Genomic DNA, 144,179 nt, shown 5'->3' with positions numbered 1-144,179 from the left:
ACGTTCGGGTCACGGTTGTGGACATTCACACCGCTTATCGGGCCATGCTGTGGCAGACATCCCACATGTTAAATAGAGGAAGATGGGCACACATCTTAGCCCAAGGCTAGTCTTCCTCAAGGGAAAAAAAAAAAAAAACCGAGGAAGATTGGCAATGGATGTTAGCTCAGGGTGAATCTTAGCCCTTGGGCATCTTCAGCTGTGGTCATTTGCAAAATATGTAGACCATGCATGTACTGGGCAAGCCCAGGCAGGACAGCGCAGCCGGCCTCCTGCCTGGGTGCTTGGGGCTGCTTGTTGTGGAGCCTCTGCTGGAACCGTCTGCGTGGATTCAGTGCAGAGAATGATGACAACGGACTGCCTTGCTTCTCCCTCAGAGTTTCCCCTGAGTTTTCTCCATCTTGACATGCAAAGCAGACACTGTGTGGAGCCCTCGTGTTCCTCTGGGACTCGGGCTTCCCTCTGCTCCTCAGCCTGGAGAGGAGGAAGCCCACGTGTGGACTTCAGGAGATTCCTGACGGCGTTTTGTGGGCTAGCACGTCCTGGGCTTGAAGTCCCCAGGGAATGAGCAGAATCCAATCCAGGTAGGACTGCCATGACCCAGACCCTTCAGGAAGGCAGGTTATGGTCCCCTAACCAGGCAGAGCACCATGACCAGCCGCGGGGTTTGTGGAGGGCGAAGGGAAGATGAAATGGGTCCTGGAAGAAGGTGCTTATAAATACCAGCTACCGAGAGGGAACCAGCTGCAAAAGCGTGCATTTGAGGAGTATGAGTATTATTTCTTGATTCTGTTTGGAATAAGTTAGAGTGCATGATATATTTGTGTGTGAGTGAACATATATATATAGCTCTCTCTCTAAAATTTATATCAAAGTAACATAAAGACTGATGAGATACAGGTGCTGCACATGTGGGCCTCTTTTTGTTGGCGATCAGTTCATTTTTGGCCATTGGAAGCCCAAAGAGGCAACGAGTTATTGTCCTCTGCCGTCTGGTAGGCTCATGACAAACAAAGCGCTGCAACCAAAGGGTCGGCTCTCAGGAGCCTCACGGCCCTGTGAGGGAAACCCCTTGGACACGGTGTCTTCCTCCTGGGCCTGGACTAGCCTTGGGACTTGGCACTTCTCTTTCTCTGTGGCGGGAAGGTACAGCCGGCTCCGGCTTCCATTTAGAAAGTCACCTTCCTGGATGGCTGTGCCATACCAAGAAGGGCCTGGGCTGCTGGGAACCAGCATTCCTCCTCAGCTGCTGGCCATACTGAGGAGGCCTCCCTGGCAGGGTTCACGCTGCTGTGTGTCTGGGTGACACTTGCAGCCATCAGAAAGGAGGGGAGAACTCAGAAGGGCCAAGCACTTCCTGTGGTCCTAGTCTTACAGGGGCTTTCCCGGGGGGGGGCGGGGGGGGGGGGGCGTTCAAAATGCCAGGTGGTAACCCTCTAGCTCCTGGTCACCGGGTGGGTTCTTGGAGTGAGCTCGGAGCAGTGTCTGCTCACCACCAGACTGGAACCATTTAAGTGTTTTAATTTTGTCAGGCTGTGTTTACCCGTCATCCGTTTGCTTGCGTTCCCTGCTGGACCCCTCAACCACCCTCCTCTCACGACTCATCTCTGAAAGCTTCCAACGGGAAAGATTCACACCCACACCATAAACGGAGCATAAGGCTGGGCAAGAGAACACAGCCCTCCGAGGGGCTGCATGGACCGAGGGGCTCAGGTCCTCCTGCCCCGTTAGGATGAGTCAGAAACAACATGCCTGAGTGTGTGAACAGGTCATTGCCTGAGACCACACACCTCAGAACCACAGGGGCCCAGATGTCACCCTGGGCAGCGAGGGAGAGTATAGGTCATTCTTTGGCCAGGATTAGGGTATCTAATGTTTGCAAGGCAGACTCCACCCGTGATCCGTCAGACCCTGCCAGGGAGGAGTGGCCACGAGGTACGGGACAGAGAGGCCGAGGCATTCGAGGGAATTTCTGCCCTTCCAAGAATTGTAGAAGGAAGTGCACGGAGGCAGGGAATCCTGGTGGACAAGGAGCAGTGATGCGTCGGGAAGGAAGCCCAGATGCAGCCTTCAAAGCGGCATCACAGATCTGTCCCCCTGGATACCAAACTTGCAGGGAAAGGAATTCAGAGCCGTGGACCGGGATCCCAGAGGATTCCAATCCAGGTGAAGGGTGAACATGGAGCCCCCAGAGGGGCCGGGGGAGGGAGGGTCCTGCCTGCTCTTAGTCCATCTGCACATGACCTTCTCCGGCCTTGACCCTCCACATGCACGTTTTGAGCTTTTACATCGTTCTCTGCACTTAGAGCTGCTGCTGTCCAGAGCCTGATTAGAAAACGACAAGTTCCTAACATCTGGTGAAGAGGAACCTCCACAAGAGAAGCCGAAAACGTGGCCTCTCCTCCAAAGGGGTGGAAAAGCAGCCACTGTCCTGGGGCAGGTCGTGGTGCTGGCCCGTGCCATTTGAAAGACACCCGCATTCCAGTGGTTGTTGCTCTGCCTGTGAAAGTACCTCCACCCTCTAAATGCCAGGAGTTCTGGGTGCTGTCTCTGCTCCTGGCCCACGTGAACCACACTGAAATGAACCCATCCTCTGAGTAAGGGGGGGCGCGGAGGTGTCCTTCAGTATCCAGGGAGGGGCCTGGCCCTTCTCCCTTCTCTCACATACAATAAGCCGAGACCCTGCAAGATTTCTTCATTCCAGGAGGAACGCGAGAGTCTGTGTCTCCTTGACACGAGCACAGGAGGGGAAAGAACCAGACCGTGACTCGCAGGCTGGAACAGAAACAGGATTTTAACATCAAATTCAAAACTAGCACTAACTATTAACACGAAAGAAATACGGCCCCTTCCCAAGTGGTAAACAGGCGCTGGGGTGGAGATGCCAGGCCTGTGGGGTGGGGTCGTCCCCTCCCTCTTGGGCTCCAGGGGTCCCAGGAAAAGGCTTAGAATGTTCTTCTCCCCATCAGCATGGGAGGAGCCGGCCTGGGGCCCCGCGTGTTTCCCAGCTGTGTCCCCACCGCTGAAGAGCAGGCTGCACTCGAGCTGTTGGAAGGACCGGGATCTGCCACTGTTGCTGGGTTCTGCGTCGGGGGTCTGGTGACTGAAGAGAAGACACTGATGACTGGGGGGTCACACCAGTATCCCAGCCCAACACCTCAGCCCCACTGCATTCTGCTCCAAACCTTGTCCTGAGTGTTCAGTCAACACTACCCCATTGTCCCTGACATGGGAGCTGGCATTTCGCTTCACCCATTTCACAGAAGAGGAAGCTGAGTCCCACAAAGGTCAAGGGAATTGTCCCTCACAGGCCTGGGCAGCAGTGGAGCTGGGATCCCCGTGCCGGCTGTCCATCTCCCTAGGCCCGTGCTTAGCCCGAAGCTTTCCGGAGCCCCTGGCTTCAGTCCCTGCCTGTCTGGACACTCACCGAGCCCTGAGCTGAGAGATGCGCGGTTCTTCCTGGGCAGGAAAAACCGGCGCATCTTGCCGGCCCTCTCCTGTGGGGGCTCCAGGTGGCAGGACAGGCTGTAGCTAAAGGACAGAGTGGACTTTTCAGCTACCGGGAGCCACACCTCAGGTGACCCTCCCAGAGACGGCCAGCAGTTGGAGTCCCAGGGCCCCACGGGTGACCATGCGACAAGCCCCGGGACTGACCCGGAAGCCACGGGCACGGGCTCCCTGGAGCTGGCCATCAGAGAGAGTCCGCCTTGCCCTCACCAACTCCTGCCCCGCCTCACCTCTCATCCTCGCTGAGGGGCTCCATGGCCTCGAACCAGGCCCCAAATCGCTCCTCAGCCTCAATGTGGTAAAGATGGACTGCCTCCTGGAGCAGGAAGATCTGCTGGGTGACTTTGAATTCCTGGGAGAAAGGGCATGATGCAGACGGGGCCTGGGTGGGGGACCGTGCTGGGGACTCAGACAGGTGAGAAGAGGGTCAAGGAGCTGGTCTGGGGTCTTGGCCCACATGGGAACCCTCCTTCCCTCCAATTCCGTGCAGGACTTGCTCGTTCTCACACTTGGCTTGAAATAGCTCCTCCTGCAGGAAGGTGTCCTTGGTGCCAGCCCCTTCCCCCACGCACCAGTGGGACGGCTTTCCCAGCTCTGGGTGCCGAACTCTCCCAAGAAAAGCAAGGCCCAAGGCATCGGGCCAGAGAAGGTCTTCCCCGGAGGAGTCTCTGATTGCCACAGCCCCACCCTCCGCACGGGGAGGCCACAGCTGCTCACCTCACTCCTTTTCTCATAATTGATCTCATTTCCCTGGAAGGCAGAGAGCCAAAGTCCATGAGCAACAGCCCCCTTAGCCCATAGCTAGCCCCCGTCTCCACCCTTTCTCAGGTTGCACTACCAGCAGGGTCGACCAGGGAGCAGGCGCTACCAGAAACAGGAATGGGTCCCGGGCAAGACTCTGAGCTCCAGAGCAAGGAGGCCACGGGGCTATGGCTCAGGGACATTCTAAGACAGCCCTCTCTGACAGACAGACAGACTGAGGCCTCAGGCAGGAAGGGATGCTCAGCCACTCGTGTGCTTCCTGCCTTGGAGGGGCCTGGCTTCACTCCCTGCAGGGGCGGGGCCTGAGGGAGAGGCTGAGTCCAGCTCAGACACACCCTCCAGCAGCTCCGCAGTCAGGCAGCCTGGACTGGCGGCTCAGCTGGATCCTATATTCACTCATCACTAAGATGGGCATGACACCCAGCTCCCGGGGTGGCTGTGAGGCCCTCACGAGAGGACTCTGCCAAGGGTTGTGAGCTCAGGCCTCAGTGCAAGTCTCTCCTCCCAAATCTCCAAATCCTGATCCCCAGCCCCACCTCCAGGCTCACTCACCTCCAGGTAATCCTCCATGTTGGTGTCCAGCAGCAGCAGGTAATTGAGGAATGTGCCAAGGAAGGGGATGAGCCCCTGTGCCAGCAGGGTGGAGACGGTGATGAGATCCCGCTCTCAGGAGCCGTCAAAGACCTCTCCTCCACTCCTCACCCCAGCCTCCTGCCCAGCCCAAGCTACCCACCTAGGCGGCCTCCCCCCAGTTTCCTCCTCTTCTCTCCTCCAGGAACCCCAAACTCCTGCAGGCACCTCCCAGCAGCCGGCTCTGGCAAAACCCAGGGTACGTGGTCCCCGCCCCTCCCTGTCCCAAATCCGTTGTGCGCCCATCCGTTCCAGGCCTCCTCCTGGTCACTTCCAATGCAGGCATTTCAGGTCTGTGGCACCAGGAGCAGGGCTGGAGGAGAAAGGCTCCCTCTCTGCTGGTAGAGACCTCCGGCTAGGAAGGGGAGTCCCCTCTCCTGCGACTCCTGGGCCCCTCCTCCACAGGCACCCTTACCTTCTGGGCACCTATGGGGCCCGTCTCCAGGCTGGTCAACATAGAGGTCGCCTCCTGCCAGGGTGTTGACAGGGCCAGTGAGCCGATGCTCCCCTCCAAGTGTCCTCCCAGACCCCTCCCAGATCGGGGACCCTGGACATGTGGCCCCAGTCACCTGGTGCCCCTGCGGCTCCCACCTCCAGGGTGCTCTGCTTCCAGAGCCATCCCAGCTCCAACACTCAGTCCTGTGTGACCTTGGGCCCGCCCAGGCCTCCCTGAACCTGTTACCTCGTCTGGAAGGTTTGACGAACTCTGTCTGCCTCCCACAGTCTCCTGAGGCCCAAGCGTCATCTGACCGTCATCACTGCTCTCCGCTCAAGCCTGCCTTTGGAGCCAGGTCCAAGCTCCCCACATTCCTCCCCACCCTTGAGCCTCGTCACCCACTGTGAGGCCTGCACCATGGCTCATCTCCCTCTGGCTCCCAGATGAGGAGACCAAGGCCCACACAGGGGCAGGGACTTGCTCAGGGGGCCCCAGAGGAGAGGCTGCTCCCCCTCCCAGCCACAGGCCCTGTCTCCTCTGCCCTTCACACCACCCTCTGCCCAGCCACTGACCACAGTGCTGTCCTCGGGACTCTCAGGCTGTGTTCGGGCCCCCAGCTGGGCCGAGCCATGGATGGAGGGAGATGAGGTGTCTCAGGAGGCCTGGTCAAGTGGCTTCTGCCAGCCCCAACCCCCAGGAGTCTCTGATCCCAGGCCGAGGCCAAGGCCTTGCTAAAGCCCTCAGCTCCCTAGGATCCCCTCAGGGAGTTCCCCTGCACAGAATTCTTTCTTCATCCGCTCAGGATGGGGACCCCGAATGCCACGTCTGACTAGCAGGGGAGGGGGCGACCAGGGCACTGCGGGGTGGCATTTCCTTTCTGTTTTACGAGGAAACTTCTGACGTCTGGGCAGGAAGGATCCCTGAAGAAGCCATCAGTTCCCTGGGCACTTGCCCTTGCCCTCCGGGGCACATGTCATCGCCAACAAGGACCTGGGTGAGCATCCCACTGGGACTGTCTGCAGCGCCCACTTTAGGGGCCAGAGTGGGGAGTCACCGAGGGGACACAGATCTGTCCCAGGTCCAGTGTCCGTCCCAAGGCTGGGAAGCCCCTGAGTGCCCCCGGCCCGTGGGATCCGGCAGTGCCCATCCCTCAGGCAGGCAGGGTGCCCTTCTTGCGAGGCACAGTGAAGACAGAAGGAGCAGTGGGGCCCTGGCTTCCTGAGCACAGACTGGGCTGACTTCGGAAGAAAGGAAGCCCGCCCACTCGCTCCAGCCAGTGGCCAGGAGGAAGATGCAGGGCAGCTGATGGAGCAGCATGGAAGCCAGACACCGGCACCTTCTGCCAGGTCCTCAGCCTCCTGGAACAGTCCAGCCCGCACCATTCTATCCCATGCCCCTGGCCTCCTGTCCCAAGCTGCCCCCACCTGCCCATGGAGCTAGCACATCCCTCTTCCTGTCCATCTTTTCCTGACCAACTTCACGTGACAGGAGAACCAAAGCTCATCCTGCCGGGTCCCCTCCCCTCTCGCTCCCCCTCCTTCCAGATGTGCAGCCTCCGTCTTACCTTCACCAGCTGCCTCCTGCTCACCCACTGGTCTTTGATGAACCTCTTCAACTTTCGAGAGCTCTTCCTGAGGGGAGAGGAAAGGAGGAAAGAAAACCCGGGGCGGTTGAAGGCGAAATGCCTTTTGTTGAGAACCCGGAAGGTTCCAAGGGCCTGGGGCCTGGACGAGGGTTTTCCCTGGGTTCTTCGGAGCTCTGAGGTCACCGTGGGACTCGGGTGGAGGCTCTCCTGCGGTCACCTGGGGCCTCCATTCCCACTCCGACTGAGCACACTGTTTCTAACAGTGTTGGTTGCCGATGAGGGCTCCGTTGCTGCGAAGTACACCCTTGGAAATCTCCAGTGTGGCTCAATCCAGGATGTGACAAGGGGGGAACCTGACTCCTGAAGCAGAACCACTGCCTAGGGTCTCAGAGAGTCTCAGAGACCCGAGAAAGGAGGCCAGTCCCCATCCCTAGGGTCCGCTGCCTCCCGGATGGTCCTAGCTGAATGAGGGGTCCATGGCAGTCGTACGGGGGATGTCTGGTCCGCCCTGGTGGTGCTTGGATGGAGCACGGCCTACCCACCTGGCAACTCGTCCCCATGTCTTTTGCAGACGGCTGATGGAGGGGCTCTGCAGAGCAGACACGATGGCACGCAGGGACGCATAATTGCCAAGGACTCGGCACTCCTGAGGAAGGGAAGGGAATGAGCTGCGACGGCGGGCTGGAGCCCTGCTTCCTCTGGCTTGTGTCCCCTCATGGGCTTCTGCTGTCCTGGATGAGGCAGATGCCCAGGGAAGCGAGGGAGGGCACACCTGGGAGCTGATGAGTAACGCTCGCGGGCAGGAAGATTTTAGCTCAACCCAGGGCGGGAAGGGAGCTTCCCACCACTGGGACCAGCACTCAAGGTCAGCAGGCCCTTGGCAGCAAGGGGCCTAGGACTTTGCCGAGGCCCAGACCACCGACTTCAAGGCTGAAAGCTGCGAGAGGAGAAGGGGCAGTCCCCCTGACTCCAGGGAGGGGCTCCCTGGGCCCTGCCACTACTGACCTTGGCCACCTGAATCCACAGCTCGACGACTCTGGCCCTGTCCTGGGCCGTCATGCTGAGGTCCCCAAGGCACGTCGTGATGACGCAGCCGGACACGTGAAGAAACTGGTTGATAGTGGCCCGAACGGTGGGAGCCAGGTACTCCTGGCTCCCATTGGGCCGCTGGCACCACACAAAACCCAGGCAGTGGCGGGGCTCCACCTTCTTGAACAGCTCCTGGGGAGGATGGAGACTGTCACCTGACCCTGCCACACCCGAGCTCAGAGTCTGCAGGCCCCCGCAGCCCCAGGCAGGAGGCACTGGTCAGCTGCAGCTCAGGAACCTGAGGAGGTGGCCTGAAGCTTCTGGGAGTCTCTGGGTTTTGTCTGTGTCCGCTGAGGCCGCCCAGCGCAGGATGACCGAGGACCCAATAGGGGCGGGGAAGAGAAGTCCCATTGGCTCGCAGCCCAGTCTTGCTTCCCCCAAGCACCAGAACACGGCTCACACCTGCCCATCTCAAGGGGCATCTTCCACCCGTTCTCATCATCCCCTGGTCCCACTCCCCTTTCAGATGCACGTTCCCCCGAGGCAGCAACAACCATGGGCTTTGTTTGCCTGTCTTCCATGTAGGTAAGGACACACTAGGTGTCTAATAAGTCCGGAGGCTGTTGAGGCCTCCTGGGCCGATGGGTGAGTGACCCAGGACTTGGCAGCACTCCAGTGAGCTTCCCTCCCCCACCAGAGGGCTATTCTCTGCCCCGCTTCCTCTCTGTTCGACCTCATCCATCTGCCCAGCAGGTGCCCGCCCTTGGTGTGCTCTCTACTGTCCATGTGGGGACAGCAAGGACTTGGGGGCCAGAAGGTGGCCCAGGTCACCCGGTGGGTAAGTGGGGGAGCTGTGACTTGCACCCACATCGTTGGATTGCGGCTGAGGGAACAGGAGGTCTGGGGCAGCTGATGGCCCACCAAGGCGGGCCCCACCTAGCCCAAGAGCCCCGCTGCTCACTGCATCCATCCGGGTCAGCTGCTCGGCCACCAGCTTTGGAGGGAAGTCCAGCAGCTTAGGCCTCTCCTCTCTCAGCTCGGCGCTCGCTTCTGCGGTGACTTCGGCAGCTGGAGGCAGAGATCGTCCAAAAGTCAATGGCGCATCTTGCTCCAGCTCAGAAGCTGGCACTGGGGCTGAAGCTGATGGCGCTCGCTCCGGCCCTGGAGAGGCCGATGGAGGTGAGGCTGCTGGAGGTGAGGCTGCTGGTGGTGAGGCTGCCTGCAGCTCCGGCGCGGACGGTGGAACTACAGCTGGAGCTGCCTCTGGCCCCGGAGCTGGCCCTTGCTCTGGCTCTAGAGCCGGCAGGAGCTCTGGAACTGGCGCTGCAGCAGGAGAAAGAGAAAGTTTCACCTACGTACCCGACTTTACAAGACAGGAGAGACTCCGCTGTCTTGAAGGGAACCCCAGCCCCTGAACCCCACCGCAGACGGTCTTCCCAGACTGCTGTCCCCTCACCTTCCAGCTCTGCCCTCCTGGGCCCCAGATGTTGCAGCTGGACCTGGGGAAGGTAGGCAGGGCCTCCCAGGTGCGACCCAGGCCAGATGACACGCAGAGAGGCCAGCCGCATCCTGAAAGAGGGAAAGGGCGTGGGCTCCCAGAAATCCTGCATTGGGTCCAGCCAGGTGCCCACCATAGAAGACGCGGTACTGGGCGGAAGCAGTTGGGCCACAGAGCCAGAGGCCTGGCCGTCACTTCCACACTGTCCTCCCAAGGCACCCTGCTTTGGGTCTGGGCCCTGTGCCTGCCCCTTTCCACCAGGGGGGAATCCCACCCCGGCGCTGACTCCTGTGTGGCCATCCTGGCAGTGGCAGGCCTGCTCATCCAGCAGGTGGAACACGGGGTTTGTGCGAGTCTCTTCTTCCCACTGCCACTCTTCTCGCAAAGAGGCTGGACACAGTCCAGCCCAGCCCTCCACGCCCTTGTGCAAGTGGACTGAGGACTGAGGCCGATGTGTGAGCGGCTCGCTAACACCCCTTCTCTTCTGGGCCTGCTGGTGGTGGTCAGAAGGGGTGGATATGGAGAAGGGGAAGCGGAGGGAGACGGGACTGTGGTGGGGATGGGTCGCTAGGGAACAGCTCAAGCCAGCCTCCCCTCTGGTTCCCAGGGGCTCTGGGACCCCACCCACAGCTCTCTTTCACTCCTATCCCCTTGCAGTAGAAGCCATCAGACCTCAGCCCTCCCAGAGGAATCAAAAGATGAGTGAGATCAGAGTTGTGCCGGGCCCGCCCCAGCCACAGTCCTCTGTCCTCTTGTTCTCCCCCAGCCCTGTTCTGTGGAGACAGGAGGCCCTCGTCTGGCACTCAAAGAACACTCAGGTCTTTAGTTGGCGCTGGGGTCCATCGTGCATGAGAACGTGGGAAGAGGCCTCCAGTCGTAAAGGAGCATAGGAGGGCATCCCCTGGGACAGGCGGGGGACAGGATCTGTGGATGATATGGTGTGTGACTACTTGAGTCTCAGGCTGCTGCGGGGGTCCAGGGGCTGTGTCTGCTTCATTCACTGCGTTGTGCCAAGTGTCTCTAAAGCTCCTCTAAAGCATGTCACAGGTGCTTAATATACAGTGTTCTCGAATGAACTCCAACCAGAAGCATCCCCGGTAGCTGAGTGGGCCTGGGGCCCCTCTGCGGCCCCGGAGACCCCTCCTTGGCTACTCCAAGGACCCTCCCCACGACCAGCTGGATGGAATCCCACACTCCCTGCCAGAGTGCTTTCCGTGTGCCTTTGCAAACTCAGAAAGGCCCCATCCCAGCGATGGGGGAGCAGACTGCTCTTCATCGGGGACAGGGAAAGAATAACCAGGAACAACCACGGCACGTCTCTCAGCCCCTTCTGTAGAGCCAGGCCCCAGGGAAGCACCTGCCGTGGCTCATCCCATTCGTGCCCACCAGAACCCGATGAAGTTTATCCTGTCCCACTCCACTTTGCAGAGGAGCAATCGAAGCTCAGAGAGATGGAGGGCCGTTTCCAAGACACACAGCTGGCAGCGGGCAGAGTCACCACTGTGCAGAGGAGGGGCTGGGCACTCACGTAGCAAGCAGGTGGTCCAGGACCCCATGGGAGGTGAGGACAGCCGCGCAGTCAAACATGATGGTGGTGACGTTGGCCACGTTTCGAGGCGCCAAGGCTGGTCCTATGGACGGTGGCAGCCTCTCCAGCAGGCCTGCCTGGAGGGCCTGCATCCTGCAGGCCTCATTCCGCTGCCCGAGTGACTCTCCGCGCTGGGTGAGATGAGGAAGGACACAGAGTCACCAGCACCAGCGTGAACCTCCAGGAAGTCAAGGTCTGGAGGTCCCCCAGGAACTGTGAGCCCCTCAGGGATGTGTGCAGAGGAGGGACAGGATTGCCCACAGCCAACCGGTTTCCAGGCTTGAAAAGTCCAATTTGAGTTTGGGCGGGGGGAGGATTATACGATGAGTTCCTCAGGACACTTGGCTGGCTTGGCAAGGACAGACCGCCCCGCACCAAAGCGTGCATTAAGAGCACTGACCAGCGAATCCAACACAAACATCCCCATTCTAGAGATGAGAGGATGGAAGCTTCGGGCTGCCAAGTGGCTGCTCAGGGTCCTGTGGGTCGGAACTGTGAACCGCCCTAAGCCAGGGCTGCAGGACTCCCCCGCTCCCCCACCTGAGGCTTCATGTGCTCCTGACATGACGGGAAATGTCTGGTGGGAACCTCAGCCCTCCCCAGTCGGGAGACAGAGACGCTGTGAGGATCTGGCTGACTACAAGAAAGGACGCTGGTTTTTCTTTCTTTGACACGAAAGGGAGGTTTGAGACCCTCGTTACAGAGGTTTCAGATTCAGAAAACGGCAAATTTCAAAGATGCCCCTGGCCGAGTGTGAAGCGCAAACATCAGTGTTTTGTCTACTCCGCCTAGGGTTAGGAAAGAGCGACTTCCCACCCTCCTCGGTAGCTGGTGAGGAGGCGTGGAAGTCCAGATTCCTTTGGGACTGGGCCCTTGGGACACTCCAGTGGGAAAGCCCTGGGCGGGTCCAGGGGAGGGCTCCAGATTTGACTCTGGATTGTGGACACACCCCGGTGATCTCAGGGCCCCGGGTGTCACTCACTCTCCCCTCAGTCCAGCCCCGGGCAAGGTCGGTGGTCTGCTGCACTTGCCCCCTGTCCAGGGAGATGGAGCCGTAGGACCCATGCGCCAGCTCCTGGACCATCTCCTGGGTGGAGCTCTGCAAAGACAGCGTCCGGTGGCCGCGGCGGCAGGTAGCAGGGGCCTGCCTGCACTTGCCCACAGGGGGAAAACTCTCCCACACACCGAGCACAGACAGAGGGGCATCCGCATAGACCTCCAGACAGGGAGCGAATGAGATGACACCTCATGGGCTTGGGATTCACCTACGGGTAGGGCAGCTTGACTCCCAGCACTCACCTTCCATCCTGCCAGCCACCACCTGGGATATGAACACGACATACCGCCAGGCTTCCAAGCCCTAACCGTCTGCTCCCGTCCAGGGTAGCTCCACGCTCATCCCTGCCTTCCGTCACTCCATGCCCGCCAACACACACACACAATAAGGGTCAAGGGGTGTGGGGCTGCCCGCGTGGGAGGGTGGGATCACACTTGTGGCCTGACCCGGAGTGGCCCGCCCTGGGCTGCCTTGTGTTACCTGAGGGTTCCTTCTTCCGAATGGCCTGAGGTCTTGGAGGTGCGGTCTCAGCCAATGTCGACAGCGATGGAAAAGACTGTCATTGTTGGCTTTCTGTGCGCCAGAGCCTCGCAAAGAGGGGATACATGAACACATCCTCCTGTGTCGAGCGTCTCTGGTCAAATGGGCTATGTGTACAAAATGGCTGCCTGGTGACCAGAGTTCTAAGCTCTGTTGGGGTCGGTCGCCAAGGAAGTGAGGTCATGTCTCCAAGGTTCCAGGATGGGGGGCCCTTCCCTCCATCAGACCCACCCAAAGCCCCCTCGGGGCTGTTGACCGCTCACCCTCCTTGCCCGTGTCATCTCCCGAGCTGTACAGAAAGTTCCATCACAGCCCTCCCCACAGCTCCTTGGGATCGGAACCAGCGCCCCAGCTTTGAAGAGAGAGCGCCCAGTTCGGATCGCCTTTTTCCTAGCAGTTCTGTGTCCTGGAAAAGCCACTGTGCCTCTGAGGGCCTCCCCAGTCTCCCAACCTGCACGATGGGATGGCGCTAGAAACACATTCCCAGGGACGTCTTCGGGTGGACATGTGATAACGCCTCCCATATCTGGGAGGTGGTGCCACCTGGGTCTGGTCCCCGAACTTAGAGGTGGAAGAATTACAAGAAGGGGTGGATGCAGTCGGGAATACCTCTCCAAACAGGCCTGGATGCCAGCCGTGTGATTTGGCAAAAGTCACTGCCCCTTGGGGGCTCATTGTCAGGTCTGCACCTTCAAGGGTTGGAAGTTCGAGGAAATTCAGATATTGTCATTCACTAGCATTCAACCTTTCCCAGTCTCCTGTTGGCCTTAGAACCAGACCCAAGCGCCTCATTGTCGGCCTATGTGGTGGGCAGCCTCCACCAAGGCTCCCAGCGCTCCCTCCCTCCTGCTGTGCACATCCTTGTGGAACCACTACATCCCGAGTAACTGGTTTCTGAGCAATAGAATACAGCCCAGCTGATGGAATGTCACATCCAAGTTTTAATTACCAAAACTCTGTCACTTCCCTCTTGCTTGCTTTCCTGAGTTCCCTCCCTTTATCTCCCCCTCTGTTTCCATCTCTTGCGCTCTCTCTCTGTCACATTTCTGGAAATGAGATAGCAAGTGGCGATGATTTCAGTTGCCCTATGTAGAGGCCAAGGGAGGCGAGATCTGAGGGAGCGCCCAGCCAACAGTCACACGGAAACTCAGACTCTCAGTCCCAATGACTCCTGACACCACCCGTGTGAGTGACTTGGGAGCAAATCCTCCCCTAGTCTAGCCTCAGTTGAGACTGAAGGTCCTGCTTCACGGAGACCTGGAGGCAGAGGCTCCCAGCTAAGCCGTGCCCAATGCCTAGACCACGGAAACCGGGAGAAGTTCAATATTTGTACTTCAGAGGTGCAACTTTTGGGAGCAGTGTTGTGAGAGAGAAACCCAAATGCACGCAGACTCCCGGGTTCCCTGATCTGGCCCTATTAACCGCCGCCCCTGCCGCAGCTCCTGTTGCTTCTCAGGCTCCCTCCAGCCGCCTGGGCAGCTTTCTGACCTCCTCTGCTCACGCTCACTTCTGCCCCAGAGTCTCTGCACCAACAGCGCCTTTCCCCCTGACTCCCTGTTCCCGGACCTACGCAGGCGTGGCTCAGTCTTGTCCTTCTGGTCACAGCCTAGGTTACTTCAGTGAGGCCTTTCAGAATCTCCCAGGCACAGTCTCTGCCACCACACATCTCACATCTGGAAGCGTCTTCAATTGTTTCCTCCTTCTTGCTCCCATTTGGATAAAGCGAGCCCAGGACGAGGGGCTGTCTTCTTTGGCTGAAGGAGACGTAATTCCTTCTGGTTACCCCGGGCACACGGCTGTCTCCTCCAGGCTGAGTTTTTCCCACCACCAGTCCATCGGGAAGGCACACTAGCCTTCCCTCTCTCCCGGGGGGCTGGTGTCCCAGGAACACGGTGAGCCGTCCTCTCTCCCTGTCATGCAGCACCAGCCCCTCACCCCACGGCCAGAGAACTAGCACCCAGTCTGAGACTCCACCACATCCTGAATTCAGTTACTGCTGAGACCCTCCCATCCATTTGGGGATTCCCTGGTACCTCCTGAGGGCGTCTTTCCCTGAGACCCCACTCCCAGCCTGCCCTTGCTTATTCCAGTAACAATGGCCTTTCCTCAGAGCCCTCCCAGTCTGGAGAAGAAATGTGTTGAAAGGTTCTCTGTGTTAATTTTCAGGGCCAGGGGAAATTGGTAGAAGTAATTTGGGTGTTTCTGTGCAATAGTTCCCAGGAAGAAGATTCAGCCCTAAAAAGAAATGAACTTCTGACACATGGTACAACATGGATGAACCTCGCAAACCTTACGCTCAGTGAAATAAACGCAACCCAGAAAGACACCTATGATACGGTTCCCCTTACATGACGTGCCGAGCACAGGCAAATTCATCGAGATGGAAGGAAGAATAGAAGTTCACGGGGGCTGGAGCTGAGGGTCATGGGGAGGCAGTGTTTAATGGGGACAGAGTTTCTGTTTGAGATGATGAAAAGAAGTCTTGGAAATGAACACGGTGATGGTTGCACAGTATTGTGAATGCATTTGATGCCACTGAATTGTCCACGGAAAAATGGTTCAAATGGCCAAGTCTAGGTTATGCATACTTTGCCACAATCAAAAGGCACTTAAAAATGCAGCGGGGGGTCAAGATGCAGGTTCTGGGGCCCTCAAGTCAGCATATGGGCCAGGTAGGTGTCCAGGGTCTGAGATCTTGGACCCCGGTAAGGCTCTGGAGTGGTCCTGATTGATGCTAGTTTACAAGTTCAAAGTAACAGGATTGGAGCAATTTCACCGATTGGGGGATAAGAAAGGAAACAACTGCATTCAGTCCCATCCAACGTGGAAGAGACCTTTTTCTTAATGGGAAGCAAATGTCAGTCCTTCAAGGAAGTCACTTCTCAACGTCTCTACCCCTCCCCAACCCCACCCGCTACTCCCAGAAAGACGCCGCAGTGCAGAGCTCGGGTACCGTGGTTGTGGCCTCATCCGTGAGTCATGTTTGGGGTCAGATCCCCTGTTTTCCTTCCCCAGCCATGTGACCCTGGGCATGTCACTCAACATGACTGAACCTCCATTTCTTCAACCATAAAATGGGGAGAATCATCCTGGTAGGGAAATTATGAAGGTCACAAGACTTTCTCAGAGGAGGTAGCACATGGCAGAGGCATTATGCTGAGAGCCGCGCCCCACAGGTCACACGTTTTCTGATTCTGTTGATACGACCTTCTCAAAACAACAGCGTTATAAAGATGGAGAACAGACGAGTGAAGGCCAGGGGCTGGCCGGGCAGATGTGACTATGAGAGAGCAGCACGAGGGAGGGCCTGTGGGGATGGGACAGTTCTGTGTGTGGATTGCGGTGGTGGTGGCGCAAATCTGCCTGTGTCATAAAATGGCATAGAACCGCGCGCGCACACACACACACACACACACACCCCAGTGAGCTCATGTCAAACTAGCGACCTCAGAAGTCTGCGGTCTGTGGGTTTAACACTGTCGATTCATGTCCTGGTCGTGACGCTGTACTAGAGTCCCGCAAGATGTTAACCCCCGGCAGAAGCTGGTGGAAGGGTCCAAGGCACTCTGTGCTATTTTTGTTGCAACTTCATGTGCTTTCATATTTATTCAAAGGGAAAAGTTAACAGTGAAAGACACAACAGGACACAGCCTGGCATGTAGTAAGTGGCAAACAACACGGTTCTCGGTGACAATTCTTTGCGATTGTAATTGCACGTTCATTTCCAGTCTCTCTCGATACACAGTGACCTTGGTGAGGGACGGACACACCTCACTAACGTCGTCTGCCCTCTGCCCAGCACAGAGCACGCGCCCACTCAATATTTGTGCACTAAATCCCCCGTGGTTCCTGCGCCAGGTGTTCTTACGTCCATGTTCACTGACCCTCCACGACAACCTTAGGCAGTGTTATTCTTCGTGCTTGGCAGGTGAGGAAACTGAGGCACAGACGGGAAAGTAAATTGTTCCAGGTCAACACACTGGACCGACGAGGAGGTGCCATGCCCTGCTCTGGAGGAGAGCAGAGGCTGTCCATGGCAGCTCCAGGGTCCCTCACGGCGGCTCCTCTCTGCGACTGCCAGGTCCTAACTTTGAGGCCAAATAGCTTGACTTCCTAGAGGGAGCTGGAGAGAGAAGTCACCTACCTGTGGCGCTGAGGGGGTCGGTGGCACCAGTGGGTTCTGTGGGAGGAGCATGGAGGTCACAGCAGCTGAGGAGAAATGGTCTGGAGTGAGACCGGGGACTCCGAGGGGGGCATGGAGGCCACCGCGTGCATCTTTCCTATCCAGCCTGAGCCACTGATTGCGGGTCCTCTGGCTTCTTCTCCCGTGGGTGCCCTGGGATGAGGAGATCAGTCGCTCTCCCTAAGGGGCCTGCAGCACACGGTCATCAGAGCCCTGAGGACTCACTGCGGGGAGTGAGGGCTGAGGTCCGATGTGTAACCTGCTGTGAGAAAAGGAGATAGAATTGGCATGCAAGAGGGGCACGAATGTCCAAAATACAGCCCGAGGACCACCAGCCCCACCCACAACTGACACTTCCAGTCTACACGCTTCCACATTATGATTTAGGAGCAACTATCTCTTATTCCTAAAAGGCTGACAAATCAAAGATCCAGTCCCTGTTTTCATGAGTTTGCAATTTATGTGTGAGATCAATGCACTAACCTTGCTCGAACATGGGTTTGCAAATTGTGCTCTTCAGGTTCCAGAGGTATTTAGAGGTGCTGGCAGGAAGAGAGAGGAATAGCCAGACTCTTGAATGCCCATTGGCTTCAGAGGGATACTCTCTTTCATCTGACTGGAGACAGGCTTCTGTGCCTCAGGCAAGGGGACGAATCACAGCCCCAGAGTGCAGAGCTGCAAAGGGAAGAGAAGGATTCACAAAGTGCAGGGCCTTGGGGTCCCTGAGCCTTGAGGGAGGTTGCTCAGCTGGAAGACTAGACACACAGGATGGCTCCTGAGGAACACTGGAGAGTGCACATCCTCCTGGGGCCCATCCTTAGCTTCAGTATGGGGTTACTAAATAGATGCTCCCCATCGACGTAGAGGCTGTCGCTGTCCAGGATGAAGGAGCCCAGCTGAGTGCCCCCACAGGTCTCATGTCTCAGCTTCCGTGACAGCCCCTCTTTTTCCAGCTTAAGGCCCACAGTGTCAGGATGGTGAGTGAGGACAGTATCATCTCCGCCGGCTGTTGCAGTTTTCTCAGGCCTGGAGCTGGAGGGACACAGGCATGGGGAGGTGGGGACTCCAGGCAGGGCCGTTGAAACGCCTCCCTGAGGGAGGGGACAGAGACAGCAGGAAGACTGATGGGCAGCTTGGAACAGCCTTGGTGCTGGGGGAGGGTTGTAAGTGAATAGGACAGCCAAGGTCCCTGAACACAGAGGACGTAGCACCTCCAAATGTTGATGTCGGTGCTCAACTCTGAAAGGACGTTCATGATACGGCAACGCACACCCTAACAACAAAGCATGCGGCAGCGATTGGAGGCAGGACTCTGGGCACAGGACCAGGTGAAGCAAGGCAACATCAAGTTGCTTAAATTGCAGCTCTGCCACTCACTATCTGCATGCCTCTGGGTAAGTCTCCCAACCCCTCTGGCTCCTTTTCTTCATCTGTCCAGTGAGGTGAGAGTTCAGACCTCACAGCACTTAGCACTAGTAACTGTTCGATGAAAAGCGGCCATTTTCCTTAGGTATTAACAGGGCCCGCATTCTTGGTGTCAATGGACCTGGCAGGGAGAGAGACTGAGCCTTTTGAAGGCAACACTTAGGGCAAGCAGCCGTCCTGGGATGGAGGCGGTGATTGGGCTGTGTGGGATCTCAGAGCCAGAAACATCTCAGAGCCAGTGGAAAGGGAAGACACGCTGCATCACGGCTGCAGGACAATGGCGAGGACCTTTGGAGCTGGGTCATTTCATCCTCAGACAAACGGGTTCATGACTGGGAGGTTCACACGAGGGCTGAGGCCACCCAAGTGCTCATGCGGGGGTTCCCACGTTGAAACAATAGATAATGCTTCTAAAAGATTGATCAACATGCTCTTGTCCTGAGAAGAGTGGGGAGAGGCTCAGTAGCTGTGCACTGTTTCCTCATGAGATGCCTCTGTCCTTAGTAGTCCTTTTGGGGTTGCTTAACACTTGTCGTTTCAGCAGGTGCCCTTGCCCTGGAGGGAAGAGATAGCAGGGCTGCTGAGCGTTGGGCTAGAGTTTCAGTCTAGGGGGCCGGGCCCGTGGCCAAGTGGCTGAGTTTATGTGGTTTGCTTTAGTGGCCCAGGGTTTCACCCGTTTGGATCCTGGGTGCGGACCTGGCACCATTCATCAGGCCACGCTGAGGCCGTGTCTCACATAGTGCAACTAGAACGATCTGCAACTAGAATAGACAGCTATGTACTGGGAGGCACTGGGGAGAAGAAGAAGAGGAGGAAAGAAAACAACGTTTAGCAAAAGAATTTCAGTCTTGTCTCTCCTGTGTGTGAGGACCTCCACATTCCCAATCTTTGTTCCTCATAGCTGTCTCATTTCATCTTTTCTCTCGGTTTCTTTCTGTCGTTAACCACTTCAGACACTTGTCTGTTCTACTAATGTCCTAGCCTCTATCAGGCCTTTATCCTACCTCTTCCTGCAGAGCAGCTATGCCTGGCACCTCATTGCCGTTCAAATCTCAGCTCAACCATCAGCTGCTCTGAAAGACCTTGCCAGACCACCTTCTATGAAGTAGCACTTCTGAATACACACCTGGCCCTCAGGTTTTCTCTTCCCATATCACCCTGAGTATTTCTTTCATGGAATTTACTATCATTTGCTGTATTCAGTCTTTAGGCATTTGTCACCTTGGCGCCGAGTACCTAGTTGACACTCGCTTTATGCTGCTTGCTGGAATGAATGCATGAATGTAGCAATGTCTGTACGTGTCCACATTTGTGGGTTCTATTTGAACAGACAGAAAATCTTTCTGGATCTTAGTCATGACTTTGATTCTAGCCCTGTCTCCTCATCTGGCCCCAATGTGGATCTGAGAGCCCCTGAGTTTCCAGGAACCTGATATAGAGGCTTGATTGATGCCGTGGAACCTGTCGTACCCCAGCTCTGAAGATTCATTTTTAAAATTGAGTCCATGGGGGCTGGCCCGGTGGCGTAGCAGTTAAGTGTGCACACTCTGCTTCAGCGGTCTGTGGTTCCGGTGAACTGGCCCACTCAGCTCCCAGGCGTGGACCTATGTACCACTTCTCAAGCCACGCTTTGGCAGGCATCCCACGTATAAAATAGAGGAAGATCAGCACAGATGTTAGCTCAGGGCAAATCTTCCTCAGCACACAAGGAGGATTGGCAGTGCATGTTAGCTCAGGGTTAATCTTCCTCAAAAAAAAGAAGAAAAAAGTCAAGTCTATGAGTCTTTTTCATGCTTGTGTCCTGACCCAGGCTGGGCCTCCCCATCCCTTAATCCTGCCATGTGAGTCTGGAGTCATGGGATATAAACTGGAGTCCTGAAATTTGAATTCCGCCTTCAGGAATTCTTTGTTTCGTGAGTCAAGACCCTGCACATTTTCTACATGCTGTAGACATGATGCACACTCTCCACTTCCTCACCGCTCCGTCCTGACCAGCTCAACCATTTGTGTAACATGCCTAGTTCCAGCAGACTGTTAAATATGTGACACGTGCTACAGACCAAGTTATGTCTGTGCGCCCCCAGATGGATTCCTGAGCAGTAGAGCACAGTGGTCACATGGTTTTTGGGGGGTCTGACAGGCCTGTGTTCCGATCCTAGTTCCCTGCTTCAAGACTGTGTGTCCCTGACCAGTTGCTAAACATCTCTGTGCCTCGGCCACCTCATCGGTCAATCGGAAGGGCTCAGTTTGCTTTTCTGCAGAACAAATTTAGCCCACATTCTGCTGAATGGTGATTTGTTCTGAATGCTGCTGGGAAGTTCTCCTGCCGGGGCTGGCTCAGCTGATCTCAGCTGAGGCTCACTGATGTGCCTGCGGTCGGCCGCTGGCTGGCGGACCTCGGGTCTCCCGCACATTCTCTCATCCCCCAGTGGGCACCTTGGGCTCATTGAGCTGCTCCGAGTTCCAGGAGCAGCAAGAAATGGCAAGCCCTAGTGTACACGTGCTTCCCAAGCCTCTGCTTCCGTCACATTCACTAACATCCATTAGCCAAGGCCTGTCATGTGGCCGAGCCCAGATTCAAGAGATGGGGAAGTAGACTCTGCTTCTCACTGGGGAGAGGAATTTGTGTGAGGATGGAAATGAAAAGTGCTTAGCAAAGGTCCCGACATGTAGACAATAAGCGGTAAAGGACTCGCACCCTTTCTTACACCCAACTGTGAGAAGGACCCCAGCACGTGGGAACCCCAGCATGAGCACTTGGGTGGCCTCAGCCCTCGTGTGAACCTCCCAGTCATGAACCCGTTTGTCTGAGGATGAAATGACCCAGCTCCAAAGGTCCTCGCCATTGTCCTGCAGCCGTGATGCAGCGTGTCTTCCCTTTCCACTGGCCCTGAGATGTTTCTGGCTCTGAGATCCCACACAGCCCAATCGCCGCCTCCATCCCAGGACGGCTGCTTGCCCTAAGTGTTGCCTTCAAAAGGCTCAGTCTCTCTCCCTGCCAGGTCCATTGACACCAAGAATGCGGGCCCTGTTAATACCTAAGGAAAATGGCCGCTTTTCATCGAACAGTTACTAGTGCTAAGTGCTGTGAGGTCTGAACTCTCACCTCACTGGACAGATGAAGAAAAGGAGCCAGAGGGGTTGGGAGACTTACCCAGAGGCATGCAGAAAGTGAGTGGCAGAGCTGCAATTTAAGCAACTTGATGTTGCCTTGCTTCACCTGGTCCTGTGCCCAGAGTCCTGCCTCCGCTCGCTGCCGCACGCTTTGTTGTTAGGGTGTGCGTTGCCGTATCATGAACGTCCTTTCAGAGTTGAGCACCGACATCAACATTTGGAGGTGCTACGTCCTCTGTGTTCAGGGACCTTGGCTGTCCTATTCACTTACAACCCTCCCCCAGCACCAAGGCTGTTCCAAGCTGCCCATCAGTCTTCCTGCTGTCTCTGTCCCCTCCCTCAGGGAGGCGTTTCAACGGCCCTGCCTGGAGTCCCCACCTCCCCATGCCTGTGTCCCTCCAGCTCCAGGCCTGAGAAAACTGCAACAGCCGGCGGAGATGATACTGTCCTCACTCACCATCCTGACACTGTGGGCCTTAAGCTGGAAAAAGAGGGGCTGTCACAGAAGCTGAGACATGAGACCTGTGGGGGCACTCAGCTGGGCTCCTTCATCCTGGACAGCGACAGCCTCTACGTCGTTGGGGAGCATCTATTTAGTAACCCCATACTGAAGCTAAGGATGGGCCCCAGGAGGATGTGCACTCTCCAGTGTTCCTCAGGAGCCATCCTGTGTGTCTAGTCTTCCAGCTGAGCAACCTCCCTCAAGGCTCAGGGACCCCAAGGCCCTGCACTTTGTGAATCCTTCTCTTCCCTTTGCAGCTCTGCACTCTGGGGCTGTGATTCGTCCCCTTGCCTGAGGCACAGAAGCCTGTCTCCAGTCAGATGAAAGAGAGTATCCCTCTGAAGCCAATGGGCATTCAAGAGTCTGGCTATTCCTCTCTCTCCCTGCCAGCACCTCTAAATACCTCTGGAACCTGAAGAGCACAATTTGCAAACCCATGTTCGAGCAAGGTTAGTGCATTGATCTCACACATAAATTGCAAACTCATGAAAACAGGGACTGGATCTTTGATTTGTCAGCCTTTTAGGAATAAGAGATAGTTGCTCCTAAATCATAATGTGGAAGCGTGTAGACTGGAAGTGTCAGTTGTGGGTGGGGCTGGTGGTCCTCGGGCTGTATTTTGGACATTCGTGCCCCTCTTGCATGCCAATTCTGTCTCCTTTTCTCACAGCAGGTTACACATCGGACCTCAGCCCTCACTCCCCGCAGTGAGTCCTCAGGGCTCTGATGACCGTGTGCTGCAGGCCCCTTAGGGAGAGCGACTGATCTCCTCATCCCAGGGCACCCACGGGAGAAGAAGCCAGAGGACCCGCAATCAGTGGCTCAGGCTGGATAGGAAAGATGCACGCGGTGGCCTCCATGCCCCCCTCGGAGTCCCCGGTCTCACTCCAGACCATTTCTCCTCAGCTGCTGTGACCTCCATGCTCCTCCCACAGAACCCACTGGTGCCACCGACCCCCACAGCGCCACAGGTAGGTGACTTCTCTCTCCAGCTCCCTCTAGGAAGTCAAGCTATTTGGCCTCAAAGTTAGGACCTGGCAGTCGCAGAGAGGAGCCGCCGTGAGGGACCCTGGAGCTGCCATGGACAGCCTCTGCTCTCCTCCAGAGCAGGGCATGGCACCTCCTCGTCGGTCCAGTGTGTTGACCTGGAACAATTTACTTTCCCGTCTGTGCCTCAGTTTCCTCACCTGCCAAGCACGAAGAATAACACTGCCTAAGGTTGTCGTGGAGGGTCAGTGAACATGGACGTAAGAACACCTGGCGCAGGAACCACGGGGGATTTAGTGCACAAATATTGAGTGGGCGCGTGCTCTGTGCTGGGCAGAGGGCAGACGACGTTAGTGAGGTGTGTCCGTCCCTCACCAAGGTCACTGTGTATCGAGAGAGACTGGAAATGAACGTGCAATTACAATCGCAAAGAATTGTCACCGAGAACCGTGTTGTTTGCCACTTACTACATGCCAGGCTGTGTCCTGTTGTGTCTTTCACTGTTAACTTTTCCCTTTGAATAAATATGAAAGCACATGAAGTTGCAACAAAAATAGCACAGAGTGCCTTGGACCCTTCCACCAGCTTCTGCCGGGGGTTAACATCTTGCGGGACTCTAGTACAGCGTCACGACCAGGACATGAATCGACAGTGTTAAACCCACAGACCGCAGACTTCTGAGGTCGCTAGTTTGACATGAGCTCCCTGGGGTGTGTGTGTGTGTGCGTGTGTGTGTGCGCGCGGTTCTATGCCATTTTATGACACAGGCAGATTTGCGCCACCACCACCGCAATCCACACACAGAACTGTCCCATCCCCACAGGCCCTCCCTCGTGCTGCTCTCTCATAGTCACATCTGCCCGGCCAGCCCCTGGCCTTCACTCGTCTGTTCTCCATCTTTATAACGCTGTTGTTTTGAGAAGGTCGTATCAACAGAATCAGAAAACGTGTGACCTGTGGGGCGCGGCTCTCAGCATAATGCCTCTGCCATGTGCTACCTCCTCTGAGAAAGTCTTGTGACCTTCATAATTTCCCTACCAGGATGATTCTCCCCATTTTATGGTTGAAGAAATGGAGGTTCAGTCATGTTGAGTGACATGCCCAGGGTCACATGGCTGGGGAAGGAAAACAGGGGATCTGACCCCAAACATGACTCACGGATGAGGCCACAACCACGGTACCCGAGCTCTGCACTGCGGCGTCTTTCTGGGAGTAGCGGGTGGGGTTGGGGAGGGGTAGAGACGTTGAGAAGTGACTTCCTTGAAGGACTGACATTTGCTTCCCATTAAGAAAAAGGTCTCTTCCACGTTGGATGGGACTGAATGCAGTTGTTTCCTTTCTTATCCCCCAATCGGTGAAATTGCTCCAATCCTGTTACTTTGAACTTGTAAACTAGCATCAATCAGGACCACTCCAGAGCCTTACCGGGGTCCAAGATCTCAGACCCTGGACACCTACCTGGCCCATATGCTGACTTGAGGGCCCCAGAACCTGCATCTTGACCCCCCGCTGCATTTTTAAGTGCCTTTTGATTGTGGCAAAGTATGCATAACCTAGACTTGGCCATTTGAACCATTTTTCCGTGGACAATTCAGTGGCATCAAATGCATTCACAATACTGTGCAACCATCACCGTGTTCATTTCCAAGACTTCTTTTCATCATCTCAAACAGAAACTCTGTCCCCATTAAACACTGCCTCCCCATGACCCTCAGCTCCAGCCCCCGTGAACTTCTATTCTTCCTTCCATCTCGATGAATTTGCCTGTGCTCGGCACGTCATGTAAGGGGAACCGTATCATAGGTGTCTTTCTGGGTTGCGTTTATTTCACTGAGCGTAAGGTTTGCGAGGTTCATCCATGTTGTACCATGTGTCAGAAGTTCATTTCTTTTTAGGGCTGAATCTTCTTCCTGGGAACTATTGCACAGAAACACCCAAATTACTTCTACCAATTTCCCCTGGCCCTGAAAATTAACACAGAGAACCTTTCAACACATTTCTTCTCCAGACTGGGAGGGCTCTGAGGAAAGGCCATTGTTACTGGAATAAGCAAGGGCAGGCTGGGAGTGGGGTCTCAGGGAAAGACGCCCTCAGGAGGTACCAGGGAATCCCCAAATGGATGGGAGGGTCTCAGCAGTAACTGAATTCAGGATGTGGTGGAGTCTCAGACTGGGTGCTAGTTCTCTGGCCGTGGGGTGAGGGGCTGGTGCTGCATGACAGGGAGAGAGGACGGCTCACCGTGTTCCTGGGACACCAGCCCCCCGGGAGAGAGGGAAGGCTAGTGTGCCTTCCCGATGGACTGGTGGTGGGAAAAACTCAGCCTGGAGGAGACAGCCGTGTGCCCGGGGTAACCAGAAGGAATTACGTCTCCTTCAGCCAAAGAAGACAGCCCCTCGTCCTGGGCTCGCTTTATCCAAATGGGAGCAAGAAGGAGGAAACAATTGAAGACGCTTCCAGATGTGAGATGTGTGGTGGCAGAGACTGTGCCTGGGAGATTCTGAAAGGCCTCACTGAAGTAACCTAGGCTGTGACCAGAAGGACAAGACTGAGCCACGCCTGCGTAGGTCCGGGAACAGGGAGTCAGGGGGAAAGGCGCTGTTGGTGCAGAGACTCTGGGGCAGAAGTGAGCGTGAGCAGAGGAGGTCAGAAAGCTGCCCAGGCGGCTGGAGGGAGCCTGAGAAGCAACAGGAGCTGCGGCAGGGGCGGCGGTTAATAGGGCCAGATCAGGGAACCCGGGAGTCTGCGTGCATTTGGGTTTCTCTCTCACAACACTGCTCCCAAAAGTTGCACCTCTGAAGTACAAATATTGAACTTCTCCCGGTTTCCGTGGTCTAGGCATTGGGCACGGCTTAGCTGGGAGCCTCTGCCTCCAGGTCTCCGTGAAGCAGGACCTTCAGTCTCAACTGAGGCTAGACTAGGGGAGGATTTGCTCCCAAGTCACTCACACGGGTGGTGTCAGGAGTCATTGGGACTGAGAGTCTGAGTTTCCGTGTGACTGTTGGCTGGGCGCTCCCTCAGATCTCGCCTCCCTTGGCCTCTACATAGGGCAACTGAAATCATCGCCACTTGCTATCTCATTTCCAGAAATGTGACAGAGAGAGAGCGCAAGAGATGGAAACAGAGGGGGAGATAAAGGGAGGGAACTCAGGAAAGCAAGCAAGAGGGAAGTGACAGAGTTTTGGTAATTAAAACTTGGATGTGACATTCCATCAGCTGGGCTGTATTCTATTGCTCAGAAACCAGTTACTCGGGATGTAGTGGTTCCACAAGGATGTGCACAGCAGGAGGGAGGGAGCGCTGGGAGCCTTGGTGGAGGCTGCCCACCACATAGGCCGACAATGAGGCGCTTGGGTCTGGTTCTAAGGCCAACAGGAGACTGGGAAAGGTTGAATGCTAGTGAATGACAATATCTGAATTTCCTCGAACTTCCAACCCTTGAAGGTGCAGACCTGACAATGAGCCCCCAAGGGGCAGTGACTTTTGCCAAATCACACGGCTGGCATCCAGGCCTGTTTGGAGAGGTATTCCCGACTGCATCCACCCCTTCTTGTAATTCTTCCACCTCTAAGTTCGGGGACCAGACCCAGGTGGCACCACCTCCCAGATATGGGAGGCGTTATCACATGTCCACCCGAAGACGTCCCTGGGAATGTGTTTCTAGCGCCATCCCATCGTGCAGGTTGGGAGACTGGGGAGGCCCTGAGAGGCACAGTGGCTTTTCCAGGACACAGAACTGCTAGGAAAAAGGCGATCCGAACTGGGCGCTCTCTCTTCAAAGCTGGGGCGCTGGTTCCGATCCCAAGGAGCTGTGGGGAGGGCTGTGATGGAACTTTCTGTACAGCTCGGGAGATGACACGGGCAAGGAGGGTGAGCGGTCAACAGCCCCGAGGGGGCTTTGGGTGGGTCTGATGGAGGGAAGGGCCCCCCATCCTGGAACCTTGGAGACATGACCTCACTTCCTTGGCGACCGACCCCAACAGAGCTTAGAACTCTGGTCACCAGGCAGCCATTTTGTACACATAGCCCATTTGACCAGAGACACTCGACACAGGAGGATGTGTTCATGTATCCCCTCTTTGCGAGGCTCTGGCGCACAGAAAGCCAACAATGACAGTCTTTTCCATCGCTGTCGACATTGGCTGAGACCGCACCTCCAAGACCTCAGGCCATTCGGAAGAAGGAACCCTCAGGTAACACAAGGCAGCCCAGGGCGGGCCACTCCGGGTCAGGCCACAAGTGTGATCCCACCCTCCCATGCGGGCAGCCCCACACCCCTTGACCCTTATTGTGTGTGTGTGTTGGCGGGCATGGAGTGATGGAAGGCAGGGATGAGCGTGGAGCTACCCTGGACGGGAGCAGACGGTTAGGGCTTGGAAGCCTGGCGGTATGTCGTGTTCATATCCCAGGTGGTGGCTGGCAGGATGGAAGGTGAGTGCTGGGAGTCAAGCTGCCCTACCCGTAGGTGAATCCCAAGCCCATGAGGTGTCATCTCATTCGCTCCCTGTCTGGAGGTCTATGCGGATGCCCCTCTGTCTGTGCTCGGTGTGCGGGAGAGTTTTCCCCCTGTGGGCAAGTGCAGGCAGGCCCCTGCTACCTGCCGCCGCGGCCACCGGACGCTGTCTTTGCAGAGCTCCACCCAGGAGATGGTCCAGGAGCTGGCGCATGGGTCCTACGGCTCCATCTCCCTGGACAGGGGGCAAGTGCAGCAGACCACCGACCTTGCCCGGGGCTGGACTGAGGGGAGAGTGAGTGACACCCGGGGCCCTGAGATCACCGGGGTGTGTCCACAATCCAGAGTCAAATCTGGAGCCCTCCCCTGGACCCGCCCAGGGCTTTCCCACTGGAGTGTGCCGAGGGCCCAGTCCCAAAGGAATCTGGACTTCCACGCCTCCTCACCAGCTACCTAGGAGGGTGGGAAGTCGCTCTTTCCTAACCCTAGGCGGAGTAGACAAAACACTGATGTTTGCGCTTCACACTCGGCCAGGGGCATCTTTGAAATTTGCCATTTTCTGAATCTGAAACCTCTGTAACGAGGGTCTCAAACCTCCCTTTCGTGTCAAAGAAAGAAAAACCAGCGTCCTTTCTTGTAGTCAGCCAGATCCTCACAGCGTCTCTGTCTCCCGACTGGGGAGGGCTGAGGTTCCCACCAGACATTTCCCGTCATGTCAGGAGCACATGAAGCCTCAGGTGGGGGAGCGGGGGAGTCCTGCAGCCCTGGCTTAGGGCGGTTCTCAGTTCCGACCCACAGGACCCTGAGCAGCCACTTGGCAGCCCGAAGCTTCCATCCTCTCATCTCTAGAATGGGGATGTTTGTGTTGGATTCGCTGGTCAGTGCTCTTAATGCACGCTTTGGTGCGGGGCGGTCTGTCCTTGCCAAGCCAGCCAAGTGTCCTGAGGAACTCATCGTATAATCCTTCCCCCGCCCAAACTCAAATTGGACTTTTCAAGCCTGGAAACCGGTTGGCTGTGGGCAATCCTGTCCCTCCTCTGCACACATCCCTGAGGGGCTCACAGTTCCTGGGGGACCTCCAGACCTTGACTTCCTGGAGGTTCACGCTGGTGCTGGTGACTCTGTGTCCTTCCTCATCTCACCCAGCGCGGAGAGTCACTCGGGCAGCGGAATGAGGCCTGCAGGATGCGGGCCCACCAGGCAGGCCTGCTGGAGAGGCTGCCACCGTCCATAGGACCAGCCTTGGCGCCTCGAAACGTGGCCAACGTCGCCACCATCATGTTCGACTGCGCGGCTGTCCTCACCTCCCACGGGGTCCTGGACCACCTACTTGCTACGTGAGTGCCCAGCCCCTCCTCAGCACAGTGGTGACTCTGCCCACTGCCAGCTGTGTGTCTTGGAAACGGCCCTCCATCTCTCTGAGCTTCGATTGCTCCTCTGCAAAGTGGAGTGGGAGAGGATAAACTTCATCGGGTTCTGGTGGGCACGAATGGGATGAGCCACGGCGGGTGCTTCCCTGGGGCCTGGCTCTACAGAAGGGGCTGAGAGACGTGCTGTGGTTGTTCCTGGTTATTCTTTCCCTGTCCCCGATGAAGAGCAGTCTGCTCCCCCATCGCTGGGATGGGGCCTTTCTGAGTTTGCAAAGGCACACGGAAAGCACTCTGGCAGGGAGTGTGGGATTCCATCCAGCTGGTCGTGGGGAGGGTCCTTGGAGTAGCCAAGGAGGGGTCTCCGGGGCCGCAGAGGGGCCCCAGGCCCACTCAGCTACCGGGGATGCTTCTGGTTGGAGTTCATTCGAGAACACTGTATATTAAGCACCTGTGACATGCAGGAGCTTTAGAGACACTTGGCACAACGCAGTGAATGAAGCAGACACAGCCCCTGGACCCCCGCAGCAGCCTGAGACTCACATAGTCACACACCATATCATCCACAGATCCTGTCCCCCGCCTGTCCCAGGGGATGCCCTCCTATGCTCCTTTACGACTGGAGGCCTCTTCCCACGTTCTCATGCACGATGGACCCCAGCGCCAACTAAAGACCTGAGTGTTCTTTGAGTGCCAGACGAGGGCCTCCTGTCTCCACAGAACAGGGCTGGGGGAGAACAAGAGGACAGAGGACTGTGGCTGGGGCGGGCCCGGCACAACTCTGATCTCACTCATCTTTTGATTCCTCTGGGAGGGCTGAGGTCTGATGGCTTCTACTGCAAGGGGATAGGAGTGAAAGAGAGCTGTGGGTGGGGTCCCAGAGCCCCTGGGAACCAGAGGGGAGGCTGGCTTGAGCTGTTCCCTAGCGACCCATCCCCACCACAGTCCCGTCTCCCTCCGCTTCCCCTTCTCCATATCCACCCCTTCTGACCACCACCAGCAGGCCCAGAAGAGAAGGGGTGTTAGCGAGCCGCTCACACATCGGCCTCAGTCCTCAGTCCACTTGCACAAGGGCGTGGAGGGCTGGGCTGGACTGTGTCCAGCCTCTTTGCGAGAAGAGTGGCAGTGGGAAGAAGAGACTCGCACAAACCCCGTGTTCCACCTGCTGGATGAGCAGGCCTGCCACTGCCAGGATGGCCACACAGGAGTCAGCGCCGGGGTGGGATTCCCCCCTGGTGGAAAGGGGCAGGCACAGGGCCCAGACCCAAAGCAGGGTGCCTTGGGAGGACAGTGTGGAAGTGACGGCCAGGCCTCTGGCTCTGTGGCCCAACTGCTTCCGCCCAGTACCGCGTCTTCTATGGTGGGCACCTGGCTGGACCCAATGCAGGATTTCTGGGAGCCCACGCCCTTTCCCTCTTTCAGGATGCGGCTGGCCTCTCTGCGTGTCATCTGGCCTGGGTCGCACCTGGGAGGCCCTGCCTACCTTCCCCAGGTCCAGCTGCAACATCTGGGGCCCAGGAGGGCAGAGCTGGAAGGTGAGGGGACAGCAGTCTGGGAAGACTGTCTGCGGTGGGGTTCAGGGGCTGGGGTTCCCTTCAAGACAGCGGAGTCTCTCCTGTCTTGTAAAGTCGGGTACGTAGGTGAAACTTTCTCTTTCTCCTGCTGCAGCGCCAGTTCCAGAGCTCCTGCCGGCTCTAGAGCCAGAGCAAGGGCCAGCTCCGGGGCCAGAGGCAGCTCCAGCTGTAGTTCCACCGTCCGCGCCGGAGCTGGAGGCAGCCTCACCACCAGCAGCCCCACCTCCAGCAGCCTCACCTCCATCGGCCTCTCCAGGGCCGGAGCGAGCGCCATCAGCTTCAGCCCCAGTGCCAGCTTCCGAGCTGGAGCAAGATGCGCCATTGACTTTTGGACGATCTCTGCCTCCAGCTGCCGAAGTCACCGCAGAAGCGAGCGCCGAGCTGAGAGAGGAGAGGCCTAAGCTGCTGGACTTCCCTCCGAAGCTGGTGGCCGAGCAGCTGACCCGGATGGATGCGGTGAGCAGCGGGGCTCTTGGGCTAGGTGGGGCCCGCCTTGGTGGGCCATCAGCTGCCCCAGACCTCCTGTTCCCTCAGCCGCAATCCAACGATGTGGGTGCAAGTCACAGCTCCCCCACTTACCCACCGGGTGACCTGGGCCACCTTCTGGCCCCCAAGTCCTTGCTGTCCCCACATGGACAGTAGAGAGCACACCAAGGGCGGGCACCTGCCGGGCAGAGTGGCTGTGCAGATGGATGAGGTCGAACAGAGAGGAAGCGGGGCAGAGAACAGCCCTCTGGTGGGGGAGGGAAGCTCACTGGAGTGCTGCCAAGTCCTGGGTCACTCACCCATCGGCCCAGGAGGCCTCAACAGCCTCCGGACTTATTAGACACCTAGTGCGTCCTTACCTACATGGAAGACAGGCAAACAAAGCCCACGGTTGTTGCTGCCTCGGGGGAACGTGCATCTGAAAGGGGAGTGGGACCAGGGGGTGATGAGAACGGGTGGAAGATGCCCCTTGAGATGGGCAGGTGTGAGCCGTGTTCTGGTGCTTGGGGGAAGCAAGACTGGGCTGCGAGCCAATGGGACTTCTCTTCCCCGCCCCTATTGGGTCCTCGGTCATCCTGCGCTGGGCGGCCTCAGCGGACACAGACAAAACCCAGAGACTCCCAGAAGCTTCAGGCCACCTCCTCAGGTTCCTGAGCTGCAGCTGACCAGTGCCTCCTGCCTGGGGCTGCGGGGGCCTGCAGACTCTGAGCTCGGGTGTGGCAGGGTCAGGTGACAGTCCCCATCCTCCCCAGGAGCTGTTCAAGAAGGTGGAGCCCCGCCACTGCCTGGGTTTTGTGTGGTGCCAGCGGCCCAATGGGAGCCAGGAGTACCTGGCTCCCACCGTTCGGGCCACTATCAACCAGTTTCTTCACGTGTCCGGCTGCGTCATCACGACGTGCCTTGGGGACGTCAGCATGACGGCCCAGGACAGGGCCAGAGTCGTCGAGCTGTGGATTCAGGTGGCCAAGGTCAGTAGTGGCAGGGCCCAGGGAGCCCCTCCCTGGAGTCAGGGGGACTGCCCCTTCTCCTCTCGCAGCTTTCAGCCTTGAAGTCGGTGGTCTGGGCCTCGGCAAAGTCCTAGGCCCCTTGCTGCCAAGGGCCTGCTGACCTTGAGTGCTGGTCCCAGTGGTGGGAAGCTCCCTTCCCGCCCTGGGTTGAGCTAAAATCTTCCTGCCCGCGAGCGTTACTCATCAGCTCCCAGGTGTGCCCTCCCTCGCTTCCCTGGGCATCTGCCTCATCCAGGACAGCAGAAGCCCATGAGGGGACACAAGCCAGAGGAAGCAGGGCTCCAGCCCGCCGTCGCAGCTCATTCCCTTCCCTTCCTCAGGAGTGCCGAGTCCTTGGCAATTATGCGTCCCTGCGTGCCATCGTGTCTGCTCTGCAGAGCCCCTCCATCAGCCGTCTGCAAAAGACATGGGGACGAGTTGCCAGGTGGGTAGGCCGTGCTCCATCCAAGCACCACCAGGGCGGACCAGACATCCCCCGTACGACTGCCATGGACCCCTCATTCAGCTAGGACCATCCGGGAGGCAGCGGACCCTAGGGATGGGGACTGGCCTCCTTTCTCGGGTCTCTGAGACTCTCTGAGACCCTAGGCAGTGGTTCTGCTTCAGGAGTCAGGTTCCCCCCTTGTCACATCCTGGATTGAGCCACACTGGAGATTTCCAAGGGTGTACTTCGCAGCAACGGAGCCCTCATCGGCAACCAACACTGTTAGAAACAATGTGCTCAGTCGGAGTGGGAATGGAGGCCCCAGGTGACCGCAGGAGAGCCTCCACCCGAGTCCCACGGTGACCTCAGAGCTCCGAAGAACCCAGGGAAAACCCTCGTCCAGGCCCCAGGCCCTTGGAACCTTCCGGGTTCTCAAGAAAAGGCATTTCGCCTTCAACCGCCCCGGGTTTTCTTTCCTTCTTTCCTCTCCCCTCAGGAAGAGCTCTCGAAAGTTGAAGAGGTTCATCAAAGACCAGTGGGTGAGCAGGAGGCAGCTGGTGAAGGTAAGACGGAGGCTGCACATCTGGAAGGAGGGGGAGCGAGAGGGGAGGGGACCCGGCAGGATGAGCTTTGGTTCTCCTGTCACGTGAAGTTGGTCAGGAAAAGACGGACAGGAAGAGGGATGTGCTAGCTCCATGGGCAGGTGGGGGCAGTTTGGGACAGGAGGCCAGGGGCATGGGATAGAATGGCGCGGGCTGGACTGTTCCAGGAGGCTGAGGACCTGGCAGAAGGTGCCGGTGTCTGGCTTCCATGCTGCTCCATCAGCTGCCCTGCATCTTCCTCCTGGCCACTGGCTGGAGCGAGTGGGCGGGCTTCCTTTCTTCCGAAGTCAGCCCAGTCTGTGCTCAGGAAGCCAGGGCCCCACTGCTCCTTCTGTCTTCACTGTGCCTCGCAAGAAGGGCACCCTGCCTGCCTGAGGGATGGGCACTGCCGGATCCCACGGGCCGGGGGCACTCAGGGGCTTCCCAGCCTTGGGACGGACACTGGACCTGGGACAGAGCTGTGTCCCCTCGGTGACTCCCCACTCTGGCCCCTAAAGTGGGCGCTGCAGACAGTCCCAGTGGGATGCTCACCCAGGTCCTTGTTGGCGATGACATGTGCCCCGGAGGGCAAGGGCAAGTGCCCAGGGAACTGATGGCTTCTTCAGGGATCCTTCCTGCCCAGACGTCAGAAGTTTCCTCGTAAAACAGAAAGGAAATGCCACCCCGCAGTGCCCTGGTCGCCCCCTCCCCTGCTAGTCAGACGTGGCATTCGGGGTCCCCATCCTGAGCGGATGAAGAAAGAATTCTGTGCAGGGGAACTCCCTGAGGGGATCCTAGGGAGCTGAGGGCTTTAGCAAGGCCTTGGCCTCGGCCTGGGATCAGAGACTCCTGGGGGTTGGGGCTGGCAGAAGCCACTTGACCAGGCCTCCTGAGACACCTCATCTCCCTCCATCCATGGCTCGGCCCAGCTGGGGGCCCGAACACAGCCTGAGAGTCCCGAGGACAGCACTGTGGTCAGCGGCTGGGCAGAGGGTGGTGTGAAGGCAGAGGAGACAGGGCCTGTGGCTGGGAGGGGGAGCAGCCTCTCCTCTGGGGCCCCCTGAGCAAGTCCCTGCCCCTGTGTGGGCCTTGGTCTCCTCATCTGGGAGCCAGAGGGAGATGAGCCGTGGTGCAGGCCTCACAGTGGGTGACGAGGCTCAAGGGTGGGGAGGAATGTGGGGAGCTTGGACCTGGCTCCAAAGGCAGGCTTGAGCGGAGAGCAGTGATGACGGTCAGATGACGCTTGGGCCTCAGGAGACTGTGGGAGGCAGACAGAGTTCGTCAAACCTTCCAGACGAGGTAACAGGTTCAGGGAGGCCTGGGCGGGCCCAAGGTCACACAGGACTGAGTGTTGGAGCTGGGATGGCTCTGGAAGCAGAGCACCCTGGAGGTGGGAGCCGCAGGGGCACCAGGTGACTGGGGCCACATGTCCAGGGTCCCCGATCTGGGAGGGGTCTGGGAGGACACTTGGAGGGGAGCATCGGCTCACTGGCCCTGTCAACACCCTGGCAGGAGGCGACCTCTATGTTGACCAGCCTGGAGACGGGCCCCATAGGTGCCCAGAAGGTAAGGGTGCCTGTGGAGGAGGGGCCCAGGAGTCGCAGGAGAGGGGACTCCCCTTCCTAGCCGGAGGTCTCTACCAGCAGAGAGGGAGCCTTTCTCCTCCAGCCCTGCTCCTGGTGCCACAGACCTGAAATGCCTGCATTGGAAGTGACCAGGAGGAGGCCTGGAACGGATGGGCGCACAACGGATTTGGGACAGGGAGGGGCGGGGACCACGTACCCTGGGTTTTGCCAGAGCCGGCTGCTGGGAGGTGCCTGCAGGAGTTTGGGGTTCCTGGAGGAGAGAAGAGGTGGAAACTGGGGGGAGGCCGCCTAGGTGGGTAGCTTGGGCTGGGCAGGAGGCTGGGGTGAGGAGTGGAGGAGAGGTCTTTGACGGCTCCTGAGAGCGGGATCTCATCACCGTCTCCACCCTGCTGGCACAGGGGCTCATCCCCTTCCTTGGCACATTCCTCAATTACCTGCTGCTGCTGGACACCAACATGGAGGATTACCTGGAGGTGAGTGAGCCTGGAGGTGGGGCTGGGGATCAGGATTCGGAGATTTGGGAGGAGAGACTTGCACTGAGGCCTGAGCTCACAACCCTTGGCAGAGTCCTCTCGTGAGGGCCTCACAGCCACCCCGGGAGCTGGGTGTCATGCCCATCTTAGTGATGAGTGAATATAGGATCCAGCTGAGCCGCCAGTCCAGGCTGCCTGACTGCGGAGCTGCTGGAGGGTGTGTCTGAGCTGGACTCAGCCTCTCCCTCAGGCCCCGCCCCTGCAGGGAGTGAAGCCAGGCCCCTCCAAGGCAGGAAGCACACGAGTGGCTGAGCATCCCTTCCTGCCTGAGGCCTCAGTCTGTCTGTCTGTCAGAGAGGGCTGTCTTAGAATGTCCCTGAGCCATAGCCCCGTGGCCTCCTTGCTCTGGAGCTCAGAGTCTTGCCCGGGACCCATTCCTGTTTCTGGTAGCGCCTGCTCCCTGGTCGACCCTGCTGGTAGTGCAACCTGAGAAAGGGTGGAGACGGGGGCTAGCTATGGGCTAAGGGGGCTGTTGCTCATGGACTTTGGCTCTCTGCCTTCCAGGGAAATGAGATCAATTATGAGAAAAGGAGTGAGGTGAGCAGCTGTGGCCTCCCCGTGCGGAGGGTGGGGCTGTGGCAATCAGAGACTCCTCCGGGGAAGACCTTCTCTGGCCCGATGCCTTGGGCCTTGCTTTTCTTGGGAGAGTTCGGCACCCAGAGCTGGGAAAGCCGTCCCACTGGTGCGTGGGGGAAGGGGCTGGCACCAAGGACACCTTCCTGCAGGAGGAGCTATTTCAAGCCAAGTGTGAGAACGAGCAAGTCCTGCACGGAATTGGAGGGAAGGAGGGTTCCCATGTGGGCCAAGACCCCAGACCAGCTCCTTGACCCTCTTCTCACCTGTCTGAGTCCCCAGCACGGTCCCCCACCCAGGCCCCGTCTGCATCATGCCCTTTCTCCCAGGAATTCAAAGTCACCCAGCAGATCTTCCTGCTCCAGGAGGCAGTCCATCTTTACCACATTGAGGCTGAGGAGCGATTTGGGGCCTGGTTCGAGGCCATGGAGCCCCTCAGTGAGGATGAGAGGTGAGGCGGGGCAGGAGTTGGTGAGGGCAAGGCGGACTCTCTCTGATGGCCAGCTCCAGGGAGCCCGTGCCCGTGGCTTCCGGGTCAGTCCCGGGGCTTGTCGCATGGTCACCCGTGGGGCCCTGGGACTCCAACTGCTGGCCGTCTCTGGGAGGGTCACCTGAGGTGTGGCTCCCGGTAGCTGAAAAGTCCACTCTGTCCTTTAGCTACAGCCTGTCCTGCCACCTGGAGCCCCCACAGGAGAGGGCCGGCAAGATGCGCCGGTTTTTCCTGCCCAGGAAGAACCGCGCATCTCTCAGCTCAGGGCTCGGTGAGTGTCCAGACAGGCAGGGACTGAAGCCAGGGGCTCCGGAAAGCTTCGGGCTAAGCACGGGCCTAGGGAGATGGACAGCCGGCACGGGGATCCCAGCTCCACTGCTGCCCAGGCCTGTGAGGGACAATTCCCTTGACCTTTGTGGGACTCAGCTTCCTCTTCTGTGAAATGGGTGAAGCGAAATGCCAGCTCCCATGTCAGGGACAATGGGGTAGTGTTGACTGAACACTCAGGACAAGGTTTGGAGCAGAATGCAGTGGGGCTGAGGTGTTGGGCTGGGATACTGGTGTGACCCCCCAGTCATCAGTGTCTTCTCTTCAGTCACCAGACCCCCGACGCAGAACCCAGCAACAGTGGCAGATCCCGGTCCTTCCAACAGCTCGAGTGCAGCCTGCTCTTCAGCGGCGGGGACACAGCTGGGAAACACGCGGGGCCCCAGGCCGGCTCCTCCCATGCTGATGGGGAGAAGAACATTCTAAGCCTTTTCCTGGGACCCCTGGAGCCCAAGAGGGAGGGGACGACCCCACCCCACAGGCCTGGCATCTCCACCCCAGCGCCTGTTTACCACTTGGGAAGGGGCCGTATTTCTTTCGTGTTAATAGTTAGTGCTAGTTTTGAATTTGATGTTAAAATCCTGTTTCTGCTCCAGCCTGCGAGTCACGGTCTGGTTCTTTCCCCTCCTGTGCTCGTGTCAAGGAGACACAGACTCTCGCGTTCCTCCTGGAATGAAGAAACCTTGCAGGGTCTCGGCTTATTGTATGTGAGAGAAGGGAGAAGGGCCAGGCCCCTCCCTGGATACTGAAGGACACCTCCGCGCCCCCCTCTTCCTCAGAGGACGGGTTCATTTCAGTGTGGTTCACGTGGGCCAGGAGCAGAGACAGCACCCAGAACTCCTGGCATTTAGAGGGTGGAGGTACTTTCACAGGCAGAGCAACAACCACTGGAATGCGGGTGTCTTTCAAATGGCATGGGCCAGCACCACGACCTGCCCCAGGACAGTGGCTGCTTTTCCACCCCTTTGGAGGAGAGGCCACGTTTTCGGCTTCTCTTGTGGAGGTTCCTCTTCACCAGATGTTAGGAACTTGTCGTTTTCTAATGAGGCTCTGGACAGCAGCAGCTCTAAGTGCAGAGAACGATGTAAAAGCTCAAAACGTGCATGTGGAGGGTCAAGGCCGGAGAAGGTCATGTGCAGATGGACTAAGGGCAGGCAGGACCCTCCCTCCCCCGGCCCCTCTGGGGGCTCCATGTTCACCCTTCACCTGGATGGAATCCTCTGGGATCCCGGTCCACGGCTCTGAATTCCTTTCCCTGCAAGTTTGGTATCCAGGGGGACAGATCTGTGATGCCGCTTTGAAGGCTGCATCTGGGCTTCCTTCCCGACGCATCACTGCTCCTTGTCCACCAGGATTCCCTGCCTCCGTGCACTTCCTTCTACAATTCTTGGAAGGGCAGAAATTCCCTCGAATGCCTCGGCCTCTCTGTCCCGTACCTCGTGGCCACTCCTCCCTGGCAGGGTCTGACGGATCACGGGTGGAGTCTGCTTTGCAAACATTAGATACCCTAATCCTGGCCAAAGAATGACCTATACTCTCCCTCGCTGCCCAGGGTGACATCTGGGCCCCTGTGGTTCTGAGGTGTGTGGTCTCAGGCAATGACCTGTTCACACACTCAGGCATGTTGTTTCTGACTCATCCTAACGGGGCAGGAGGACCTGAGCCCCTCGGTCCATGCAGCCCCTCGGAGGGCTGTGTTCTCTTGCCCAGCCTTATGCTCCGTTTATGGTGTGGGTGTGAATCTTTCCCGTTGGAAGCTTTCAGAGATGAGTCGTGAGAGGAGGGTGGTTGAGGGGTCCAGCAGGGAACGCAAGCAAACGGATGACGGGTAAACACAGCCTGACAAAATTAAAACACTTAAATGGTTCCAGTCTGGTGGTGAGCAGACACTGCTCCGAGCTCACTCCAAGAACCCACCCGGTGACCAGGAGCTAGAGGGTTACCACCTGGCATTTTGAAGCCCCCCCCCCGCCCCCCCCCGGGAAAGCCCCTGTAAGACTAGGACCACAGGAAGTGCTTGGCCCTTCTGAGTTCTCCCCTCCTTTCTGATGGCTGCAAGTGTCACCCAGACACACAGCAGCGTGAACCCTGCCAGGGAGGCCTCCTCAGTACGGCCAGCAGCTGAGGAGGAATGCTGGTTCCCAGCAGCCCAGGCCCTTCTTGGTATGGCACAGCCATCCAGGAAGGTGACTTTCTAAATGGAAGCCGGAGCCGGCTGTACCTTCCCGCCACAGAGAAAGAGAAGTGCCAAGTCCCAAGGCTAGTCCAGGCCCAGGAGGAAGACACCGTGTCCAAGGGGTTTCCCTCACAGGGCCGTGAGGCTCCTGAGAGCCGACCCTTTGGTTGCAGCGCTTTGTTTGTCATGAGCCTACCAGACGGCAGAGGACAATAACTCGTTGCCTCTTTGGGCTTCCAATGGCCAAAAATGAACTGATCGCCAACAAAAAGAGGCCCACATGTGCAGCACCTGTATCTCATCAGTCTTTATGTTACTTTGATATAAATTTTAGAGAGACAGCTATATATATATGTTCACTCACACACAAATATATCATGCACTCTAACTTATTCCAAACAGAATCAAGAAATAATACTCATACTCCTCAAATGCACGCTTTTGTAGCTGGTTCCCTCTCGGTAGCTGGTATTTATAAGCACCTTCTTCCAGGACCCATTTCATCTTCCCTTCGCCCTCCACAAACCCCGCGGCTGGTCATGGTGCTCTGCCTGGTTAGGGGACCATAACCTGCCTTCCTGAAGGGTCCGGGTCATGGCAGTCCTACCTGGATTGGATTCTGCTCATTCCCTGGGGACTTCAAGCCCAGGACGTGCTAGCCCACAAAACGCCGTCAGGAATCTCCTGAAGTCCACACGTGGGCTTCCTCCTCTCCAGGCTGAGGAGCAGAGGGAAGCCCGAGTCCCAGAGGAACACGAGGGCTCCACACAGTGTCTGCTTTGCATGTCAAGATGGAGAAAACTTAGGGGAAACTCTGAGGGAGAAGCAAGGCAGTCCGTGGTCATCATTCTCTGCACTGAATCCACCCAGACGGACAAGCAGCCCCAAGCAGCCAGGCGGGAGGCCGGCTGCGCTGTCCTGCCTGGGCTTGCCCAGTACATGCATGGTCTACATATTTTGCAAATGACCACAGCTGAAGATGCCCAAGGGCTAAGATTCACCCTGAGCTAACATCCATTGCCAACCTTCCTCGTTTTTTTTTTTTTTCCCTTGAGGAAGACTAGCCTTGGGCTAAGATCTGTGCCCATCTTCCTCTATTTAACATTTGGGATGTCTGCCACAGCATGGCCCGATAAGCGGTGTGAATGTCCACAACCGTGACCCGAACGTGCCAATGCCGGGCCTCCAAAGTGGAGTGGGCCAGTTTAAGCCCTGCGCCACCCTAGGTCATTTTTTAACACATCACTCTCAGAAACTGATAAATCTGTCACGTGAAGGTAAGCAATTCTAAAGAGGATTTCCATAATACTGCAAGCTCCATCCCTCCAATAGACAATCAAGTCCTAACAAGCAGCGGTTTATTGTCACGTTGCTGATACCGGAAAAGGTCTCTGTTGACAGCACGATCCCCCAAAGGCCTTGTCCATTTCTGTGAATCCAATTTCCAGCACATAGAGATCTAAAGATTGAGGCGAATGTGGTATTTCCTCCTTGCAACTCTGAATTAACATGCAATAAAGAGCAGAAAAATGGAGACCTGGAAGCAGACCTCTTATTTGAGAACAGAGATATACCAGCGCTTTTGAAATGATCTTTGGAATCTACCGGAGTATTACACAGAAGGAATGATCCATTCCGACTAGGTAGGTTTTACTGTGTCGCTGTGAGGGCGACAACGGAATCATCCCGCGAATCGGTAACTCTCTGTGACTTTCAAGCGCAGATAAATAATATACTTCGGAAAGGAAAATGCGAGAGCACCGTGAAACGGAAAGCCCTCCTTGCTCTACTCAGCTGAAATCCAGTCTCTCCTCCACAAGAAATCCCTGTCTATGCTTCCTATGTCCCACAGAGGAGTTTAATAAAAGAAAAGGATTGGTATGTCTTGAAGTTGCAAGAGCTCAAGCAAGAAGACGTGGGACCCTTCAAGGAGACGTCAGTGAAGTGCCGGGCTCCATCGCAGGGGCACCAGCGTCTCCTCTCTTTCCTGGTGCTGTCAGCACATCCTTCTTGGGCGCTCACTTTCTCTGCCTCGCTGCTGAGCCTGTCCACAATTGCTCTCTCCCGCCCTCTTCCCTGTCCCCTCCTGTTTGCTCAGATCTTCCACAGTCACCAGCAATTGTTGGCTGTGGAGCTGTGGGATGCCCAGACCAGTTCCCAGAATCATCTCTGCCAAATCTGAGGAAGGGCAGGGGTGTGTATGGGACCGGACGGGGCACCCCATGCGAGCGCACCCCGCAGGAATTCACCTCTGCTGCAAGGTGCAATTTTGCAAGGCTACGGCAAGTTCCAAAGGGCTTGCCACTTCTCTCCTGCCAGCAGACCTGTTGGGGCTGGTGCCACGTGCTCTCCCAGTGACCCCTCACTGCTGGGTGGGATGGCATTCTAGTAACTGGCCTTCTGAATATGTAACTGCGCATCCTCAAAGAGATGGGAATTCTTAATCCGGGCTTTGGTTTGGGTTGATTCCCACGATCACGCAGCTTCCTCTGCGAAGACTTGACCATCATCACTTCTTTTCCTCTCATCCTGTAAAAGTAATCATGAAACTGGACCCAAATGAGAAATGAAGCATGGCTTCTTAGGACAATTATCTCAGTTTCCCTGTACATCCACCCTTCCTCTCTCCCTCTGGAGCTCTTCTGACCTGTGTCCCAGGACATCGTCAAGCAGATTTGGGTCAAGGACAGAAAGCTCAAGGTCAAAACTCAGGACTGCTCCAGATCAGTTTTCCTCCCCCATCTCGTAACACCCCCTCCTTGTTTCAGTGTGATTTTATTCTCTTTTATTGCTCTTGCCATTCTCCTCTGCAAGTCCTGGCACTCTCTCTGAGGACACGTGATCCCCCAGCTTACTATAGATCCCAATTCCCATCCTTTCTGTGTTTTCTGACTATTCCTTTGGTTAACCCATTGGCCAGTTGTTGCTCTTAGCCTCTTTAGGGTCTAAATCAATTGTGACATTATCAACTACCCCACTCTTAGCGACTCACTCCCAGGTCCTGACATTTACATAACCCAAACGATCATGTTCACAACTAAATAAGTTAGAGTCCAGCCCCATGGCTGAGTGGTTAAAGTTGTGTGTGCTCTGCTTCAGGGGCCTGAGGTTTGCGGGTTCAGATCCCAGGTGCAGACCTACTCCACTCATCGGCCACGCTGTGGAGGCACCCCCAGACAAAGGAGAGGAAGACTGGCACAGATGTTAGCTCAGGGTAATCTTCCTCCTAAATAAAGAAATAAACCCTTCAGAAAATGTATTCATCCACCACAAATTCCTGATTTCCAATATGTCTTCAAACATTCATACAGAAGATACCTGTTCCTTCAGATCGGAAGTGATGCCAGACCACCATGTCCTCACTTTAATTTCCTCGTGGACCTGTCAGTCCTACATTCCACGGACTGTGATCTCAATAATTTCCTTGAAATAATCAAAAATTCCTTACCACTCGTCTTATTTGTGTTGTAAAACTGGAAACCCGGGAGATCCTGATTATCTGCTTTGCCATTCTACTGCTAGTCTTATGATAACTGCTGAAGAAAAAGCACACAACACGATATTTTGTCATCACCATAAAGACAAAATCATCTGCATCAACTGGGAAGCATCCATAATGCCTGGACATTTTTTTTCTTTTTTCATCTCTCGGGTCAATAGCAAAAACACCAAGGCACTCAGTTAACAAATGGGCAAAGGAGTAGAATAGCCATTTTTCCAAAGAAGACACACAAATGGCCAACAGCCACATGAAAAGGTGCTCAGCATCACTAATCTTTAGGGAAATGCAAATCAAAACCACAAGGAGATATCACTTGACACCGGTTAGGGCGGCTATTATCAAAAAAAGTAGAGGTGACAAATGTTGGTGAGGTTGTGGAGGCAAGGGAAGCCTTGCAACTGCTGATGGGAATGTAAACTAATACCGTAATGATGGAAAATAGTCTGGAGGTTCCTCTAAAAATTAAACCTAGCGTATAATGTAGCAATCTCACGGTATTGTGTTTTGTCCTTAAAATTTCTAACAGAGTATATATTCTGTTAAGTGTTCTTAAAGCAAAATAATGATAATAGTAAAGGGGGTGGGAGAAAACTTTGGTAGATGATGGATATGTTTATGGCCTCGATGGTGGTGATGGTCTCATGGGTGGACACTTATGTTCAAATTCATCAAGTTGTATACGGAAAAGTATGACATCATTACCGATTCTTCTGCACCTTAAAACACAACATGTCCTCACCCAGAAAATGAATATTGACTACGTCTGGGGACAGACGTTAGTTAGACTTATCGTGGTGATTATTTCACGATACATGCAAATCATTATATTGTACAAATGAAACTAATATAAAGTATATGTCAATTATACCTCAATTAACAAGCACACACATCATACAAGACTATTTGAACATTGTAAACAAGTTCAGTGAATCCCTGAAACTATCCTATCCCCAAATGTCACAGGAAGCAAGGAGGATGAAGTAAGATGGAAAGTTGTTGTGCAAAGCTGCATGCAAATTAAAATCCTTTAAGTTGCGTTCAGCTGCTGTCACTGCCAACCAAGACAAGCATGGACGGTCCTTGGTGAGTCAGCTTCCGGTCAGCTCTTCCCCAAGGCCCGGCAGTCATGCGCCCCTCCCCTAGTGGGTCACTCTGCTCTGTCCTCCAAAGTGGCCAGCAGGAAACCCTGGTAAGATTCTGGATGACAGCCGCTTTCTATCCTAGATACTCACGTTTTAACAGACACTCGAGATGAAATGTCAAGACTTAAAAGCCTAAGTGTCTATTTGTGTAGTGTAGGGTAGAAGGGAAACCATAGGAGGTCTTTGCAGCATCTCTCAACTCATAATGCAAACATAGCCCTGTCTTCAGAAGGACCGTCCTTGGTCTTTGGTGCAGAGTAGGGCATGTCGCAGGTGGCATGAAGGACAGGTTGTAGCAGCACTATCCTCACTCCAATAGAACTATCTCACTGGACATGACCCCGTGGGTCTCCAAAATAAGTTACTGAACATCAAGAAAAAAACTTTCTTGAGAGGGGCAATTTTACCGATCAAGGGAAAACTTCTGAATTTTCGCATCTTATAACAAATAAATGATATGTCCTCTTCTATCCTAATGAGGTAGCATGGGTACTTCCATAATAAATACTTTTCATTTTCAGTTCAAACATGCTCAGCTGCTTTCAAAAACCAAAAAACCAAAACAGAAACCCAGGCATGTAAAATTAAGTGTTTTAACTTGATAAAGTACTAACACAGCAGTGGCTTCTAAGGGAAGAGCTTTCAAACGAAATGATCATTTTTGGTAATGACCGTAGAAGATGGTGCTATCGCTGTGAAAGGATGGAACCAATCCAGAACGAGCCAGCTTTTGATTAATGACAACGGAATTGAATCAGATGCCAGAAATACTCACTTGGAAATCAAAGTCCCATCATCATCCCTGGAAGCATTTCTGGAACTTTCCCTTTGGACACAAATTTTTGTCTTCCAAAGGAGCAGACATAATACAGAGCAAATAGCAGACAGAGGAAGATGAGTCCCAGTTTGCCAGGCACCAAAAGGGAATTAGTGGCCCTGAGTCACATCTCTAGGAGCCCCACTGGGTGAGGGCTTTCACCAGGACCACACATGTCCACTCAGCAAGGGGAGTCCTCAGGGATGTTCACCTTACTCCCCAGCCCATCGAAACTGAAACAAGGCAACCCAGAGAGAGAGAGAGAGAGAGAGCACATGTTAAATTCAATGAGTTGGGGGGCCAGCCCCACGGCCACGTGGTGGAGTTCCCGTGCCCCGCTTCAGCAGCCCAGGGTTGGGATCCTGGGCAGGGACATGGCACGGCTCATCAGGCCATGCTGAGAGGGCATCCCACATGGCACAACCAGAAGGTCCTACAACTAGGATACACAACTATGAACTGGGGAGGGGAGGTTGGGGAGAAGAAGAAGGGGAAGAAGAAGAAAAAGATTGGCAACAGATGTTGGTTCAGGCGCCAATCTGGAAAAGAAACAAAAAAAATCAAATGAATTGCTCACGTAGGGCACGCAAAGCGTCTAACTGTGAGGTGCAACAATGGAAAAACAAACTTACTGGCCTCCTGGCAGGAACCTTGTTCTTTAATGAGCACAGGCCTCGTGCTTCACTGTCTCATCCCCTGGGAGGATGCTGTTTGGTGCGATAGAGGATGAACTTTCCCTGCAGAGGTAAACATGCATTTGTTCTTATAAAATCAGGATTCTGCTCTCTACTTTCATATCTCAGTTGTCAAATATCCACTGTGATTATAATCATTTTACTATTATTTGAGACAATTTCAAAGGTTACACAATATGCAATGAAAAGAATGTCCTAATTTGTTCCACAGTGGCCTGAAGGGAAAGTCACCAGACAACAGGCGGGGAGGGAAGGCTTACTTCAGCAGCAGTTTGAACAAAGGGATCTCGGAGGACCTGACGTTTTGAACTGAAACGGAGTATAGAGTAGGAATACGTGTGTGGATCCTGGGGCGGAGATGAAGGGTGACTGCTCAGTGTGCTGGCAGCAGCAGTGCTTGTTCTGTCAGGTGGTTCTGAGAGTTTGCGTTAAACATCACTCCCTGGATGTCAACTGTAGTCATCAGACGAGATCGGAGACCGAGAGGTGAAGAGGTGTCTAGTTGGCGAGGGGGAGTTAACAGCTTCCGTTGGAAATATGTTTGCTTAAGGTGCCTATAACATACACCTGTAGCATTATAGCTCAGAAATAAGATCTGGACGGGGTTTTTAGACATCGTCATCATAGAGATAACAGTGGAAGGCATTGAAGCAATAGAAGAAATGCACAAGAGTACTGAGACAAAGTAGGGTCAATGGAGAGAATAGGGCTCACATTGAGTCCTGAGCTTTCGCAATAGTGCTGTGTGAGAAGGACCCTGTGAAGGACACCAGGGAGTGTGAGCTGGTTCACAGGCAGTCAGCAGCCTGAGATGTCGAGAAACCGAGGACAGGGAATCATTCCAAAAGACAATCGTGGCCCAGTTCTGCTTTTGTTCCAAGTATTAGAAAGATGCAGAAACACTCTTTGCATTTAATTATGGGGAGATAGCTGTGATATTATCAAGATTGATTAATACACAGACCATTGGTGATTCAGTAAGTCTGAAGTGTGGGGGAGTGAGGAGATGGTAATTCCATGAACACTGATCCTTCAGGTTCATTGTGAAGGGGAAGGAAGACGTGGGGCGAGAACTAGAGAGAAATGGGTTCAGGAGAGGCTGTTGTTTCAATAATGAAGAGATTGAATGAGTGAAAGGAATTCGATGGGGGAGGGGAGGTTGCTAGCAGAGAACATGACGTTTGGAATCAATAATAAAACTTCTCTAGAGAAGAGGAAGAAGGGAGACAATTAGGCTAAACCAAGGATCAAGATGTTATTTTCAATGGAATCAGGAGAGGAGTCATTGATGGTTAAGAATGGTGGGATATTTGTAGACTTTGTGGCAGTGAGCTCAAGTATTTCTTGTAATGATCTAACTCATCAACATAGTAGGAGATGATCCCATTGGTGGAAAGTGAGAGGAAAGGCAAGAACTTTTTAGATTCGAAAGGCTCGGTGAAGGTCTGAAATATTTATGAAGCACGGAAGGACGCGTCAATTATCAAGGCACCGTAGGATGTCTCATCATTTTGAAAGCCACTGGGAGATTTGTGACGCCACAATTAGACCTGGTCAGTGCTTTAATCACGTGCTGCGGCAGATGCAGCCACGAGAAGGGCGATCCAGTTTTTGGAGTCAGCTGGGATCATCAGATGCGGTAAAAGGTTGGAGGGCCGTGAGCACGTTTGTTCCTGGTGCATATGTGCTGACATGAGTAAGTGGAGGTGAAACATCCGTAAAACAGAGGAGAGCAGAGGGCTGATATTTGGGAATTTGGGTCAATGCACTGAAAGTTCCCCTGAATTAGGAGCAGCTTAACATGGGGAGTAACTGTGGGAACTTGCTGAAAGGAGAAGAGTCATGGTGAGAGGGAAGAGTGTCTGATCGTTCATCTGAGGGGACACCCAGGTACAACTTGGGTCTGGGACCTACTCCCTCAAGACTAGCACGTTTCGAAGTTTGAGATTCAGAGACAACAGAGGTAGGTTTACACTCTAGCTCTTCATTTTGTAGCATGGAATTTTGGGGTATCACTAAAGCTTTCTGAGCGCAGGTCACCTCACTTGTCAAAGGGGTAACACCTCCGGAAACCTCAGGGAAATATTATATGAGCCAATACGTGTATTTCCCACTCACTGGGTTTCAATTCGTACTACCAGACATGGTTTCTCTATTCAGGAGCTCGGGATCTAAAGGTTGTACCCCACCCCTGTTCCTGACACACTGCATTATTCGTCCATGCCGTATTTAGAATTATTAACGTTGATGTGGGTAGTACTTTGGAGGTGACACATGCTTTAATACACATAAATTGTGAGAAGAAGGTATAATCCTGGTGATGTTAATTACAAAGACAGATCTCCAGACACCATTTCACTAAGATATGTGAATATTACTGAACGCAAACACAGGTTCATTACCTGTTACACTGAAAGGCCCAAAACTGGAAATGCCAGGCTTGTGGCAAGGAAAGAGGTTTATTATCAAAAGGCAAGCAGACTAGGAGATGGGAGATAGAACTCATATCCACCTCCTCGAAGGGAAGAAGATAGGGGTTTTTATCTGGGGTTTTAGACAGAGGAGGCAGCTTGTGCTGGGCTTTTAGGCAGGGGAGGGGGAGCATGTTGCCTTGCTGGTTGGTTCCTTCCCGTCAGCCTGCACTTGGCCTTGAAGGCTGAGATTTTTTTTCCTTTGACTCTCCGGACTTTTCTGGTTAGTTTTCATCTTCAGCCTGCATTTGGCCTTGTGAGGCTGAATCTTGATGTCTGGACCTTTACTTCCTGGGAAAGACAACTCGCTCGCTCACATACTAGGGAGGGACAGAAAGATCTGGTTAGCTTTGAACAACAGTTGATTATGCTGAGTATGCACAGTTGCAGTTAGCAAAGATTATCTCAAAGGTTTTTTCTCTACTTCTAGTCCAGGAAAGATTTTTTAACCTCTTCATCCTCAGTTTCAGGAAGAAGTCAACTAAATTACTCCCCAAATTAAATTCCTGCACTCTGCATTTGCTGAGCCTATCTGCCCTGTTGGGATCGTGGCACACACCAGTAGACTTCTGACGTGTGTCCTCCTGCTTCTTTCCTGTGTGAGGGCTCTTTAGTCCCTGATATGCACAATGAGAGTCAGTGAACCTTCTCACACGATGTGAGTCCTTGACATGTTTCACCCACCATTAGGAGATCCCAAAGTGGCCTGGCCACATGTCCAAGGCCATGGCGGGCAAGTCAGGGTCAATGTCCTCATGTTGCCTGAATCCCACCTGGAGGAGAGCCAAGATAGTTGGGGATGGGTGTGTCAGGGAGCAGGGGGCAGGGTACGGCAGGGAGGGTGGGGGCTAGAGAGGGCTGGGGCGGGTGCTGGAGAAGAAACGTGTGTGCACCTAACCAAGAATTAATGCCTCAGAAATTCCAGAGCGGTGTCCTTGTAGAGACAAGAATTCCCAAGTGATAATTGTGAGGGTTTCCTAGGATTTGGTGTTAATCCCAGGCATTAAATATTAATTAAATAATACTTCCAAATGGGAGGTCTAATTCAAGTTTAAAAGGCTCTGAATATCATCTTACCTACAAGTGGGGCTATTACTGTCTTCCTTATGAGCAGCAGTGTCCAAGCCTTCTTACCCCTAGCCCTGGGAGAGGAGAAGGCTGTCCTGTTTGTCTCAGGTCACCTGCAGGTGCATGGGTTGGGCAGGGTCACTGGCAGGTGTATGTCTGGGGGGGGATTCATGACTGCTGGTTCTAGCAATGTTATTAAAGCCTGGATTCTCATGGCATGTTTCTCTTTCTTTGCTTTATCTGCTTGGTTTTCAGACTGTCCCTGGATGAGGACACAGAGGGAGACAGGTGGGGCTGAGCTCCTGACACCGACACACAGGTGAGTAGGTACTTGTTCACACTCCTGAGCTGGTCCGTCTTTGCCAGCTGGGCAGATTTCTCCTCTTGGCCTTGATCTTCTAAATGCACCAGGAAATATTAGTGCCCTGTCCTCACATGGCAGATCAGGGAGTCAAGAAACTAGCCCCTTCCCAACATTTTCACTAATTGATTCATTTATTCCCTTCTCCATTCAGGATGCTCTTGCAGAGAGGAAGTGTGGGAGATGGTGGCTTTGTCCTCCGTCCCTTGGTCTCGGTGTGGGGAGGATTCTCTCTCTAACTGTGCACGGGAGGCAATGGGCTCAGGCCTGCGGTGGACACAGGCCACAGACATGAGTGAGAGCAGAAGCACATGAGGACCCAGATGTTTCACCAGGTGAGTTCAACCAACCCAGGCTGACAGGCGCTGGGGTGGAAGGTGTGCAGCATGGGGCTGGGAGCACGGAGAGGGCTGGACCAGAGGGAGCAACGAGGAATCGTTTCTTTACTTTCTCCACTTTCAAACACATTAAAGTTTTCATAAAACTTTGAAAGATTCCAAAAAAGGATGAAATTCTCTTAGCAATCCCTTACCACGCTTGTTCACAACCACCCAGTTTCCCTCTGTTGTTAACCCGTGTTCAAGTTTGAACGCTGAGTGCGCTGTCTGCAGAGTATTATTTCCTCCTTTTGACTGTGTGTTGAGGAGAAGGAGCGGAGCAGACGGAATCGAATATCAGGTGCTGGTCAGCAAAACGGCAGCCTAGAGAGCGCCCATGCCGACAGGCAGAAAGAACTCAGGCTCCCAGTCCAAACTGAATCCCAACCATAGTCATGTGAGCAACATTGGAGCAAATCCCACCACAGCGGAGCCTCAGCTGAGGCCAAAGCCCCAACTCCATAGAGACCTTGAGGCAGACACCCAGCTAAGCCGTGCCTGGAGTCCAGGCCCACAGCAATTGTGAGCTATTAGATATGGTGCTTTATAAGAGCTAAGTTTTCGAGTAATGTTGCCAGAGAGGAGCAGATAGCTAACACAGTCCACCAGGCCCCAGGCCCTGGCCCTACCATCCATCCCATCTGCTGTTCGCTCTTCCCAGGCTCCCTCCAGCCACACTGGCCACCTTTCTAGCCTCCTCTGATCAAACTCACTTCTGCCTGTGAGTCTCTGCCCAGTGGTGCCTCCTCCCCGCCACGCTACTCCCAGACTTGGGCAGGGTTGGCTCCCTCTTCTCTTCCTGGCCCCAGGAGATGTCACCTCAGTGAGGCCTTTCAGACTCTCCCACCCAGTGACTGCCCAGCCCTCCCTCACACACTCTTCATTTTCGGGTTAGCACTTGTTCTTTTCTTTCACATGTCCCTGCTTTTGTGCATTTGTCCTTCTCTCCTCCAGACTCTGAGCCCCCTCACAAGGGACCACTTGGTCATTTTCAGGCCTGGACTTGGGCCCCCCAGGGCCCCTGCTCAGGTGAGTGTCAGGGCATCGCTGCTGGTGAACAGATGGGAAGGTCTCGAGCCCCTCCTTCCTGACTCTGACCAGCTCATTCCCTAGAGACCATCACAGACAATAAGAGGCTCGTGTGGTTTCTGAGGCAGCGGCTTGGTCAGAATCTAAAATGTTTTGACTACAAATTACTTCTGGGTACCTGCATTAATTTCCTAGGGTCACTGTAACAAGTTGCCACAAACTTGGTGCCTAAAAAAACCATAAACGTCCTCTCCTCCAGCTCTGGAGGCAAGATTCTCAGATCCAGTTGTCGGCAGGGCCGCGTTCCCTGCAGAGACTGCGGGGAGCATCCACTTCACGCCCCTGTGGCTTCTGGTGGCTGAAGCTTCCTCAGCTGGTGGCCACATCCCTCCAATGTGTCTCTGTCCTCACGTCGCCCCCTCTTCTATGTCTGTCTTCTCTTGTGTGTGTCTTATAAGAACAGCTGTCACTGGATTGAGGGCCCACCTGGATCCTACAGGATGATCTCATCTCAAATCCGTAATTTAACTACAGCTGCAAAGGCCCTTTTTCCAAATAAGGTAACAGTCACCAATTTCAGGGGTTAGGATGTGGACATATCTTTTGGGGACCACCGTGCAGCCCACTACAGTATTTGAATAATGTCTATGAAGTTTAGGGCTCATTTTATTACATTTCCCATATTTCCCTAATTCTTAGCTGTTTTTCCTCTTCTTTCTTTCATTAATAAAAACAAAAACAAAGAATGCATCCCTCTATGTTAGGCATCTGTTGTCACAATAACGAGCATAATAAACCCACTTCAAAACATAACTTGGGTAGAACAAAAAACCTGTTACTGACCATTTCTGCACAGTCTCGGGGGTAGCTGGCTGCTTGCGCTGGTCTCGGACGGGCTCTGCCGAGCTCTGTTGGGCTCACTCAGGTGTCCGCATTCAGCTGGCTTGTCAGCTGGGTGCTGGCTGGTCTGGAATGTCCTCTAGGGGGAGTGAGGCATCGCTCCTCCACATGGTTCCTGATCCCCCAACAGGCTACACAGAAGTGTTCTCATGATCACGACAGAGGGGGAATCAACTCCACAGGCACACACAGCTTCTGAAGGCCTAGGGTCAGAACTGGCACACTGGCACATTTGCCCACTCTGTTGACCAAAGCAGCTCACAAGTCTAGGCCTGTTTCGAAGGGCTGAGTTGGCAGATGCTGCAAGTCACATGGCGAAGGGCACAGAAACCGAGGGATGTGAAATATTGGAGCCTCCGTGCCACCCGTCCACAGCAACTTCCTACACCCAACCAGGAATCTGCCACTTCTAACAGGGTTCATTGAAACTCTTCCAAATGCCATTTCAGTTAAGATAGAGGATTCAAACTTTATTAGCTTTTTAAATACATATTTTGCATCTCATTTGTGAATGGGTTTCTCCTCTAATTCAGCAAAAATATGTTTTAGTTTTCAAAACCTTGCTGTACTCACCTTACAAGGCTTGAACAGCTGTATAATGAGCATCTTATTACATTTAAATGATAAAGAAAAACTCAAGTTGCTCTGTAGTCAACATATTCCACATAATAGCCAAATTCCCAAAGAAAATGTAAACTATTGTAAAATATCGAAATAGTCAACAGCATGAGGAACTGTGGTAGAAGCCTTTACTCCAATGAAAAAAAGGACATGAGCTGCACCTGACGTATTTTGTGACACTGTTGTGTCACAACGGTGCAGGATGAATCAGCACAGTGGAGAGTGGTCATCTTGCTACATCTGTTCTAAATAACAATACAGATGTGACTGCAAACCTCAAAAATCAGTGCCATTCAGCCAAATTTAGTCATAGCCTAAGTCAGCTTTGTCGTTCTCAAGCCTTCTGATACGAGAGAATGTGGGATGTAGGGAAAGTTGAGAGTTGGAGACAGGAGTCAATTGCATTTAAAACTATTTCAACATTACAAAAAAATCTCTGACCAGGTGAACAAACTGCTGGATTTTATCCCAAGGCCCTTAAGGAGTGCAAGCAAGTGTAGGGACCCTGATGGCTGAGCTTCATTAGCTTGATGGAGAATGCTTAAGATCATAGCTTTTATGGATTAATCTAGGATCAGAGTGGCAGCCGCTAAAGGGAATATTTCCAAATTTGCTTGAAGCAGAGGACCATCTCTGGACCTCACTGTCACATAGCTGCAACTGGCTGAAGGATCAATAATACAGATGATGATCCCTGGGAGTAAAGACCACACCCTCCCCCAGGCTTTCATATGATTCCTGAAACAGGGTTTTATCTTCTTTCTCTCTTACTTTCGTGATATTTTAACAATTTTAATAACTGTAATTCATGTCTAAAGCTAGTTATGATTAGTCTCCTCCCAAGATATACAAGATGATGCATATAGTTTATAGGTATTCACTTTGGTTCTTTTCCAAATCTGCCTGGTCCTTACTGAAAGAGTTTTTCTTTTTCTTATTTTCAATTCCTTCTTTTATCTGTTTAATCACTTACACATATTTTATAGTTTATTGATTTGTTTAGTGCTAGCTGTTGCTGCAAAAACGCAATCAGTCTCTGTGCCACATATTCCTTGCAAACAGAAATCAGATCAACAGGTATTTGGGGCTGAGTGGTCTTCCTTGTGCCTATTTGAGTATACATCTTGGATCCTCCTCCTCCAAACCCATACTGTTCTCTCCATTCTGCAAGGTTGAGAATGGAGGATTGTATTTTGGAAGTTTACATCAAGTAGGCCTGAAAGTGACACATTCCATAGGCCAGAACTTGGTCATACGGCCATAGCCAACCATAAGGGAAACTTGGAAATGTAATGACTCCATCTCTGAATCCGAGAGGAAGATGAAACACACTGAGAGAACAGCTAGCCAGTCTACACCACATAGTCTCCGCCCAATAATTCGATTCTGCTCTTCTTGACAGATTAATGATGCGATTTGTTTCTGTCTGCGGCTGACATCATGATAGCTTGCTTCCTCTTGTATTTTGTTATTTTAGATTGAAAGTTTCCATTTGGTGCGACTTTATCTCAGAAATCCTGTGTCGTCTGAGTTCCCAGACCTCATAAGTAAAGCAATACAAATATTAGCACAAAAATCCATGTGAATGGAAGCATGTGGTCATAAAATGTTAGGGGGAACATTTTTTTTCTACCCTTTCCACAGCCAGAACTGAAGCAGACAATATCTCTTTTCATTTCCTATTGAAGGTGGGCATTTTCTTTTGGTCCACATTTACACGGAGAGCAATCAGCACTGGATGCTCATTGAGCTTGTTCTTTGCAAGTCCAGGCTTCATGCTCAAATCTGTTTCTCAAATTCCCACATCCTATGTGACCATTAGCACTCAAGCCCTTTGATCACCACTATCAACAGTTGCCACAAGCACGGCTGAAGCATCGGTGCTCCCTTTCAGCCCTAGTGTAGAACTTACACGTTGTCTTGTGGACGACTATCAGCCAAGCCTTCGGTCACCACTATACAGACGTGCCTCCTGGCACAGCGGCTGTGTCAGCTCTCACTTTCCACTCCAGCTGTCCATTCACTCTTTGTTTTTGGAGCCGAGGTGTTACACTTTCAATCATGAGCATTTCAGTATACCTTTACAATGATGTTTGCAATATTCTAAGTGCTTTTGTCATGAGAGAATTTTCAAAGTCCCCTCTCTTCTATATCCCTGAAACAGAGTTTTATCTTCTCTCTCTGACTTTTGTGATATTTTAACAATTTTAATAACCGTAATTCATTTAAGAATGTCGAAAGTGAGTTATGATTAGTCTCCTCCCAAGATATACAAGATGCTTATTATCTGTTACTTCCAGTTACTCCACTGCCTCCTGTCTTACACAATTTTCTTTTCCATAATTTTTTATATCTCCAGAACTTGGGTAAACCTTAATTGGACTTACCCATGTATCTAACAGATTCTTCGATCCCCATTGGATCTAGTATCCTATTCCTTCCTAGTGTGGAGACTTCCCTCCTCCTAAATGACACCCTTTGTAAGTTCTTTTATGAATGTCTATAAGTGGTAGACACTTCCTGCCTCGTGGTTTCTCTAGAAAATGTCTATTTCATGCCTACTCTTAACGGTAGTTTACCTGGGCTTGGAATTCTAGAATGATAGTTAATTTTTCTGAGCACCATGAATATATAATATTATCTTTCGACATTTTATTGATGTCAACTTTAACGTCAAGCTTACTGTTTTTTGTAGTTATCCTGTCTTTTTTCCCCAGGCTGCTTGTAAGATCTGACTCTGAAATTTCCTTTAGAATATTTCTAGGTATAGATTTATTGTTATTTATCCTTTTGGGGGTAATTATACTTCTGGGATCTAACGATTTAAGATAAGTCTGGAATATTTTCAATCATTTTCACATCATATATTGCCTCTTTCCTTTCCTCAAAGACATTCCATTAGATATGTTAGACCATATAGTTTTATCCCACAAGCTCATTAAACCTTACACATTTGTTTTTCACTCTAATCTGCTTTCCCTTTAGTCCTTTCTTCTGGTTAACTAATTCTATCTTCAGTTGTATCTAAACTGTTATTTTACCCGTGTAAGGTGTTTTAAATTTTAATAAAACTTTTGTTTATAAAATTCTACTTTTTTATACCTACCCCTTCGTGGTATCTTATTTTTCAGATTTTAAGATTGTGTCTTAATCATTGAAAATATGCTTTTTGCAATTTATCATAACACTTTTATAAATTCTTAGCATTCTAAACCTACTTTCAGTTGATATTAATTACATTCAATCATGTTAGGTTTTTTCATAATGGGCCTTATAACTTGGCATCTTTAGCTCATAATTTGTCATGCTTTATCTATGGAAATACTGTGCAGCTTGTCAGAGTACAGAACCAAGAAACCAGAAGTCAAAGCCAAGCACCATGGGGAAAGCAAAACAAAAGCAAGAAAAAAACCCTCCAGAGAGTAGGGCTGAGCCTACATCAGAGAACTGCCAGCATGCAGCTGGGTGTACCTCAGAATTGCTGTGGATACACAGCATATGTATCCGACACTGTATCACTGTTACAGAACAATTTTTTTTTTTTTTTGCCATCTTTTTAAGTGGGTATATCAGTAGCAGTTATCCAATGCCTGTATCCCCATAGATGTGTATGTTTGGAAGAGGGGTGTGGCTAGAGGGGGCAGAAAACTTACCTCTTTGCTTCACAGGTCTTCATATCAAGGGTAACTGTATCTGAAGAACTTAATCTGGCCTGGATCTGATTTAGATTATGAGATCCTGGGCCTTGAACCGGACCCAAATGCTGTAATGAAATAAAATTTTTGAGGGGTCTTGGGAGAAGGTAAGTATGTTTTGCAAGTGAGAGGAATTTAAATAATTTGTAGCCCAAATGCAGACTGTGGTGTTTTTAAAATATGTCCATAAATCCTTTAACACTCTTCTCATTGAGGGCAGTTTCCGTGTCCCCTTCCTTCAAATCTCAGCTGATATAAGTAACTCACTTTTAACAAATAGAATACAGCAGATGTGATGCTGCAGGACTCCTGAAGCTATGTCATAAAAGGCAATGTTGATTCTGACTTGTTTGCAAAGACACTTGCTTTTGGAACCTTGGGGCCACCATGCAGTGGAAATCCCAAGTCACGTGGAGAGGCCAAATGCTGGTGCTCCTGTGAACCCTCACTGAGGACCCAGACTACAGCCAAAATCAACTCACAGACATGTGAAGACTCCTCTGATTGATTCCAGCCACCAGCCACGGAGTCACCCTGACCTGTCAAGTCTTCACGAGCCTGTGCCCCAGACACCGTGCAACATGTAGAACCTTCCTCCTATGCTTTTCCTGAATTCTAAACCCACAGAACCCATAAGTATATGGAAAGGTGGTTTTCAGCCAGTAGTTTTGTAAGAATTTGTTAGCTAACAATAGAAACCCCAATATAGGATTTGTAAATTTATATTTATACTAGAAGCTAAAACTTCATAATGCTTTATCTTGAAACTGTTGTGTAGCCTGGGTGTAGAGTTTCTCTTGCTACGGAAATGCAATTAATTTAGAATATACTTTCATATTTATTTTTCGGCTAGACTTTTCCTAGGTACAGTTGTGGTGGACACTGAAGCCACACCAACTGGATGGCACACATTTAGTGACAAATTCTTAGAGGAATCCCAGCTGGAGTCCAAGAAAAAAACAAAGACTTGTCTGTCAACTCCCTGTGTTTGTGGGTTTATATTTCAGCCAAGTTTTTCACTGAGGGTTAGTTTTACTGTAGGGGTTTCATTGTGAAACACGGATCCTTCAGGGTCCCAGTACAGAGTTCCTCTTCCTGTAGGGATAGTAAAACCCAATCCTCTAGGTTCTAGAGAAGCTCCCCACCCATCCTCACATACCCATCAACTTAGGGAAGCGGTACACCAGCCTCAGCACTGGATGCTCATTGAGCTTGTTCTGAACTCCTTCTTCTTTGTGGAAAACGAGGCATTGTGCTTTCCTTTATATGACCTCAATTTTGCAGGTACAAGAATGCTTGATATAATTTGTCTTGCATATCCAGGCGTTTACAGTGGAAGGTTTTTCAGATTAGCTACTCATGCACAGTGCCATGCCTTATTTTATTTTTTGTTATGAACAAAAAATGGTGCCTTTAGAAAACATAGATAAGCATGTGGAAAAGATACAAAATTTCCATAAACCAGACGTCTATATATTACATTTTGAAGAGTTTGATCGATAGATTTTCAATCTTTTTTACTATGTATTTGTTCAAATCATGATAAATATTTTTATTTTACCAAAATTAAGTAATATCAGACACAGTGCCTTCTAACTCTTTTTACTTAAAGATACTTCATGGCTATATTGTCCATGTTATTAAACACAACATTTATTAAATACTCATAACTTTTATTGCCTCTATTTTGTACTATTGGATTACTTCAAATATTTTCTGTTAGTCTTCTAATATTGGATGGTTATGTTTCAAATATTTCAAAATTAAAAGCAGATTTGTGATGATTATCTAAATATTTTCTGATGTGTGGTCTATGTTTTGGCTTATGGTACCTGCTTGATTTCTCTCCAAGGGGAGGTGGTTTTGTATTTTAATTAGGCATGCATCTTCATTATGCACATCAATTTATATAGAACTATTTTAACCCACCACCGAACTTGATTGTCACGGTAGATGTGCTGCTTTAGTCAACTGGAAACAGAGTAGCTAAATCCCAGATACTCTGGAGTTGGACTGTCCAACACAGTAGCCATTAGCCACATTTGGCTATTGAACACTTGAAATGCAGATAGTCTGAATTGAGATATGCTGTAAAAGCCGGATTTTGAAAACTTAGTACAAAAAAAGAAGATCAAATATCTCATTACTAAGTGTACACTACGTACATATTGAAATGACAATACTTGGAAATATTGGCTTAACTAAAACAAATCATTAAAATTAATTTCACCCGTTTAGTCTTACTTTTATTTTTAGTGCTTAGGGGACTGCTGAAGGGCCAGATGGTGAATGGGAAGTTCCTTTTGATGGCCAAAGTACACAACTTTATTCCAAGTGGAGACAAAGGTTGGGGTTACAAGCTGAACAGGTGAAATCCAGTCACATTCGTCTCTCCATCTGACGTTGGGAATGGATCCACAGAATGGAGATGATGGTTTCACCCAAGTATTTTCACAATTAGGAGCTCCCTTATGAGATAAATGCATATCTAGCCAGGAAAATAGTCCATTTTTATTCTGGTCTCACGGATATGTACAGGAGAAGAAATTAATAGTAAAATGGTGTGTTCATACATTGTTGTAGACTTTCAAAATACATTTTTAAAACAACAATTTAATGAAACACATTTATAGCACTTTTTCCATTCTTGAAACTTCCAAAAGTGACTTTTTTCAGATTGAAAACAAAAATGAATTTGCCTCAACTTTTGTTATATTGTTACTAATGAGATCAGAGTGAAAATTATGTCTTAGAAACATAATATCTTAAACATAATAATGATAATCTTGAACATAATAAAGATAATATTAAACAGTTGTCTTAAATTTACCAAATAAATAGTTGTGCTATTATAAGATAATACTATTCCTATTGTTTCTCTCTTTCAGGATCATATATGTAACTTCAAAATTAAATCATCCCTTTTAATTCTCTTTTCCACGGCCCAATATTTTCTCACAGGACACAATGTGTTATCATCATCTACCCTAAGTCTATCCTATTGCATTAGTAAGAAAAACCAACTTAACAGCAGCAGCAACGGATCGACGAGTATCTAAAAGCTACGGTGCCTGGCAGCACATTGTGAAACCCTCTGTCATGTGCATTATGGGTACATCAGCCCTTTATGTTCTCACAGAAACATCTTTATATCTACAAGTTTTTGCTGCAACTATCTACTTTTGTTTTCTAGCGTAGTACCATTCAAACTGCAATACCTGTTTTCACTCCATTTTCCAGAATGCCTAGGTACAGTTTTTGAAAGCACATTTTAAAAAATGTACATTGAAAACTTCTATTATGATCTTTTTTTGAAGTAGTGCACCTTTTCTCAAGTATTTTTAATTATTTTATATTTATAAAAATATATTTTGTAAATATCAAGTACCCTATAAAATATATGTATATTATGTTATTTAAATAGAACCTAGAATACTTGACATTCAACAAATATATACTGAACGAATAACTTTTTTGATGACTTTGGCAGTCCTTAGTGGTTGGCTAATCAATTTCCATCCCCAAGGATGTTCTGCCTCTCCCATCTACCAACTGTAGAGGCAGGCATAGTTAAGTCTCAGTGCGTCAACCTCATTGCCCTTAGAGGGAATCAAATGACACAGCTATGGATAATAAGATGTATATGAAAGTCTGCAAGGGGTGGGCATGAGAAAACTTTTGCTTCCTTATGAACAGGGCAGCTATAGCTTGAACCATTCTCCCCGCTGCTTCCTGCCCTTTAAGGTTATTCTTACTGAAGCCATGGTGATCATCTTAGGGTCTTGGGGAGAGGCCCTGAGAATTGCAGATACAGAAACTGCAAGATTATTGAACTGCTGTGGCTATTACCATCACTACCAATTCTTCTTAGGTGATAAAAAATAAGAAAAAAACTCTAATTTGTTTAAGCCATTGCTAGGCAGAGTTTCCTTGATAATGACTATGATAATAAATAAGACAATGACCAAGATGAAAGTATTATTGAGAGCCAGGTTGTAGACATCACTCAAACACAGTGACCGCACCAATTCTTTGTTTTATCGCATTGCCTCCTTTTCCAGTCCTCTTTTCCAACTCTGCTTTCTTGGAAGGGAATTCATGAGCTGTAATACTTGAGGACATTCTCCTCTGTAGGTTTCAGGATTTTCTTATCTGCCATATTCACCACTCGTCCAGGAGCAAGACCAAAGAAAATCTGCCTTGGGTCCTTTCGAGTAGTAAGCACTTTGAAGAGTTCATCTTTAGTAACGTCAGGTAAAATATAACCATACTTCTGGGCGAGTTCAAGTCTTCCTTCAGGAAATTTGGCCGGATCCGCCAGGTCACCACGATTCTTTGCATCAGTATAATATGGCACCAGTGCTTCAGGTGGAAGCATTCGTTTTGGAATGGGTTGTCCACGCAGAAAGAATGGAACAGGTTTGCAGAGAATTTCTAAAACAATTTTTAAATTAAAAAAAGAGAAATGCAAATGTTGACTATTTTATTTACATGATGATTTTCTTTTAATAACGGTATTTTATAATCATTAATTTTTAAATATGACCAAGATGAGAACTTAATTCCAAGAACTTTTTTAATTAAATAAGCTTGTTTTAAGTAAACAAATGGAAATGCTTAATTTTCAAAAGTTTGTATCTTGAAAGTCAGAGTTACTCCTGGGTTACCAACCATTAGTGAGTTTCTAGACATAGGTAACATTGTATTTAAGCCCTGTGTTCAAAAACAAAAACAAAACCTTTTTACGACCTACTGGCTGAGGTCTATCAGAGGACAGAGCCCCACCAGCCACAGCACTAATAAGAAATCCTGAAACAGAAAACAGAGGTGTCGAAAGGGCAAGTCAAACAGCCATGAGGACTTTTACAATCCTCACATGCAGCCAGCATGAGACAAAGAGGGAGAGAAGAAAATGACTGCAGAGCAAGCTTACCCAGACTTCTGGGATCACAGAAGGCTGTAGTAACGACACCACCACTCTCTTCGATTGCAGCAATGGCTAGTTCCGAAGCCAACTGTACTTCAATATTAACTTTCGCCTTAAAGGTATCAGCACCGTGTAACACGTCAAAATAGTCTGTGAGTAGATAGCTTGGCTACAAGTAAATTAACTATGGCAAGCTTCCTTTTTACACTGTGTTTTCTCCTCCAAAATGCCCACAATGTAACAGCAATTCTACTTCAAAGACTTCTGCTTTGAGGTCCTATCAAATAACATCAAATTCTTTTACATTTTCTAGGCCCCCTTCTTTTACCAATTTTCCTTCCCTGTGAGCAGAGATGACTATATTTTCACTTGATGTATTTCGTAGACACCAATATAAGCACCCATTCCCAGTACTTCGGTAATAGTTGGCTGTTTAACCCTCCTAACAACCCTATGACAGAATTATTGCTAAACCAACTTCACAGATGGGGAAACTGAAGCACAGAAAGGTTAAATAACTTGCCCAAAATCACAAAGCTAGGATTCTAACCCAGACAGTCCAGCCACAGTATGTGTTCTTAACCACAACATTACGCTGTAGGATACAGATCATGACTTATCTTCCTATCGATCAATAAGCAAGAGGCCAAGAGAAGGTTAAAGAGGGGGACGAGTGGGCTAGAATCAGCGAAAGAATAAAATATCTGAGCTTTGGAGGGGTCACCCTCTCTAGGAAAAAAGTGAGCAAAGGACAACAGAAATTCACTTTGCATTCGTTATTGACTTTATTACAGCCTCTAAACTGACAGAAAATAAGTTTACCTTTCCCTACCATGGTCAACACTGAAAAATGTAGTCCTGAACTTTTTTAAGTTCTACTTTTGATCACTTTAGTTAGGATGTGCTATATTTTAATTTCAAAACAGATTCTGACAAAAATAAAAAGATGGCATCATTACCATTCTTTATGTAGTGATAAGAATTTTTTCCTATTTTGGTGTGGTTGAAACAAGCTGGCTCCCAATCAAGTTCCTTTTATTAATTATGAACCTTTAATATATTTAAAAAATATTCCATCAATTCTAAGATACACTTTTTCCATCTATGATACCGACCTGCATTTTAATAATTATGGTACGTTTGACTCAATAAAGTAAGGTCTTGCCATATTATTTGTGATTTTTCTTTTTTCTGCTGAGGAAGATTCACCCTGAGCTAACATCTGTTGCCAGTCTTTCTCTATTTTGTCTGCGGGTTGCTGCCAGAGCATGGCCGTCGACGAGTGGTGTGGGTCTGTACCCAGGAACTGAACCCAGGCCACAGAAGGGGAGGGCGCCAAACTTAACCACTAGGCCACAGGGCCAGCCCCTATAATTTGTGCTTTTTTAATTACTATTCCATAGATTGCTTGACCACTCCCCATCCTTGGACATTGGGGTTAGTTTCAGTATTTTAAGTATTATAAAAGCATTTTTAGGAATGTCTTTCTATCAGTTAGGTTTATTTTGTTTTTCCTTGAAAACATATCTTTCCAAATTGGTAATTTTATGCTGAAGGATCAGAAAGTCTTATTATCCACTATTTACTACAAATCTGAAATCAATTTACAGAGCTGTAAACGATGTGGAACTGTACTTACACAACCACTGCCCTGGTGTCGTTTTCAGGATTAGTTTTGTTAGTTTAATAGACACATACCTGTGAGTTGCTGGGATGCGCAGTTTAACAGCTGAAGAGGTCACGGATTTTTCCATGTCAATTTACATGTGCATTCCCTTATACACCCAGAGTAGGATACTGAGACTTAATCGCATATTTGGTAATCTATCTTCAAATCATCTTATTTGAAAATCCTTTATCCATAAGGTTTACTTTTTCAAAGGAATCTAAAAGGTTTTTCCGTAAACATATGCCTCCCTCTAGTGGACACTAAGTTACTCACACAGTTACATTACTGACAACAAGAAGGAGGAGTAGTTACTTAACAACACGTTTATTTGCTTATGAAATTCCTGGCCAACTTCTATAAATAGAAAAGTCCTTTACTGCGATTAGAATTGGATTTGATCCCTTTCCTCCATAAATACTGAGTTATTATCATGAGCCAATATTTCCAATATTGCAAACATAGGAATGAATCACAGTACCTGCTCTCAAAGAACTTACATCACACTGAGGAAGACAATGAAAAATAAATGCATTACTTAGTAATAAATGTCAGGTGTTCATATATTCAAAGAAAAAAATACTTCGGGCAGAGTAATGCAGACAGAGTACGACTGTGGGGGAAGCGGGTGGGGGCTGAGTGTTCCTTTATAAAAGAAAATCAAAAAAGACCTTTCTGATATTATCAGATCTGAACAGAGAACCAAAGGGAGGGAGGGAACAAGCTGAACGGACACACGGGAGAAGAGCATTCCCGGACCATGGGAACAGAGGCCCCTCAACGTCATCATGCTGGCTTTCTAAAACCACAACTGAGTATAAACACAATCACCACTATGTAATGGTTATAACAATTCAAAAGGGATAAAAACAAAGGAGGCAGAGTATAGATTATATGAAAATCAGAAATAGCCTCCTATCTAACTCCAAAAATACTAATCCAGACTTACCTCCTCTACCAGCTGGACACCATAATCCCTTTTATATGGCTGGATGGTCACACCTCTCCCATTGACAAGCTGGGTTAAGTCAATAGGCTGAGTAGGATCAACTCGACCCAAATCAATAAGATACTGCAGCCTGTTGAGACTCAAAGGCTGATACTGGCGTCTGAAGCTACAAAACAAGAAAGTAACAGTTGGAAAACTCAACTCTCTTCCTCTAAGTTCTCCAAATCAACTTAAAAGTTTTGTTCTCTATTTTCCTCCAACAATTTAGATGGTAACAAAATAAGACCCTCCTGACTACAACAGAAACGTTATACTGCTTGATTTTTGGTAATGAAACAAAACCAGTATTTCCTTTATTTTGCTAAAAATAATTTGCCTCTTAAGCATTTTACTTCACTCATTTACACAAATCAACAAACAAATTTGGGGAAAATTTAACCCACTATCTGAATTATGCATTAATGGAACTCAAAGTAACCATGGTAGTTGTCATTTATTGGGTAATCACAATGAGCCAGGTTTTTATATATATTATTGCTAAGCCTCTAAACAACCAGGAGAGCAGGCATCATTATCTCCATTTTGCAGGCTCAATGTCTGGGCTTTTTTCCCTACTATTCCAAACTAATGGCACGACTAAAGATACTTCAGAGGAACAGGGGCAAAAGTTTGCTTCAAAGTGACTATCAATTTCTACCAAGCTATTTTTTAGGTGATTCTCAGCGAAAAACAGGGCTTTCTACTTTAAAAAGCAGAACAACCTACCTATGTCCTTCATTAAACCCGTATTTTGGGATTCGTATGTAAAATGGAGTCTGGCCTCCCTCAAAGCCCAGTCGGGGCCGGGTTCCTCTCTGTCGTTCTCCTTTATCTGTCGCCTCTGCCACATCTTCTACCTCTTCTCCGCCCCCTCGGTCGTCTTTCCTAAAGGAAAGAACAAAGTTTTATGATCTACAGATGCCTTTTTATAAACTGTATCTCATCTTTCCGCTGTATATTTTTTGTTACACCATTTATTCATCCAACCAACCAGTACTAGCTAACACTACCTTGTGCCAAGCACTGTCCTAGCCGCTCTAGCGTCCAAACACTCTAAATCAGCATCTTTGCCTCTGAAGATGTACCTAATTCTTGCAACCAAAGTGCAAGCTGTGTTTCAAAGGCAAACTTCCAAGGATGGGATGGGGATAAGGATTCTACAACAGGCTCGAACGGAAAAAAACCTAGAGTTAAACATCCACAACAAACAAAGCTTACATGATAGTTAAGAAATTTTATTTTGGAATTGTAAATATGTCATTGCTACCCATATATTATTTTATTTAAAGATTAATTTTTAATAAAGAAAACATTTTTCTTAATTTACTTCCTGTCACTTCACGAAGGCAACGGACTGATTTTCAAAATTACAGTACGCCACCTAACAGCTTTTCTGGCTGTATTTAGTGATTTGAAGAGACATCTAACGGAATAAATCAATTCAACTCTTTCCCATGAAGCTATACTGGAAAAGTCCTTCATTTTAATTCCAATTTTGAACGGGACAATCATTTTGCAGTGCGACTTCGCTCCTACGCCCTAGCATAGTTATGCTTTTAAGTATAAACCGTATTACGAGTTGAGACCACGCGAGAAGATTTTCCTCTGCAGTTAAGGAGAACAGGGACTCAGAAACCCTACCTCCATCCCAATACCCTCTGGAATAAGCAGTCCCCGGAAAGCGCGGGCAGTGCAGGGCCGCTTCCATCGCCCCGTGCGCCAGCGCTTGCCCGCAACGCCACCAGCCACTTACCAGTTTCCTGGAGCCCGGATTCGGCTTTAAGTTGGCCAGGCTAACCCGGGGCAGGGTCCGGAGCAGGTCCCGAGCCCTGGACCCACGTGGTCTGGGACGCTGCTTTACGGCTGCGGCCCCGCCCCTGTCGCAATGCCGCGAGCGCGCCAGCGCCCTGGACTCCGGCAGCGGCCTCGCAAGCTTTAGAAGATTGACATGTCGGTGTTGCTCTGCCTTTTTTTTTTTTGGTAAATTCGCTGCGGATGTCTTCATGGTTTGAGAGATCGTGGCTTGAGCCCGGGCTTGAACGTCCGGTGTTCTCTTCCGCCACAGCAAACGCGCACTGCAAACGCTGCAGTCTGCGATCCTCAAGAGGCAGTGTCTTCTCTGACCGCGCTGTGGAGAATGAGATAACCTGAGCGCAGAATTACTAATTTTGAATTTGGCTAATTAAACACAGTGAGATTAAACAATACTCAGAGTCCAGCTAGTAAAATGCCTGGCTAATACTAACCTGTGTAATGAAATTCAACCTACGCACTCCCATCAGTGTGCTTCTACGTGTACTGCACTGACCCACCGAGTCGCTGAGATAACGAACTTCACTGAGCTGCTGCTCGTGATGACAGGTGCCATAGGAGCGCTTGGCACGTGTCATCGCTGTGCTGTCAGCCTTATTCGATCAATCGCTTGTGGAGGTAGATGCTACTACCTTTTACGGACCGGGACGGTAAGGGTTGGCAAGGTCGGGTAGCTTAACCAAGGTCTCACAACAAGCGGCAGAGCCAGGACTCACACTTACACTGCCTCCTAGTAGAACAGCAGTGTTTCGTAGGATATAAAATTGAATATCTGTAGCATAGAATACATAACATTATTTTCAAGCTAAAAAATAGCTTCCCTATTTTTGTCTTAAGTGAATGTGGTATAGAAGACAAGGTTCCTTTCTTTTTCTTTCTCTTACTCTTTTTATATTTCACTTGTCTCGCTGGGGAGTTGTTCTTTCTGGTTCCTCTTAGTGATCACAAATAGTGAAGGAGAGAAATTTTTGGAGGGGAGCTACTTCTATGTTTAATTAAACCCTTTTCAACTTATTTTAAAACAAGTATAAAATACTACAGAAAGAAAAATTTGCATTCATGCTTTATTTAAGCAATATTTATGAGCAAGACACTGAAACTTGTTACTGAAAAATATACGTGGATGAAGTCAAACAAGATCTTGCTCCCACGTTGTTTGAAATCTAGTAGGACAGACTTTCCCAAATGGAGTATTTTATAAAAGTTAAAAAAAAAAAGTACGTCTCTTGTGGACCTAATAATGCAAATTCAAGAAAAATACAGATATATGAGTTCTATAAAACAATGTGAAGATAAAGTCCAGACTCTATTTAGAAGTACAAAATACTGAAAAAAAAAAAGCTAGTTCCTGCCTTTAAGAGGTTTTACTTCAATATATTTCATAATCTTTTCTTTAGAATTTTCATACTTCTGAGAGGAAAATTACAAAATATGTTGCAAAACGTGCCCTAATCTACAGAAATATATACAATTTTTTTCTCTACCTAGAAAATCGTTTGCATTAAGTAATGAACTTTCGGATGAGTGTTAACACCAATAATGTTTCTCATGGAAAAAATGTGTATTGAATAGATGAGATACAGGAAATAAAAAACAATGTGCTGCATTTCTTGCAAGTAGATGCTCTTTGTTGTGTAGGTTATATAATGTTATTGGTGAACATCCGTTAATAATAGTGGAAATAATTGTTTGTAGTTAACTGTAGGCCGTTTGTTTATCCCATATCCAACATGTTGATGAAGCATATAAAACTGTCAAAATAATTTAATGAGTTTCATCTGTGTTTTAAGAATGTAGGTTAAGGTGTGTGGTGAATAAGTCATCAACCCTTACCTGAAGCCTATAGTTTTACAGCATCATTGTCATTGCATGATAATACTTATTAAGCACCCACCTGCTGGGGGTGTTGTGCTACACTCTGTTTAAATGATGTTAATGAGACCTTGCCATAAGAAAACATCTCAACGAGAGATTTAAAGTCCATCCTAATTCCAGTCCCAGTTGATAGTGACTACTGAATCATTATGTAAAAAGAATAAAACAAGCCCTGTAAAGATGGTGTAATTTGAAGTTCCTTGGGAAGGCCTCTTTCTCACACACTCCCAAATAATTTTCCCCTACCTATCCCAGTGCCTTAACAGTCTGCCAACAGAGATGAATTCTTTTGAGCTCATTATTTAGAGTTAAAATTCTCAAGGTGGGTAGAGAATGAGAGAGGGGGATGAAAATAAAAGGGGATAAATTTATCACATGAGGTACTTGGTATGAACCATAATACTAATACACCGTGAAGTGAAGCATCTGATCAATTTAACCCTCTGTTTCTGAGATTAAAAAACAAAAACATGCATATAAAACTCTCCCATCTAATCTCCCTAAATGAGATCACACATTAAATAATATTTGGCAGGGATGGGAACAGGAGGAGGAAGGGAATTTCAGTTATTAGATTATTACTGATCTTTACCATGAGCCAAAACCAAATCATTTTTATTTTTTATTTATTTATTTATTTTTTAAATTTAAGTGCAAAAGCATTGAAGAGCTTTACTACAAATTACAACCTAGAAACACGTTAACTGAACAATTAAAATTCATACAATCAGATTTAGATATATAACACCACAAAGTAGGAAGAGAATTACAGTACATTTACAACACAAGACAGATACATGAATTCATTAGAAAATACTGTAATAAATAATTCATGAATTATAGAGCAATTGATTTATGCATAAATATAACTAATTGCCTAACAATCAGTTTATATTAACAAAATCTGTCAAAATCAAGGCAGCCAGAGTTTTACTAAATTACTGCGACAATGGAAATACTGCCATTAAAAAACAAATACAAGTATTTGTACTGTAAACAACTAAAAAAATCAGTCTCACTAAAGTTAGTATACAATATAAAATTATCATTAGCTACCAGAAATGGTTTAAACAACTTTACTGAGCAGGAGTTTTCTAAAAACAGAGGCACTGTTTTTCCTTTGCCTTCTTTTTTTTTCTTTTTTTAAAATATAAAATACTTGAGGAACATTCAAATAAGTACAAAGCACATAATGGTTGCTTTCACCTTCATTAAAAGTCTGCTGAAACTGGATTTTTCAGAAAATAATTAATAAGTAATAACTGGTAACTAAATTTATAAAGTACTTTGAAAGTTTAACATAGAGAATATCTTAATGGAATCACTGGGGGGGAAGAGGAACCCATAAATTTCCCTGCCTTTCCAAGTTTGTATAATCAAAAGGGAACTCAATAACTAGAAACATTTTGTTTCTTTTAAAAGTTAGGAGTTCATCATTACCTACAAACTATCAAAAAATATTTAATTTACTATTTCTGACCAAAAATAAATAATACAAGTACTAAAACGCTGCAAATTAACTATAATATTACCTATAAAACTACTGAGCACTGTGAAGTCAATAGCAAAATGATCCCTGATTTTATGAATCCTGTCAAGTTTTTGGTCAGGTCATCTTTTAAATGATATAAAAGTGTTCTGTAAGTATCCCTTTACTATAAACTTCTCAATCAATTTATTAATGTAAATATAGTGTGAGGAATAAAAAAGCTCAATACAATATAAATATTATGTAATGCCTTCAAGCCCCCAAATTTTTGCAAGTAAAATTCTGTATAAAGAGGTCAATAAAATTGTGTTGAAACATTAACTTTGCTTTTCACTGGGGGCGCGGGGGGCGGGGAGGGGAAATATATTAAATCATCCAAGTTCTGGCCCCCACAAAATATGGCTGAATTCTTTAAAAAGAAAGATGACCCTGACATCTGCTGTTTTGCAATCTATTATGTATACTTTCTTGGGGGAATAAAAAAGAGCGAGAGGATTCATACCCTAGCATGCAGGTAACATTAATTGCTGAAGAGGGTTCAGTATGGATCGAAGAGACCAAATATCTACTTGGTTGTGTATTTTCCTCTCTTCAGTTTCCTTATACATATGTAAGCAGTTTTTCAATGTAATAGCTGAAAATCTCTTTAGTATTACATGTATATGTGATTATTAGATACACACAAACACAAGTGTAAAAACACAAGTATTTGACAAGGTGCACTTATTTTTTAAATTCAGCTTTAAGTATTCCTTTTGGACTTAGGAAAACTGGCTTAGAAAAATGATCAGAACCTGACTTTTAACAGAGCAAAGGGGCACTCGGAGAAGTGTGAACATATGAAGCAAATCCCCAATCTTTATATGGAGGCACATGCTTTATAACATTTTACCACTAAAACGGCATACTCCATAAATCCAACATGGATACTCTGAACCACATTTTAAAACTGCTATATAAAAATTACTGGTCTCTTTTATGAGGCTAGTAAAAGTTAAAATGCACTGCCCAGCTTCTAACTGCCCAATTAGTAGAGTTTACATTACTGAAAGTTCAAAACAGCTTCAGTGTTAAATATTTGTAAATCCATTTAAGACCCTGAACAAACTGCAAATTTGGTTATTACCAAAATGATAATGTATCGCCCACCAAAATGAAATCTGTAATTCATTTTGATAAACTGAAAATGTTTTGAAATGTCACAGCAGGAAATACATTAAAGTTACACTGAGGTTTTTCAATAGTAGGAGTCTATCACAATCCTTAAAATTTAAAGTAGTCATAACATCAACTAACCAGCACATTTAAACCAAAATGATCATTCTCAAGCTTTGTCTGTGCACATTATAAACATGCTCTAAGTTGCATTGCAACTTTCTTTTCTAATCTTACGCATGAGCTTATTTTTCAAATGAAAAACAAAATTAAATTATTTTAATAATTAAATTTAAATTACTTTTTGTTCTTAGTATTCCATCTTATGTTAAAGGATTTTATAGCTCCTGGGGTTAACAATGTGTCAGTTTTTTTCAAAAAGTGTATACCTTATAAACCCCAACTTCCTGCTAAAACAACTATTAAATGATAAATATTAAATTTCATTATACATATCATTTAAGGTTTTCTTGTCTATTCCTGGTGGATGCACTTGAGTGCATTTCATATTCATATTCTATATTCATAGAATGCACTGTAGTGTCCTAATACTGTATATATTAATTTTTCTTAGTATGGAGATAGCTGCGTATTTAAACTCTGATTGGTTGTTTGACGTACTTACAGTAACGGTAAGTATGTTAGGTAAAAATGTTTAAAAACTATTAATAGCATATTTCCATTATAAGATGGTTTAACTGAATGGCTGGGGTGGTCTTTCACCTATAAAAATGTTTCACTTGACAATTACTTGTTTTCCCACAACGCTTTATGCTATTGACTACTAAAGAAAACCTCAATCTTTTTCACCTATTTATACAAGGATTAAATACAAACTATCAGAATTAAGTAAGCAACTATATAATTCTGTCCACAGTGAAAACCCTGAATAAAACTTTTTTTCAAAAGGCATGTAAGTGGTTTTTGAACTGCAAACTTTCATGTCTCCTGTCAGAGTGAGCATCTGTAATTCCCACGTGTGTGTATACAGACACACAAACACACACCTGTGCACACACACACACACAAACACACGCACATACACACGTACAAACACTTTCCTAACAAGTAATCTACACAGGCTTGCTGCTGTTTTTGCAGCTGCCAGTCCCTGAATCTGTCATACTATATAACCCAGTGTCTGGTACTCGGAGTTTCTTCGGAGGAGGAGTCTTCAGTGTTCCAGATCTTTCTTCTACCTTGTATTCTAAAGTGCCCTGAGGTACCCCATAAATTCCTTGTGCTTTGGAAGCACTCATTTTTCCACTCATTACCATTGCAATAGCCTCTTCCATTATTTCATGATCATACTGCCGATAACGGCCACGGTTTTTCCTGGGCTGCTTATTATCTTTTCGATCCAATCCATCTTCAGTATTTTCAGAGGTTCCATCAACTGTTCCATTTTTAGAATTAAGACACAAAGGAGAGAGGTCCCCGGGTAGAAAGTAAGAGTCAACAGTTGAGTGAGTTACGGGCCCAGAACATTCTATTTTCTTCTGTTTAGGGAGTATATTTTTCAGTTTTTGGAGAGCTGATCCTTCTAGGACTGGAGAGGTTTTGGAAACTTGATACATAACATCCAGCAGACCAGGACCATCAGGTTGTGGTTTTGAAACAGAACTTACTCGTAGTTGAGGAATTTTTAACTGTACAGTAGGATGTGAAGTTTCATATTGTAGGCTTTCATTTTTTTCTTTAAATTGAGCAACCATCTTCTGTAGAGTTAACTGATGGAGGTAACTGGAAGCTGTTGGGAATCTTAATCCTGAGGTTTCAAGTAGATTGAGTTTACTTTTTTCTGTGCGCTCTGCTTGAGCTCTTGCCCACAGGGCTACTTTTTGCAGCACTGCACAAGTTTCTTCACTGTCTTTATATGAGTAACTATCATTGAAATCTTGAGTTTTGTTTTTAAAAGATGCAGGCTTCCCTGCTGGTAAGGCTTCTAAGTGGAGAAGTAAAGTTTTTTGAGGTATGCCTGCTTTATTTCTGTCCAGTGCTCCAGACTGAATGTCTTTCAAAGCTTTTGAGAGCAAACCATCTGCAAACTCAGCACTTCTTTCCACATAGTCCTCTCTGTTTCTCTGTAGTCTCCCAGCCATTGAATTTTCAGAAGGATCGCATATGGACGACTCTTCAGATTTTATGCTGGTTTTCTTTGTAGAGAGATCTAACACTCCATCCCCTTGCTGAGTATTTTGTTCTTGCATTCGATTCACAGTGAGGTCTAAGGGGCCTTCCTGTTCTTCCTGAAGGGAGTTTTCTGCTTGATTCATTTGAATACTTTTACATATTAGACTTGGTCCAATTGAACCATTTCTATTCTCTTGAATTTTACCACTTTTTGAAATATACTCAATTGCAAACTGACGTATCATCTTTTTCATTAATTCCTGAGCAACTAGGGGAATGTTAGGATCACAGTTCTGAGGAAGGTCTTTCTTTCGAAAGAGTGCATTTAGGTAATTTTCTGCTTGGCATTCAGTCTTTTCAGTGTTGGACTGGCCCTGAGATGACAGTTCCTCTGTTGGTGTTGACTATGAAGAATCAAGAGATGGTAGACAATCCTTCAAATAAACTCAGGTCTCTTCGTAGCCGTGGTCCATAAAGCCCTTCTAAAATACTCTCAAAACCTACACAGTGCATGAGACGGTGGCGCCAAGAGTCGAGTTCCCGCCGGCATCCTCTCCTCTCCGCCGCGCACCGAGGGCTCCGGCACCGGGCGGCGAGGGCAGCGGCCACTCTCTCTCTTCCCTTGTCCATCCGCGTCCCGCGTCCCGTGTCCCGCGCCCTCATTTACATACGAGCGGCGCAGGCACGAGGCAGGGGCGCGAGCCCCGGAGCGCCAAAAACAAATCATTTTAAGAATGAGACCAAGAATAGACTCATTTTGTAATGATCAAAGTTGAGGAGCAGAAAACAACCAGAGATGTGCGGGAGGAAGCCAGGGGCAGGAGGGCAGTGAATCCCTTTGATACTGGGAGAAAACCAATTCCGAGAGAGCCAATCAGAGGGCACGGGAAGGGGCTGGAAATAAATGTCACCTCGACAAAACCTACCCAGTTGTATCAAAGCTTGGCCCTGACTTCAAGGCCTTCATTCACAGCTAAATAGTTTCTGTTTTAATTTTATTAAAGTATACTAACGCATACATTTGTTATGAAAAAAATCAAGTCATACAAAATAATAATGAGGAACAAAAGTTCTCCACAGGTAATTACTTTTCACTTTTTTTTTTTATTTCTTCCGGGGACTGCCTCCATATTTATAAATTAAAGGATCTCAATCACTAATTGTTTTATCAACTTTTGACATTGTGGATTCACTTATCTTATGACAGGTGAGGATTTAGATTAAATTTAAACTATTTCCTCTTAGTATTTTAGTTATTTTATGATAAACCGTATAATTTAAATAAGGTAAGTACTTCAAACATCTGTTTTTTGGATTTTCAACTGTCAAAATTATACATTAGCTCCTCACTCTGTGCGAGATGAAGATACTCACACACCTAACCTCTCACACTTCTTTGCTCCTTCTACTTGCCAACTTCTGTTAGCTATATATTTTCTTTAACATTGTTATAGATTATAATGTACTTATACACTTTAAGTGATCATTTAGGGTAAATAAGAAGCTACAACAATTACTGTATTTGCTCTCTCTAGAACACTTTTCATTATTGCCCTCTTTCCTGGCCACAAAGAACTGGCTTTCAGGCTGACAAGCTTTCTTTAAATTCATGATCACAAACCTTAAGCCGGTCATCCTTTTCCAGGGTTTTAGAAAACTTACTTTTTCGCTCTCCGCGATGACTATTTTGTATGTTCTCTCTTGGCCAATGATTTTCCTTTATACTTCAGAAAAAAGTCACGAGATAGGGAATTTCTCCCACATCCCACCACGAAATGTACAATCCTTCCTACAACTGCATTTATCTTCTGCATCATAGTAAAGAGAAGGAAGTGGCTTTTCCTCTGTTAACGTTCAGTCTTTCCAGCTGCGATCTGGACTCCTACGTCTGCCACCTAGTTAGGGGTTTAGTTGTTTTCCGTATCCCCTCTCTTTACTGCATCATCAATCTCTCCTCAGGCTGGATGGTCTCTTCATCATAAAAAATGTTGTAATATCGCTCATCTTAAAAAAACAAAGACAAAACACCACTTTTCTTTACCCCGTAATCCCTCTAGCTGAGCCTATTTCTCTGCTTGCTTTCATAGCAAAACTTCTTGAGAGTTCTACGTGGACTCTCTTTTCCTCCTCTTTGATTCATATGTTTTCCTATGAATAACCTCCATATTGCCAAATCTGATAAGAAATGCAAATCAAAATCACAATTGAGATATCACCCACAAATGTTAGGATGACTATTACCAAAAAACAGAAAATGGCAAGTGTTGGCAAGGATGTGGAGAAATTGGAACCCTTGTACACTGTTGGTGGGAATGCAAAATGGTGCAGCCACTATGGAAAACAGTATGGAGGTTCCTCAAAAAATTAAAAGTAGGGGCTGGCCCTGTGGTGTAGTGGTTAAGTTCAGCTCTCTCCGCTTCTGCAGCCCAGGTTTGCAGGTTCAGATCCTGGGTGCAGACATTCACCGCTTGTCAAGCCATGCTGTGGTAGCAACCCACATATAAAATAGAGGGAGATTGGCACAGATGTTAGTTCAAGGCCACTCTTCCTCAAGCACAAAGGGGAAGATTGGCAGCAGATGTTAGCTTAGGGCCAGTCTTCCTCAAAAAAAAGAAAAATTAAAAATAGAGGCTGGCCTGGTGGTACAGTGGTGAAGTTATTCGCTCCGCTTTGGCGGCTGGGGTTTCATGGGTTCAGATCCCAGGTGTGGGCCGACACACCATTCATCAAGCCACTCTGTGGTGGCATCCCACGTACAAAAAATAGAGGAAGATTGGGGCCAACCCGATGGCATAGTGGTTAAGTTCGTGTGCTCCACTTTGGCGACCTGGGGTTCGGAGGTTCAGATCCTGGACATGGACCTAGTGCCATTCGTCTAGCCACACTGTGAAAGCATCCCACATACAGTAGAGGAAGATTAGCACAGATGTTAGCTCAGCGACAATCTTCCTCAAGCAAAAAGAGGAAGATTGGCAACAGGTGTGTTAGCTCAGGGTCAATCTTCCTCACCAAAAACAACCACATTAAAATAGGCTACCACATGATCCTGCAATTCTACTCCTGGGTATATATGCAAAGACTTGAAATTAGGATTGTGAAGAGATATCTACACTCCCACATTTATTGCAGCATTATTCACAATAGTCAAGATAGAGAAACAACTCAAATGTCCATCAATAGGCAAGTGGATAAAGAAAATGAGGAAAGTGTGGGATATACACACAATTAAACATTATTCAAACTTAAAAATTAAGGAAATACTACCATTTGTAAAAGCATAGATGGACCCGGAACATATTATGCTAACTGAATACCATTCACAATCGCAACAAAAAGAATAAAATACCTCGGGGTAAATTTAACCAAGGAAGTGAAGGACCTATATAATGAAAATTGCAAGGCCTTTCTGAGAGAATTGGATGACGACATAAGGAGATGGAAAGACATTCCATGTACATGGATGGGAAGAATAAACATAGTTAAAATGTCCGTTCTACCTAAAGCAATCTACAGATTCAACGCTATCTCATCAGAATCCCAATGACATTCTTTACAGAATTAGAACAAAGAATCCTAAAATTTATATGGGGCCACAAAAGACCCCGAATTGCTAAAGCAATCCTGAGAGAAAAGAACAAAACGGGAGGCATCACAATCCCTGACTTCAAAATTTACTACAAAGCTACAGTAATCAAAACAGCATGGTACTGGTACAAAAACAGGTGAACAGATCAATGGAATAGAATTGAAAGCCCAGAAATAAAACCACACATCTATGGACAGCTTACCTTCGACAAAGGAGCTGAGTGCATACAACGGAGAAAAGAAAGTCTTTTCCAAAAATGGTGCTGGGAAAACTGGAAAGCCACATGTAAAAGAATGAAAACTGACCATTCTTTTTCACCATTCACTAAAATAAACTCAAAATGGATCAAAGACCTAAAGGTGAGACCTGAAACCATAAGGCTTCTAGAAGAAAACGTAGGCAAGTACACTCTCTGACATCAGTATTAAAAGGATCTTTTCGGACACCATGTCTTCTCAGAGAAGGGAAACAATAGAAAGAGTAAACAAATGGGACTTCAGACTAAAGAGCTTCTTCAAGGCACATAAAACAGGATTGAAACAAAAAAACAACCCACTAACTGGGAAAAAATATTTGCAAGACATATATCTGACAAAGGCTTGATATCCATAATATATAAGGAACTCTCACAACTCAACAACAAAAAATCAAACAACCCGATCAAAAAATGGGCTGGAGACATGAACAGACATTTCTCCAAAGAAGATATACAGATGGCTAATAGGCACATGAAAAGACGCTCATCATCGCTGATCATCAGGAAAATGCAAATGAAAACTACACTGAGATATCACCTTACACCCATTAGAATGACAAAAATATCTAAAGCTAATAGTAACAAATGTTGGAGAGGTTGTGGAGAGAAAGGAACCCTCATACACTGCTGGTGGGAATGCAAACTACTGCAGCCACTATGGAAAACACTACGGAGATTCCTCAAAAAACTAAAAATAGAACTACCATACAATCCAGCCATTCCACTACTGGGTATCTATCCAAAGAGCTTGAAGTCAGCAATCCCAAAAGTCCTATGCACCCCAATGTTCACTGCAGCATTATTTACAATAGCCAAGACATGGAAGCAACCTAAGTGTCCATCCACATATGAATGGATAAAGAAGTTGTGGTATATATATACAATGGAATACTACTCAGCTGCAAAACAGAACAAAATCATCCCATTTGCAACAACATGGATGGACCTTGAGGGAATTACGTTAAGTGAAATAAGCCAGTTAGAGAAGGATAATCTCTGTATGACTCCACTCATAGGAGGAATTTAAAAATGTGGACAAAGAGAACAGATTAGTGGCTACCAGGGGAAAGGTGGGGTGGGGGGCGGGCACAAAGGGTGAGATGGTGCACCTACAACACGAATGACAAACATTAATGTACAACTGAAATCACACAAGATGGTAACCTATCATTAACTCAATAAAAAAAAAGATATCATGCTAACTGAAACAAGTCAGTCACAGAATGACAAATATAGCATGATTTCTCCTATAGGAGGTATCTAAAATAGTCAAACTTAGACAAGCAGGGGACGGGAGTGGGGAAAATGGAGAGTTGTTGTTCAGCATAAAGTTTTAGTTATGCAGGATACATAAGTTCTAGAGACCTACAACATTATAAACTTAAGAGGATAAGTCTTATGTTAAATGTTCTTCCCACACACACACACAAAAGCAAAGGGACGTAAGAAATCTTTTGGAGGTGATGGATATATTTATTACCAGGATTGTGGTGATGGTATCATGGGTGTAAGCATATTGTCCAACTTCATCACAATGTATACATTAAATATGTACAATTTTTTAATGTTAATTATACCTCAATAAAGCTGAAAAAAATATAAATTCTCTGTTCTCTTAAATGAGTTCTTAGCAGCATTCAAAGCAGTTGAGCACTTGCTCCTTGAAATACTTTTCTTGTTGGGTTTCTGGATAGCCCATGCTTCTCTCACTTTTAGTGGCTCCTCTTATACTATCTAACCCCTAAATGTTGAAATCTATTTTTCCTATGCAGGTGATGGGGTTCAGGGCATGACCCCCCCCCCCCCCCCCACCGGCCCACCACAAGATGCACCACTCTGGTATGTGGATTATTTCAAGCTGAAGAAAATAAAGGCTCAGAAGACTCAGGAAGAACATTCCACCTTCTCCCCAACTGACTAAAAGAAATTTAAAATAAAGGCCAGTCCCCAGGACAAGCCATCACCTTAGATAACTCTGGGTATCTGGTAGACTGGGAGGATCCTTGCTAAGCCCATTCTTATCAAAGTTCTATTTACCAAACATTTGCTTTTCCATTTCCAGGAGTTGCCTTCCTCCCCTTTGAAGCTCCAAATCACTACCCCCAACATCCTCCTTGTCTGTAGCTGAAGAAATTTAAACAGGCAGCCTCAGCCAGATGACTGAGTTACTGTTTCTCCTGAGTTTCTCCCATGTATACATGCTATTAAACTTTGTTTGATTTTTCTCCTGCTAACCTGCCTTTTAAATTATTTGACCAGCCATAAGAACCTTAAGGAAAAGGGGGGGAATTCTCCCACTTCCCCAACACAGGTGATCTTAAATGGTTTATAAATTCTCAGGTTTATATCTGCATCCCAAATCTGAGTTCAACTTGTTTGTATTGACAAATAAAAATGGCAAGCAATAGGATATATTGGAGAATATGAGGAAGCCATTTGGTGTAAACCTAATTCGGCCTGACCTTGTCTTTCCAAAACGGCCTGACCGTGGCTGTTGAGCATGCATTGTATATCCGCTTTAGATATTCCCTATGGCAAGAACAAAGGCCCTTGAGATAAAGGTGCAACTTCCCTCCCTCTCCCAAAGTTGGCATCTCCTTAAGGCTTAAGCGTCTTTCCTTAGGCTAGAAACTGATTGCTGTGCTCACCTGTGACTGCCCAGCTCGAGACAATAGATTTGCCTCCTGCTAGGCCCTCTGAGATAGCAGACCTACTACCTGCTGTGTCCATCAAGTGCTGTGCTGACAGGGCAATCTTGTGACTATTGTGGGAGGGACATTTCAATCATATGTGAAACGTCCTGCTTGGGGGTATATAACCACTCTGTACACCTCACTTCTTTGGTGCCCTTTCTTCCTGTGGGAAGAAAGGCCCCGGGCCATGGTCCTCAGATTTCAGCTCAGAACAAATTCACCCAAATTTTCGTTTATAGATTGGTTATGGATTATTTTCATGGACAGTATCTAGCTGTTTAATTGACATCTTGACTAGGATGTCTTCATAACATAGTCAGAAGGAAATTCTAGATATCCAACTCTCTGCCACAGTCCCCCCAAAGTGCTCTTCCCTTATATTCCCCATCTCATTAAATGGCACCTCCATTTATCTAGTTATTAAAGCCAGCAACCTAAGAGTCTTCTTGATGCTTCTCTTCCCTAATTCCCACATAAACAAGACCTATCTTTTTGATCTACAAACACCATACTTGTTCAACCCCCCTTTATCTTGCCTAGAACAATGCTAGAGTTTACTGACTGATCTACTTTCACTTCCACTGTTGCCCGCTTCCAGTCCATTCTCCAAAAGTAGTCAGAGTCTCATTACCCTTCAGTGACTTCACACTGCACTTACCATGGCCTATAAAAATTAGGCTAATCTGATTCTTTCATGTCTCTCTATCCTCAAAGTGCTGGGAATACTGCAGTGAATGAAACAGGCAAGTCTTCTATTCTCATGGAGTATTCTGGGGGCTTTTTTGGGCAGGGGGTGGGGAATAGAATAAAGAAGTGCAGATAGATAAAACCATTTCTGAAAGTAAAGAGTACTATGAAGACAATTAAACAGGGGATTGTGCTGGACAGCAACTGATATTTGTGGTGGGTTTTAGACTGTGTGGTCAAGGATTGCCTCTCTGAAGGGACATTTGAACTGAATGATACAAAGGAATTTTTAGCACTTTCTAAGCAAAGGTTTATTTCTTGATTATATCATAATCTCATCAAGGATCATCTGGGAACTCTAGTTTTTATCTAATTCCCGGACCCAGGCTGAGAGAGCAGCCACCAAACTGAAACTTGCAGGTTGCTGTGACAAAAGGAAGTAAGATTCTGAAGGGCCTCACACCAGCAATGAAAAGCTCTAGTCTGTAAGTGACACAGATTTCTTCCACCTATACTTTATTAACCAGAACTATTCACATGACCCCACCCAAACCAAGAATTTGGGAATTGCAGTCCTACCACGTCCTGGAAGGCAAAGAATCAGAAATATTCGGAAAACATAATTAACTACTACTATAGTCCTTCATGTTCACAGGGGAAAATATAAAGGAGGGAAAGTCATAGATACATGCATGGTAGTGGCAGGAGTTCTCCTACAACTGTGCAAGGCCATTAGAATTGCTAGTTCTGGTTCCTCTGGGAGGCATATGGCAGAAACAGAAGACAGTTTGGTGAAGCTTTCCGAGTCTTGCTGCTATCTGATCCCTCTAATACTGAGGAAATGGTTTCTTACTGTTTTGCAGACCTGGAAGAATGAATCCACAGAATGTGACCTCATTCTCCCTACTCAGGATTCTAGTTGGCTCACTTCAGTCAAGTTGCCTTAAACTTTTCTAAAAGTCAAGAACAGTCTGGAAATACATATATTCCCCATATCAACTTCTCAGGGCAAAAATCAAAGAACGGGCACAAGACCGGCTCAATGTTTTTTTATGAATGATTCATAATATTAATTTGAAGACTGTTTCTTACATATTATACATCCATTTGTAGAGGGAGTAAAAGGTTCAATCAAGGTTATAGACACCACTAAGACATACCTGCTTTTTCTTCTAGTATTTCCAGTTTGTCTTTTTAAAAAACTTAATCCTTTGTTCTGTTTGAAATCTTTCAATTGTGAAATATTTCAGGACTGATATTAAATGTGACTAACACTAAGCCAAATACCTATGTGCCCAATACCCTGCTTATGAAATAAAATATTATAAAAATAGTCATAGGTCTTGTTTTTGCACGCTTTTTGGTGAGGAAGATTGGCCCTGAGCTAACATCTGTTGCCAACCTTCCTCTTTTTTTTCTTCCCAAAGCCCCAGTACATAGTTCTATATCCTAGTTATAAGTCATTCTAGTTCTTCTATGTGGGAGGCTGCCACAGCATGGCTTGATGAGCGGTGTGTAGGTCTATGCCCCGGATCCGAACCAGCGAACCCCAGGCCGTGGAAGTGGAGAGCATGACCTTAACCACTCGGCCATGGGGCTGGCCCCCTATAGGTCTCTTTTTATACCTAATCACATTCCCCTTTCTCCCAGCTTCCCCAGAAGTAACCACTATTCTGAATTGAGAATTTATCCTTCTTGTGCTTTTCTTTGTAGTTTTACTACATCTGTATGTATCTGCTATCAATATGCGGTATTTTTGAGATTTGGGGTTCTAGCAATGACGGGGGAAAACAACTGGATTAAAAAGAAAACAACAAGACTTATCCTCCCACCACACACAACTAAGAAACCGGACAAAACATACAGTGGTGTCCAGATATTAGACAACAGTCAGTGAAAGATAATGATCTCTGAGAGAAATGAAACAAAAGATGTGAGCCATATTATTGCCCCAGCTTACAGCCTGGAGAGAATTTTTAGGCTGTGTGCAGGCAGGAAGTACCCAAACGGAGCCTGCTGGTTCCAGGAGCTAAAGATACAGAGTTCATACAAGGAAATCTTACGAGCATTTATGGGATGAAGTATGAGAGAAGACAGATCTGCAGAGGAAGAGCTACAAATGAGTACTGATCAATGCAGGTGTGTGAGGAAACTATTCAAGGCCAGTGAAAGACCATGAGAAAGATTCAAGGCCAGTGAAAGACCATGAGAAAGATTCAAGCTAGCCATCCCAGAACTCACACAGGGCTGGTAATACTCTATATTCCCACTAGCCAAATAAAAAAAACCTCCTAATACAAGGACATTCTCAAAAGGGTATCACATCAGTGTTGGGACCAAATTAGTCCTGTACTAAAAGTTGTACTGGACCCACCTAACAAAGCAAGAAAGCAAGCCTCAAAATGGCAGAGTTGATTACAAATGGCTTAACTGAATCTCAAAACAAAGCCTGAAAATATTTTAGAAAAAAAATACAGAAACTCCAACAACTAAGAAAATAAAATTCACAATATGTGGCACTTGACAAAAAAAAATTACCAGATATGCAAGAGACAGGAAAATAAGACCTAAAATAAAAAGAAAAATCAATCAATATGAACAGACCCAGAGATGACAGAAATAGTTGGCAAGAATGTTTAAACACTTAGTATAAATATAGTTCATATGTTCAAAAAGGATGAAAGATGAGCATTTTAAGGAGATATGGAAGATGTAAAAGAAATCTATTCCTCAGCAATATGAATTTACTTAACACTACTGAATTGTGCTACACTCATAAATGGTTAAGATGGTATATTTTATATTTTTAGCATGGTAAAAGAACCTTTGTTAATCTAAAAGGAAACAAACAAAACAAACCACAAATAAACATCTAGAAGTGAAAATACAATGTCTGAGAAGAAAAATAGTATGGTTAAAATTATCAACAGGTTAGACACTGTAGAAGAAGATTAATGAACTTAAAGACAACAGAAATCATCTAAAATGAGAGAGAGGAAAGACTGGAAAAAAACAAATGTCAGTGAGCTATAGAAAAACATCATGTGCCCTAATACAGATATAACTGCACTCCCAAAAAGGAGGAGAGGGATAGGACAAAAAATTTTGAAGGACTTACGGATGAAATTTTTCCAAATTTAATGAAAACCATAAACTCATATTTCCAAGAAGCTCAATGAACCCCAAGCAGAAGAAACAAAGAAAACTACACCAATGCACATCATAATCGTACTGCTTAAAATCAGTGATAAGGAAAAAACTTAAAAGCAGCCCAAAAAAAGACACATGTACAGAAGAAAAATGAGAATTACAGCAGACTTCTCACTGGATTGAATGAAAGCCAGAAGACAATGGAGCAACACCTTTAAAGAGCTGAAAGAAAAATAATGGTTGCCCAGAATTCTATATACAGTAAACATACATTTCAGAAATGAAAATGAAATAAATACTATTTCAGACATATCAAAGCTAAAATTCATCACCAGCAGCCCAGCATTATAATAAATATTAAAGAAAATCCTCCAGACAGAAGAAAAATGATACCAACTATAAATCTGGATATACACAAGGAAATAAAGAGCACTGGAAACGGAAAGTTTGTGAGTAAATACAAAATACACTTTTCCCTAATTTTTAAATATCTTTAAAACATTACTGACTGGTTAAAACAAAAATGTAACAATGCATGTGGGGTACTAATATATGTAGAAATAAAATGTATATCCACAATAACCTAAAATCTAGGAAAGGTGAAATGAAAGTAAACTATTGTAATGAGCTTATACTATACATGAAGGATAATAATATGATCAGAAGGTAGAGCATAATAAGTGAAAGATGTCTAATATAAACCCTAAAACAACTTATAAAATAAACAAAACAAAGAGTACAGATAATATGAAAAGAATATTGACTTATTCCTAACAATTGAATAAAGGAGATTAAATGGAATTAGAAAATGTAAAATTTTCTGCCTTCTAAAAGAAGGTAGAAAAAAAATACAAAGAGATCACAAATAAGAGAGAGAATGAATAAATAGCACAATGGTGCATTTGACCACTTTAATCACAACAACCAGTAATCATTTTAACTGTGAATGCTGTAAAAAAAATCAAAAGGTAGAGATTTTTGAAACATGAAAAGATAGAGACTGTCACGAAAAGGTAGAGACTGTCAAATTGTATGGAAAAGAAGAACAACACTAAATACATATTCACCTAATGACAGAACTTCAAGATACATAAAACAGAAAATGATAAAATTAAAAGAACTGCACCAATCCACAATTATAGCCACTATTATAGATGTCAATACCCTTCTCTCAATAAATGACAAATGAAGTAGACAGAAAAATCAGTAAAGGAAGACTTGAATAACTCTATCAACCAACATTCTACCTAACATTTTCCCCAAATACAACTGGATCACTGACCAAGATAGACGGTAAGATTGGCCGTAAAGAAAGTCTCAATAAATGTAAAAGAATTCAAATAATAAAAACTATGCTTTCTGGCCACAATGGTATTAAATTAGAAACTAATAACAAGCCAAAGCAATCTCGAGAAAAACCAACAAAGCTGGAGGTATCACAATCTCTGAATTCAAAACATACTACAAAACTACAGTAATCACAACAGCATGGTACTGGTACACAACACGCACACAGCTCGATGGAACAGAAATGAGAGTCCAGAAATAAAACCACACATTTACGGACAGCTAATTTTCGACAAAGGAGCTAGGTACAGACAATAGAGAAAGGAAAGTCTCTTCAATAAATGGTGTTGGGAAAACTGGACAGCCACAGGCAAAAGAATGAAAGTAGACTATTATCTTACACCATACACAAAAATCAACTCAAAATGGATTAAAGAGATGAATGTAAGACATGAAACCATAATACTCCTAGCTGAAAACATAGGCAGTATGCTCTTCAACATTAGTCTTAGCAGTATCTTTTTGAATACCATGTCTCCTCAGGCACTGGAAACAAAGAAAAAATTTAACAAACGGGACTACATCAAACTAAAAGTCTTCCCCATCAACAAAATGAAAAGACAACCCACCAACTAGGAGAAAGTATTTGCAAGTCATATATCCAATAAGGGGTTAATTTCCAAAATATATAAAGAACTCACACAACTCAACAACAACAAAACAAACAATCCAATCAAAAAATGGGCAGAGGATATGAACAGACATTTTTCCAAAGAAGATTTACAGATGGCCAACAGGCACATGAAAAGATGTTCAGGGGACGGCCCGTTGGCACAGCGGTTAAGTTCACACCTTCCACTTTGGCAACCTGGGGTCTCCAGTTCAGATCCCGGGGGCAGACCTACACAATGCTTCTCAAGCCAGGCTGTGGCAGGCATCCCACATAAAATAGAGGAAGATGGGCACGGATGTTAGCTCAGGGCCAGTCTTCCTCAGCAAAAAAAGGAGGATTGGCAGCAGAAGTTAGCTCAGGGCTAATCTTCTCCAAAAAGGAAAGAAAAGAAAAGATGTTCAACATCACTGATAATTAGAGAAATGCAAACCAAAGCTACAATGAGATATCACCTCACATCCATCGGAATGGCTATTACTAAAATGACACGAAATAACAAGAGTTGCAGAGGATGTGGAGAAAAGGGGAGCCTCAAATACTGCTCGTGGGAATGCAAACTGCTACAGCCGCTACGGAAAACAGTATGGGGATTTCTCAAAATATTAAGAATAGAACTACCATACAATCCAGCTATTCCACTTCGGGGTAGACATCCAAAGAAGACGAAAACACTAATTTGAAAAGATACATGTACCCCTATGTTCATTGCAGCATTATTCACAATAGCCACAACCGGGAAGCAACCTAAGTGCCCATCAACAGATGATGGATAAAGATGTGGTATATGTACACAATGGAATCCTACCCAGCCATAAAAAAGACGGAATTGTGCCATTTGCGACAACATGGATGGACCTTGAGGGTATTATGCTAAGTGAAATGTTAGACAGAGAAGGACAAATACTGTATGATTTCACTCATGTGGAATATAAACAAACAAACAAACACACACACAGAAACAGAGAACAGATTGGTGGTTACCAAAGGAGAAGAGGGTGGGGGAAGGCCAAAAGGGGTAAAGGGGCACATATATATGGTGACAGATGGAAACTAGACTTTTGGTGGTGGACATGATGTAACTTATACAGAAGCTGAAATATAATGATGTACACCTGAAATTTACACAATATTAAAAACCAATGTGACCTCAATTACAAAAATTTTCAAACTCAGAGAAAACAGTATTTGAAAGAGAACTGAGGGGCTGGCCCCGTGGCCGAGTGGTTAAGATCGCGCGCTCCGCTGCAGGCGGCCCAGTGTTTCGTTGGTTTGAATCTTGGGCGCGGACATGGCACTGCTCATCAAACCACGCTGAGACAGCGTCCCACACGCCACAACTAGAAGGACCCACAACGAAGAATATACAACTATGTACCAGGGGGCTTTGGGGAGAAAAAGGAAAAAAATAAAATCTTAAAAAAAAAAAGATAACTGAAAAATCCGCATATATATGGAATCTAAACGTATTTCTAAATAACTCATGCATCAAAGAACAAATCCCAGAAGAAATTTTAAAATATTTTGAATAGAATGGAAATGAAAGCATGACATATCAAAATTTGTGGGGTATAGCCAGGCAGTTCTTAGAGGAAAATTTATAGCATTAAAAACTCATATTAGAAGAGAAGAAAATTCTCAAAACTATGGTTAAAGCTTAAGAAGCCAGAAAAAGAAGACCAAAATAAACCCAAATAAGTAGGAAAGAAGTAAATAAAAGGAAGAAATCAATAAAAATAAAAAACAACCAAAAACGACAAAAAGGAGAGAAAACCAATTAAACCAAAAACGATTTGTCTGAGATCAATAAAATTGACAAATCTCAAGCAAGTCCAATAAGGATAAAAAAGAGAAAAGACACAAATAAATAATATCAGGAAAGAGAGAGAAGACATCACTACAGAACCTTCAAACATTAAAAGTGATATGGGAATAGAGTAGACAATTTTACGCCAACAAACTAATGACTTAGATTGAATAGACAAATTCCTTGAAAGACACAAACTAGCCAAGTTGACTCAAGAAGTAATAGAGACAGGACTTCCAGAATGGTGGTATAAGGAGCTCGGCAGAACATTTCCCCATGAAACGATCATTTAAATGATCAAAATTGGAGCCAGCCTGTGGCACAGTGGTTAAGTTCGCACATTGCACTTTGGCGGCCCGGGGTTCGCCGCTTCGGATCCTGGGTGTGGACATGGCACCACTTGGCAAGCCATGCTGTGGTAGGCATCCCACATATAAAGTAGAGCAAGATGGGCACAGATGTTAGCTCAGGGCCAGTCTTCCTCAGCAAAAAAAGAGGAGGACTGGCAGCAGATGTTAGCTCAGGGCTAATCTTCCTCAAAAAAAAAAATGGTAAAAATTATTATTATTTTTAAATTTAAATTTTCTGGAAATTGTCCTAATGGCATACAGCAATTAAAAAACATTTACTCAGGAAAATCTAGTAAATCTGGGTAAGAATAGCAAGTCTGTGCCATTTGAGCCATGTCCCACTCCTACCTCCACCCCTCCTACAAGTCGGAGTGATCTAGCTTTACAAGAAAATGAGACCCTCTCTCTCCTCTTAGCTCGCAGTCTAGGGTGAGAGTTTCTCCCTGGGAGAGCAGGCTGCTGCAGTCTCTAACGTTCTCAGCTTCATGTTGCAGAAGTTCTATTCCAGGCAAATGTAGCCAAGAGGACTGGGGCTCTGTTCCCCCAAGTAGCCCCTACTTGGAAGGTGGAACTCTACCACAGGTAGGAGCAGGTTGAAAACACCGGGCCCTGAGCACCCACACCCCAGCTTGCTGACAGGATGCAGGTTCCATACCAGGAAGTATGTCACGGGCTGAAGAGTGTTCCTGAAAAATTCGTATGTTCAAGTCCTAACTCCCAGTACCTCATAATGTGATTCTATTTGGAGAAAAGGTCTTTAATGAGGTAATTAAGCTAAAATGAGGTCATTAGGATGGGCTCTAATCCAAGATGACTGGCGTCCAAACAAGAAAAAGAAATTTGGACAAAGACTCGTCTAAAGGGAAGACCTCATGAAGACACAGGGAGAAGACAGTAACCTACAAACCACGGAGAGAGGCCTCAGAAGAAACAGCTCTGCCCACAACTTGATCTTGGACTCCTCACCTCCAGAACTGTGAAAAAATTAATTTCTGTAGTTTAAGCCCCCCAGTCTGTGGTAATTTGTTAAGGCAGCCCTAGCAAACCAATACAGACTTTGGTACCAGGATGTAGGGTGCTGCTGTAACAGATACTTAAAATTGTGGAAGTGGCTTTAGAACTGGGGAATGGGTGGAGGCTGGAAGAGTTTTGAGGTGCAAGTTAGAAAAAGAAACCAAAATTGAAGATTTGAAAGTTCTCAACCTATCTACATTACAAAAAAATGAGAAAATCTGTTCTGGAGAGAACATCAAGGGTGTGGCTGGACACTCACTCACTAAAGGAGCCCAACAATAAATCTGAACCGAAAGATGGACAAACCAGAAAACTTAAACACAGACTGATGGAGATTATGCAATCTGAGGAGCAGAGAGAAAAAAGAACGAGGAAAAATGAACAGAGCCTTAGAGAATTGTGGAACACCATTAGGCACACCAACCTATGTGTAATGGAAGTAACAGAAGGAGAGGAGAGAGAGAAAAGAGCAGAAAAATATTGACTATGTAGTGATCGAAAACTTCCCAAATATGATAAAAACAATATATATCCCTGAAGCTCAACAAACTCGAAGTCGGATAAATGAAAGGAGGGCTACACCAAGACGCATCATGGTCAGATGTTGAAAGCTGAAAGTATATATCCAAAGGAGTTCAAAGCAGGGACTCAAACAGATATTTTTATGTCAATGTTCACTGAAGCATTATTCACTAAAACCAAAAGGTGAAAACAATCCAAGTGTCCATCCACAGATGAAAGGATAAGCAAAATGTAGTGCATATGTACAAAGGTATATTATTCAATGATAAAAAGGAATAAAGATCTGATACATGACACAACATGGATGAACACTGAAAACATTATGCTAAATGAAATAAGCCATGCAAATGGACAAATACTGTATGAATCCACTTATATGAAGTATCTAGAATAGGCAAATTCATAGAAATAGAAAGTAGAGTAGACATAACCAGGGGTTAGAGAGAGGGTAGGGTGGAGACTTATTGCTTAACAATTACAGACTTTCTGTTGGCGGTGATGAAAAAGTTTTGAAAACAGTGGTGAAGGCTGCACAACATTTTGAATGGAATTAGTGCTACTGAATTGTACACTTAAAAATGGTTAAAATGACAAATTTTATGTTGAATATATTTTACCACAATTTTAAAAAATCAATAATGTAATATATCAAAACCCACTGAATTGTACACTTGTAATGGGTGAGTGGTATGGTATGTAAATTATATCTCAATAAAGCTGTTTTTTTTACCCTTAATAAAAAGATATAAAGAACATAACTAGCTTTATGCCTACTAAGGAAAGTGATTTCCACTTCAGGCCTAGATGACTTTATGGGTGAATTCTACTAAACATTTTTTTTCAAACTTTACAGAAGTATAATTGACAATAAAAATTGCATGTACTTAAGGTGTACAATGCAAACAGTTGATATACATATACATTGTGAAATGATTATTACAGTCAAGTTAACTAACACATCCATCATAGTTACTTTTTTGTTGTGTGTGGTGAGAACACTTCAGATCTGCTGTCTTGGGGCTGGCCCAGTGGCATAGCAGTTAAGTTTGCGTGCTCTGCTTTAGCGGCCCAGGGTTCACCGGTTCGGATCCTGGGCACGGACATGGGAACCACTTATCAAGCCATGCTGTGGCAGGCGTCCCACATGTAAGGTAGAGGAAGATGGGCACATATGTTAGCTAAGGGCCAATCTTCCTCAGCAAAAAGAGGAAGATTGGTGGCAGATGCTAGCTCAGAGCTAATCTTCCTCAAACAAAACTACTCTCTTAAAAAACTTCAAGTATACAATACAGTATTATTAACTATAATCACTATGCTGTACAATAGGACCCAAAGGTTATTTGTCTTATAACTACAAGTTTGTACCCTTTGACAAGCATTTCCCTATTCCCCCCCACCTTCTTCCAAACATCCCAGGAGGGAGTATACCAGTTCTACGCAAAATCTTCCAGACTTTTAAAGGGGAAGGAATACCGTCCAACTCACTTTATGAAGCCAACATTATCCTGATACCAAAACCAGATAAAGACATTACAAGAAAAAAGAACTATAAACCAATATCCCTCATGAAAATAGATGGAAAAATTCTTCACAATTTTTGAACAAACAACTTATCATGAATTGAGTGAAAAAACAAAATATATCATGACCAAGTGGGGTTTAACCCAGGAATGCAAAGTTGACTTAATGTTAAAGTCAATTAATATAGTTTACCATATTAACAAACTAAAGAAAAAATAATCATTTTAATATATATATAAAAACATTCGATGCACAAAGATTCATTCAGTACAATAACTCTCAGCAAACAAGGAATAAAAGGGAATTCTTTCCACCTGATAAAGAGTATCTACAAAAGCCCTACAGTTGACATTATATTTCAGGATGCACGACTGAATGCTTTTACCCTAAGATCTGGAATGAAGCAACAATGTTTACCTACCACTTCTATTGGAGGTCCTAGACAGTACCGTAAGGCAAAAGAAAAAACTCAAACATGCAGATTGGAAAAGAAGTAAAACTGTCTTTATTTTCAAGTGCATAATTGTCTAAGAAAACCCTGAGGAATCTACAAATAAAAGCTACTAGAACTTTTAAGTGAGTATAGCAAGACTGCAGATATGAGGTCAATATGCAAAAATTAGTTACATTTCTATGTCTAGCAATAAATGGTCAAGCTGAAATTTAAAGTACCATTTTCAATAACGTAAACATGGATTTTCTAGGAATAAATTTGATAAAAGATATTCAGGACTATACACTGAGAAGTGTAAAACATTGCTGACAGAAATCCAAGATTACCTTAATACATGGAGAGAGATACTGGTTCATGGATCGGAAGACTCAGTTGTCATTTTTCCTCAAATTGACCTGTAGATTTGAGAGAATCTCAATGAAAATCTCAATAGGTTCTTTTGAAGAAATAAATTAGTCAACCCTAAAATGAATATGGAACTACAAAGGATATAGAATAGCCAAAACAACTTGGAAATAGAAGAGCAAAGTAGAAGGACTAAAACTACTTGATTCCAAGCTTATCATAAAGAGACAGTAATCCAGACAACGTGGTATTGGAATAGTCACAGGCCAGTGGAACACCATAGAGAGTTCAGAAGTAGACTCACAAATTTATGGACAATAGATTTTTAAAATAACAGTTTTATTAAGATATAATTCACATACAATACAATTCACGCATTTTAAATGTACGATTAAATGGTTTTTCGTATATTCAGAGAGTTGCGCACCCATCATTACTATTTAATTTTAGAAAATTTAGGTCACCCACAAAAGAAACCCTGTATCAATTAGCAGTCACTCCCCATTTCCTCCTGAATCCTCCTTCCCTGGCCCTAGGCAGCCACCAATCTACTTTCTGTTTCAATGGACTCGCCTATTCTAGACATTTCACATAAATGGTATCATACAATATGTTGTCTTTTGTGACTGGATTCTTCACTTAGTTGAATGCTTTCAATGTTGTAGCATGTATCATTTCTTTTCCTTGCTTAGTAATATTTCATTGTATGGATATACCACCTTTTGGTTATTTATTCATGAGTTGATGGACATTTGCTTCCCCTTTGGGGCTTTTACAAATCATTCTGCTACGAGCATTTGTTTACAAGTTTTTGCGAGGACATACGTTTTCAGTTATCTTGGTTATATACTTGGGAGTGAAATTGCTGGGTAACTTTATGTTTAACCTTTTGAAGAACTGCCAGACTTTGGAAAATATCCCAAGCAGCTGCACTATTTTACATTCCCAACAGCATGAATGTTCCAATTTCTCTACACCCTAGCCAACACTTACCTGTCTTTTGTGATTATGGCCATCCAAGCAGATGTGAAGTGGTATCTCATTTGGTTTTAATTTGCATTTCCCTATTAGTTAATTATGTTGAGTATTTTTTCATGTGTTTATTGGCCATTTGTATATCTTCTTTGGAGAAATGTCTATTCAAATCTGAGAAACCATTGCCTAATCCAAGGTCACAAAGATTTAAATCTACGTAGTCTTGTAAGAGTTTATAGGTTTAGCTCTTACGTTTAGCTCTTTGATCCATTTGAGTAAATTTTTGTATATGGTATGAGATAGCTGTACAACTTCATTCTTTTTATGTGGCTATCCTGTGGACAAATGATTTTTGACAAAGAAGCCAAGAGAATTCAAAGAGGAAATGATCATCTTTTCAATAAATGGTGATAGGAAATTGGAGAGCCATACGCAAAAAAAGGTCTTAATCGTTTCACACCATATGGAAATATTAGTTCAAAATGGATCATAATAAGTGTCTAAATATAAGAGCCAAAATTATAAATTTTCTAGAAGAAAATATAGGAGAAAATCTTAGTGATGCTGGGTTAAGCAAAAATTTCTTAAATAAAGCATAAACTAAAATAAAAGGCATAAACTATAAAAGAAAAGTCAATAAATTTGACTTCATGAAAATTAAAAATTTTTGTTCCTTAAAAGACACATAAGAAAATAGACGATCCAGCCACAGATTGAGAGAAAGTGTTTTCAAAACATCTATCTGACAAAGTAACTGTATCTAGAATAGACATAAAATTCTTACAACTCAATAATAATAAGACAATCCAGTTTATCACATGGGCAAAAGATTTGATCAGATGTTTAAACTAACCATTTTGGAAAACATTTTGGCAGGTTCTTAAACAGTCAAGACTTCACCTTCCAGTTGATTCAGTAGTCCCACTCCTAGAGAAATGTGAACATACATGCACATGAAAACTTGTACAAGATTCTTTATAGCAGCTTTATCTGTAATAGCCCCAAACCGGAAACAACTCAAAAGCCCATCAGCGGGGGAACAGATAAACAAATTGTGTTATATCTATATAATGGGTGCTACTTAGCAATAAAAGAAATGACAACTGATACAACAACATGGATGAATCTCTAAACAGTGATGCTGAGAGAAAGAAGTGTTAGAAAATGCAAACAAATCTATTGTGACAAAATAATCAGAGGTTTCCTGGGGATGGGGCACAGAGGGAAGAGACAGGGATAGACTACAAAGGAGCAAGAGAAGTTTTGTGTGTGATGGATATGTTCCTTATTTTGATTGTGGTTATAGTTTGAGTAGTATATAATAAAACAAAACTTATCAAATTGTACACTTTAGGTATGTGCAGTTCATTGTACATCACATATCTTAATAAAACATCGGAAAGAAACAATATATGGTACTTTAATGTGTTTTCACATATAAATGAATTTATCTGTTTTCTTGTTGATGAGTGTCTAGGTTGTTCTCAGTTTTCAATTCAGAAAGAGCGCTGCAGTTAATATTCTTATATGTCTCTCTGTGTACGTACATGTGAGGGTTTCCAAAGTAGGCCCCCAGAGTAGAGTTGCTGGGTCATAGCTATGCACATCTGCCACTTTACTGGATCTTCCCAAATTGTTCTTCAGGGTCATTCCCTTTTATACCACACACCATTAGCAGTGTACGCAATTTAAGCTTGTTCCACTCTTTCCAATATCATGGATCTAAAGTAATAAATTGTTTTAATTTGTACTTCTTTAATTATTAGAAAAGTTGGGCACTTCCTTGTAAATGCTAGTCATTTGAATTTCTGGATACTGACTAAAATTTGGTGGGAGGAATAATGGAGGAACCACCTGAATTTTCTCCCAAATGTAGCCAATTACTTTAATATCATTTGCTGAAAAATTATCATTTTCCACTGATTTGAAATGCCACCTCTAATATGTACTTATTTCTCCCGTGTGCTTTTTTTTTTTCCCTGGAGTTTTAATTCTGTTCTAGAAATAAATCTGAGTAACTAAGGGCATTCAGTAAATGACCTGATCTGCTTATCCTTTCCTACATTGGTAATTTACTCTTGTAATTTTTGTAATTCTAGATGATGTTGATGAGGAGGGAAAAAATTTTTTCCTTTACTTTCTCAGGTTCAATAACTGGGGTCTTGCAAATTGAACTGACAAAAGACAGATTAACAGGAGAAAAAGGTTTATTTCATATGCATATGGTGGAGGGGCCTCAGAAATGACATGAAAATCCTAAAGAGGCAGTCAGACTGTTACCATTTTAACAAAGGGTAATAAATTTGTGAAGAAACGACAAGACAAAGGAAAAGAGGTTTGAGCTTCTAAGGGTGGTAAATTGTGAGGAGGTAAATATAGGGGGAAACTAAGGAAAGATAAAGGTTATTTATTAAAATTTGTTTGTGCAGGCTCATGTTGGTGCCGATTTTCTGTCTTCTTCATAGCCATAAAACTCCCTTAGGAGAAGAGATTTATGGCAGCCCTCAGTTTTTAGAAGTTTCTGCTCTTAGTCAGAGAAAGAATCTCCAAGAAGGCTTCTTTCTGTATCTGTTGATTCTCAATGGCCTTACCTCAAAATAATCCATATGGCATATTTTGGGTGGTGCATTCTAATCCCCTTCAATAAACTGCCAATTACTCTATTTCTTTTTTAACATTCCTGGATACTCCTACATGTTTATGAATTTTAGAATTAGTTTTTAAGATTAAAAGAATTTCCAGAACTAAAAGAAACAACTGGGTTCAAGCAGAACAAGAATTAATAACGTGGGACTGAATAAGCTGAGAAGGATAGTTATAATTTTTACGACTTCTTGTTTGAAACATTTCTGGTTCTTTAGTGTTTTGTTTTTCCAGATTTAAGGAAACTTTTTCTCTTAAGCTACCTATGATTTACAATTGGTAAAGTATACCTTTGTAAACAAAGAGGAAACATTTACTTTTTCTCCCTGTATGATCCCTCCAGAATTTAGAAACTCAAGTGTTCTTTTCATGGCAATACAGTAAGTTACTTGCATAATTTCAAGAAGAATCTGTTCTCCTTCTAACAGGGTACAATTGAAAACATTGGCTATGTTACCAAGGCTTTGACTGGAATGTCATATTTGAGAGAGGTATGCATAGATTCAGACATGACCAGACAGCTGTAAGCAACTGCTTGAAACTTGGCTTGGCTTCCTGGCCTCAGAGGCTTTGAAAGAGTCAAATCTGAGATTCCTTATAAAAAGTTCCAGCAAAGCAGTCTTAAAAGAGCTTATGTGGTCAATCACCATTCTTGCTACACTCATGTAAATAATCAGGCCAAGTTTAATACAAACAAATTAGTTTTACTCTGATTATCTTTGGTAAAAATTGGGGTAATTGTAGAGAGAAAAATTATGTTTGCACCTTTGTAGATATTTAGATTCTAACCCTGTTAATCGTCTTTGAGGTTTTGTTATATACCTGTAAACTGAACTGGATCCTAAATTCTTCCACTTTTCTCAAATATCTGGCTACCACTCTCCAACCTAATGTTTCCTATTTCCTCCCATCCTTCTGATCTGGAATCACTGAGACCAAAGACTGTCCTTGAATCTCCTTGGGAAGGACTATACTAGGTCTTCCTCCCGACCCAGATGGCAGCCAAACCTCCAGGACTTAAACCTTGGCTACACATCTCACAGTGGAAGAAAGCTCCTCCTGACCTCTGGTCCTTTACAAACACTGAAGACCTCTGAATCAAACTGATGAGCAGGAGAAGCAGCTGACATTGACGTAGACTGCTTCCACCCAAGACACCAGATCAAGATTTCCCATTGTAACTGAACATGAAACACTGTCTTCCTCTCTTTCTTTCCTTTACTCTGGCATTGGCCTGGCAAGATAATGCCACCATCATATCTCCCAAGCCATTACTAAGGGAGAGCAACCTTTCAGACAGCTGGATTCATCATCAAAAACTCCAATCTGTTCATGATGCTGGAACCCATGAACAATGCCACCTGAGCAGTAATGGTTTATGCCCCAACAGGATTTAATTTCATCGGTGGTGGTGATCATTCTCCTTGGACCTATAAATGCTTAGATGGCTAACACATAACTGGGCAATGCCCCTTAGGTTATCTAACTGTGCCACTCAACTGTTCTCAAATAGGCTAAGACACTTCATTGGTCAACTCCCCTAATCATCCAATTCGAAAAGACCTGCCAGGAGGCCTTCATGATTCAGGATGTGCTTCTTTTGGCAGGTCCCTACTTCCTTTGTTAGGAGTGAGTACAAATGAGGCTGTGATCAGAAATCCCTCCTAACTCTTGAAAGTATTGCAGAATTCGCTGCTAAAGCAATAGCTGCCCAATGAAAATCTCTAGACTCTCAGCTCAAAGTAGTTCTTGATAATATGACAGCCCTTGATCATTTGTTAGCTGAGCAAGGATGTGTCTGTGCTGTGGCCACCACCCGCTGCACCTGGATTAACACTTCTGGGGAAGCTGAAATTTAGTTACATAAAATCACTGAGTACGCACTTGGCTTAAAAAGGTGACTCCTTCAACAGAGTATTTCTTTCACTTATTGGATTTTGATTGGTTTGGGTCTTGGGGACCATGGCTCTGAAGTGCACTCCAGACATGGGAATGATCCTACCAGTAACACTCATAGTAATCTCCCTGATGCACTGCATTCTCTCAAAAGCTTTAAATGCGTGTTTGCAGCTGCTAACCATCAAGCAAATGAATGTGAAGTCGTGACCTGTGAATACCACAGGATTCAGCAGAAAACCTCATCATGACCTGTGACTATAACACGGAGAAACAGTAAAAGCTGCGAGACCAACAGAGCGGTAGCTGAGAGTGGCACTAATGCCTTAAATTTTGATCACATCTTTCAAGTTATGCTAAGAGTCTCATGCAAAGGGGGAGAACTGTTAAAAAAAGAAAAAACAGGAACAAAATGGTGTCACTTGTGCTAAGTCCCACATCAATAAATCAAGACTTAATTGCACTTTCAGTCTCTCACAGGAATGTGACCTTTAACTAGTCAATCTGGAATTACCTGGTCGGCATGAGTGAGTAATCTGCCTCATAGATCCCCACACTACTCTTCCCCGAAGGAAGGTGATCTTGCCCGAATCTGCTCTTTGCTAGAAACTTCCTTTATTCTGTCCCTTCTGCCCATAACAGCCTTCCACTCTGCATAGCTCCTTGGACCTCCCTTCTATTTGCTAGCTGGGATGCTGCTCAATTCATGAATTGTTGAATAGAGCCAATTCGATCTTCAAATTTACTCAGTTGGCTTTTGCTTTAAACACCTTAGCATAATCATCCTCTGAAAATAATGCTAATTTTGTCTTTTCTCTATTACTATATTTCTTTCTTTCTCTTATCTGGGGGACAAAGAGATTAATTAGAACACTAAGGTTCCTTAGAGGATGTAAGACATCGGTGAATCTTGCAGGAATAGCAGCATTTGGACTGGCGAAGAGGGGAGGATGACAGAAATATAGCCACGCATTGCTCAATGATGGGGATACATTCTGAGAAATGTGTTAGGCAGTTTCATCATTGAGCGTACTTACACAATTCATCATAGAGTGTACTCACACAAACCTAGATGGTATAGACTACTACACACCTAGGCTATATGGTACTAATCTTACGGGACCACCCTCCTATATGCCCTCCGTCCTTGACCCAAACGCTGTTATGCTGTGCATGTCTCTAGATAAAATTGAGCTGTCCTGCTCCCAACTAACGGAAGTCAGTTGATAGAACCGCTTGGTGGCGCCTGGAACTCTACATATTACATCACAGAAAAACTCAGACTAGTAGTGTCTTGGAACATGTTTTGTTCATAGTAAGTGTGAAAATAAAGGAAAACCTCTTTTAAAATGGAGTCATGAAACCCTGAAGGGGGACCTCTCACGTACATACCACTCACTGCTGCCTGCTTAACTGGCAGGAAGATGGACGATAAGAATTATTTTAACGAGGCCTATTTGTATAAAATTCTCTCAGTCCCAACTTCTTATCCGTGATGATAAGAATGTAACTTTTCTGCTGGTGCAACGGAGGACATCTTCACCTAGGAATTTCATCTCCTGCTTTTAAGAAAAGGAAGGAAGATCCGTCCCTGCCGCAGCGACAACGCATTGTCACAACCTTACACTCTTGTTCTTCTCCCATGAACTTTTATTCTAAATAACCCTCCTTAATTTCCTCCTAACACCTAATAAAAACTAACTTTCCCCTTGTCTCTTCCAACTTGCCTATGGTTCACCATAGTTTGCACGTCCAGAATTGCAATTCCTCGGCTATTCCCAAATAAACTCATTTTTTGAGCTTGCCCCCCAGACAGCTTCATATAGGTTGACATAAGAGCTAAAGATAGTTTTAGTCTCTATTAACATCACAACCAAATACTTAAATCACAACCAAGTACTTAAAAGCCTGACATAATTGTAGACTCATAAGTGAAATGTCACATTATCATTTTCAATAAATCAGCATCAATTTAACATTTTTGAGAGCCCCCCAAATTCTCAGCACTCAAATCCAAGACAAGAAAGATAAAAAACAGTACGACTGCATTCTGGTTATCAAATGAATTAAAGTGGAGTGTGTGTGTGTGTGTGTGTGTGTGTGTGTTTTAAAGCCTTTTGTTCACCAGCTTCTTTCTCTATCTTACACTGTACTCCCTAAGGACTGTGTCTATCATTTAACTTTCTCCACTGAACGATAAACTTCGGAAGGTCTGGCCATTTTGGTTCTACGGGTTTCTATTTCTTGCACTTTCCCAGATCATACCATGTATTTAATATGCATTGACCCACCTGTGCAGAAAAGGGACCGTCTAGTCTCATGCTTAAATCAGTACTATGTCACTATCCATCGATCAATAAGTTGTGCATTCTCGGTGACAACTGAATGTTTTCTCTTTCAGCTGAAGTTTAAAGGAGGAGGGGAGTCGACTCCAAAACTGCACACTGGTGTAGCCCCAACGGAAATACAGCGAAAGCTCGACCGACCTCTCCCAGCGCAAACGAGTCCACCCCGGCTTCAGGAAACAAAGGAGTATGTGGGGTTGCGGATGACTGGCTTTGGGGCTCATTCTTTTCACTACCGCGCCCCAGGAGCGGAAGGCAAGCCCAGGCTCCAGGGACCACGCAGTCCCGCTGGGGCTGAGAGCGTCTCCCCCAGGGTGTCCCGGACGCCCGGCAGGAAAGAGCGCCGCCGGGCCGCCGACACCTGTGCGCGCGCCCGGTGGGGCGGGCCGGGAGCCCTCTCTCCCTTACGCCTGCGACACGCGTTGTCCGTCGAGCCGGTGTATGTGCGGTAATAACATGTCTGCCCCGCTTCCCGCCATCATCCCCGCCGCCCGGAAGGCCACTGCTGCGGTGAGTGGCGGCAGCCGGGGCTCGGAGGGGACCCTCGGCCCGCTGCTCACCACTGCCCCTTCGCGCAGGGTCGGCGTCGCTGACCGCCTGGCGGCCGGTGGGTGGGTTCCCTCCGCCGGGTCCGGGGTGGGCTGGGTGGGGTGGGGTGGTCGGTGTCAGGAGGGCGCCGGGGCTGCGGCCGGGCCGGAGGATCAGCGCGCCCGCCCCCGTCAGCCCCGAGCCCTCTGCATTGCGGAGCGAGTGCGGCCCGGGTCCCCCGGGACCCCGCCGCCGGCCCCAGCTTGTAGGGACCGGCGTTAGCGGCCAGGCACCCTAAATCGAGGTGGCTCCGCTGCTCGTTTCTCTCTTGTTTGTGGGTGAGGGAAGTCTGAAGTCCTCAAGAAAATGACTTTATTTTCTTACCTTGCACTCGTGTCCTGAATTAAGGAAGTTTGAAGATTGGCAACTTATGACATCACAGGGTGCTGTTTTTTAGAAAACCGTGTACGAGGAGCTCAAATGTCTTTTTAACCCCGGAAGCTCCTTTTTGTGATGGAAAAAGTCTACAGTTTACATGAGACTTGCATGGTTTGACTTGAAACAAACTATTTTTCCTAGAATGTTGTTTGCACTTAAGAATGTCTAACTGGGACCTCTTTAAGTGCTAAAGCCGCACATTAATTATCTTCGGAACTACAGTGAGAGAAAGTAAGTATTTTTCCCACTGAAGAGAGCTCTATGGAGTCTGATTTGCTGAAGGTAGTGTTCTGAAATTCTGGCATCCAGAATTGACCAACGCTAGCGTGTATCGATTCTGTGTGGGTTTATTTGGGCATTGTTTATTAATTTTTTCTCTTGTAGGTGATTTTCCTTCATGGATTGGGAGATACAGGGTAGGTACCATTATTTTTAATAACAGTAATGAAATGGGGTCATGCAACTCTACTTACAGGATCAAAGGTTTAATGTTAATGAACTCTAGGATTGTATGAAAAAAGATTGCTAGTGATATTTCTTACAGTCCAGTAATATGATAGAATCTTTTCTTTTTTAAAAACCTCCAGAATTTCCTCTCATCATCGTGAATTCGTCATTTTTCAACTCCTGTTTCTGGAACGTATTAAAATTGCAAACTCCTCCTTGAGTTGCTGTGGGCATTGGATACCAGAGATGGGTGGAATGTTTGTAGAGAGTGTGCAACTGAGAGCTTTCCGGAGGAGTTAAAATTTCAGGGCAAGTTGAGGAGAACAACTGGTTGATTTTGATAAGAGCAATAATCGCAATGTGAGGTACACGGCATTCTGAATGAAAGCTTAATTATGCCCTTAAGAGAAAAAATCAGTTCAAGGGTAGGGGAGGCAACTCAAAGATTTACTTGGCAGTTTATCAAACAGATTTTGTTGTGCTAACTTGAGATGTACAATTTATCTTTCAGTCAGGCTTTTCCTATATTGTGAAGTGTTTGTTTTTAATTTAAATTGTGATTATCTGTTTGAAACTTAGGTAAAACTGTAACAAAATTGCAGAATTAGAGGAAAACTGAAGAGAAACAAATTTTGAGTAGGTGGTCAAATAAACTATTAAATAAACTATTAAATCTTCTTTATAAGGGTGTGTTGGGCTAGATTAATTCTTCAAAGTGATTCCTGATATTCTTTTATGCCCTTTAAGTAGAGGTACATGACAACACGGAAAAGACTGTAGGACTCTTTCTGGCAATGAGGTAGTCCTATGAAAATGACAGACTTATATTTTACTATTTATTTTCCTGAACAGATTTAGAGAAGCTCTCTTTTATAATCAAACCCTTCTTGATACTGAGAGCCGGGGAGGAACTTGCTACCCTGTCACTTGCCCAATAAAGAGAGCTTCTAGGCCTGAAGAATCAGTCCAAGAAAAAAAACTTCAGTGTAGAAAGGTTCTCTGTGGGCCCCCATTTTGACATATTCTGTAGACTGAAGTTAAGAGTGAAAATGAACAATGTGAGATTAAAAATACCAAGAGCATCCAGGACATCTTGACTGAGAATTAAGTTTACATAAAAGATTAGCTGGCCAGCCCCATGGCCGATTGGTTAAGTTCATGTGCTCCGCTCCGGTGACTCAGGGTTCACCGGTTCCGATCCTGGGCGCAGACCTGCACGCTGCTCATCAAGCCATTCTGTGGCAGCATCCCACGTGGAAGAACTAGAATGACTTACAACAATTCAGGCGTGAGGAGGGGAGAAGTCCTAAGGCTCTGACATTCATACCGTGTCCCTGGTTCCATTCTAAGCTAGGAAATGCTAACTTTTATGAGGTTCATGTAGAAGAGTGAGCTTTGGGATTTTTCTCTCAAAATTCTATGACGAGACTAACCAAAGGTGGGAATTCTAATGAGGGAACTTGGCTGAACTTTAGGCTTTGAACACTGAATCTAGGATATCGCTGAGAGTGTAAGTACATGAAGTGGATTAAGTGACGGAGTGATGGCCATAGTGAAGATTTACTGGGCTCCGAAATAGGAGAGAAATCACTGAACATGAGGCTCAACTTCTGTCCTATCTACGGAAAGCCCATTAAGGGAAGATCAATTTTAGAAAATGTTAAAGAACAACCAGGTTTAAATTTAGTACCAATACTGAATACTCATTGATTTTAAAGAAAAATATATATGCATATGCTATAATGCTAGTACCCCATTTTAAATAGAAAAATTACCATACATGACTCACCTTCTCTTCACTGAAAGAGAAATTACTAATCTTAAAAATGAAATTGTCTAATTGCTATTATATTTACATTTCTCTACATTTTATCGGTGCCAAAACATTTAAAATATATCCTTCTAGAAAATAAATATACTACAGAAGATAAAACTAGTTGAAAACACAACCATGTAATGTTTTAAGGCACTGCATTCCATTAGACAGAACCCAAAGTGAACTGAGTACAAAGACACAATGTGAAGTTTATCCGTGAGACTCTTCCCTTCTCTCCGATTTTGGACTCCAGTGTTAATCTACATGAAGTCAGCTCCCTAGCTACACAAAACATAACTTCTCAGGATTTATTTGAATTGTTATAAGCAGGTAATTAAGTAAACTAAAAGAAGTCTAACTGAAAATTCAATGTGCAAGTAAGCCGAGATACACTTGATAAGGATTCCATATGCTAATGGCCTTGGTGCCACGCCAGCTCTTTCCTCTGAAGTTCTCAGATTTCATCAATCTTTGTGGACTGGCAGCTCAGCAGCTCCCTCACCTTCACTGAGCCACAGACACGTCTGGGCCATCTGTGTCCTGAAGACAGGGGAGGACATATCAGCATTTCCCCTTCCCCAGGAATTCAGTTGACATTCTTTAGTAAAATACACAAAAGAACAGATTGCGCTTCATCTATAGGGCAATTTCACATTTCGCAAAGCTGTATGGTGCACAAATCTCATCCATACACATCTGAGGTCGTCAATTCATCATCTCATTATATCAAGAAAGAACAAACATTCAACAAATATATATTGAGTGCCTAGCATATGAAAGGAAGTACACTGATATGGACCCATTCTTTGCCCTCACTAGGCTCATATTCTATTAGGAGCCATGTGACATATACGCAAAGGAATTCACACAAGGCCAAACAGGATCACGTGTGTGATACACACCAAGATCTACAGCAGTATAACGAGCAAGAGATCCTACTCCCAAGTAGAATAGCTGGCTAAAATAGTAGAAATGTTATTTCAGCTAAACCTTGAAGAAACTAAAACCGTTTTTGTCTTTTGTTGAGGAAGCAGACAGGAAGAGTTAAACATCTCAAGTAGAAGGAAGGGATTAAGCAAAGCCAAAAACACACACAGTGAGTGTGCAAGGCTGTGAGCAGTCCAGACAGCGACAGCACTGGCTGTCTACTGCACAGCAACTTAAAACAAAGGCAAATGACCAGCCCGGACCAGATCACAGAAGGCTCTGACTTCAAAGCTGGGATTTATCCAGTAGCGTCAGTGGGGAGTCACCAAAACACAGCACCGCTTTAGGAAGGTTAATTTTTCAGTACACAGGACATAGTATAGGTCGAGAAAGCCTCGAGACAGAAAAAGTACATTCTAATAGTTTAACTGATAAAGCCCAGAACTAGAATGATGTCAGTAAGCGGGAGTGCAAGGTGATGTAAAAAGTATCTTAAAGTGATCTAGAAAAGTATCTTATAGTGATCTACAGGAGATGAAACAGAAATGAGGAAATTTATGCAAATATAAATTAAAAAGAAAAATCTTCATCAGAAAGCTTATTCGAACAAGTACCTTGTAACCAACGGAGACAGGGGATGGGGTCTTTCTTAAAGAAGAATTCAAAAATCACCCAATTGGGACAGTTTAAGGGCTCATTTTTCTGGAGACAGATTTCGTTTACTCATTCAACAAACACTTATTGCAAGCCTACTGTGTACCAGAAAGCATCGTTAATTCCCTCAAGAACAAAGCAAACAACAGAACAAGCAGGGGATTCACTGTTGGCCCTTAAGAAAGGCATCATCTCTGTCCTCTCTGAAAGAACTGGGACTTGTTCCACTGGAGAAAGAAAATGAGCCTCGAATTTCTTCCCATAGTCAGGTTTCAAGACTCACAAGACATAGCAGGTGTTCAGACTACAATAATGAGATATGTTATTCCCAAATCTTAAAGCACATGCTGCCTATGCAAATTCAACAACATCCAACTCCACAAAGATTTTCAAATATGCAATTCCACTTAGACTATCAACTCTTATCCAGATTCTCAACTAGCTGTTCCTTGACTAAAAAGTTACATGTAACTTGATCTTCAGTGTTACCCATAAAAAATTATTAGCCCAGCAAGAAACTCCCAAAAGAAAGTCCCCGCTCTGACTGAAACAGTCTCTGCTACGGTTTAAAAAGAAGGAAAAAAAAACACACTTGCAAGAAAGAAATCGAAACACTCCAATACTCTTTAAGAACAAGAACAAAACAAATCACTAGCAGCCCTCTGATGACACCTGGTGGCCGCTTCTCACAGGAAGTTTCTTTCAGCATTTTAAAGAAATTATTCCAGGAAACGTTAACTTCTCAACCACTTCACATGCTATCTTGACTATGGGCAGCACACGTGAAGTCTCTCCCCTCATTTCCCTCCTTTTTGTTCCAGTTTTCACTTATTTTGTTCCAGTCTTCACTTCTCTTTTCATCTCTTCTCTCTTTTCTAACCAGTAGACATTAAGGCAGCTTGAGCTTGCTTTCTGTCTCTTTCTCACACCCTCTCTCACTCACACACTCACACACACACCCTCACACACACACGCACACTCACAGACATCCTCTCTCACTGGTACAAGGCCACCCACACAGGAAACCACCTTCTCCCTGCCTCCATCCCACGCCATCTCACCCTTCACCCCTCCTAGACTTACCCAAATTAGTGGTGCAAGCAGTGTGCAGTTAGCACGTGTTGGCACCAGGCCCATGGTAAAGTCACAACAGGGGATAGTGTGCAGCATGGCTGGCGTGCACACACGTGCATTTATAAAAGCTCCCAATGCTCTTTTGCCCTTTCCCTTTGAGGAGCTCAACAAAGGACGAACTCCAGAAGTTGTGGAGATCCTACAGCACAGGCTCCTCCTGGAAGGGCAAGGTAGGACAGGTAAGACTTCCTACAGGCCTACTGCGAGCTGAGCAAGACAGGAATAAACGGAAATTAGCGGACTGCTCAGATCTCTTTCTTAATCTACCATTTTCAATTGGACTTTTTATTGAAAATATATGTCTTATACGATTACCTGATTTAATAAAGTACCACCAAGTCCATACATAGTCTGTTCATGAGAAAACTGTAGTATTCGTTGTCGTTACAAAACACCATGTGCATAACCTAAGGGTAACCAAAGGGAGCTGTGCTTTATGTAATCCTCCTCTCACCACACTCTCCCATCAGAAACATCACTTTGTAACAGAGACCACAAAATAAAGTATCTGATCCTACAAAGAAAAAAATCACTCTTCTATGAAAATGCTAACGGTCACAAGTTGAATAACTTCTCCCGTGACAAAAGAGTAAAATTTAACACCCTAAAAACCACTTATTGGTAACATCAGAAGCAATTTTACCACAAATGGATGTGTAACATAGTTGTTTATTCACAATGGGATCAGCTCCTGAACACTCGGGTCCAGCCAAACCCACCTCCTCAAGGTGCCAGGGACAGGCTGCATTGCATTCCTAAGGGTAAGTCTGTTAACTCTACCTTCCCCCACCAGGAAAATGCCTGTGGCGATTCAGAATGAGTCCACAAATTCTCTGACACTCCCTTCAAAAGGTGGAGCCTAATTCCCTCCCCTTGGTGTGGGCTGGCCTTGGTGACCAAGTGCTTGCAAGGGACAGAAAACAGTGGCAGTGAGGGTTTTCGGCTCTGGAGACACAGTCACAGAGGTGCCGGTATCCTGCTTGCCCCCTCTCTTGATCACTCCGCCCAGGGAAGTGGGGGACCTGTCGCAAGAACACTTCTGCAGCCTGTGCACATGGAGGCCCAGGGGGCAAGGAACCGAAGCCTCCTACCAAGAGCCAAACAGGAACTGGGGCCTCCTGCCAACAGCCATGGGAGCGAGCTGCCTGCAGAGCAGCTCCTCCAGCCCCAGGCAAGCCTTCAGATGATTGCAGCCCCTACAAAATCCTGACTGCAGCCACAACCAACTGGGTAATGAGCCTACTCCACACCCTGACCCACAGAAACCGGGGGATAATAAATGCTTATTTGCTTTAAGCCACTAAGTTCTGACATAATTTGTTACACATCGGTAGATAACTAATATAATGCCCTCTCTCTCCTTTGCACCTTGGCAAGAGTAGACAGGGCTCAAGTTCACCCCTCGTTTGTATATATTTTACATAGATTTCCTTTCCTATACCCTCCAACCTTTAACAAGAATGTTCTATACTATCACAATAGTATTAAGGTACACGGGAGGAGGTCCATGAAGTATACTGGTTGAAGAGAAGAATTCCCATCAAACTTCTGAAAGATTTCAAAACTTAATAAACTGACATTTACATTTATGCCTCTCCCACTACCAAAACCAGACTTGACACGGCTTACAATGAAAAACTGGGATACTAAAATCAAGAGTTATTAAAGAGCTAACTAACAAAGACATGAGGTAGAGAGTTTTAAATTTAGATTTGTATGGAATAAAAGAAATGTCTTCATGTTTCCTGAAAAACCTCATTTTGGATGAAGGCATTCATTCTTATTGGCCCCTAGAATCATTTATAGCAAACAACTTGCCTCAAAGATAACAGTAGCCATGAGTTCCTGTCCAGCTAAGCTCAGAAATGTTAGCAACCTCTATTTCTACTCTTCCCCAAACCTGAGGGGGCAGCCCATGCAGTAAACACCTATACAGCCACATGCCACTGGGGCTGAATGAGTCACAATCCTTTTGGCCACACAGAATACAAAACTTCCTCACCCTCACCTAGCAGGAGGCATTCAAACTTCGGAGATGTAGGGGCCTCTGGTCACAGGACTCACATCTGATTAAGTTCCACCTCCAAAGCATCTCACATGCCATGTCTAGCCTACTTCTAAAAATAACCTTCCCCAGCCAGAGTCCAAGGACAAACCGAAGACAAGCTAGAACTATGTGCTCTTAAGCCCAAATGGTCAGAGTAAATAAAACTATCGACAGAGAGAAAAAAATTCGCACTCAAGTCAGAAGAGAATACTGTTCCTATTCCAGGGGATACACATGTTCTGTTTCAAATACCTAATTTGATTTTGCCTGGAAGTTAACAATTAGAATATTTGTTTAGTGCTCAAGTTAGAGCTAAAACAATCATTAAAAAGCCATACTAATAGGGATCAAGCCATGGTGACTGTAACAGAATAAACAGACCTCACCCCTTTCATTATCAAAGACTCTCCCCTTCCCAACACTACTCGTGAGGATGTAGTTAACAGCAACATAACGTGACAAGTCATGGGACAAAAATAAACTGTAACATTAGCCCAGTTTTCTTACTAGGCCGTTTCTTTTATTAAAATGGTCCTACACTTCAAGTACTATTTTCCAAATACATTAAATTGATCCAGTAATAAAGTCAATTTCATGGCGATCTTAACCACCTCTGACAAAGCTATCTTGTGTAGTAGGAAAGATTTTACACAAAAAGTTAAAATTCAATATATCTCCTTTCAAAATGTATTTTTAAAATTAATGCTTTGTTAATATTTCCATCTAATTGTTTTGATTTTTTTTAAAAGGAAGAAAATTCTTATTGGAACAGGAAAACAGCATAAAAAAAGGAAAATTCTATGAGTAAAACAGAAAATGAAAAAATTTCAATGCCATTAAAAGCAGACACACACGATCATTCGTGTCGTATGCCATTTGAAAAGGTTGTTTTATTATCAATGGAACTAATCACAATGAAACCATCTCTTACAACTAAAGACATTATAACGAATTTTCTTCACAGCTACAGAGAGACGGGATTTGCTGTTTCACATCAAATAGAACAGGCTACATAAATTCTTCTTCCTATTTATTGTAAAATATAATTTCATCTATAAAATCAGTCCTGAAATATTAAAACTGAAACAACAGACTTTATATCCTTTTCTTAATTTAGTTTAAACGGTCTATTCGCTAAAAAAGGGGGGAGGTTTGCAATCACACACATCTCTAGATTCTTTCACCATCTCAGCAGGTTCTCTCTATAAACGTTATGCCATTCATTCGAGAATGCTATCATTTTTCTGTAACTTTCCTGATCCCCTTTTCCTTAGTTTTCACCTAGCAAAACTGCATTTCCATTTTCAAGTTTTCCCTCTAAATTCTCCTTCTGAATTCCATTTTGCTGCTTTTCACTAAAGCTCTGTCAGTGTCTCTCACATCTCACTGTCAATTAATTGTTATAAGTGAGAAAAGGGCAAAAAATCTCCAAAGTTTAAATGATTGTTCTTTGACTATTTTAACATACTCCTGTTTTAACTGATCTAACACAAATTACAAAATTAACTCATCTGAAGTTCTATCACTTTTCCTTTATTTACCTTGCCTGCTTTTACTATCCTGCCTGCTGGTATAGGGTGTTAATGATTCAAATCCTAAAAAATGGGTAAAGGAAGTCAGGAGCAAAAACAGGACTATATATGAAGTTAGACTCTTCAAAAGGAAAACCAAAAAGACTAAGTTTCAATGTGCTCAATGTCTATAGTGTATAAGACTCATCTACAAAGTTCTGGAACACCTGAAATAAGCAACTTGCTTTTCAACTTTAAACACAGATGTTTTAGAACAAATTTAAAGTATTAATTTATACACCAAGGGACAAACTTACCAAAATGACGGAAGAAGTTAACATTTAAATTATATATAAATCCAATGGTTTAGGCAAATTCTAGAACTTTAAAACCATTTGAGAGGGAGAGAAGAAGCACGTGGGTACTTCCTCAGCTACCAAGGATCGCCAGGGCACCCCTCCAACAAAGTACTCTTTCCTGCTGACACTGATAGGAAATGTCCCCAGGACAACATCTTACATACTCTCAAGTGAACAAAAAGATATGGGCAAATAAAAGGAGAAGAGGAGGAAAATGCGAAAAACTTCCCTACTGGAATTCTTTCCTCAATACCTGAAATTTAAGTCAGTAATCTAACAACGCTTCCCCGGGCCGTTCAAGCCTCATTATCTTCTTCACCCTCGGATCACGGGATTATCAAATTCTTTCTCTACCACAAGTATCAGTATTTTCCAAGATTTTTTTACCCTAATTTCACGTTCATTAGCACTTCCTTAGGCCCATTCCTCACTAACTTTAGAAGCACATCCTGCTTAACACTGTTCAAAAATTATTTAAATACACTGTTTTCGTTGTCCCTCAGTCACAAACAAATGTAGATATTAATCAAACAGAATACTAATCTGTGATAGGAAAAAGCTGTAACCAAAGCCCTGTTAGACACAGTACGTCCGCTAGTTTCCTGTGACTGCATCTATTTCTATTAGAATTTTATGGATTAAGCACTGAAGATCCTAAAAAATAATATTCATTATGTGAACAGTATTTCCCAAGTATGACAGAAATATCACTAGTGGCGTTTAAAATAAAGTTATCTACCACATGTTGGGATTTTTAAATAAGTATGTATTATTCAAATAGATATTAGGAAAAAATAACACACCAACCTATGACTCCACATGTATTACTTCTTATGACAATGCTAAGTTTTAAAAAAAAAAAGTGAGAAAGGGGCCGGCCCTGTGGTGTAGTGGTTAAGTTCGGCACACTCCACTTCAGTGGCCCAGGTTCGTGGGTTCGGGTCCGAGGTGCAGACCTACACCACTCATCGGCCATGCTGTGGCAGCATCCCACATGCAAAATAGAGGAAGACCGGCACAGATGTTAGCTCAGGGAGAATCTTCCTCAAGCAAAAAAAGGAAGCTTGGCAACAGACGTTACCAAACAAACAGAACAACAAACAAAAAACAAGAGTGAGATAAAATGCTGTGGTATAAAACACAGCAGAAACGATGAAGGAGTAGGGAAATGACTTAAGTTTGGAAAATGCCACATCATACACACCTTATACATTTGCTAACTTTTCAATTATGTAAATTCTAGGAAATCAATAAAAACTAATAATTCTTAGCCCTAAGATCATTATTAAACAAGAGTGCTCTGAAGATCAGTCTCTCCTCCACTGCTGGCAACCTTCACAGTTGGCATCACAAATCCTCATTCACCAGTTTTCACATGAGTAGTAGCCTCCTTCAGATTACACCTCTAAGAAAGTACTGCAGCCTAATAAAATGTCCCAACTCTGTCACATCACACGTCTACATTCTGAGGAATAGATAACAGAATTATACACGTGGAGAAGGAAAACTGCAGAATACTAATTTTCTACATACTCAGAACCTGCCTTTCCTTTGAGATTTGGATACAGTGGCTAGAATCCATCTAACAAGAAGATAATGCCCTAATACCATACTGGTATAAAAAGTGCACTGACAACTGGCCAAAGCACAACAGAAGTCTCTCTCTCGCTCTGGTAAACTTCCACGGCAGGTGTTCCTGGTCAGCAGGCGGTCTGTTCCAGGCCGACTCAGGGATCCTGGCTCCTTCCATCTTGCAGCTCTGCCCTGGAGCTTCCTCGTTCCCTGCATTCAGCTGACTGAAGAAAGCAAGCCTGGAAGCAGCAGACTCTTGGTAAAATATCATCGAGACGTGCTCTGAGACAATTCTTCTCCAGGTCCCAACCAGCTCTGCTTCCATCTGCTGACCTTTGACTTTCAGCATCTGGTCAGACATAACTAACAGTAGTCTTGCAATCTTGACTCAAAAGCAGTGCTGGGACCCAGGGCAGACCGCCCCCAAAGTATGCTACAATGGCACACTGATTATTTTGACTTAGTTATTTGAGAAGCAGCTGATGCAAAAATTGCATTTTGACCCTTTCCATTTCCCCCTGAAAGCAGCAAACGAATCTCCCATGTGAAAAACAGCTTCCTCACGAGGCTGACCCAATGGCATAAGGGTTAAGTTGGCGTGCTCTGCTTCGGCGGCCCAGGGTTTGCAGGTCCGGATCCCGGGGCGGACCTAGCACCGCTCATCAAGCCACACTGCAGCGTCATGCCACATAAAACAGAGGAAGGTTGGCAGAGATGATAGCTCAGGAATAATCTTCCTCAAGCAAAAAGGGTGGGGCTGGGAGGGGGTGGAATTCAGGGCGGAGAGGCCTGTATAAACACACCTTGTTACTTTTTTACTAATTTACCACCACAAGTCCAAACTCTGCTTAGATTGCTTACTAATGAAGCACCCAAACCTAAGTTTCTTTGTCCTGTCAAATCCTCACAAATTTAGTGTTTCTGTGTGTAAAAAGTATAAAAGCTGCCTGCTTTGGTCACTTCTGAGCGTTAATTTTATGATCTCCCACGTGTACGCATTACATTCGAGTTTTCTCTTTAATCTGTCTTGTGTTAATTTTACTATGAGGCCAGCCACAAGAACTCAAGAGGAATAAGGGGGAAATTTCCCCCTCCCGGACAGGGGCATCTACCACTTCCACTCATACCTGCTTCGCTGCAAGGGAATCTGAAAAGTGAAACCTGGAGCTGTAGAACTGTATCTTATGGAAGGACAGAACTGATTTAGATGGACAGCTAGCCATCTCTGCCACATACCAATGCCCAAAAATTATCATATCGCTTGTCACTCTACCATTAATGAAGGCTTTTCGAGACCTTCGACAACCTTTTCTGAGAAATGCAACTGTCCCTGGAAGAGCATGCCTGGACTTACTACCTCCACATCTGTAACACAAGGGAACCACAGACAATACCAATCATTTATCAATTTAGCTAATCAGCCAAACATGAATCCCTTGGTCCCACCCATGGAGAGATCCTGATTAAGAGAGTCTGTGGTAAGGACAAGGATCTGTAGTTTCAGAGAGCTCCCTGAGTGATTCTGATGAGCCAGATTTGGGACCCCCTGGAGTAAAGTCCCTTCTAACTTCAAAAAAAAATAATATAAACCTAACATATATTTACTAGACAGAGAGCTGAAGTGTGGAGAAGAGGGGAAAAAAGGAGAAGAAAGGTGAATCAGGAAGGAGAGTAAACAAACTGCACTCAATAGGGATGTCACACAGGGATTCCAAAACAATCTCTCATGCAAAATGACTCTGAGGAATGTCACTTTTAGCAAACACTGCCTCCACCTCCCACCCTGAAATCCTAGGGTGTTAAACACCACCCATATGGAAAACCAGATTACAGACCCTCAAGATTCTTAATGAAAACCATTTGGTCTCATTTTTTGAAAGACTATAATTCCTACTACCTCTCCTCGAATGATCTAAATTGTCTAAGCTATTTTTAAAAGTAGATTACCACCTTAGTTTAAATTCTAATGGTTTTATAGTTATATGAACTTCTATAACTGTGATTTCTCATTCTAGAATAACTGATCCAATAATACGCATCAAATTCTGGTCCGGAATCCACGATCAGCAGGTCACAAGTGAATTACACACTTTGAAAGAAGTGGTTTGTTGCTTGCTCTGGGTTTAAAACACAAAGTTTCCACTATCCTTAGTAACTGACAAGCATGCTGGGCTTTGGCTACATTTGATGATTACACTGCTATTATTCCAAATGCATCAAACAATAAATATCTTTTTCCTATTAGGCTTCCTATTACCTTACTTGTTTTTATTTAAAACTTTTTGTGTTTTTGTTTAAAGGGGGGAAAAGCATATAAGAGAAAATAAAAGAGAAATAGGAACATGCAACACATTGAAAAGCACTGGCAATTAAGACTGAGATTATCCAGCTTCAGCAAAATGCATCTGAAACCAGAAGAGCTGAAGTACTTAAAATTTGTTTCAAGAAGCCTATGTTCGGATCTCCAACAAGCACTACATGTGTCTCAAATGCAGACATCCCTGCTATGGAAGGACTCTCCTGGCTGTCAGCTTAGTAAGGGGCTGACTCTGCGGCAAAGTATGACATTACACAATTACAAATGCTTGACAGTTCATGTGGTTTAGACAATTTGAGCACTCTGAATTGAATACCAAACAAAAACAGCAGTGCTATTTGGTTTCATATAATTTGACTTATGGCTTCTGGTACATCTTTTAATTTTTTCTGTATTTGTTAATTTTAAGGAGTGACTGTCATACTACGATGGCTTAAAATAAAGTTTACAATATAACCAATGTTTATCTAAGAAATAGTCCTCAGGGGCTGGCCCCGGGGCCGAGTGGTTAAGTTCGCGCGCTCCGCTGCAGGCGGCCCAGTGTTTTGAAGGTTCGAATCCTGGGCTCGGACATGGCACTGCTCGTCAGACCACACTGAGGCAGCGTCCCACATGCCACAACTAGAGGAACCCACAACGAAGAATACACAACTATGTACCGGGGGGCTTTGGGGAGAAAAAGGAAAAAATAAAATCTTTAAAAAAAAATAAAAAAAAAGAAATAGTCCTCATAATATGAGATAATTATGATACAAAAAAAATTATCAAAGGCTAGAAAACAATAGGCAAAGGGAGAGTCCCCAAAAGTGCCCTTTTTAGCAACCAAACTGCCTAAGCAAAGAAGTAAGATTTCCCAAATCCTATGGTGTGATCTTACCAATTTCTAATGAACTGGAAGATGCAATCCTTAAAACTAAAAACAAAATGCAATTACTTTTCTGCTTTAGGGACTCAGCATCTGCTAGAATGACAGTCATATACGCTGGTTTAGAAACAAACCTACTAAGATAAAGAAAGCAACTTCAAAAATGCGGGTATATACAGCCTTCCCTCTCCACAGTCTTCCACACTCCCATTCCTATTTTGACTTTCCCTTTTTGTCTCGAAACTCCAACGCTCTCAGGCATAACACTCTTGTCTGGCTGTCTCTCCCTCTGACCAGGTCTGACAGAGTGTTTAGGAGTCAGACAGCCTCTACCGTTTTCACCTCTGTATCCACACACCTTTCCTCCCCTAGGAAACAGGAGGAGTCGTGGTACCAACCCCCATATGCTCACTGTGAGGCTCAATCCTCAGTTAACTGAGGATAAACTCAGTACGTAATGTCCTTAGACCAGTGTTTGGCACCTGGCAAGTGCTCAGCAAGTATTAACCACCATCATCATCAAAAACAATCTTCTGTTTGATATCCCTACTGCTGAAAGGACTTTCAGACCATAATGCTGCAAGAACATATCTTCCCCACCATCACCCCCACCAGATCTTTTTCATACAAACTGAATAGTCCCTGTGTAGACAGACTTCGCAAAAAGACAAGACATAAGTGTATGTTTTTTAAAAATTTGGCAGGTACAAAAAATAATTTGAATATGTGCGAGGCACTAAGCATAACATAACAAAACCCTGAGTACAGACCACAGTTTAAGAAAATTAAATTCAGGGGGCCAGCCCCATGACCAAGCAGTTAAAATTCTGCACACTCAGCTTCAGGAGCCTGGGTTCACAGGTTCGCATCCCAGATACAAACCTACTCCACTCATCAGCCATGCTGTGGAGGCATCCCACACACAAAACAGAGGGAGACAGGCACCAGATGTTAGCTCGAGACGAGTCTTCCCCACCAAAAAAAAAAAAAAAAAAAAAATTAAATTCCTAATCTTTCAGTTCCGTTTCAGGATCCCTATCACCTTCTCTCTTCTAATAGAGCTACCCACTAATTTGAATGTGTTTGTAATTAATCTGTTTCATTACTTTGCCATATCTGTATTCCTAACAGTATGGACTTTTGCTTTACATGTTTCAAAACTTTAAAAAAGGAAAAACACTATGTGCATTCTTCTGGAAATAGCTTTTTTTCCTCAATATGATATTCCTGACAATAATCCTCAGTGGTGCATGTGGCTAAAATCCATTCAGTTGCACTCCTATAGGAATACAATTTATCCATTCTCCTCTGATGGACACTGCTTCCAGTTTTTGCCTTTTACAAACAGTGCAACTGTGAGCATTCTTGTCATGTCCTCAGGCACTCACATACATGCGTTTCTCTGGGGCAGCAGTTTGCCAATTTTAGCATGCATTAAACCACCTGAACGGCTTGTTAAGACTGAAAGCTGGCTCATCCCCAAAGCTTCTGATTCAATAGGTCTAGGGTGGAGCCCCCAATTCTGCATTTATAGTAAGTTCCTGTGAGATGCTGAAAACACAATTTAGAAGCACTGCTCCAGGATAAAGACCCAGGAGTAGAATCACTGGGTCAAAGTGTACATCCATCTTTAACTTTACTAGGTAATCCCAAAGTTATGGTACCAATTTGCAATCCCACCAGTTGTGTGTAAGCATTCCAGTTATTTCCGACCTTCCTAAACAGCAGACATTGTCAGATTTTTACACTGTTGCCAACCCAATGTTATGAAACTATACACCACGTTGGTCCTAAACTGCCTTTCCCTCATTACTAATGAAGTCGAGAATCTCTGCATGCAGGTTTCCTCTTCTGTGAGATGCCTACTTGGGTCATAGGCCCATTTTTCTATTGTTCTTACTGATTTGTCACTGTTTACCTTTCTAGATACAATCCTTTCTCAATAATACGTACTGAAAATATCTATTCTCACTTGTGACTTGTCTGTTCACTTTCTTGATGGTTTCTTTTCATAACCACAAGCTGTCAAATTAATGCTGTCAAAGCGGTCAATCTTTGCCTTTATGGTCTACACCTTCTGTGATCTGTTTAAGCAGCTCTTCCTTGTATTAGAGTCACACAATTACTGTCCTACATTGTCTTCCAAAAATTTCATAGTTTTGCCTTCTGTATTTAAGCCTTTAATTCACCTGTAGTTGATTTTTCTGAATGATATGAATTAGAAATGTATCCCACTCTCAAGAAGTTTCCTATTGGCTAAGGCCCACAGATATGACCAACTATAACTTCAGAGAGGATAATGATTCCTGTTAACCCCTACCTTATTGAGGTTTATTCTGCTCTCTCATCGAGGCAAACCAAAAACTGGATAATTTCAATACGGAAAACTTGGAGGGTTATTAGCAAATTAGTCAGACTATGATCCCCACCCCACCATACTCCAGGAAGAATCCTTAAAAATACCACACACAAAAAAAAAAGAGGCCAGCCCTGTGGCCAAGTGGTTAAGTTTACACACTCGGCTTCAGCAGCCCCAGCTTTTGCCAGTTCGGATCCTGGCTGCAGGCAGGGCCATGGCACCACTCATCAGGCCATGCTGAGGCAGCGTCCCACAGAGCACAACCAGGAAGGCCTACAAGTACAATACACAGCTATGCACTGGGGAGCTTTGGGGAGAAGAAGAAGAAAAACAAAGGTGCAAATCGTTAACACACAAAAAAATTGTTTTAACTCTAAATTTAGTCTTATTCTAAAAAACTGAAAGTTGAACATTGGGGAAAGTGTGGCAAAATGAGCATTCTCAACAGTACTGGCTGGAATATAAATCTATACAAACTTTCTAGAGGGTTATTTGCAATATATCAAAAGCCTTAAAATACATATCTTCTTTGAGCTATCAGTGACTCTTTACAGAACTTATCTTAAGGAAACAACTGAACAAAATACATATTTAGGAATATTCACCATGGAACTCTTTATAATAGAAAAAATTGGAAACAACCTAATCTCCAACAACGCAGGATGGGTTACAGACGAAGCCGCTGCAGCACATCCATATACGGTCATGCGCCATCTAAGGACGTTTCAGTCAACAGTAGATCACGTAGATGATGGCGATCCCATGAGATTAGTACCACAGAGCCTACATGTGTAGGAGGCTATGATAGAAGAAAATTTTATATATTGAGGTGTATGGGGAAGCCGTTCTGGTTTAAATGCGATTTGGACTAAATTTTATTTAAACCAAAGAAGCCTGACTTACAGCCTGTCAAATGTTCGTTGTATATTGTCCCAAAATAAAGAATGTACTCTTTTTTTTTCAATATTTCTTTTTCTGCGCTATCTCCCCAACCCCCCCCTGTACACAGTTGTATATCTTAGTTCCAGTCCCTTCTAGTTGTGGGATGTGGGACGCCGCCTCAACATGGCCTGATGAGCGGTGCCATGTCCGCGCCCAGGATCCGAACCCTGGGCCGCCGCAGCGGAGTGCGCGAACTTAGCCACTCAGCCACAGAGCCGGCCCCAGAATGTACTCTTTGAAGGTAAGAACCAATGCCTCTCTTCTTATGACACCAGTACTTTTTGAAGGTAAGTGTCCTTTCCCATGACACTGGGGTCATGCTGACCCACTGTGTATGTACTAATCTATAACAAAGTATCTCCTTGAACCCTTGAAAGAATGTACCCCTGTCACACTTGATGTATGTCTGTTTGGAAATGGTATACAATGGTGCTGAAAAATCACTCTTCTTCACAGCACTTACGAAGGCTGCACTCCCTCCCAGGCTGCAGTCCTCAGCTTGGCTCGAGTAAAACTCCCCGCTGTAGAATGATTATTGATTATTCGTGTCAACAGCTCGACCATCTAGGTTTGTGAAAGTACACTTTATGATGTTTGCACAATGATAAAATCACTTACTGACACATTTCTCAGAACGTATCCCCATTGTTAAGCAAGGCATGACTATAGTGGAATACTATGATGATTACATAGCTGTGTTAATGTGGAAAGATGTTTCCAATAGTCTGGTAATTTCTAAAACCAGTTAACAAGATGCACATATGATATTCTTTTATTCTCAAATATTTATGGAGTGCCTTGTGTATGCCAAGCACCAAGCAAGTGACTGGTAAACAAAAAGAGATCTGTTCCCTGCTTCTAAGGAGCTTACGAGCTTTGGAGGGGGATGACGGGGAGGGAGACAGGCCACATACATATCTTCCAACTGACTCCTGTTGGGATATTAAAGGGATATACAGTTTGAAAATAGAGACAATTTATATGTGTCTATGTATCTATGTAATCTCCAGCACTTCATCAGCATAGTCTACAAAGAGAACACACACACTCAGCTGTATGGACTAGGAAGTGGGTCAACAAGAGGATACTTGGAGCAACTGCCTTGTGATGAACTGAAGCACACAAATCTTCTACAAAAATGCTCTAGGGAGAATCTGAAGAAACGCAATGTAGTTATGGAAAGTCATCCACTGGAAGACAGATGCGAGACAGATCGTAGAACCACAGAAAAAGAATTGGAACAAAGAGCTTCCGCTGTTGACAATTCAAGACTAAGACTGACCAAGATCAGGTACAAGTTCTTGAACAAATAACTGTTCTTCTAGAAGTCTACAGCTTTACCCTTCCCTACTATGTTGGGATCTAACAAATAATAATGAAGCCTCCAAGATAAGAAAGATCTCATAATTAGGGTCAGGCTCAAAGGATTCTGACATTCTATATTCATTTCATTTAAACATCTGCACTACAATCAGTAAACTTACGAGAGTCATTAATTACAAAGGGAAAATTTTTTTCTTTAGAGCACAGAAACATGTCAGACACCTCAACCAAGAGATCAAAAGTTAACATTCACCAGCGATAAGACCTATCTACATCACACATGTGCCAATATGATGCACTGAGAAGGGAACAACCTCACCACTGTGGTATTCTTGTCAAAAATGCTTAACCCTCAATTTAATCATAAAAGAACACCAGATAAATCCAAACTGAGGGACATTCTGCAAAATACCTGACCGGTACTCTGGAAAAGTACCAAGGTCACGAAAGATAAAAAACTGTCATAAATTGGAAGAGACCAAGGAGACACCATAACTAAATGCAGTGTGGGCTACTGGACTGGATCCTCGACCAGAAAAAAGATATCGGGGTGAAACCCGAATAAAGACTTTAGATTAACTGTATCAACTGCCTGGTTTCAATAACCGCACTATGGTTACATAAGATGCTAACAAAGGGACGCTGGGTCTAAGGTATATAGGAATTCTCTGCGCTATTTTTGCCATTTTTTTCTACTTCTATAATCATTTCAAAGTAAAAAGTTTGTAAAAATAATTTCAGATGAATGATAAAGAGATATGGGGGATCACTCAATAACTCTTACATAAAATATGCTACCTCCTCGGGGCTGGCCCTGTGGCTGAGCGGTTAAGTTCGTGCGCTCCACTGCAGGTGGCCCAGTGTTTCGTTGCTTCGAATCCTGGGCGTGGACATGGCACTGCTCACCAAACCACGCTGAGGTGGTGTCCCACATGCCACAACTAGAAGGACCTACAATGAAGAATCTACAACTATGTCCTGGGGGGCTTTGGGGAGAAAAAGGAAAAAAAAAATATGCTACCTCCTCCAATAATTGTGCTAAAAAAAGCCCAAGAATTGCAAATAAGGCATAAACAAGAATAATCTGTAAGTATTCACTAAAAACCTGTGATTGGGATAATCTAGAGAGCCGACTAACTTTCCTAGGGCACTGAAGTCTCTCCAGATAAATAATCTACCTCATTTTCCCTATTAATCTTTTTTAATTCAATTCAACTTATATTTATTTAACATCTACTATGGGCATGGAACTGTGCTGGGGCCTGATAAGATTTTGATACATTAAGAACATTTCAGTACACAAAATGAGAAAGAAAAACATAGAGTAACAAAACTGGAAGGAACTTTTCACTCCCATACAATCTAGCAATCAATACCGGCACCCTTTTTAGTGTGATTGCTGCTAGGAGCTCAAGTGTATCCCCTTTGCATAAGCGGTTCTGACCTCTACAATTATCTCCAAAAATTATCCCTGAAGATGCCAAAATGACTCTAAAACATACTCCATTTCTAGTACATTTTTCCTTCTAATCATTATGTTGTTGGTGCATTACAGTACACAACACAAAATTAAAGAACTTGATTCTCTGAACGTCAAGGAAGGGTCAAGCTGGTATAAACCCACAGACGTTTACTTACTAGCCTCTTAGAAGAGGTCAAAGGCAACATCACATAAGGCCGGGGTTCTCAAAGTGTGCCCTCAGAGTCAGCAGCTTTAACATCACCCAGGAACTTGTCAGAAATGCAAATTCTCAGTCCCAGTCCAGACCCGCTGATTCAGAGACCCAGCCCAGCATCTGCGTTTTCACAAGCCCCCCTAGCTGACTCTGATGCACCATCAGTTTGAGAACCACTGATGGAACAGCAGAAAGACTGGCCCCGTGAATCTGGAGGCCTGATTCCAATCCTTGCTCTGCCACTCACCTCTACAATGCATTAGCCGCTCAGCTTCTGTGGGGCTCAGCCTCCTGATCAGTGAGGGAACTGCAATAGCTCACTACCACAGTCCTTACACCCTAATTTGATAACCATGAAAGCATTCATTTGTATAAGGCCTAAAAGTGAAAACACCACTGCAGTATTTCACCACGTATTTCTCTCTTTCATCCAAATGAAACAATTAAAATTTCTTCTTGGCATCCACCAGCCTCTGAATCAGACTTAACGTATCTACAATAATTTCTTCTGATTTTAAATAAAATTGTGTTTACTACTTTGCTGTAGCAAAAGCCATATAAATGCTAATTTTACAGTTTCCTATTTAGTTCTCTATCAAGCCTGTTTTGGAGCAATTCCTCATAATAACAAAAATTCCAAGAAACCCACCTACTACAGACTGAATTGTGCACCCCGCCCCCCCTACACACACACACACACAATTGTGATGCCGAAGCCCTAATCACCAATGTGATGGTAGTTGGAAATGAGGTCTTTGAGAGGTGCTTAGGTTTAGATGAGGTCAGAACGGTAGGGTCTCCAAGACGGGATCAGCGTCTTTAGAAGAAGAGGAAGAGAGACCAGAGTTCTCTCTCCATCGCTGCCATGTGAAGACACAGCAAGAAGGTGGCTGGCTGTAAGCAAGGAAGAGCCCTCACCAGGAATCAGCACCTTGATCTTGGACTTAACCTCCAGAACTGGGAGAAGTAAATGACTGTTGTTTCAGCCACCTGGGGTTATGGTGTTTTCCTAGAGCAGCCCACAACGACCAACACACTCACTCAAAATACCCCTCTGCGGTGGGCACAGTTCAGAAGAACTGTGCTCCAACCTCGCATAAAGAATGTGTGTGATCAGACCACTGAAGTACTCAGCAGCTATGAAAGAGAAAGAATTTTAAAACGTACAGATCTAGATACTTCCATTACTAAGAAACACAGCTTAATTTCATCTCCTAGTCATGGATTTATAAACCGCGATTCTTCTCACAGCCTGTGGAAACTATGACAAAAACCTCTCAGAGGAGATGTGAGAAAGACGGACAGAGGAGAATCAAATAAGAAGAGTCCGTTTTATAAAGGTTAGAGAGTTCTCTTCGAACACAAACCTAGGTAGCATGAATGTGGGCAGAAATGTCCCATCAATCAAGTGAATACCCACTAATCCTTGAGACCTAACTCAAATGCTGTATCCTGCAAGCTCGCGCCACTCCTTCCCAGGCAGTCAGACATAAATCACTCTGTGCTCCCCTCTCTCCATTTCAGCACTGAGCAAAAGGCACTATACTTGTTTATGGATCTGTCTCTTCCACCAGACCTTGAAATCCTCTAGGGCAGCGTGTTACTCTCTCCAGCACCTAGAATGGTGACTGGCATGAAGCAGTTTGCTCAAGTGGAGCCACTCTGCTTTGCTGAATACAAGTGGAACTCTCTGTGCTATCTCACAGCTTTTCTGTAAATCTGAGATTATTCCAAAATAAACAGGTTTTTTAAAAAAGGCACCAGGAGCCACTGTATTATCAGTAATAATCACACCTGCCTTACATGTCACGCAAGAAGACACCAGCTACTAGAGAGCCTTGCCTCAGTGTTTTTCACACGTGCCAGCAGGAGTCAGTAACCTTACAAAACTTGAAAAACAATGAGTAACAAACACTTGAGACGCTAATCCTGACCTTAACTTTGGTCAAACTGTTTAACTTTAGTCTCAGTTTGTGAAAAGGGAATAGTAATTCCGACCCTACAAGGCTGCCGTGCTACATGAAGTCTACAGAGTATACATCAAATGAGCTCTCCTAACGATGTTCTAATCAATACGTGTTAGTGACTTTCCCCAGGCAGCGCTGCATCTGGACTAACGCTTCACCGCAAACCAGGTGCATACTGTAACTAGTTCCACCGGCACGGACTGTAAAGTCCCGACACAATCACCATTCGGGCTATGATTACCTAGAAAATAATCCTACATATGTGTCCACAGATGCCAACCCTGCCAAGATGTCCTAGTCCAGAACCCCCCACCCCAATAAACAGGCTATTCAAAACTCAACGCAACCGCAGGGGTCAGCAGCTCCTGGCACCCACCTCCCCCCGACTAAGCTCCAGAAAGCGGGCACGCAGACTCAGGCCGTGCTCGCCGACTAGGAAGAGGTGGGTATCTCCAGGGACGATCCCGCTGCTGCCAACAGCGACGTGCGGCAGCCTGGGGTCTCCCGCTAGTTGCTGAGAGCAGCGGGACCCTGAGTGGCCAGGACCGTCCACTTCCAGGCGTGGTGCTCTCGGGCACCAGCATCCTCAACCGAAGGAGGCGCGGGTGGCAGCAGCGCATCGGGGCGCTGGGGAAAACAGGGAGTGGGCGGGCAGCCACGCACACCACCGCCCGGACTAGAAACCGACACCGGGCAGCTCCCCGCCTGGGCGCCCGCGTTCCAGTCGGAGAAGCCAGGCGGTCGGAAGCGCCCCGACTGCGTGCAGGGGTGCGTGGGGCGCCCGGGGCGCCGCTCCCGCGCCGAGAGCCCGGGCCCGCGGGGAAACGGAGGCCCGCCGGGTCCCCGGGAGCACGCCTCGCGGAGCGAGCAGGTGACGGCGGGGGCAGGGCGGCTGCCACGCCGCGCGGGCGGCGGGCGGGCGGCGGGCGAGTCTGGGCGGCGTCGGGAGGGACCGGCGAGCGGGGAGGGGCGGAGGCGGCGGGAGGAGGGGGGAGGAAGAGCGAAGGGCCCTAGCGGGACTCCCGGCGCCCAGCTGCCCGGCCCGAGCCCTCAAGCCACCGCCCCCAGGCCCCGCGCAGACGCTGCACGGTCCCCGCCTCCAAACCTCCCCCCCGGCCCGACCAGAGAATATCTTACCCGTTTGCCGACGGAATCGCTCCTGCTGGCCCCTCGGACTGACTCCTCCGGCTCGTCGTCTTCCGGAGATGAAACCGGAAGTCCCACCCCTCCCCAAGAGGAAAACGGAAAGCCGAAGGAGTCAATCTAAGGAAGGGGAGACGCGCGTCAGGCTGAGAGGCTGGCGGCGTCTGACCGGGAAGGCCACCTGGCGCTTCCAGCGGCTCCCCGAGCGGGTAACCCCCGGGCGATCCCGCCTCCTCCCTCTCCATCCCTGGAGTCATCACTGGGTGGTCATCTTTATCCATGTGCATATGCTTCTTTGGTAAAATTTTTTAAAGCAAATACTTAAATTTCTCTATCCCCAACCTCTTTGTCTTCTTATTACTAGTTAATTGGTCTTGTGGCTAATAACTGGGCGGATTTCTGTCACCCCTCTGAATGTAATCTGTCTGGAAAATACTTCCTATCTGGCTCCCAAACCACAGCAAGACCCAGGTAGCCACATGGCTTGGGTTTGGGTAGAAAACGTGGACCCATCAATGAGAGCTGGGGAGACCCATCGTGACCCGGGGAGGCAGAAAACCACGGCTCTGGACTCAGGCATCCCAGGGTTGGAATCTCCTAGATTCAATGACCTCATTCGTCCTCCTCCTCTCCTCACCTGGTGGCAGCTGAATAATTGACCAAGACACTGCAGGTCTCAGAGATTCAGCAGGAATGAAGATCAGCAAATACATCTTCTTATTTGGTGACTTGGTAAAACTGATGTTCCCTTGCTCAGAAATGGTTCTATTTTACAACCAACTTTTGTTAATTGACTACTATGAACACCCTTGTTAAAATATAAATTGGCGTCAGAAACCTCGTGTACAGTTAGTCCTTGGGACCTCTGCCAAATACATCAGGTAGGTCCACGGAATCTGAAAACCTCACAAGATTCAACCAAATCTGGCGAGCATGGACTGTGCTTAAATAGTAAAGAGTACCAAACACCTGCGAATATTTAACCAAGAGGACTTGATGTTGTCCAGCACCAGAGAAGAAGTGGCTCCTTATGGATGCCTCAGCGAGGCTGATGCCACAGGTGGGTCCCGTTTCTGTGACAAGAGGCAGGGTAAGCTGGCCCCATGATCCAGCCGTTTTAGACATGACGCAGCAAGCTTTAAAACTGACATTTCAAGCACCCACAAAGAGATGGAATGTGTGGCACTTTGTTTTTATTTGGAATCATAAGAGAAACATTTTTAATAAACCCTTAACTTCTTCTCCATTAATGCTATTTAAATAGTGAATTCCTAAAGACTGAAGTGATTTGTTTACTTATACTTAGCTGTAGAAAAATTACATGCTTTTGTTTATTTGTTTACACCATCCAATCCAATCGAGCCAAACAAGCTGGTCGACTGAAATGACTGATGAATGCAACCTGAGCTGACAGCTTCAAATTTGGGATGTGTTACTGATGTCAGGTTGATCAGTTCTCTGTCTAAAATTGATGCTATTTAAAGCTTTGAACTATTTAGATGTAGTCACTGAGTAAAATTCCAACGGGGTGAGAGAAATTCCATCAGGGCTGATTCTGCTGTGGTGAATTTCCATGTGCGCAGGTGTCAGAGGGAGAGTGGCCTCTACCGATGGGGTAGTGAGACAGAACAGGATGCAGGAGGGGCGGTGGGCTGGCGTCACTCACAGCAAAGGTAAAGAGGCTTAGAATAAAGATAGACGCATCTTCTCACAAGGAATCCCAAATGGCATAAGAGTGTGAATATTGGTCATTTCTGTTTCAAAACTTTTCAAGAAAGGAAAAAGTGAAGGGGAGGCAAGAAGTTAATATGTATCACGCTTCAATAACTCATCTGAAAATGAACCCCCAGGGAAATCATGGTAGTCGGTGGGGTAGACCAATGTTTTTATTAACAATATAAAAGGAATGTGTGGTGAAAGCAACGGTGACATAAGTACTGACAGTCAGTGGATGAATGATTATGTGTCCTGAGCACCTCAGGACACAGCAAACTAGAGCAATTCCACCAATCAAATGGCAAGAGAAGTCTAATCGAAGAACCATCCTTGTGCTGGAAGGGCAGAATGAGTCCAGTCCGGGGACTACTTCGGCCAGACTTGGGGAAATCAAGTTGTTGAAGGTAGCTGTGACTTTAGAGAGGTGTGCAACAGAGACATTAAGCCATTTCCGGTGTCTCTACCTTTAAAATAGTTTATTACTGGTCCAAATGTCCAAAGACGTATTAAAGAGGGAAAATATTATTTACTGGACAGAAATTCTCTGGATATTTAGATTCTATTGCTGTCCAGGGATGTGAGAGAGGGGATATGTCAGCAGCTCAGATGTAAGCTGGAAGGTTCCCGTCGTTGTTAATGCAGCTTAGCCATCTCTAGGAAAAAGGCAGCAAATAATTGGGATCCCTCTATGTAGTTCCACCTAACAAAAGAAGAAATAAAGAGAAACTGTTATTTCCATTCAAATAATGGAGGAAAAGTAGTCTACAATTTAAACAGGAAGATTTGATGACATAAATTCAATCTACAATACGCGGCATGTCGGAAGGTTACTGATGTGGACACCCTGTGGTTTGCACACTGAGAGATCAGCCCCCTCAAGAACCTGCTCACTGTTGATTTTCTCCTTCTGCGCGTGCTCTCCATCGTCCACAGTGCCCAGCGGGAGCATCAGCACACTCTTTTGGATGACATCCTGGAATATATTGGCAATTGGTATGGTTGATCCATCCCGGATCATATCTGGTTCTGTTCCAAACACTGAAACACAGGAAAAGAAGGCATTGAATAAATTAATGAGAAGACTACCCCCAGTGATCTCCGCAAATGTCGTGTTCACTTTATCTTTCTTTCTTTTTTTTTTTTTTTCCCCACCATGAAATTTGGTGGCTGGGATAAGTAAGCGTCTTGATATCATGCAATTTATATTCTAAAATAGTCAATAGAGTCAAGAAGAAAACTGTGGTTGCCTTACTTACTATTATCTACTTTTAAAAAATATTTTTAAATAATATTTTAAACTAACGTTAGCCTTACAGAAAAGTTGCAAAAGTAGTACAGAGAGAGTTCTCATATATTCCTTACTCTGCTTCCCCTAATGTTAACATCTTACATAACTATTGTACAATTATCAAGAATAGGAAATTAACATTGGATAATATTATTAACTAGACTCAGACTTTATTTGAATTTCACTCTTTCCCTTCTGCTGTACCAGGATCCAATGCAGAATCCCACACTGCATTTTGTCATTGCTCCTTAGTCTCCTCTTGTCTGTGACTGTTTCTCAGTCTTCCCTTGTCTTTCATGACCTTGACCCTGCTGAAGAGTACTGATCAGTTGTTTTGTAAAATGTCCCTCAGTTTGGGTTTATCTGACGTTTTTTCACGATTGGAAGAGGTCACGTGTTTTTGGCCAGAGTACCACAAGAAGATGTACCTACCTACTTTTATGGTTGCTTCACGAATTAAGTATTAGAAACACTACTATTAAATATTAGGAACACATGTCTTGGGTGTTTTGTAACCAACATATGAATAAATCGCTGTACTCAACTTTCACCTGAATGTTGCAGTGTTTGTACTCAACTTTCAAGGTATCCCAGGAAACAGTTTTAATGGATATCCTGGGGTTTAGAAAGAGATGAGTTGAAACCTTCTAGGCTATAGGGAAAGTTGCCAGAGATGGAGTGGGAATGAAAAATAAATGAAGGCACAAAAGAGAACATGCCGTGTCTTCTGGATCCACAGAGCAAGGTGTGAATGTGAATAAAGATGATGTACGCTCGTGCATTGCTTAATGACAGGATACATTCTGAGAAATGCATCGTTAGGTGATTTAATTGTTAGATGGTTTAATTGTTGTGTACTCACACAAACCTAGGTGGTATAGCCTACCACACGCCTAGGTGATATGGTGCTAATCTTATGGGACCACTGTCATACATGCAGTCCGTTGTTGACGAAAAACTCATTATGTGGCAGACGACTGTCCTTTGTTGGCAGGACTGGTTTAGCACACAGACAGACAAAAAGGTGCCTTATGCATTCCTGCATTTTCCTGTACTTCGTGTCTTTACTGTTGAATTTGACATTTCAATGACACATCTCTCTTCAGCTGGCATTCCATTTAACTTCCTAACTCTTCTTCCTCATTTCTTCACCCCCAAAGTTTACTGGTAAAATACTGCTACAATTGAGGGCAGTGGGGATGATTGTGTAGAGAAGTAGGGCTCTCGGTGTTGGACTTGTCCTCTAATTTTTGATGTCTGTGTCCCTTGTACTCATAGACGCAGAGAGTTAGTGCTCCAAGGAGGTCTGGAGGCCATTAAACCCAGACCTCTGTGACCGGGAAGAGCAAGTCCCCACAGGGCAGCGCGGTGCCAGCTTGCTCGCTCCACCACAGTTTAGCTTCTTCATTTTTAACCCCAGAGGACTTCCTTTACTTTCGTGCAAGTTCGGCTGTGCTTTTAAAAGTTTTTATGTATCGGCCAATATTTCCATGAGTTTTGCAGAAGGAGGGTTGGGAGGTTTCCAAGTCCATCATTTTCCCCCAAATTCAGGTCTCCAGAACGTGAGTTTGAACCCCGGCTTTGCTACTTCTAGCTGAGTGCCCTCCAGCAAATTATTTAATCTCCTCGCGCCTTAATCTGCACCCCGGGGAAGGCTGTTGGGAGGATTCATGAGACAGTGTGTGTAAAGAGCCCTGAACCACACCGTTTACCATCAGTAATGCGGCCCATATAAAAGGAGAGTCCACAGTGAAGTTTTAAAAGTGTCTGCTTTATCTACAGCCCTACGGGGTACCACCCCTTGTTCCCAGTGTAGACCAGCAATCAAAATAGCATAAGTCTAACCTGTTTTGATGGCTCTTTTTGCTGCAAGATACTGATTATCTTTAAAGATAATTTGCGATCCGTGGGTGTAGTCCTAGTGCCATAGAAACAACCATCTGGTTGGAACGATTTCTTTTGGAAAATATATATTCAAGATGCTGCTTTACCTAAAGGTAACATTTTCAGTTGTAAGAGAAAATTTTGAGTAGCTCTCATAGCCTTGTATCAAGAAACTGATTGGAATCCCAAGCTGACGCATTCAAGCGTTCTGATTTTCCCTCAGCTCTTCCACAGGGAGGACGCGGAGTGAGCCGGGTCTCCAGGACGGAGAGCTGCGCCCAGTGTGAGGAATGCTTGCTCTCACTCCCACCCCTCCCGAGACCCTCCAATCCCCCCTCCTGTCCCCACCCCTCCCCGACCACAGTGTCTCACTGTTAATGTCGGCTTATTATGAATTTGGGTAATTATGAAACCTTGAATGATATTGTGGGTCATACAAATATGATGAATGTTTGAGGTAATTATGAAACACAATACAAGTAGAACTTCTCAGTTTGAATATCCCTCTTTTTGGACTCATCAGTATCTTAAGGAATATTTTGGGAACATTACACACTTGGAAATTTCCAAAAAGTGGGAGCAATTTCACGCTAAGCTGTGAAGGAGGCTCATTGACAGCATCTTTCTCTCTCCCCTGGGCTCCATTCCGGTTGCCATTATGGAGATCCACCAGAGAAAAACTCCATACTCTGAAATATTCATCCCTTCGACAAACATTTAAGGCACACCTGTCACGTGGCAGGAACTGTTCTAGGTGCTGGGACATAGCTGTGAGCAAGACGAAGACCATCCTGCGCTCATGTAAAGTGTGTGCTGTGAGGAGGAGGAACAGTCCATCCAGAAAGGGAAGGAGGAAGGAAGATGGAAACAAAAAAAAACGGAGGGACGCAGAGGGGAAGGAGGATCTTTGAGAATGTAATTAGCGCTAAGACGACAATAAAAGCGGACAGTGGATGGAGAGAGGGCGCCGAGGTATTCCTTGAGCTCCCTTCCTCAGAGTCTACCTTCTGTGCAACTTGAGGTGCACTGATGATAGGTCGATACTTCAGACACACACCTCCTTCCAGACACAAACGTTTTCATTAAGGTGGCTGCTTTCAGGGGGTTGATTTCAGACATCATGGACAAACTAACGCTGGGGGTAAAGATTTTCCGGCTCAGTCCAGCCGTAGACAAGTAGCTTCTCCATCTGTGTGTAAAACCCATCTTGCCTTTTTATGCACCATTTAGTTTTCAAAAATTTCCCATCACTCCAACTCCAAATGGTTATTTGTCTGATGACTGTAATTGCATATAATTGAGGAAAGAGATTTTTACTGAACAAAAATCCTATTGGTTTCTTGACATTTGTTCCAGTCCCTTCTGTATTGGAAAAAAGTGATACTTCAATGCTAACAACTGAGTTGCTCACTACTGTGTGGCATGTGGCTCTCAGGAACGGCGCTGCTGGACAGAAGAACAATGCACGTTTGTTACCTGTGTTTCCACCACGGACATATTCATGTGAGGGACTAGACGGATTGAAAATTTTCCTACAACTCGGCCAGCTATGACTGTTTTAGCTCCAGGCTCCTCAAAGGCGCCCTCAATCCCGTGAATAGAAAGAGATGGGTACCTCCATAGGTGCATTAGAATTTCCTCCTAAATTGAAATAAAAGTATTTTATTGTATGAAAGAATGTTTAATTAAAACTCAGTTGAATTGTATTGCTTGCATCACCAATTTCTGTACATCTGTGACACGGTTAATGGCAAGTTAATTATCGCCTCACTTAGATATGTCTGGACAAACAGTACAAGTGGACTTTCCCCTCAGGACACGAGATCTCTGCTGCCTTCGCCTGCCCAAGCCACTCCCATTGGCGAGGGCCCCTCGTCGCTGAAGTTTGCAGTTACTAGATGGCAAAGGGGCCCTTTCAGAAACTTGGGTTCAGTTATAAATTTCTATCCCAGTCATTGCAATGATAATTTGTGTGCTAAATGTATTTTATTTTTCAGAAGGCTTCAAAGAACTCTGCAGATGTTTGAGCCAGTTTTCAATCTTGCTATGGCCGCTGTAGAGCTAGTCTGAGGAAGAGCTACGCTTCATGATAATAAACTCTATCACTCTCTTCTGCATGCTTCTCCCTCTCTTGGCTGTTCCCCCAGGAACCAGCCATAGCTAGCAAACACCCTAGCAGGCAAGCGTTTTAAAAAGGAGGAGGAGGAGGAGGAGAAGGGAAAAGGAAAAAATCTAAATTTGCCAGTAACGCTTTCGGCTTTGGGTCTGCTTATTACACCAAGGCAGCAGTGACGTAGCAGTCTACAGATTAGCCCCTAAGTCTCTTGGTTTTGTCTAGAAAAATGAACAATTAGGGTCATGGAGCTGGAATAACCTCAGACTATTCTCAATCTTTAAACAATTAGGGAGCCCAGCTCACCGGCTGCAGGCCGGCTTGGGATTGAGTCCAGAAAACTGATTTGGAAAAACGCATCTGTGAAATGAGCAATTGCTCCACGGTTAGGTGCCTGAGTCCGGTGCCAGTGGGACCCCAGATAAAGGTCTGCTTGATCTAGACCACAGGGAAGTGGCCTTGAAAGTGAAAGTCCCCCCTGGAATTAACATCTGCTTTCAGTTCTAAGATGTGCAGATAAACAGGACACGGTAAATTAAGCCTTGGGAAAATATTTGTTACCATCATTCTTTGTTCAGATTATCCATCAGCTTGTGATCATACCTTGGTGTCAAACAGAAATTTCTTAACCTGGCTGCTATTCCGGTATTCTTCTAGGTCCAGGTCAATGGCTTCGTACATTTTTTTTTTTTCCTCTTCAGTAAGAGGAGCCACGTGGTCATAGATTCCAGGGATCAGAATATGACCCGATGAGTCTACAAGGCTACCTACAAGATACACCCAGGAAACAAAGCCACATGGAGTCACCAGTATGCTGATGTTCTGGCCCTGGAACAGGATCATGGGGGACTCTCCTGGGCTTGCAGCAGACCTTGTGACCGGCCCTGGTCCCCACAGCAGAGCCACTGACAACAACTCACATCCCAGAGGTGATGGTCAGAAGAAAGAGCTGGTCACCAGGCAAACTCAGCCTGAGTTGGACCCGCGTGAATGTCCACCTTGTCAATGGAGGGATGAAAACACACGGCTCTGCAGTAAATTCCATTGGGTATGACTTACCTGCATTATATCCCAGTTCTCAACTCCACCTTTATATCATAAACAAGCTTCTTTTTTTAAATTTTATCTTATCCTGAGTTAAAAAGTAACACGTTCATTATTAAGAAACTTTTTTTTTGAGGAAGATTAGCCCTGAGCTAACTACTGCCAATCCTCCTCTTTTTGCTGAGGAAGACTGGCTCTGAGCTAACATCCGTGCCTATCGTCCTCTACTTTATACGTGGGATGCCTACCACAGCATGGCTTTTGCCAAGCGGTGCCATGTCCGCATCTGGGATCCAAACCAGCAAACCCCAGGCTGCCGAGAAGCAGAACGTGCAAACTTAACCACTGCGCCACTGGGCCGGCCCCCAAAATTTTCAATATATATGTGTTTATATATATATATATATATATATATATATATATATACATACCTGAGAAACTGAAAACCATCATTCCTTCTCAATGTTTCTCCTCCTACATACACCATAATAATATAATAAATACTCATCTTTAATCAAAAGCATAATATCCCTGAGGTCTAGTCTATGAGATATACATCATGACCACAAAAGCCTCCACAGTGAATAAGAAGATACTCAAATCTGTTCTTTATGAAAGAGTTTTGGACCAAGAGGAATGGGGGAAAATCATCAGTGACTATCTATAAAAGAAACAGAAGTCAAGATTTAGCAAACACTGCTCAATATCTTGAGAAAGTACTTATCAAAGATACAATGCAACTAGCAAGTAGACGAACAGAAATGACAGGAAAATGTCTCCAGGGCAGCCAACTTAATCCCCATTCAAGTAAAGACACTTCATAAAGATACGCTTCATATTCTTGATGGGACAGTCTTTCTTGACAATATCAGAAAATTACTGCGAAGCACTGTACTTTCAAATCTTTCTGTTAAAGTCGATAATTACAAAGCACAGAGTTGAAGGCTCTGTGAGGATGGATGCCTTCCACCTAGTGATTGGACACCTGCTGTGTTCTAGGCCCCAGAGGAATGAATACACAGGACAGCGCTGTCTCTGACCACAAAAGGCTAAATATCAAGTGTGACCCGACATGAGCAGACCACCAGGTGGCTGGCTCTGTAGAGACACAATTAAAGCCAAGGTAAACACTCTACCAAAATCTACAGTAGTGGGGACGGCAGTAGTGCGATACCTAACGGGCTTCCCAGCACTCTGAGAATGATCATAGACAGCAAAGCCCTGAGGTCTGAGGGTGTCAAGGCAGCAAAATGTGAAGCAATGTCATCACTGTTCTGGTTTTCAACCACATCCTCCTTGGGCCCCCTCTCCTGGTCCTCCGAGGACTTTGCCCAGACTTGTGTAATCCCACTTTGGGGACAGTACTGCAGATTGTTGTGCATGCATCAGCCTCCCTGCAGGTCCTGAGTTATGGAATTCTCCTCATTTAGCCCAATCAAGCATGTTGTACATTGAGTAAATGACACAAACTCATTAGTAAAATTCAAGTCAAAATAATAAGCTGAGCACTGAGTGATTGGGACTTGCACTGATTGGCAGTCCACCCTCTAGCACCCTCACCAAAATCAAAACAAAACATCAAAGTACCGCCAATAATACAATCACTAAGTCTTCCCTTTAGGGTATGTCCCTCAACTTCTGCTGGCATTCTTGTGTGGAAGAACAGAGCTGCAAAGATGAATAAGAGACAGACCCTGCTCACAAACCAGCCAGAAAGATGCAGGGTAAAGAAATAACTCTGGGTCCACGTGCAAAGAGCTCTAAAGAGGGGCAAACCGTCAGGAGCACAGAGAGCACACAGTGAACCAGCCAAGGAGGAAGCGTCAGGGAAGACGACTGCATCACAGTGGGGCCTCAGAGGTTGAGTAGGAGGCGACAGGCACAGTCTCAGTGGTGAGAAGAGAGATGCATGTCTGAAACATCCAGATTGACAACAACGAAGACCCGAAATACTCTAGCAGCCAGGATGCTCAGTGTCCACTTATGACACTGAGCTGTGACATTTTTCCTGTCAATTTAGCTGGTGTTACCAGACATTACCACAGTGCGTGTTTGTGTATTGGGGGATTCAGATGTCATTAGCAAATTAGGCTGTGATTTGAGCAGCGCGGGCTCTCCACATGTCACTGCACATCTCCCGAAGAACTGCCCGGCCCGCTCCACGGTGTAGGTTTCCACCTCAGACCCTGTTTTCTCAGGACACGGAGCAGCCGTCCCAGCTGCTGGCTCAGGCTGTGCCAGCAGACACACATCCTGACAGGAGAGAAGCATAATGTCCTCCTTTTCCTTCCCTTTACATCCTACGGTGCCTTGATAATTGATGCATCCTTCCGTGCTTCATAAATATTTCAGACCTTCACCGAGCCTTTCGAATCTAAAAACTTCTTACCTTTCCTCTCACTTTCCACCAATGGGATCATCTCCTACTATGTTGATGAGTTAGATCATTACAAGAAATACTTGAGCTCACTGCCACAAAGTCTACAAATATCCCACCATTCTTAACCATCAATGACTCCTCTCCTGATTCCATTGAAAATTCATCTTGATCCTTGGTTTAGCCTAATTGTCTCCCTTCTTCCTCCTCTCTAGAGAAGTTTTATTATTGAGTCCAAATGTCATATTCTCTACTAGCAACCTCCCCTCCCCTCCCCCATCGAATTCCTTTCACTCATTCAATCTCTTCATTATTGAAACAACAGCCTCTCCTGAACCCATTTCTGTCTAGTTCTCGCCCCATGTCTTCCTTCCCCTTCACAATGAACCTGAAAGATCAGTGTTCATGGAATTACCATCTCCTCACTCCCCCACACTTCAGACTTACTGAATCACCAATGGTCTGTGTATTAATCAATCTTGATAATATCACAGCTATCTCCCCATAATTAAATCCAAAGAGTGTTTCTGCATCTTTCTATTACTTGGAACAAACGCAGAACTGGGCCACGATTGTCTTTTGGAATGATTCCCTGTCCTCGGTTTCTCGACATCTCAGGCTCCTGACTGCCTGTGAACCAGCTCACACTCCCTGGTGTCCTTCACAGGGTCCTTCTCACACAGCACTATTGCGAAAGCTCAGGACTCAATGTGAGCCCTATTCTCTCCATTGACCCTACGTTGTCTCAGTACTCTTGTGCATTTCTTCTATTGCTTCAATGCCTTCCACTGTTATCTCTATGATGACGATGTCTAAAAACCCCGTCCAGATCTTATTTCTGAGCTATAATGCTACAGGTGTATGTTATAGGCACCTTAAGCAAACATATTTCCAACGGAAGCTGTTAACTCCCCCTCGCCAACTAGACACCCCTTCACCTCTCGGTCTCCGATCTCGTCTGATGACTACAGTTGACATCCAGGGAGTGATGTTTAACGCAAACTCTCAGAACCACCTGACAGAACAAGCACTGCTGCTGCCAGCACACTGAGCAGTCACCCTTCATCTCCGCCCCAGGATCCACACACGTATTCCTACTCTATACTCCGTTTCAGTTCAAAACGTCAGGTCCTCCGAGATCCCTTTGTTCAAACTGCTGCTGAAGTAAGCCTTCCCTCCCCGCCTGTTGTCTGGTGACTTTCCCTTCAGGCCACTGTGGAACAAATTAGGACATTCTTTTCATTGCATATTGTGTAACCTTTGAAATTGTCTCAAATAATAGTAAAATGATTATAATCACAGTGGATATTTGACAACTGAGATATGAAAGTAGAGAGCAGAATCCTGATTTTATAAGAACAAATGCATGTTTACCTCTGCAGGGAAAGTTCATCCTCTATCGCACCAAACAGCATCCTCCCAGGGGATGAGACAGTGAAGCACGAGGCCTGTGCTCATTAAAGAACAAGGTTCCTGCCAGGAGGCCAGTAAGTTTGTTTTTCCATTGTTGCACCTCACAGTTAGACGCTTTGCGTGCCCTACGTGAGCAATTCATTTGATTTTTTTTGTTTCTTTTCCAGATTGGCGCCTGAACCAACATCTGTTGCCAATCTTTTTCTTCTTCTTCCCCTTCTTCTTCTCCCCAACCTCCCCTCCCCAGTTCATAGTTGTGTATCCTAGTTGTAGGACCTTCTGGTTGTGCCATGTGGGATGCCCTCTCAGCATGGCCTGATGAGCCGTGCCATGTCCCTGCCCAGGATCCCAACCCTGGGCTGCTGAAGCGGGGCACGGGAACTCCACCACGTGGCCGTGGGGCTGGCCCCCCAACTCATTGAATTTAACATGTGCTCTCTCTCTCTCTCTCTCTCTCTGGGTTGTCTTGTTTCAGTTTCGATGGGGTGGGGAGTAAGGTGAACATCCCTGAGGACTCCCCTTGCTGAGTGGACATGTGTGGTCCTGGTGAAAGCCCTCACCCAGTGGGGCTCCTAGAGATGTGACTCAGGGCCACTAATTCCCTTTTGGTGCCTGGCAAACTGGGACTCATCTTCCTCTGTCTGCTATTTGCTCTGTATTATGTCTGCTCCTTTGGAAGACAAAAATTTGTGTCCAAAGGGAAAGTTCCAGAAATGCTTCCAGGGATGATGATGGGACTTTGATTTCCAAGTGAGTATTTCTGGCATCTGATTTAATTCCGTTGTCATTAATCAAAAGCTGGCTCGTTCTGGATTGGTTCCATCCTTTCACAGCGATAGCACCATCTTCTACGGTCATTACCAAAAGTGATCATTTCGTTTGAAAGCTCTTCCCTTAGAAGCCACTGCTGTGTTACTACTTTATCAAGTTAAAACACTTAATTTTACATGCCTGGGTTTCTGTTTTGGTTTTTTGGTTTTTGAAAGCAGCTGAGCATGTTTGAACTGAAAATGAAAAGTATTTATTATGGAAGTACCCATGCTACCTCATTAGGCTAGAAGAGGACATATCATTTATTTGTTATAAGATGCGAAAATTCAGAAGTTTTCCCTTGATCGGTAAAATTGCCCCTCTCAAGAAAGTTTTTTTTCTTGATGTTCAGTAACTTATTTTGGAGACCCACGGGGTCATGTCCAGTGAGATAGTTCTGTTGGAGTGAGGATAGTGCTGCTACAACCTGTCCTTCATGCCACCTGCGACATGCCCTACTCTGCACCAAAGACCAAGGACGGTCCTTCTGAAGACAGGGCTATGTTTGCATTATGAGTTGAGAGATGCTGCAAAGACCTCCTATGGTTTCCCTTCTACCCTACACTACACAAATAGACACTTAGGCTTTTAAGTCTTGGCATTTCATCTCGAGTGTCTGTTAAAACGTGAGTATCTAGGATAGAAAGCGGCTGTCATCCAGAATCTTACCAGGGTTTCCTGCTGGCCACTTTGGAGGACAGAGCAGAGTGACCCACTAGGGGAGGGGCGCATGACTGCCGGGCCTTGGGGAAGAGCTGACCGGAAGCTGACTCACCAAGGACCGTCCATGCTTGTCTTGGTTGGCAGTGACAGCAGCTGAACGCAACTTAAAGGATTTTAATTTGCATGCAGCTTTGCACAACAACTTTCCATCTTACTTCATCCTCCTTGCTTCCTGTGACATTTGGGGATAGGATAGTTTCAGGGATTCACTGAACTTGTTTACAATGTTCAAATAGTCTTGTATGATGTGTGCGCTTGTTAATTGAGGTATAATTGACATATACTTTATATTAGTTTCATTTGTACAATATAATGATTTGCATGTATCGTGAAATAATCACCACGATAAGTCTAACTAACGTCTGTCCCCAGACGTAGTCAATATTCATCTTCTGGGTGAGGACATGTTGTGTTTTAAGGTGCAGAAGAATCGGTAATGATGTCATACTTTTCCGTATACAACTTGATGAATTTGAACATAAGTGTCCACCCATGAGACCATCACCACCATCGAGGCCATAAACATATCCATCATCTACCAAAGTTTTCTCCCACCCCCTTTACTATTATCATTATTTTGTTTTAAGAACACTTAACAGAATATATACTCTGTTAGAAATTTTAAGGACAAAACACAATACCGTGAGATTGCTACATTATACGCTAGGTTTAATTTTTAGAGGAACCTCCAGACTATTTTCCATCATTACAGTATTAGTTTACATTCCCATCAGCAGTTGCAAGGCTTCCCTTGCCTCCACAACCTCACCAACATTTGTCACCTCTACTTTTTTTGATAATAGCCGCCCTAACCGGTGTCAAGTGATATCTCCTTGTGGTTTTGATTTGCATTTCCCTAAAGATTAGTGATGCTGAGCACCTTTTCATGTGGCTGTTGGCCATTTGTGTGTCTTCTTTGGAAAAATGGCTATTCTACTCCTTTGCCCATTTGTTAACTGAGTGCCCTGGTGTTTTTGCTATTGAACCGAGAGATGAAAAAAGAAAAAAAATGTCCAGGCATTATGGATGCTTCCCAGTTGATGCAGATGATTTTGTCTTTATGGTGATGACAAAATATCGTGTTGTGTGCTTTTTCTTCAGCAGTTATCATAAGACTAGCAGTAGAATGGCAAAGCAGATAATCAGGATCTCCCGGGTTTCCAGTTTTACAACACAAATAAGACGAGTGGTAAGGAATTTTTGATTATTTCAAGGAAATTATTGAGATCACAGTCCGTGGAATGTAGGACTGACAGGTCCACGAGGAAATTAAAGTGAGGACATGGTGATCTGGCATCACTTCCGATCTGAAGGAACAGGTATCTTCTGTATGAATGTTTGAAGACATATTGGAAATCAGGAATTTGTGGTGGATGAATACATTTTCTGAAGGGTTTATTTCTTTATTTAGGAGGAAGATTACCCTGAGCTAACATCTGTGCCAGTCTTCCTCTCCTTTGTCCGTGGGATGCCTCCACAGCGTGGCCGATGAGTGGAGTAGGTCTGCACCTGGGATCTGAACCCGCAAACCTCAGGCCCCTGAAGCAGAACACACACAACTTTAACCACTCAGCCATGGGGCTGGACTCTAACTTATTTAGTTGTGAACATGATCGTTTGGGTTATGTAAATGTCAGGACCTGGGAGTGAGTGGCTAAGAGTGGGGTAGTTGATAATGTCACAATTGATTTAGACCCTAAAGAGGCTAAGAGCAACAACTGGCCAATGGGTTAACCAAAGGAATAGTCAGAAAACACAGAAAGGATGGGAATTGGGATCTATAGTAAGCTGGGGGATCACGTGTCCTCAGAGAGTGTGCCAGGACTTGCACAGAGGAGAATGGCAAGAGCAATAAAAGAGAATAAAATCACACTGAAACAAGGAGGGGGTGTTACGAGATGGGGGAGGAAAACTGATCTGGAGCAGTCCTGAGTTTTGACCTTGAGCTTTCTGTCCTTGACCCAAATCTGCTTGACGATGTCCTGGGACACAGGTCAGAAGAGCTCCAGAGGGAGAGAGGAAGGGTGGAAGTACAGGGAAACTGAGATAATTGTCCTAAGAAGCCATGCTTCATTTCTCATTTGGGTCCAGTTTCATGATTACTTTTACAGGATGAGAGGAAAAGAAGTGATGATGGTCAAGTCTTCGCAGAGGAAGCTGCGTGATCGTGGGAATCAACCCAAACCAAAGCCCGGATTAAGAATTCCCATCTCTTTGAGGATGCGCAGTTACATATTCAGAAGGCCAGTTACTAGAATGCCATCCCACCCAGCAGTGAGGGGTCACTGGGAGAGCACGTGGCACCAGCCCCAACAGGTCTGCTGGCAGGAGAGAAGTGGCAAGCCCTTTGGAACTTGCCGTAGCCTTGCAAAATTGCACCTTGCAGCAGAGGTGAATTCCTGCGGGGTGCGCTCGCATGGGGTGCCCCGTCCGGTCCCATACACACCCCTGCCCTTCCTCAGATTTGGCAGAGATGATTCTGGGAACTGGTCTGGGCATCCCACAGCTCCACAGCCAACAATTGCTGGTGACTGTGGAAGATCTGAGTAAACAGGAGGGGACAGGGAAGAGGGCGGGAGAGAGCAATTGTGGACAGGCTCAGCAGCGAGGCAGAGAAAGTGAGCGCCCAAGAAGGATGTGCTGACAGCACCAGGAAAGAGAGGAGACGCTGCTGCCCCTGCGATGGAGCCCGGCACTTCACTGACGTCTCCTTGAAGGGTCCCACGTTTTCTTGCTTGAGCTCTTGCAACTTCAAGACATACCAATCCTTTTCTTTTATTAAACTCCTCTGTGGGACATAGGAAGCATAGACAGGGATTTCTTGTGGAGGAGAGACTGGATTTCAGCTGAGTAGAGCAAGGAGGGCTTTCCGTTTCACGGTGCTCTCGCATTTTCCTTTCCGAAGTATATTATTTATCTGCGCTTGAAAGTCACAGAGAGTTACCGATTCGCGGGATGATTCCGTTGTCGCCCTCACAGCGACACAGTAAAACCTACCTAGTCGGAATGGATCATTCCTTCTGTGTAATACTCCGGTAGATTCCAAAGATCATTTCAAAAGCGCTGGTATATCTCTGTTCTCAAATAAGAGGTCTGCTTCCAGGTCTCCATTTTTCTGCTCTTTATTGCATGTTAATTCAGAGTTGCAAGGAGGAAATACCACATTCGCCTCAATCTTTAGATCTCTATGTGCTGGAAATTGGATTGACAGAAATGGACAAGGCCTTTGAGGGATCGTGCTGTCAACAGAGACCTTTTCCGGCATCAGCAACGTGACGATAAACCGCTGCTTGTTAGGACTTGATTGTCTATTGGAGGGATGGAGCTTGCAGTATTATGGAAATCCTCTTTAGAATTGCTTACCTTCACGTGACAGATTTATCAGTTTCTGAGAGTGATGTGTTAAAATAACCTAGGGTGGCGCAGGGCTTAAACTGGCCCACTCCACTTTGGAGGCCCGGCATTGGCACGTTCGGGTCACGGTTGTGGACATTCACACCGCTTATCGGGCCATGCTGTGGCAGACATCCCACATGTTAAATAGAGGAAGATGGGCACAGATCTTAGCCCAAGGCTAGTCTTCCTCAAGGGAAAAAAAAAAAAAACCGAGGAAGATTGGCAATGGATGTTAGCTCAGGGTGAATCTTAGCCCTTGGGCATCTTCAGCTGTGGTCATTTGCAAAATATGTAGACCATGCATGTACTGGGCAAGCCCAGGCAGGACAGCGCAACCGGCCTCCCGCCTGGATGCTTGGGGCTGCTTGTTGTGGAGCCTCTGCTGGAACCGTCTGGGTGGATTCAGTGCAGAGAATGATGACAACGGACTGCCTTGCTTCACCCTCAGAGTTTCCCCTGAGTTTTCTCCATCTTGACATGCAAAGCAGACACTGTCTGGAGCCCTCGTGTTCCTCTGGGACTCGGGCTTCCCTCTGCTCCTCAGCCTGGAGAGGAGGAAGCCCACGTGTGGACTTCAGGAGATTCCTGATGGCGTTTTGTGGGCTAGCACGTCCTGGGCTTGAAGTCCCCAGGGAATGAGCAGAATCCAATCCAGGTAGGACTGCCATGACCCGGACCCTTCAGGAAGGCAGGTTATGGTCCCCTAACCAGGCAGAGCACCATGACCAGCCGCGGGGTTTGTGGAGGGCGAAGGGAAGATGAAATGGGTCCTGGAAGAAGGTGCTTATAAATACCAGCTACCGAGAAGGAACCAGCTGCAAAAGCGTGCATTTGAGGAGTATGAGTATTATTTCTTGATTCTGTTTGGAATAAGTTAGAGTGCATGATATATTTGTGTGTGAGTGAACATATATAGATAGCTCTCTCTCTAAAATTTATATCAAAGTAACATAAAGACTGATGAGATACAGGTGCTGCACATGTGGGCCTCTTTTTGTTGGCGATCAGTTCATTTTTGGCCATTGGAAGCCCAAAGAGGCAACGAGTTATTGTCCTCTGCCGTCTGGTAGGCTCATGACAAACAAAGCGCTGCAACCAAAGGGTCGGCTCTCAGGAGCCTCACGGCCCTGTGAGGGAAACCCCTTGGACACGGTGTCTTCCTCCTGGGCCTGGACTAGCCTTGGGACTTGGCACTTCTCTTTCTCTGTGGCGGGAAGGTACAGCCGGCTCCGGCTTCCATTTAGAAAGTCACCTTCCTGGATGGCTGTGCCATACCAAGAAGGGCCTGGGCTGCTGGGAACCAGCATTCCTCCTCAGCTGCTGGCCGTACTGAGGAGGCCTCCCTGGCAGGGTTCACGCTGCTGTGTGTCTGGGTGACACTTGCAGCCATCAGAAAGGAGGGGAGAACTCAGAAGGGCCAAGCACTTCCTGTGGTCCTAGTCTTACAGGGGCTTTCCCGGGGTGGGTTGGGGGGGGTGGGCGTCCAAAATGCCAGGTGGTAACCCTCCAGCTCCTGGTCACCGGGTGGGTTCTTGGAGTGAGCTCGGAGCAGTGTCTGCTCACCACCAGACTGGAACCATTTAAGTGTTTTAATTTTGTCAGGCTGTGTTTACCCGTCATCCGTTTGCTTGCGTTCCCTGCTGGACCCCTCAACCACCCTCCTCTCACGACTCATCTCTGAAAGCTTCCAACGGGAAAGATTCACACCCACACCATAAACGGAGCATAAGGCTGGGCAAGAGAACACAGCCCTCCGAGGGGCTGCATGGACCGAGGGGCTCAGGTCCTCCTGCCCCGTTAGGATGAGTCAGAAACAACATGCCTGAGTGTGTGAACAGGTCATTGCCTGAGACCACACACCTCAGAACCACAGGGGCCCAGATGTCACCCTGGGCAGCGAGGGAGAGTATAGGTCATTCTTTGGCCAGGATTAGGGTATCTAATGTTTGCAAAGCAGACTCCACCCGTGATCCGTCAGACCCTGCCAGGGAGGAGTGGCCACGAGGTACGGGACAGAGAGGCCGAGGCATTCGAGGGAATTTCTGCCCTTCCAAGAATTGTAGAAGGAAGTGCACGGAGGCAGGGAATCCTGGTGGACAAGGAGCAGTGATGCGTCGGGAAGGAAGCCCAGATGCAGCCTTCAAAGCGGCATCACAGATCTGTCCCCCTGGATACCAAACTTGCAGGGAAAGGAATTCAGAGCCGTGGACCGGGATCCCAGAGGATTCCATCCAGGTGAAGGGTGAACATGGAGCCCCCAGAGGGGCCGGGGGAGGGAGGGTCCTGCCTGCCCTTAGTCCATCTGCACATGACCTTCTCCGGCCTTGACCCTCCACATGCACGTTTTGAGCTTTTACATCGTTCTCTGCACTTAGAGCTGCTGCTGTCCAGAGCCTGATTAGAAAACGACAAGTTCCTAACATCTGGTGAAGAGGAACCTCCACAAGAGAAGCCGAAAACGTGGCCTCTCCTCCAAAGGGGTGGAAAAGCAGCCACTGTCCTGGGGCAGGTCGTGGTGCTGGCCCGTGCCATTTGAAAGACACCCGCATTCCAGTGGTTGTTGCTCTGCCTGTGAAAGTACCTCCACCCTCTAAATGCCAGGAGTTCTGGGTGCTGTCTCTGCTCCTGGCCCACGTGAACCACACTGAAATGAACCCGTCCTCTGAGTAAGGGGGGGCGCGGAGGTGTCCTTCAGTATCCAGGGAGGGGCCTGGCCCTTCTCCCTTCTCTCACATACAATAAGCCGAGACCCTGCAAGATTTCTTCATTCCAGGAGGAACGCGAGAGTCTGTGTCTCCTTGACACGAGCACAGGAGGGGAAAGAACCAGACCGTGACTCGCAGGCTGGAACAGAAACAGGATTTTAACATCAAATTCAAAACTAGCACTAACTATTAACACGAAAGAAATACGGCCCCTTCCCAAGTGGTAAACAGGCGCTGGGGTGGAGATGCCAGGCCTGTGGGGTGGGGTCGTCCCCTCCCTCTTGGGCTCCAGGGGTCCCAGGAAAAGGCTTAGAATGTTCTTCTCCCCATCAGCATGGGAGGAGCCGGCCTGGGGCCCCGCGTGTTTCCCAGCCGTGTCCCCGCCGCTGAAGAGCAGGCTGCACTCGAGCTGTTGGAAGGACCGGGATCTGCCACTGTTGCTGGGTTCTGCGTCAGGGGTCTGGTGACTGAAGAGAAGACACTGATGACTGGGGGGGTCACACCAGTATCCCAGCCCAACACCTCAGCCCCACTGCATTCTGCTCCAAACCTTGTCCTGAGTGTTCAGTCAACACTACCCCATTGTCCCTGACATGGGAGCTGGCATTTCGCTTCACCCATTTCACAGAAGAGGAAGCTGAGTCCCACAAAGGTCAAGGGAATTGTCCCTCACAGGCCTGGTCAGCAGTGGAGCTGGGATCCCCGTGCCGGCTGTCCATCTCCCTAGGCCCGTGCTTAGCCCGAAGCTTTCCGGAGCCCCTGGCTTCAGTCCCTGCCTGTCTGGACACTCACCGAGCCCTGAGCTGAGAGATGCGTGGTTCTTCCTGGGCAGGAAAAACCGGCGCATCTTGCCGGCCCTCTCCTGTGGGGGCTCCAGGTGGCAGGACAGGCTGTAGCTAAAGGACAGAGTGGACTTTTCAGCTACCGGGAGCCACACCTCAGGTGACCCTCCCAGAGACGGCCAGCAGTTGGAGTCCCAGGGCCCCACGGGTGACCATGCGACAAGCCCCGGGACTGACCCGGAAGCCACGGGCACGGGCTCCCTGGAGCTGGCCATCAGAGAGAGTCCGCCTTGCCCTCACCAACTCCTGCCCCACCTCACCTCTCATCCTCGCTGAGGGGCTCCATGGCCTCGAACCAGGCCCCAAATCGCTCCTCAGCCTCAATGTGGTAAAGATGGACTGCCTCCTGGAGCAGGAAGATCTGCTGGGTGACTTTGAATTCCTGGGAGAAAGGGCATGATGCAGACGGGGCCTGGGTGGGGGACCGTGCTGGGGACTCAGACAGGTGAGAAGAGGGTCAAGGAGCTGGTCTGGGGTCTTGGCCCACATGGGAACCCTCCTTCCCTCCAATTCCGTGCAGGACTTGCTCGTTCTCACACTTGGCTTGAAATAGCTCCTCCTGCAGGAAGGTGTCCTTGGTGCCAGCCCCTTCCCCCACGCACCAGTGGGACGGCTTTCCCAGCTCTGGGTGCCGAACTCTCCCAAGAAAAGCAAGGCCCAAGGCATCGGGCCAGAGAAGGTCTTCCCCGGAGGAGTCTCTGATTGCCACAGCCCCACCCTCCGCACGGGGAGGCCACAGCTGCTCACCTCACTCCTTTTCTCATAATTGATCTCATTTCCCTGGAAGGCAGAGAGCCAAAGTCCATGAGCAACAGCCCCCTTAGCCCATAGCTAGCCCCCGTCTCCACCCTTTCTCAGGTTGCACTACCAGCAGGGTCGACCAGGGAGCAGGCGCTACCAGAAACAGGAATGGGTCCCGGGCAAGACTCTGAGCTCCAGAGCAAGGAGGCCACGGGGCTATGGCTCAGGGACATTCTAAGACAGCCCTCTCTGACAGACAGACAGACTGAGGCCTCAGGCAGGAAGGGATGCTCAGCCACTCGTGTGCTTCCTGCCTTGGAGGGGCCTGGCTTCACTCCCTGCAGGGGCGGGGCCTGAGTCCAGCTCAGACACACCCTCCAGCAGCTCCGCAGTCAGGCAGCCTGGACTGGCGGCTCACCTGGATCCTATATTCACTCATCACTAAGATGGGCATGACACCCAGCTCCCGGGGTGGCTGTGAGGCCCTCACCAGAGGACTCTGCCAAGGGTTGTGAGCTCAGGCCTCAGTGCAAGTCTCTCCTCCCAAATCTCCGAATCCTGATCCCCAGCCCCACCTCCAGGCTCACTCACCTCCAGGTAATCCTCCATGTTGGTGTCCAGCAGCAGCAGGTAATTGAGGAATGTGCCAAGGAAGGGGATGAGCCCCTGTGCCAGCGGGGTGGAGACGGTGATGAGATCCCGCTCTCAGGAGCCTTCAAAGACCTCTCCTCCACTCCTCACCCCAGCCTCCTGCCCAGCCCAAGCTACCCACCTAGGCGGCCTCCCCCCAGTTTCCTCCTCTTCTCTCCTCCAGGAACCCCAAACTCCTGCAGGCACCTCCCAGCAGCCGGCTCTGGCAAAACCCAGGGTACGTGGTCCCCGCCCCTCCCTGTCCCAAATCCGTTGTGCGCCCATCCGTTCCAGGCCTCCTCCTGGTCACTTCCAATGCAGGCATTTCAGGTCTGTGGCACCAGGAGCAGGGCTGGAGGAGAAAGGCTCCCTCTCTGCTGGTAGAGACCTCCGGCTAGGAAGGGGAGTCCCCTCTCCTGCGACTCCTGGGCCCCTCCTCCACAGGCACCCTTACCTTCTGGGCACCTATGGGGCCCGTCTCCAGGCTGGTCAACATAGAGGTCGCCTCCTGCCAGGGTGTTGACAGGGCCAGTGAGCCGATGCTCCCCTCCAAGTGTCCTCCCAGACCCCTCCCAGATCGGGGACCCTGGACATGTGGCCCCAGTCACCTGGTGCCCCTGCGGCTCCCACCTCCAGGGTGCTCTGCTTCCAGAGCCATCCCAGCTCCAACACTCACTCCTGTGTGACCTTGGGCCCGCCCAGGCCTCCCTGAACCTGTTACCTCGTCTGGAAGGTTTGACGAACTCTGTCTGCCTCCCACAGTCTCCTGAGGCCCAAGCGTCATCTGACCGTCATCACTGCTCTCCGCTCAAGCCTGCCTTTGGAGCCAGGTCCAAGCTCCCCACATTCCTCCCCAGCCTTGAGCCTCGTCGCCCACTGTGAGGCCTGCACCACGGCTCATCTCCCTCTGGCTCCCAGATGAGGAGACCAAGGCCCATACAGGGGCAGGGACTTGCTCAGGGGGCCCCAGAGGAGAGGCTGCTCCCCCTCCCAGCCACAGGCCCTGTCTCCTCTGCCTTCACACCACCCTCTGCCCAGCCGCTGACCACAGTGCTGTCCTCGGGACTCTCAGGCTGTGTTCGGGCCCCCAGCTGGGCCGAGCCATGGATGGAGGGAGATGAGGTGTCTCAG

At 46.4% G+C, this 144,179-nt stretch overlaps 2 protein-coding genes and 1 pseudogene across 2 annotated transcripts; all 3 read right to left on the bottom strand.

The window, feature by feature from the left end:
• Positions 1–2,777: 2,777 nt before the first annotated feature.
• LOC139039845 (ral guanine nucleotide dissociation stimulator-like) lies at positions 2,778–5,605 on the bottom strand. Its single transcript, XM_070480936.1, has 7 exons — positions 5,469–5,605; positions 5,315–5,368; positions 4,822–4,896; positions 4,225–4,257; positions 3,738–3,859; positions 3,428–3,531; positions 2,778–3,103 (listed from the first exon to the last, which is right to left on the bottom strand). The coding sequence occupies exons 2-7, from the start codon at positions 5,354–5,356 to the stop codon at positions 2,946–2,948; spliced, it is 534 nt and encodes a 177-aa protein (XP_070337037.1). The 5' UTR covers positions 5,357–5,368; positions 5,469–5,605; the 3' UTR covers positions 2,778–2,945.
• Positions 5,606–56,457: 50,852 nt separating this feature from the next.
• LOC123283954 (large ribosomal subunit protein uL15m-like) lies at positions 56,458–124,979 on the bottom strand. The gene is given in 7 exon segments (XM_070480914.1): positions 56,458–59,529; positions 60,029–60,172; positions 62,634–62,803; positions 63,403–63,512; positions 63,514–63,561; positions 64,430–64,823; positions 121,361–124,979. Coding segments are annotated over 7 exon segments (1,497 nt in total). The 5' UTR covers positions 121,654–124,979; the 3' UTR covers positions 56,458–59,191.
• On the bottom strand, positions 66,000–121,414 carry LOC123283950 (ligand-dependent nuclear receptor corepressor-like protein pseudogene; annotated as a pseudogene).
• Positions 124,980–144,179: the final 19,200 nt, after the last annotated feature.

This window comes from Equus asinus, chromosome 12 (assembly GCF_041296235.1).
Source record: "Equus asinus isolate D_3611 breed Donkey chromosome 12, EquAss-T2T_v2, whole genome shotgun sequence".
Classification (NCBI taxonomy): Eukaryota; Metazoa; Chordata; class Mammalia; order Perissodactyla; family Equidae; genus Equus; species Equus asinus.
Note: the sequence above shows the minus strand (reverse complement) of the source record. Positions and strands in the feature narration are given on the sequence as shown.

Bases quoted from the DNA above. Each gene is read 5' to 3' on its own strand.
- LOC139039845 (XM_070480936.1), bottom strand. From the start codon at position 5,356: ATGTTGACCAGCCTGGAGACGGGCCCCATAGGTGCCCAGAAG. The intron at 3,532-3,737 runs GTGAGGCGGGGC...TCTGTCCTTTAG, and splicing joins CCCCTCAGCGAGGATGAGAG to CTACAGCCTGTCCTGCCACC. The intron at 3,104-3,427 runs GTGAGTGTCCAG...TCTTCTCTTCAG, and splicing joins ATCTCTCAGCTCAGGGCTCG to TCACCAGACCCCCGACGCAG.